Source organism: Mustelus asterias, chromosome 2 (assembly GCF_964213995.1).
Source record: "Mustelus asterias chromosome 2, sMusAst1.hap1.1, whole genome shotgun sequence".
Classification (NCBI taxonomy): domain Eukaryota; kingdom Metazoa; phylum Chordata; class Chondrichthyes; order Carcharhiniformes; family Triakidae; genus Mustelus; species Mustelus asterias.
In genome coordinates, this window is record NC_135802.1 from 93,933,146 (window position 1) to 94,055,041 (window position 121,896).

Sequence of the window (121,896 nt, forward strand, 5' to 3'; positions counted from 1 at the left end):
GGATCGTTGGTCCGTGAGCAGGGTGAACCATTTACCAGCTAAATAATGGCGCCAGTGCCGTACAGCTTCCACTGTGGCTTGGGCCTCTTTTTCGACAGAGGCGTGTCGAATTTCAGGGCCTTGGAGGGTTCGGGAAAAGAAGGCCATGGGTCTGCCCGCCTGGTAAGAGTGGCGGCTAAGGCGAAGTCAGACGCATCGCTCTCCACCTGGAACGGGATGGATTCGTCTATAGCATGCATCGTGGCCTTCGCGATATCAGCTTTGATGCGGTCGAAGGCCAGACAGGCCTCTGCCGTCAGGGGAAAAGAGGCGGATTTGATCAGCGGACGGGCTTTGTCCACATAATTGGGGACCCACTGGGCATAGTACGAGAAGAAGCCCAGGCATCTTCTCAGTGCTTTGATTCTAGTGTGGAGGGGGAGTTCCAGGAGGGACGCATACGTTCGGGATCGGGGCCGATGACCCCGTTTTCCACCATGTACCCGAGGATGGCAAGGCGGTGTGTGCGGAATACACACTTCTCCTTGTTATAGGTCAGGTTAAGGAGATTTGCTGTGTGCAGGAATTTGTGGAGGTTAGCGTCGTGGTCCTCCTGATCGTGGCCGCAGATGGTGACGTTATCCAGGTACGGGAAGGTAGCCCGTAGCCCGTTCTGGTCCACCATTCGGTCCATTTCACGCTGGAAGACCGAGACCCATTGGTGACGCCGAAAGGGACCCTAAGGAAATGGTATAGGCGACCATCTGCCTCAAAGGCCGTATATGGCCTGAACTCTGGGCGGATGGGGAGCTGGTGCTATGCCGACTTCAAGTCAATGGTGGAGAACACCCGATAGTGCGCAATCTGATTGACCATGTCAGATATGCGAGGAAGAGGGTACGCATCCAGCTGCGTGTATCGATTAATGGTCTGACTGCAGTCAATGGCCATTCTGTGTTTCTCACCAGACTTTACAACGACCACTTGAGCTCTCCCGGGGCTGGTACTGGCCTGAATGATCCCTGCCTTGAGGAGCCGTTGGACCTCGGACCTGATAAAGGCCCTGTCTCCAGCACTATACCGCCTGCTCTTGGTGGCGATAGGCTTGCAACCAGGGGCAAGATTAGTGAACAGAGAGGAACGGGTGATTTTAAGAGTCGAGAGACTGCAGGTTGTGCGCGGTGGGCAATTTCGAAACTGCTGGTTGCAGATGGAGAGCGGGGGAAGAGGCCCATTATAAATCATAGTCACACTCCTCAGGTGGGTCAGGAAATCCAGCCCCAAGAGTACAGCCGCGCAGAGATGAGGCAGCACGAGGAGCCTGAAATTCTCATATACCGTGCCCCTCACCGTCAGGGTCACTACGCAGTATCCGAGGACATTTACGGAGCGGGATTGCGATGCCATGGAGATCGTTTGTTTGACGGGCCGCATGGAAAGGGCGTATCGACTCACCGTATCAGGGTGAATAAAGCTCTCCGTGCTCCCAGTCAAACAAACAATGTTCCATGTGGCCATTTACCTGGATGTCCATTATGGACCTGGCGAGTTGGTGAGGCTGGGACTGGTCCAGGGTAATCGATGCCACTGTCGAGGCATGCGACAAGTCACAGGCTGCTGACGACGTCGGAGATGGCCGCCCCCGCTGGTCGCACGGGCCGATGTCATCCAAGATGGCGGCCCCCGCTGGTCGCATGCGGCTGATGGCGTCGAAGATGGCAGCCCCCGTGGGTCGCACGGGCCGATGTCGTCCAAGATGACGGCCTCCATGGGTCGCGCGCGGCCGATGTTGTCCAAGATGGCGGCCCCCACGGGTCGTACGCGGCCGATGTCGTCCAAAATGGCAGCTCTTGCGGGTCGCACACGGCGCTACTGGACCTTGAGGTGGACTTTGCCCGGCAGACTTTCGCATAGTGGCCCTTCTTCTCACAAGCGGAGCAGAACGAATCCTTCGCCGGGCAGCTTCACCGGGGGTGCTTTCCTAGGCCGCAGAAGTAGCATTTCGGACCACTGGAGACTGCCGCGGTGGTAGAGTCGTGGACTGCACGTGGCGTGGTGTGGGTCAGGGGCCCGCTCGAGTACTGGGGAGGTAGTGGCAGCGGTGCCCACGATGCGCTCGCGTGGTCGGGGGTGTAAGCTTCAAGATTACGGGAGGCCAGCTCCAGCGATTCGGCTAGTGCCACGGTTTTCTGCAGGTCCAGCCCACCCTGCTCCAGCAGCCGCTGTCGGATATAACTCGACCCGATGCCCGTGACGTAGGCGTCCCGGATTAAGTCCTCCGCGTTTTGGGCGGCTGATACTGCCGTACAGTTGCAGGCCCCGGCGAGTATCCGCAATGCGCGCAGAAATTGGTCGCACGACTCACCCGGCTGTTGTCGGCGTGTAGCTAGGAGATGTCTTGCGTAGACCTCATTAGGCTGCTTGTGATATTGGCCTTTTAGCAGTTCGATTGCGGCCGTATACGTGTCGGCGTCCCGGATGGTAGCATACACGACGGCGCTTACTCGTGCGTGGAGCACGTGGAGTTTGTCAGCCTCGGACTGGACGACAGCGGAGGCGTCGAGGAAAGCCTGGAAACATTTTAGCCAGTGATCAAAACTATCAGAGGCTCCCACGGCTCGAGTTTGTCTGGCTTCAAGAGTTGCTCTATCACGAGAAAATTTTAATATGGTTAATAAAATTGATGCACTATCAACACCCAGAGATGGAATCTGGAATAATACGCTTTTATTAACTATAAAAGGGATTTAAGTCCACAGTAAACTCTAACCGAGGGACCGGACCAGAAACATAGAAACCCTACAGTACAGAAAGAGGCCATTCAGCCCATCGAGCCTGCACCGATCACAAACCAGCCCAGGCCCTACCCCCATATCCCTACATATTTACCCACTAATCCCTCTAACCTACGCATCTCAGGACTCTAAGGGGCAATTTTGAGCATGGCCAATCAACCTAACCCGCACATCTTTGGACTGTGGGAGGAAACTGGAGCACCCGGAGGAAACCCACGCAGACACGAGGAGCAAACTCCACACAGACAGTGACCCAAGTCGGGAATCGAACCCAGGTCCCTGGAGCTGTGAAGCAGCAGTGCTAACCACTGTGCTACCGTGCCACCCGGTACGAATGAGGCGAAGGGGAGGAGCAGCCACCTTTATACCCCAGTGAACAGTGGAGGAGGCTCAGGCAGCACCGGTAGGGGTGTGTCCAGTCATCAGGACATAACAGTGGTTATCAGGACATAACAGTGGTTTACCACAAAACTTACATCTTTTTCAGAAAAATTCCAGGTCAGCATCCAAGTGCCCAGATAATGCAGTCTTTCCGTATTTAAAAATAAAAATATAGTTTTGAAGGATACGCGCCGGGATTCTCCCAGAAAAATTCTAAGTACCGAATTTGCATAAAAACGGGAGTATAAAGAACAAAGAAAAGAACAAAGAACAAAGAAAATTACAGTACAGGAACAGGCCCTTCGGCCCTCCAAGCCTGCACCGACCATGCTGCCCAACTAAAACCCCGTACGCAAAGAACTGGTTTTCTCAGTGGGATTTTCAAAGTGAATCTCCCACACTCTGTGCATCACAGAGTGCCCGAGTGTGCGTCATGCTAACATTCAGTGGGCAGGGCCTATTCCCGCTGGAGCGGCCGGCAGCTTAGCACATGAGCAGACCACAGCCCATGCGCCGATCTGCAATAGTGGAGGTCGGCACATGTGCAACAGCCTCACATTGTCAGCCTCCCAACAGCCGGCCAGTTTGATCACTAGCCAGCACAGCAACCCCCCATCACTTACTGTGGGCCATGACCACCTCCTGATCGCTGGCCTCCCAGATGTCTCCAGGCCAGCTCCAACACCACCCCCCACTGGCCCGCTTCAATCTGCGCCTGCCCTGCCCCTCCTGCAATCCCGATTTCACCCCCCCCCCCCAGCAGTCCCAGCCCCCCCCCCCCCCCCCCCCCCCCCACCGACCCACAGCCCCAACCCACCAGCAGCCCCCCATAGGCCCCTCCAATAGGCCATGCTCCCTTTGGCCCCATCCCCTTGGCACTGCCTGGTTCGTGGTGGGCAGTGCCAAGGTGCCCCTTGGTCATTGCCACTTTGCCTCTTGGGCAGTGCCAGGGGGCCAGGCTGGCAATGCACTGGGGGCACGCCTACTTACCCACGACCTCCAGGGGAGCCTCCATGGCCTCCCTTCACTCCGGCAGGGTCGTGTTGCCAGCTCCCCGTTAGTGGGAAGCTGTTGTAAACCCTGCTGGAGTGTAACACTCCCAGCGGGGAGGGGGGGAGGTGGTGGGGGGAGGCTACCGGACCCGGAAACTTCAGTCCCGGGCTCGCTAATAGGATGCAAATGAAGATTTTAATATTCAAAACAGCTTCGCGCCGATTTCTAGCATGGAGCTGACAACACCGGAAATCCGGAGCCCGGAGATGCGCGGCAGCCGTGGGAAGCCCACTAAACGGCCTCCGCTGACGTCTCCCAGCCTGCCGCACTGCTCAAACAGTGCAGCAGGCTGAGAGAATCACCCCCATGGTTCTAATATATACATATTAATGAAATGTTATCACTTCTTAAGTTAGAGATGGGTTCAAAGTTTAGTGGTTTAAGCAGAAATACCTCTTATGATGCGATGGATACATCATCCCACCCAACCTGCTTAACTGGTTAAAAAGCCCAGAAGGCAAGCTCTTAATTGGTTCTGAACTGGAAGTCCTGCTACTCCAGGGATCAGGTTTGCAATCCGAAAATGGTCCTGATAGCTGAAAAAGTAATGAAGATTGCTGTCTCCATTATCATCTTTGCCATTTCTATGTATGCACCACCTTCTGTGTAAAATGGTTAAATCTAAATTATATGCTTTTCTTTCTTCCTTTAAACTTGGATCTGTCTCCCCCTACTTTCAGACTTTATGATTATATCAAACAATATCAACCTATCTACAAACAGGATGCAGACCTACTTGCCACTTACCATTTCAACACACCATCCTGCTCTCCTGCCCATGTGTCTGTCCTTGGCCTATTGCAATGTTCCAGTGAAGTCCAACGCAAACAGGAAGAACAGCACCTCATCTTCCGATTAGGCACTTTACACCCTTCCAGACTTAGCATTGAGCTCAACAACTTCTGTGCTTGAACTCTCTCCTCCAACTTTGCCCTATTTCAATTTATTTTATCTTGTTCATTTATTATTTTCAATTCTTTCATCATTTCATTTTTGCACCTTCTTTAAAAATCTCACCTTCCATCATCCCCCCCCCCCCCCCCCACCCCTGGCCAAGGGTTCCCCTCCCCCACTCCACTAGGGATATCTGTTACATGTCTCAGTTTGTCCTTTGACACTCTGCTTACCTTTGTTCTGCCATTTACACATTGTGATCTCTTAATGGCTGCTATCAGCACCCTTTTTAACCGTGATCATCACCATTTACATTCCAAAAGAGAAAATGCTGGAAAATCTCAGCAGGTCTGGCAGCATCCGCAAAGAGAGAAAAGAGCTGACGTTTCGAGTCAGGTTTCAGATTCCAGCATCCGCAGTAATTTGCTTGTACCATTTACATTCCCTTTGTCTTTTTGTCTATGGCATCTTTGTCAATTCTGCCCCCCTCACCTTAACAGTGTAAATATCATCCTATATTTCATTGTCTTCAGCTCTGATGAAAGGTCACCCAGACTCAAAACATGAGCTCTATTCTCTCTCCATAGATGCTGTCAGACCGGCTAAGATTTTCCAGCATTTTCTGTTTTTGTTTCAGATTCCAGCATCTGCAGTAATTTGCTCTTAATTTATTTTTATTCATTTCATCTATTCATCTTGGTATCCTTAATAAATTGATCTATAAGCCTTCTTTTCTCCACTATAAACATTATCCTTAGGTGGAAACACTTTGGGCAGAACTTTCTGGTAGTGAAGAGGTTGTGGGCGTTGGGACCAGAAGTACACAGCACTTCCACTTGTGCAATCATACATCAGCCAGTCAATTGGGCATTAATGCATGAGGAGTGCAGTGAGTCATGTGGCAGGGTGGGAAGGGAGTTGATGCCCCCGTTGTTATCTCATGGTGGGGAGGTGGGGTAAGGATCCAGCTATTACATCTAAGGAAAGGCATTCATTCCCTGCCAGCCAGGAGCATTATTCTTGCCGTCTGAGAGGAGGTTTTGGGAACGGCTGCCACCCACCGCTCTCCAACTGTTGATTCTGATCATCCGTTGTCAGTCCATATAAAAGTGGACAAATGGCGAAGCACAAACAATGAGTGGACCCGCAGTTAAGTGATGTATCTCTTCAGGTATCCCTCAAAGCTCTGGTGGCTGCTTAGTTTAATTAAAATGCTCCTCTGCATTGCTTAGGGATGCCGCACTGGAGTCATCAGCCATGTAGAAATCATAGAAACCCTACAGTACAGAAAGAGGCCATTCGGCCCATCGTGTCTGCACCGACCACAATCCCACCCAGGCCCTACCCCCATATCCCTACATATTTTACCCGCTAATCCCTCTAATCTACACACCTCAGGACACTAAGAAGCAATTGTAGCATGGCCAATCAACCTACCCCGCACATCTTTGGACTGTGGGAGGAAACCGGAGCACCCGGAGGAAACCCATGCAGACACGAGGAGAATGTGCAAACTCCACACAGACAGTGACCCAAGCCGGGAATCGAACCCAGGTCCCTGGAGCTGTGAAGCAGCAGTGCTAACCACTGTGCTACCGTGCCGCCCCATGTAGTGAATAGCTCTTGTCACCATTCATTCATCAACCTGGGCTGGGGTTTCAAAAAGCTGTGAAGCAGTGAGTTGCACAAGATGTATACATTGCGACAGCTCCCTGGAAATTGGGCACAGACCTGCATTATTCTCCTCCTGTGGTCACACACTAGTTAGAAGTTCAAGGAGTGGAAACCTTTGGAATTCACAAAAATGCTTCACTGTTCCCATGGAGCTCTAACGGCCACATCAGTCCTTTTGATAAACCCTTGCACTAATGGTAACCGAGGGATCGTACCGAATGCAGGTGATCTTGGTGGGGCAGTGGATAAAGTTATTGGCATGATGGGCTAGAGCAATACTCCTTTATGTGGGAGCCTGTGAAATGCCACGTATATCGCCTGTCATGCCCTGGAAGCCATCACTGGTGCAGAAATTGAGTGCCACTTAACCTTGAGGGTCACTGGCATGGGATTGCTACAAAATCCACGTGGCTGCATATTTTGATGAGCAATCCACATATCTCAGTTACCATTTCCTGAAACATCCTCAGATGCCTCTGGTATCACCTGACAGCTCGCAGCACCCTCGCACAATCGACCTTCCCTCCATCAACTTCGACCCTCAACCTTGCCATGCATTTAGTGATCCTTGACCTACCCCGTCACCCTGTATAACCCTTGATCACCCCACAATCATGCTTTATGTAACAATGTTAGACATTAACCATCCCTGTATTGTCCAACCTCTTCTCCCTCTGTCCCATGAAGTTTTGGATAGCTGCCACCTCCTTCCTTCATTCCACCAGCAGTGCCATGGTCTCAATCATCAATGCCTGCTCTCTGTTAGTTGAGTAAAACTCCCCATACAAGAAACTATTCAATGCAAATCCACCAGGAAGACCACCTCGTCTGCTGCACACCACATGTAAGCAACTGTGAATCTGAAGACATGTCTCTCATTCATTAATTATGTAATTGGAAAGGTATATAATTCTGACAAGGTTGCCTTTTAATGAGCATGCATGACAGGCAAATATATTAAAAAGATGTTCCTGATGCTTAGTCACAAAATCCTTCTAAGCCACGTCTTCCTCACAAAGAATTTCAGCTCCTTTTCCCCTTGGATTTGGCCTGATCCCTGGCTGACAGCAGTGCACAATCAACCCAGTTCCACAGGCACAACCCAAGTCAAAACTGGCAGGAGTGTGCACAACCTCCCCAATTCTATTCACTAGATAGCGGAGACCTACCAATGTTGTATTTGAGTAACAGAAACAATAGCAACAACTGTATGTTCGCTTCAGGATCTAACCTCCATCTTCTTCAGCCTGCCTGTACTGAACCACTTATTCATCATCTGAGCTCGGTCGTCCTTCGATATGGTTTCAATCAGTTTCAGTCTTCCCAGAAGTTTTGGTTTCCACGGTCAGTCTTATTTTCCTTAGAAATTGGAAGTGTCACTTTCCTTTCTCAGTTTCCCTTTTCAATTAGGGCCTGTCTCAAAAAACACGAGCTTTGAAACCATGGATTCGATCACAAATTTTAATTGACAAACAAGGAGCATTAATAATCAAACAGTGCTGTGATGATAGTAGTGAAAAATATTGTTTCTTGCGCGCTATACAGATAAAGCATACCGTTCATAGAGAAGGAAACAAGAGGGTGCAGACTGTAGTGTTAGTCATAACTAGGGTGTAGAGAAAGATCAACTTAATGCAAGATAAGTCCATTCAAAAGTCTGACAGCAGCAGGGAAGAAGCTGTTCTTGAGTCGGTTGGTACGTGACCTCAGACTTTTGTATCTTTTTCCCGATGGAAGAAGGTAGAAGAGAGAATGCCCGGGGTGTGTGGGTCCTTTATTATGCTGGCTGCTTTGCCGAGGCAGCAGGAAGTGTAGACAGAGTCAATGGATGAGAGGCTGGTTTGCATGATGGAGTGGGCTGCATTCACGAACTTTTGTAGTTTCTTGTGGTCTTAGGCAGAGCAGGAGCCAGACCAAGCTGTGATACAACCAGAAAGGATGCTTTCTATGTGCATCTGTAAACATTGGTGAGAGTCGTAGCTGACATGCCAAATTTCCTTAGTCTTCTGAGAAAGTAGAGGCGTTAGTGGGCTTTGTTAACTGCAGAGTCGGCATGGGGGGTGACCAGGACATGTTGTTGGTGATCTGGACACCTAAAAACTTGAAGCTCTCGATCCTTTCTACTTTGTTCCCGTTGATGTAGTAAGAGTTTTAACAACACCAGGTTAAAGTCCAACAGGTTTATTTGGTAGCAAATGCCATTAGCTTTCGGAGTGCTGCTCCTTCGTCAGATGGAGTGGATATCTGCTCTCAAACAGGGCATACAGAGACACAAAATCAAGTTACAGAATACTGATTAGAATGCGAATCTCTACAGCCAACTAGGTCTTAAAGATACAGACAATGTGAGTGGAGGGAGCATTAAGCACAGGTTAAAGAGATGTGTATTGTCTCCACACAGGACAGCCAGTGAGATTCTGCAAGTGGCATTTACATCTGTAAGAGAAATGTTGCTTATTTGGAACTGAAACATTAATGTTAGAAATTAAAGTTCTTTCCTTTCACTTTTAAAACATGTTCAACTATTTATGGCTAAGCTCCTTCATTTGTTAGAGTTATACTTTAACTGTGTTATTAAATTAAGTTTGTTTTACTATAAAAGATCCCTAATTTGTCCATGGAATTACTCATGGAGTGAAGCATCCTTTCTTCACATTTATGCCAAAATAGAAAAATTGTTGGGGTCTAGTCTGGCGTCCTGATATAACTTAGGGTTTTGGTCCAGTACCCTATGAGATTTGCAGAGTTCATGGATAAGTCACGTCACTAATAGTGAGAATGTAGTAACAGTACCTCAATTTACTTAATTCCCTGACAAGACTTCCCCCAGTAATTACTGAGATTTCCTCAGCAGGCAGATCGTAACATTTTGAGTCATTGGAATACACATTAGTTGAGCTCATCTGCCATTGCTAAGCTGGACTTTTGCCAGACCAGCCTAATTAATAGAGAACCACATTAATGTAGAACACTTAATCAAGAGAGGGGATGGACCACGGAAATAAGGAAATGGATGAAAAATTGATTGTCAGCTTTCCCATCTCATATTGATCTCCTGTTGTGTTGGCCAATAATAGTCATGACAGCTGCTGTAGACACCTCAGTAATTTGATTCCTCTGCTGTCTTACCATGGACACCGTGCTTTAGCAAAATAAATCTTCCACAGGAAAATATAATGTAAAATATTTGTTACAGACACCCAGGAAATAAGAATTCTCTAATATGGTACAGCTGAGAAGTAAATGAAATAATTAATGTAAAACAGAAACAACTTAAATATCTGTAAGTATTTTCTTTCAAAATACGGGGGCGATTCTCCCAGCCCGCTGCAGTGCTGAAACAGCGTGGCAGGCCAGGGGACTCAAGCAGAGGCCATTTAATGGGCTCCCTACTGGACACCACAGTCCATGAGTCTCCGGCCACCAGATTTCTGGTGCTGTCAGCTCTGTGCCAGAACTGTGTAAATTATGTAAAGTAGCATTTGCATTTCATTAGTGGACCTGGAACTGAAGTCTCCGAGCCCGCTAGAGTCTCCCCCCACCCCCGCCCCCCCCCCCCCCTTGCCCTGCCCCACCAGGAGTGTTTCACTCCAGCAGGGTTTACAATAGCTCCCTACTCGGGGAAGCTTGTGGCCCAACACCGCTGGAGTAAAAGGGGGGCCATCAAGGCTCCTGGCACTGCTTATGCTCAAGGGGCAAAGTGGCAATGCCCGGGGGCAGTTTGGCATCAGGCAGCGCCAAGGCGGCGGGTCCATGCTGCCACTCTGCACTTGGTGGTGACAGAGGGAGGGTGGCCAGCAATCGGGGCCAGGATGGGGACGGGACTGCCATGGGTGAGGGGGGGGGGGGGGGGGGGGGGGGGCGCGTTAAGGCTGGCCTGGATATGGCCGGGGGGAGGGGCAGCCATCGGTCTGCGGGGGGGAGGGGGGAAGGTGGTTGGAGGGGCAGCGTTACAGGGTTGGTCAGCGATTGAGCTGTCCAGCGATCAGAAGGCCAGCAGTGTGAGGCTGCTGTGCATGTGCTGATCTTGGCGCTGACAGCTCAGTGCATGCACAGTGTCCCGCTCAGCTCTATGCTGCCAGCCTCTCCAGTGGGAATAGGCCCCGCCCACATCTTTTTTGGAAGATTCATGCTGTGCGCTCTGCAATGCACAGAGTGTAGGAGATTCATTTTTAACACAAATTTGACTCAGAGAATGTTTTGGGTGGGGTGGGGGGGGGGGAGGGGGGGGGGGGGGGGGGGGGGGGGCGGAGATGGGGGGTCCATCCCACCCAAACTTTCTCCACATACAAATTTATATTTTACATAAAACTGGACACGGAATAGTTTTATGAGATAATACTCCTCTGCATCCCAAAGTAGATGGTCCTGTTCCCTGGACAACAAAAATTAAGTGTCAAATATTGCAGGATAACTACTATGTTTGATTCGGATTGTGATCTACTAGGAAATAGCTCGGGAAAAAAAATACAATCATTTGAAACTGAAAGAAGTTTTTGAAGAACAACTGGAAAAAGTCACTGTTCAAAGTTCTGGAAAAATTAAGAGCGAGATTCTCTTTTCCTTGGTGGCGGGAGGTGGCGTGTTATTTGCTGGCAGTGTGATCTTCTGGTCCCGCTGGTGTTAATGGGGATTTCCATTGAAGCCACCCCACGCTGCTGCGAAACCCACGACAGAGGCTGTGCCACCAGTGGGACCAAAGAATCCTGCCGGCATGAAAGGTGGGAAAATTCCAGCCTATATTTTATTAGCAATTATATCTAATTGGAACTTAACAATAAACTAATCTTTTCATCAACACAGCTTTATAATTTGTGTTTTCTTTAACACAATCGAGATAATCTTATCAGAGCTCAACTTTAATGAGGTTCAACAATGAATAAATAGAATAAAATGGTAGTTACATCTTAACTGAGATAATACACGGCTGTGAATTCCTAATTAGAATGAACTGGTGCTAGAGGCTGGGTCAGAATTTAATATTTAATGCAATTTTAATAATTGATTTTCACATTTTTCTTTTGGAATTCTGTCTCACAGCCTATAGCTCACTGAATGACAAGAAATTAACATTGATCCCAATTCTTTAGTCATGAGCATCTTAAAAACATTAAACAACACAACCAAAGTAAGGTTTTGTAAGGGTTGCTTTCATTATTTATTTATACATTAAGCTTATGTTTAACTGATTTTTAAAATTTGGCATAGCTTTCATATTGAGCATTACTGTTGTTTTGTTTGAAGCATCTTTAAATTAACATAGAATCATAGAATCCCTACAGTGCAGAAGGAGGCCATTTGGCCCATCAAGCCTGCACTGACAACAATCCCACCCAGGCCCTAACTCTGTAGCCCCATGAACATACTCTGCTAATCCCCCGACACGAAGGGGCAATATACCATGGCCAATCAACCTAACCCGCACATCTTTCGGACTGTGGGAGGAAACCGAAGCACCCAGTGGAAACCCACGCAGACATGGGGAGAATGTGCAAACTCCACACAGACAGTCACCCAAGGTTGGAATTGAATCTGGGTCCCAGTGCTAGCCACTGTGCCCAGTATCTCAGTGCAAATCTTGTGCCACCCGTCTTGGCAAAGACTGTACTCTGGAGGATAGGAGGCCCGTTGGAAATTATGTTACAATTTACTGTCATTATAACTGGTCTGTATTTGGGGTACTTAACAACAATAAGAACATGCATTTATATAGCACCTTTAATATAATAAAAACATTCCAAGGTGCTTTGCAGGTGGATTATCAAAGAAGATTCAGTCCCAAGCCTCATGAAAAGATGTTTGTGCAAATGACAATAGGTTTAGTTTAAAAACATAGGCCGGAATTTTCTGACTGTCGACGCCAGCAGGGTTTTCCCATCCTGCTGCAGTGAAGGCAGATTCGGCTTGCCGCCTAATTCTCCAACTTCACTGCAGCGGAAGCGTGGCATGAACGGGCGGTAAAATCATGCCCATAAGTTTTAGAGAGGCAGGGAGGTTTAGGGTGGGAATTCCAGAGATATTTTAACACTGCACAAGGCATCTTACATTTTCCCTTTAACTTGATTGGGTGGGACTTATTTCTAAACTGTGGGTTTATACAATGCATCTAAATTATTATGAAGAACAAGCATTTCGCCTATCACTATAAAAAACAAGACATCCTTAAGCTTAGCCCATCTGCAAATAATGGTTTTTATTAATTTCTTGTTACTACATGATATTGCACAATTTAGAATCATGACTGAAGTGCCACTGAAAAGGCAGTTAAGATGTTATTCATGGTGATAGGCACAAGTGAAAGAGCCCATTCAACAGGTTTTGTGTATCCCTTCACAGAAACATACATTATCCTTACGACATTTAAGTATCGCTTGAAGGAGCCCAGAGTTTTTGAAAAACATTATTTTTCTGGGCATGGAGGAAAATCAGGTGGGTGGATTGTATGCTTGTAACACAACTCACCCTATTTAAATGGATGGAGAAATGATTAACCTACCCAGAAGACATTCACTTGCATGTGAAGGAATGCTGCTGCATTCCCACTGTCTGATACAACATCAGATATACAAGAAATAGGAGCAGGAGAAGACCATACCCATTGAGCCTACTCTGCCATTTCATGTAACCATGGCTGATCTTGGCTTCAACTCCATTTTTCCACCCATACCCTGTATCTGTTGTTCCCCGAAACCCCAAAAAATCTCTGCCTTAAAATATATTCATTGATGGCACATCCACAACCCTCTGACTTGGAAAATTCCAAAGATTCACAGCCCTTTCAGTGAAGAAATTTCTCTTCTCAGTACCTAAATGATCAGCACCTTATCTTGAAACTGTGCCTCCTTGTTCTAGATCCCTCAGCCAGGGGAAATAACTTCTCACCATCTAGCCTGTCAAGCCCCTTCATAATCTTGAATGTTTCAATGAGTTCAGGTCTCATTCTTCCAAGTGCCAAAGTGTATAGACCCAATTTACTCAGCCTCTCAATGTGGGACTCGCTTCTGCGAGGAGTAGAAGTTTGAAGCAAATAGTACAGATGCATTTAAGTCGAAGCATTTAAGGGAAAAGGTAATAGACACTTACGATGATAGATCAGGAAAGATGGAAGGAGTTTGAGTGGACCATAAAGGCCAGCATGAACTGGTAGGGCTGAATAGCCTATTTCTGTGTGCACTGCACTATACATCCCATGTAATCCTATGTAACAAATATATTCCCCCAAAAAAACAAGGGCAGAACTCCCAAATCTTGACTGCCCTGGATGCTAAAGATACATCTCCTATTGCTTCTGCCCGACTGCCTCTTCCACTACAATAACTATGGGCCACTACAACTATTTTTAGTCGGCAGATTTCCTCTGTTTTATTCAATTCCATCATATAGGATGACTTCAGCATTTTTCAGTTCATTAAGCTCAGTGGCCCTCATAACCTTTGATTCCGCTCCACCATCTTAACAGAATTGGGCAACTTCTCTGCTCTAATACAAAAATAAAATTCAGCAGATGCTGAAAATCTGAAATATAAACAGAACATGCTGAATAAACTCAGCAGTTCTGGCAGCACCTGTGGAGAGAGAAACAGAGTTAACATTTTTGAGTCCATGTGACCCTTCTATCGAACTGAAAATGAATAGAAATGTGATTAATTATATACATGGAGGGGAGGGTGGGACAGAATGGAAAGTCAGTGATAGGTCAGAGTTAAGGAGAGATTGATAAAGCTGTCATAGACATGAGACAAAGGGGCTGTTAACGGTGTCACTAAGGGCTGGTAAAGATAGGACATCAGAATGTGTTAACAGGAGAACAGGGGTCAGTTCTCATTTGGAGCAAAGCTGAACAAGGAAGAGTGGCTATGTGGTGGAGGGGTTGGTTTGTGTTGGGACAAGCCAGGAGAACCGGATAACAGAAATAAAAAGGGGGGAGTCAAGATGGAGGGAAATTTCACAGTCTAAAGTTGTTGAACTCAGTGTTGAGTCCAGAAGGCTAAAACATGCCTAATTGGAATACGAGGTGTTTTTCTTCCAGTTTTCATTGGGCATCACTGGAGCATTGCAGCAGGTCATGGATGGATATGTGGCCATGAAAGCAAGATGCTGAATTGAAATGGCAAGTCACCAGAAAGTTGAGTCATGCTTGTAGATGGAGCAAAGGTGTTACGCAAAGTGGTCACCCAATCTGCATTTAGCCTCCCCAGAGGAGACCACATTGGAGGCAACGAATACAGAAGACCAAATCGGAGGAGGTGCAAGTGAAATCCTGCAGCACCTGAAAGGAGTGTTTGGGCCCTTGGTCAGTGAGGAGGGAGGGGGGATGTAAAAGAACAGGTGTTGTACCTTCTGCGATTGAGTGGGAAAGTGCCATGGGAAGGTGCCATGGGAAGGGGATGAAGTGAGCACAAGATACATTTATATTTAAATTTTGGGGTGGATAAATGGATTTCTCCATGGGAATCACTCTTTTGCCTGGTTACAAGGAGGAAAAAGAAATCAGATAGTAGAATGTAAAACGAGGCAGCACAGGGGATGTTTGTTTCCAAAGTGTGCATATCTACTCCACAAGATTTAAAGACACTGAAGGATTTACTTAAAATCTTCTGTCCATCAGTGCTTCAGAAGGTTGCACTTTCCCGTGGAAGCTCCTGGAGAATTATCCCTCCTGCTGGCTAAAGGCCTGAGCCCACATCAATGATGAGAAACGATCAGCTCTTAACAGTGAAAGTAATTTTTTTCACCACTGGATCCTTTCAGATAACCTAAGCCACATTATAAGGATCAGGGATGCTCTATTTAGGCAGATCACTGAACTCAATGAAACCCACAAAACAGAGAGCAAGGAGTCCAATTCTGCAGACATGCAGGGTTTTCCGTTGTGCAGTTGGGGGTAGGGGAGGAGGGAGGGTAGAAAGCAATTAACAGCACAAGGCCTTGAATACACTCCTCAACAGCCCCTCAATTTCATTAATACGAAAGGATTCAGTTGCATTAAAATCCAAATATTATGTGATGCTAATCACATCGCCCTAAACATCAACATCTATCCATGCAGAAAGCTCTCAGTGCTTTTATCATGCACCAACCCATTATATCAGCTCCAATGTGTCAAAAAACATCAAAACAAGTGGCTCCAATATAACATTCACAGAAAGAAATTGGGACAACAGATAAATCGAGGTCCATGGAATGACAGGAACTCTGATCAAGCTGCCTCATTTCAGATCCCTAAATAAATGTGGTGAAGGAGTTCGGTATAGTAAGAGAGGATCCAGATTCATTATAGCTTGCTACATGCTGCGTAATGTCATAAGGTAGAGCGGATTATGACTTCCTGAGGCAGCAGAGGATGAAGGTGAGGATATTAGAGAGATAGCCTACCTTTCCCTGTGCTAACAGCACATAATCTGGAGATGCCGGCGTTGGACTGGGGTGGGCACAGTTAAGAAGTCTCACAACACCAGGTTATGGTCCAACAGGTTTATTTGATAGCACGAGCTTTCAGAGCGCTGCCCCTTCATCAGGTGAGTGAAGGGTTGGGTTCACAAATGGGGCATATATAGGCACAGACTCACCTGATGAAGGGGCATTGCTCCGAAAGCTTGTGCTACCAAATAAACCTGTTGGACTTTAACCTGGTGTTGTGAGACTACTTATTATATCTGCACATAGTGAGGGTAACAAAGTTAAGAGACATATCAGAGATGCTACAGAGATGTAGCACTGTACAAATACTTTTTAAAAACCTTACATTTATGTTGTGCTGTTCTTTACAATGAAGTACTTCATGAAACAGTCACTGTTGTAATGCAGGAAACACAGCAGTCAATTTGCACGCAGCAAGATTCCACAACAGCAGATATCTGCTTTTTTTTTACAACAAATGTCTTGTGACAAATTAAATAATGTCCTTATGACCCCTCCACTGCTTCAAACGCTTTGTGGAAAACGGGAGTAGAATTTTAAGGATGGCGAGTGGTCAACGAACACCTTCCCAAGAATAAGCACCTAATGTGGGGGCGGCACGGTAGCACAGTGGTTAGCACTGCTGCTTCACAGCTCCAGGGACCTGGGTTCGATTCCCGGCTTGGGTCACTGTCTGTGTGGAGTTTGCACACTCTCCTCGTGTCTGCGTGGGTTTCCTCCGGGTGCTCTGGTTTCCTCCCACAGTCCAAAGATGTGCGGGTTAGGTTGATTGGCCATGCTAAAAATTGCCCTTAGTGTCCTGAGATGCGTAGGTTGGAGGGATTAGTGGGTAAATATGTAGGGATATGGGGGTAGGGCCTGGGTGGGATTGTGGTCGGTGCAGACTCGATGGGCCGAATGGCCTCTTTCTGTACTGTAGGGTTTCTATGATTTCTATGATAATGCACAATCACCAACTCTCTAGGTCCCACTGAATTTAATGCTCACTTGAAACTATAACCTTAAGGTGACTGGATGAGATTTGAAGGGACAACTTTGCCAGAAGCAAGCAAAAGGCCCAAGAAATGTCAACCCTTATACGAATTTTTGAAACTCATACCAAGTGGTTAATCTTCCAACTTTTATTAAATATCTCACATGAATTTTGTGGATGTAAGTGAAATAGGTGAAGGAAATTTGATTTGAGAGGTTCAGTTTAGAATATGAGTATCTGTGTTCATTATCTTTAACATAATTGGCTGTGTAAGATAGGATGCAATTAGTATTCATGTTCTTTGATTTTTGTGTGTTAAAATTCTTTTGTTTTGAACCATAAACTTTGTGGCTTCATTGGTTTAATAAATACCCAGGTTTTCAGGTTTCAAAAAATATAAACATGTTGCTGATCTCTACCATTATTGAAACACACGATAAACAAGTTGCTGTTTAACGTTCCACTTTGTACTTTTTAAATTTTATCATGGGATGTTGCACTGTGTTGCAGATGCATTTGGTGGAGATCTTCCATTTTTCCATCTTCTCAACCATTTTCAATGTCTCTATCGCTTGCAGATTAGACCAATGCTCCTGAGATCACTGATTTCTTCAAGAATGGGCCCTTTGGCTCATCAGCCGAGTGAAGTTATTTCTTCACTCTCTCTGGGGAGGAATGAGTTTGCGACACCTTTTTCCACTTCCAGGTCCTCAGGTATATTAATGTTTGGTGCTTCACCCAATGAAAAGCCCTCTAGCTCAGTAACGACATCTTTGCAAATGAGTGGAGCTGGGCTAGTGTTATCAGCTTTGCCTCGCTCCATTGAAGTGCTCAGTACAAACAAGCAGCACTATAACTGACACAGTTTCATTTCAAAGAGAGCAACAAAAAAAACCTCCAAAAAGTGTTGGAATGAAACATTGCCAGGGACATTTACTACACAAGTTGTTGTTTAATATTCCACCAATGTATTCACATCTTTCCTTATTCCAGATGTGGTCTCAATAGTGCTCTGTAAAACTGAAGCATAAGATGCTTAAAAAAGTATTAACTTTTCATCTTTTCCAGGAAGTTTCCTAACACTTTCTCAGTTACCTTTTCTCCTCTTCTTACTGCAGTGGTGGAGAAAAGCATGACTTCATATCTTAACTGTTATTAAAGTAAGCTTGATCACAGAGCTGAAACATTAGTGACCAAATCAAGAAAATTAAAGGATCTATCAGCTGGATAGACATTCGCCAACAGTTATGATTGCTGGACGCCAATTTGCTTACAAGGGTGGAATACAAGTTGTCTCCTTTCTAGGGATCATGACTAGAGCATTGTTTCAAAGCTCGTTGTTAGCATTTCCATTGCAAGACTTATACCACATCTCTGCTACTACTCAGCTCAGGAGTAGGATGCTGACTGTCTTATTCCCGACTGCTCCAAGAAAGTTCCTGCTTATTAGCTTTTGCTATAAGACACATGCCCCCTCACCACCCCCCCTCCCCCCCCCCCCCGTCCCCCCACCCCACATTAGTCAGTTACTTAGGATGTATTGATCCTTTACACGAGTTTCAATTTTGTGGAACTCGAGGTATACTTTTTTCTTTAAACACAGTGCATGACTTAGAATGCCTACTTTCTGACAGTTCTCGACCTAGAAATGGTAATATCAGACCTCCAAGGAGCCGTGGAGGGAAGCATATTTGTCACCGGCGTTGGATGAGGAGGATGCAAATGGTAAAATCACACATGAAGAATGAATTAATTTAGGATTGCCAATACCCTTGGAACCTCAATCCAATGAGTTTTTTTAACTCCAGGAAAAATAGGGAGGGAAGATTTTGATGTAGCCTTATATTGGCCAAAGTGCTTTGATAGATAATGGTCCGGAAAGTTGCAAAGACACATTTGCAACAGCTTGTTAATAGTAAGGAATTGTAATTGCATCATGGGCTATAGCAAGCTTCGTGACAAACATATGCAATGCAATATCGTTGTCTCACATTATGGTAAATGATCGACCTAGGGATTTTGTTTTTATTTATTCTTTGCTATATGGTCAAGGTAGTATTTATTGTCTGAGGACATTGAGTTAACTAGTTGGTACCGGTGTCCGATCGAGTACAGCTAGTGGTGGTGGGAGGATGGCTATGGGATGCATATTGATTCCTTTCTCTGAAGGACATTGGTAAATCAATTGGGTTCTTACAATTCAGCAGTTTTCTTGGCCATTTCCTCCTGTTATCCTATGTATCAGCAGATTTATTGAATTCAATTTCATAACTTGCAATGGTAGGTTTTGTATTCACAAACTCTGGGTTGCTGGTCCAATACCATAATTGGCAGGCTATAAAATATGATATCCCCTACTCATAAAATTACTACAGTGGATTAGATAGACCTCAGTAACAGAAAAAGGTCAATAAGGATAGATTTTATGAAAAGTCTAGCATTATGTACTCAAAGATAAATACAAGTGAATGAGTGAGCAAGAGAGGCAGAATGAAACAAAAGAATGCAGGCAAACAAAAAGTTGTCTTAACAAAATTGTAGAAAGTCCAGAGGAATCTTGAAGTGAAACATCTCAACTGGCAGATATTTCTGTATCTATTTCTGTATCTATATACCCTATTATTTAATATAATGTTTGTATATTGTATGGTCTTTGTTCCTTGTTAGTACTAATTGGGATCTAGTGTGATAGAACCTGAGTTTATACCTGGAAATATACCGGTCAATATATGATCTTCAGACATTGACAGCTCTGCTGCTGCTCAACATTGCAATATGACACTTCTGAAGAATTAATATTGAAAGGCAATTCTTAACTAATAGATTTTTTATCACTTGAACCATTTTCCAAGCAAGCACAAACATAAGTTTTCAACTTGCAATATTCATTGCAATATCACTCAGTCCCAGGTTCTTGCCACAATTTATAAACAGTTGACTGTAGTATGTAAAAAAAATGTAATGGGGTTGATGATTCATGGAGAATAAAACCACAATGTGACATCTGGGTACATAATCCATATGCAGAAACCACCATCATTATGAAGTGCTTCGAAAGGTTAATCATGGCATGGATCAATTCCAGCCTCCCGGACGACCTGGATCCACTACAGTTTGCCTACCGCCGCAACAGGTCCACAGCAGATGCCATCTCCCTGGCCCTGCACTCAACCCTGGAACACCTAGATAACAAGGACACCTATGTCAGACTCCTATTTATTGACTATAGCTCAACCTTCAACACTATTATTCTCACGAAACTCATCTCCAAACTCCGTGGCCTGGGTCTCGGCACCTCCCTCTGTGACTGGATCCTGAACTTCCTAACTCACAGACCACAATCAGTAAGGATAGGCAACAACACCTCCTCCATGATCATCCTCAACATCAGTACCCCACAAGGCTGTGTTCTCAGCCCCCTACTATACTCCTTGTACACCTATGACTGTGTGGCCAAATTCCCCTTCAATTTGATTTTCAAGTTTGCTGACGACACCATCATTGTGGGTCGGATCTCAAACAATGATGAGACAGAGTACAGGAATGAGATAGAGAATCTGGTGAACTGGATCAGCAACAATAATCTCTCCCTCAATGTCAACAAAACGAAGGAGATTATCATCAATTTTAGGAAGCGTAAAGGAGAACATGCCCCTGTCTACAGCGGGGACAAAATAGAAAGGGTCGAGAGCTTCAAGTTTTTAGGTGTCCAGATCACCAACAACCTGTTCTGGTCCCCCCCATGCTGACTCTATAGTTAAGAAAGCCCACCAATGCCTCTACTTTCTTAGAAGACTAAGGAAATTTGTCATGTCAGCTACAACTCTCACCAACCTTTACAGATGCACCATAGAAAGCATTCTTTCTGGTTGTATCACAGCTTAATATGGCTCCTGCTCTGCCCAAGACCACAAGGAACTACAAATGTTCGTGAATGTAGCCCAATCCATCACGCAAACCAGCCTCCCATCCATTGACTCTGTCTACACTTCCCGTTGCCTCAGCAAAGCAGCCAGCATAATTAAGGACCCCACGCACCCCAGACATTCTCTCTTCCACCTTCTTCCTTTGGGAAAAAAATACAAAAGTCTGAGGTCAAGTACCAACCAACTCAAGAACAGCTTCTTCCCTGCTGCTGTCAGACTTTTGAATGGACTTACGTTGCATTAAGTTGATCTTTCTCTACACCCTAGCTATGACTGTAACACTATATTCTGCACTCTCTCATTTCCTTCTCTATGGATGGTGTGTTTTGTCTGTATAGCGCGCAAGAAACAATACTTTTCACTGTATGTTAATACACGTGACCATAATCAATCAAATCAAAATCAACTGTGAATTGAATTTCTGCTTTTAATTCTGCTACATATAACTTATTCCAACTTTTGAAACCTATATTCGATGATATTTATGTACCCTTTTCTCACCAAATTTTTCCATTCTCCCTCTCAGTGTCAGTTATGATGGGCTTCCTCATTGATACATTGCACAAGGTACGAATATCCCATATCTTAGCGTTGATGGGAACGATATGCAGGCCATGGTGTGCATCACAATCCATATACTCCTTACTTCATCAGTGTGCACACATGGACTCTATCAACAGGCATCTAGGTTATTTTTTCTTTCTTTAGTCTGGGATAGTTAACCCATCAGAGGCTTCCTTGTATTTGTTTATATATTTATGCCATTTCTCCTGGATTTCAATGACCTCAAGTGGATCAGGCTGTAAAAAAAGCAAACAGAATCTTGGCATGAGTGAATACCCATCTTAATTTTGTTAGGAAAACAAAAATAGTTTTCAGAGATTTATATTTGTATTGGTAAATAATAGAAATAAGGTAGTTTTAAGTGGGTTTAATTTAGTGTTTCTGTGTAAAGAAGGGTAAAGTTAGATTTCTATTGGGCAAAGAGATTTGTCCAAGGGCGGCACGGTAGCTCAGTGGTTAGCACTGCTGCTTCACAGCTCCAGGGACCTGGGTTCGATTCCGGGCTTGAGTCACTGTCTGTGAGGAGTTTGCACATTCACCTTGTGTCTGCGTGGGTATCCTCCGGGTGCTCCGGTTTCCTCACACAGTCCAAAGATGTGCGGGTTAGGTTGATTGGCCATGCTAAAATTGCCCTTAGCGTCCTGGGATGCATTGGTTAGAGGGATTAGTGGGTAAATATGTAGGGATATGGGGGTAGGGCCTGGGTGGGATTGTGGTCGGTGCAGACTCGATGGGCCGAATGGCCTCTTTCTGTGCTGTAGGGTTTCTAAGATTTGTATGTTCAGCACTATGCTGCCAGCCTCTCCAGCGGGAATAGGAGCCGCTCCCTGATTTTTGGACTGATTCACGCCAGTGCACTCAGCAGTGCAGGGAGTGCGGGAGATTCATTTTGAAAATCCCGCTGAAAGAAATAGCGGGATTTACTCCAGTTTTTATGCAAATTTGACAGTTTTCAAACTGTGTTTCTATTGAGCTTTGATGTGGAGATGTCGGACTGGGTGGGCACAGTAAGAAGTCTCACAACACCAGGTTAAAGTCCAACAGGTTTATTTGGAATCACGAGTTTTCGGAGCACTGCTCCTTCCTCAGGTGAGTGGAGAGTTGGGTTCACAAACACGGTATATATAGACAGAGATGCAATTGCAAGATAATGGTTGGAATGCAAGTCTTTACAGGTAATCAAGTCTTTACAGGTACAGACAGCGCAAGTGGAGAGAGGGATAATAACAGGTTAAAGAGGTGTGAATTGTCTCAAGCCAGGACAGATGGTAGGAAGCCCAGGCAGTATGGTGGGGGGTTACATGTAGGGGGGAATTTTACCATTTTGAGCCTAAGTGCCGAATCTTGGCATCAAATAGATCCGCGCCTGGAATCCTCTTTGCAGCGCGCCCATACACATTTTGCTGGCTCCGGCCCGATCCGCGCTGTGGGCGGGGCTTAGCGCTGGCGGACCGATCGGAGCTCTGAACTGACAAGTGGCAAGTCAACCACAGCACATGGACTGCAGCGATTCAAGAAGGCAGCTCACAACCATCTCTCCAGCCAAAGTCAAATCATCAGATTTACCATTCTGAAGCTCAAGGCCTGAGGCAGGAATCAGGTGAGCTTGCTGACAATTCATACTACGATTGAAAAATGCAGCCAGAGTAACATAAATTTAAGGACACAAATGAAAGGCGGCTATATCAGTTTATTCAGGGCTCTGCACATCCTGAAGCACAATAGAATCGAGTGGAGAGGGCAAGCTCACAGTTTTGCAGGCAGTAGAGACTTCAGATGAAGGCGCAGACTACCCAAACAGCTCGAGAAAGACAGCAGAGTTGGTGCAGCAAAACAGCATCAAAAGAATGCAGACCAAAGAGAAATACGTGCAAGAGTTGTGGATGAGCACATGAAGGAAATGCCCCACATAGGAACCAAAATTCAAAACAGGTGGAAAGCCAAATCACTGGGAAAAGAACAAAGAAAGAAGATGGTAAACAAATTAGAGACAGAGCTTAATACCAGAGCACAAAATATTACCCTGATCAAACTATATCAGAAGATCATTCTGAAAATTTGAAAGAAAATGGCCACCCAAGGAAAGGCGGTCTAAAACTAAGTAGTATTATACTACTGGGATCAGGGGAAGCAGAGATTTGATAGCTCGGACCAACCCAAATCAAAGAGAGACTCACATAGGAAAAATGTTAATGTGTGCTCTATGTCACTGAAACAGATGGTCCTGCTATCCTGGGGTTGAGCAGTTGGGAAGAACTACAGCTTATCTCACTAAACCCCGAGATAAATATGTAGGTATAAAAGAGTCATCATCTAATGAATCTAACACCACTGAAACTGAGTCAAATTAGAGATGAGACCAAAGACAAGGAGTTATAGAAATTCTAAGTATGTGATCCAGGAATGGCTTGATAAGATACAGCCACACACAACCAACAATACACCAGTACTAGTCCATCAGATGGAGTGGAAACTACACAAGGTTGTGAATTTTTACTAGAAGATGGTATTCTGCTAGCTGGATCCAGAATAATCGTGCCCAAAAGCATTGCAGGAAGAACTCTCTAGAAAAAACATAAGAGGAGGCCATTCAGCCCATTGTGTTTGCACCAGTTCTCTGAATGAGCAATTCACTTAGGGCCAATCACCTGCTCTCTCCCCAAAACCCTGAACACAGAGTTTTTACAGCATAGAAAGAGGCCATGGAGAAGTGCAAGCTCAGAGCCAGATCAGCTGCATGCTGGATAGGTATCTACAAAGACATCAAAAGAATGTTGTCTAATGCAATGCATACCAGTAGTACAAAACTACACAACTGAAAGGGGGAGATGATAGCTCCTGAAGTACCACACAGACCATGGCATACCGTGGGAGGCAATTTATTCACACACATATAAAATGCAAACTACTGCTCATAGTTCTTTTTTGAAAATCTGAAATATGAAAGATTTGAGAGCTACACAATCACCTCAGCAGTACAAGTTTTTGGTGGCACAGAATGTGAGTATTGCTGAAAAAAAACACATGCTGTCTAAGCTTTTTGTTTTGCACTCATCAGGACAAATGCAAGAATACAAACCTTTAAAGGGAGCAACAATTTATATTGCATGAGAAAAATGTGCTCACTGGTTAGTAAGTCAACTCTGGTTGGTTGAGGCATTGCCATGTAAAATACACCAGTGAATTATTGTCCTTTTGCTAATTCAAAAAAGGAACAATGCCTGGACATGTTCCTTTTACCTGCAGAGTGCAAGTCTCCACACGTGAATCCCAGATCAGGAAGTCAGAGACATTCTAATGGGGTCCCAGAGAAGCACTCTTGCTCTTTCTGACCTACATGGAAACCACTTAAAAGAAAATAACAACTTTATCTTTCTGGGTCTCTCCTGACCTCATCCTTACTGCTAACAGGTTTTGACAGGTGAGAATGACACCATTGCGTCCCGCTCCATCAGAGGTTAAAAATCCGGAGCCCAATTACATAGTTGGATGCACATTTAAAGAGGACTCCGCTGCCTAGAGGTAGATTCCTTATCATTGCAATTACACAATAGTCACTTAGATGAGGGAAGTGATGGAGACCCACTCCATTGTAACTGCCTGTTTTCTGTCAGGTGGGGGGAGGGGTAAATGACAGAGTGGAGTTGAATTGAGACACTTATTGAAGCAGAGATCATATCATAAGAATAGCTGAAATAGATGGCTGAAGAAAACGGTGGCACAGTGGTAGCACTGCTGCCTCACAGCGCCAGGGTCCCGATTTCAATTCCAGGCTCAGGTGACTGTGCGGAGTTTGCACATTCCTCCTGTGTCTGCGTGGGTTTCCTCCAGGTGCTCTGGCTTCCTCCCACAGTAAGAGTTTTAACAGCACCAGGTTAAAGTCCAACAGGTTTCTTTGGTCGCAAATGCCATTAGTTTTCGGAGCGCTGCTCCTTCGTCAGATGGAGTGGAAACCTGCTCTCAAACAGGACACAGAGACACAAAATCAAGTTACAGAATACTGATTGGAATGCAAATCTCTACAGCCAACCAGTTCTTAAAGATACAGACAATGTGAGTGGAGGAGGGAGCATTAAGCACAGGTTAAAGACATGTGTATTATCTCCAGACAGGACAGGAGGCAAGCTGTGGGGGTTACTGATAGTGTGACATAAAGCCAACATCTCTGTTTAGGCCGTCCTCATGTGTGCGGAACTTGGCTATCAGTTTCTGCTCAGCGACTTTGTGCTGTCGTGTGTCATGAAGGCCGCCTTGGAGAACGCTTACCCGAAGATCAGAAGCCGAATGCTCGTGACCGTGAAGTGTTCCCCCACAGGAAGAGAACAGTCTTGCCTGGTGATTGTCGAGCGGTGTTCATTCATCCGTTGTCGTAGCGTCTGCATGGTTTCCCCAATGTACCATGCCTCGGGACATCCTTTCCTGCAGTGTATCAGGTAAACAACGTTGACCGAGTTGCAAGAGTAGGTACCGTGTACCTGGTAGATGGTACGTGAGATGATGGCATCCGTGTCGATGATCCGGCACGTCTTGCAGAGGTTGCTGTGGCAGGGTTGTGTGGTGTCGTGGTCACTGTTCTCCTGAAGGCTGGGTAGTTTGCTGCGGACAATGTTCCGTTTGAGGTTGTACGGTTGTTTGAAGGCAAGAAGTGGGGGTGTGGGGATGGCCTTGGCGAGATGTTCGTCTTCATCAATGACATGTTGAAGCCTCCGGAGAAGATGCCGTAGCTTCTCCGCTCCGGGGAAGTACTGGACGACGAAGGGTACTCTGTCCACCGTGTCCCGTGTTTGTCTTCTGAGGAGGTCGCAGTCCAAAGATGTGCGGGTTATGTTGATTGGCTATGCTAAATGGCCCCTTAGTCAGAAGGATTATGAGGGTAAATACGTAGGATTACGGGAATAGGGCCAGGGTGGAATTGTTGTGGGTGCAGGCTTGATGGGCCGAATGGCCTCCTTTTGTACTGTAGGATTCTATTCTTCTATGAAAGTGGGACAAATGTAGGCATGAGTAATTCGGACTATTGCAAGCATGAAGGATAAACACCAACAGGTCAGCTGAACAGCCAGTTTCTACTGTGATTTATATGTAACTTATGTAAATGTAGTTCTACTTTGTACTTTATATTAGTTGGAACATTCTAGTTTAGAGTTATGTCCAACACATAACAAAGAGCAAAGAAAATTACAGCACAGGAACAGGCCCTTCGGCCCTCCAAGTCTGCACCGACCATGCTGCCCGACTGAACTAAAACCTTCTGGGGACCATATCCCTCTATTCCCATCCTATTCATGTATTTGTCAAAACGCCCCTTAAAAGTCACTATGGTATCTGCTTCCACTAAATGGAAGCAGATACAGCGAGTTCCAGGCACCCACCACCCTCTGTGTAAAATACTTGCCTCATACATCTCCTTTACATAGACAGCATGTTAAATCCAGTAAACAAATTACTGTACTAGAATTGTTAACCTCTCAAGTCCAGATTGTTAAGGATCAAATACAGAAAAGATACAGTTTCCAGATGACAGAGGACATTATCTGTTTGTTTGAGCTGATGTTAAACAGTTAATAAATGGATACCCTAAAGGAATACAAGTGCTGAGAATAAGAAGTGGAACAATTTTTACATTTGGTATCAGGAGTCCATTGTCAACAAATACATCCAAACTCAGGGATTACAATAAAACTTCAACTCCAACCTCAGAAACCCACTCAATTTCTGTACGATCCCAATTTGGAGATCCGGGAGAGTGAAATTGCCAGGCCGAGTTAACATCTATTTTTTGCTGCACTCATTATGAAAGGGGTTGAATCAACCCACACTTACTTAATTTAAAACCTTGCATCTATTAGGAGAGAAAAAAATTATTCTCCTCCACACTAAGATTTTGAGTAACCAAGGCATGGCCTCACAACCTAAACATTGAATTTCATTACCTTGTAACAAAAAATAAAAATAAACACAATGGACCAACATACCATGATTCATATTTTAATAACTGAAAAGTAATGACTGCTTTATTGCCTATTTACAAGCATTGGAAAGTTGCAGGTAGTGGAATATTATGATAAAGTTTATTTATTAGTCACAAGTAGGCTTACATTCACACTGCAATGAAGTTACTGTGAAAATCACCTAGTCGCCACACTCCGGTGTCTGTTCAGATATGTGCCGCTTCCACGTATGAATGGTTCTCTGCTGTCCCTAATCTAGATCCAATTTGCATATCTGTGCAAAAAGCAAATTTAATTTTCTTGTACTCAGCTCCTTTCTCAAAACTAATTGTAATTTCCCTACCATTACCCTATTTAAAACAGCTAATTCAGCAGTGTCCTAGAATCAAGTATGGAGCCCTTGTTTAAAGAAAATGTGTCTCCTTTATTCACGGATAAACCTGTTGAAGATCAGGAAGCGGGTTTGACTTATTCTTAAATGACCTTTGCATAACAAGTCCCAAGAAACATTGCCATAGGCATGTTCTCATTAGGAAGCTTCAACTCTATATAACAGTTTACATAAAACAGTCATGAAGGCCAACATATATCTTTTTTCCCTATTGCTTGAGTGTCATGTTTGGTCACAATCAATCCAGTTATTAAACTGAGCAGTAGATTACCTCATATAACGACACATCAGTTCTTTTTCAAATATTGATGTCCTTTAATTGACAATGGTAAATGAGGATTGTGTAAAGAAAACTTATTCTGTTTTTAAATTTCAGTGCAGTTTTACAAAATATTTACAGAAAAACATGTGTGAAGGAAACATAATGGAAATAGAAAATCAGAACTCATAAGGGAACAATCTGATGGACAGTCAGTGTAAGTGTACAAAGAGCAATTCTTAAATAAGGATATTACATAATATTGTTTATTTTTCCTCAAATATTCAAGAAAACATGGATCAGTAACTACAGGTTAATGTTCAGGGGCAGAGTTGAGATAGATTTTACAAGTTATAGGCAAAATACTGCAGATGCTGGAATCTGAAACAGAAAATGCTGGAAAATCTCAGCAGGTCTGATAGCATGTGCGGAGATAGAATAGAGCCAATGTTTCAAGTCAGGGTGACCCTTCGTCAGAACCAAGTTAAGTTGTATGATAGAACAAATTATTTCCCAAATTGCATCATTCCTTTTTTAATTTATCTTTTTCCAACAGTATTGTGAGATAGCTCCTGCACAAATGTCTTTTCCCACTATACATACACCTGCCTCTGGTGGAGAGAACAGGCAGATGACCGACTGCTCAAAGGCAATTCACCCATTGATTTTTCTCATTCAGCTTCACAAACAAGTACATTTTATGATAAAGACACAGCCAAGCAGTCACCAGATGGGAAATCCTGGATGCACGGTGAGAGCATTAGTGCCCCAACTTCTGGATCATTCAGCTACCTTGTATAACCAACAATAGTAACTTTTGTTGGTGACAGGACAATACAAAAATTATGCTTAGTTTTCTCAGAAAGAAATAGCTGACAGTTATGGACAACGATGTGGAGATGCCAACGTTGGACTGGGGTAAACACAGTAAGAAGTTTAACAAGGGAAATTATTGAGGGAACATGTGTCCCAACCCTGTGGTTATGGACAACCACAGGGTTGGGACACATGTTCCCTCAATAATTTCCCCCCTTTTCACACTCCCAGGTCCAATTTCCACATTGTCACATACCAATCCAACCTATTCATGTGTGATTACATCTCTATACCCATGACTTGCAACCTGTTCCTGTTATAAACTATTTGAACTCTTTGTACCTTGAACACCAAGCTGAAATATATCCAGTTCAGATTCAATTCTAAAAACCGCAATTTGTCATACCATAGCAAAAAGTAGCAAATAGTCAGTAATTTCATCCCAATTGCAAAGCAAGTTCAGCCTGACCAACTGTTATGTGACTCCAGGAGTTATTTGCAAATAAGATCTTCAGTTATGGAGCAATGTGGTGCTAATGAAGTACTATTAGCAAGATCTGAATTCATCATATTACCTACCAGTTTCAGTATGTGAATTTTTATAGCCAGTATTCTCTACCACCAGTTAACAGCACAGTCCATTATCAATGCCTGACACTCCTCATTGGGAGGGGCTGTGCAATTATAAATATGAACAGGCCAGCTTTCAGCATTTAGAGGCGGAGTTGAATGTGGAACCCACTCAATTAAAAAAATACACCATATCACCCTGACAGACATATGTACAGCTAAAATGGAACTCACACTGTTTACTGTAAAATTTAGTACACAATTATCCATGGTGTAAACCCTTAAGGTAGAGGAGGGTTGATATGCAAATGTAATTTGTGGCAACACAGATCAGAAGCAAGCAGTAAAATGCATAGTAAATGACATGGTCACTTGTGAAGAGTGACATAATGAAAATTGTCAGTACTAACACAAATCTTTGCAATTTGCAAAAAGTCCAATCCTAAACATCCACCCCACCTCATTGTCTGGGTGCCCAGTTTTCTTCAGAAGCATCCCTGATCTGGTGTTGCAATTATTAAGGATTAGCAATTGCAACAAAGTAGCCTCCCAGTGGCCTAAACTAATCTCCAGGAGTGTAAACAATTTGTATTTTCCTCAACCTCAGTCAAAGCTTCACCCCTACACCAACGTAATACAAAACTACATTCCAATTACACTTTATAATACTGTTCTCCAACATGCACACAGTTAAGGAAACATCATCCACAAGCGCACACACATATATTGCAAAAATATATCCAACCAATCTCCTCACGTATACTTTACAAAACTGCCTCCAATCTTTATACATAGGGTCAGAGGTTTACAGCAGGGAAACAGGCCCTTCGGCTCAACTTGTCCATGCCGTCCTTTTTTAAAACCACGAAGCTAGTCCCAATTGTCCGCATTTGGCCCATATCCCGCTATACCCATCTTGGATCCGACTTTACCCCAAGTGGATCAGTTCCACTTACCCGCCTGATCCCCATAACCCCTAATTCCCTTACCGATCAGGAATCCATCTATCCGTGATTTAAACATATTCAACGCGGTAGTCTCCACCACTTCAGTGGGCAGAGAATTCCAGAGATTCACCACCCTCTGAGAGAAGTTGTTCCTCCTCAACTCTGTCCTTAACTAACCCCCCTTTATTTTGAGTCTGTGCCCTCTAGTTCTAGTTTCCTTTCTAAGTGGAAAGAATCTCTCCACCTCTACCCTATCCAGCCCCTTCATTATCTTATAGGTCTCTATAAGATCCCCCCTCAGCCTTCTAAATTCCAACGAGTACAAACCCAATCTGCTCAGTCTCTCCTCATAATCAACACCCCTCATCTCTGGTATCAACCCTGGTGAACCTTCTCTGCACTCCCTCCAAGGCCAATATATCCTTCCGCAAATAAGGGGACCAATACTGCACACAGTATTCCAGCTGCGGCCTCACCAATGCCCTGTACAGATGCAGCAAGACATCTCTGCTTTTATATTCTATCCCCCTTGCGATATAGGCCAACATCCCATTTGCCTTCTTGATCACCTGTTGCACCTGCAGACTGGGTTTTTGCGTCTCCTGCACAAGGACCCCCAGGTCCCTTTGCACAGTCACATGTTGTAATTTTTTTCCATTTAGATAATAATCCAATTTGCTATTATTTCCTCCAAAGTGAATAACCTAACATTTATCAACGTTACACTCCATCTGCCAGATCCTCGCCCACTCACTCAGCCTGTCCAAATCTCTCTGCAGACCTTCTACGCTCCACGCGATTCACTTTTCCACTTATCTTTGTGTCGTCTGCAAATTTTGTTACCCTACACTCAGTCCCCTCCTCCAGATCGTCTATATAAATGGTAAATAGTTGAGGCCCCAGTACCGATCCCTGCGGCACGCCACTAGTTACCATCTGCCAACTAGAAAAGCACCCATTTATTCCGACTCTCTGCTTCCTGTCGGATAGCCAATCCCCAATCCACGCTAACACCCTACCCCCAACTCCGTGTGACGCAATCTTCTTCAGCAACCTTTTGTGAGGCACCTTATCAAATGCCCTTTGGAAATCCAAAAACACCGCATCCACCGGTTCCCCTCCGTCAACCGCACTAGTCACATCTTCATAAAAATCCAACACGTTCGTCAAGCACGACTTTCCCCTCATGAATCCATGCTGCGTCTCCTTAATCGAACCATTCTTATCCAGATGGCCTGCTATTTCTTCTTTAATGATGGATTCCAGCATTTTCCCAACGACAGACGTTAAGCTAACCAGCCTGTAGTTACCCACCTTTTGTAAATTTCCTTTTTTAAACAGTGGCGTAACATTAGCCGTTTTCCAATCCGCCGGCACTACCCCAGAATCCAACGAATTTTGATAAATAAACACTAACGCATCCACTATTACCTCTGACATTTCTTTCAGTTCCCTGGGATGCATTCCATCCGGGCCCGGGGACTTGTCCACCTTCAGTCCCGTTAGTCTACCAAGCACTGCCTCCCTGGTAACATTAATTGTATTGAGTACCTCTCCTCCTACCAACCCTCTATCGTTAATAATCAGTAAACTATTTGTGTCTTCCACCGTGAAGACCGACACAAAAAACTTATTTAAAGTTTCAGCCATTTCCTCATTTCCCACTGTTAAATCCCCCCTCTCGTCCTCCAAGGGTCCAACATTCACTCTTGCCACTCTATTCCTTTTTATATATTTGTAAAAGCTTTTACTATCATTTTTTATATTAAGAGCTAGCCCAGCTTCATAACCTATCTTTCCTTTCTTTATCGCTTTCTTAGTCGTTCTTTGTTGTTTCTTAAAGTTTTCCCAATCTTCCAATTCTCCACTATTTTTGGCCACTCTGTACGCATCGGTCTTGAATTTAATACTCTCCTTAATTTCCTTCGTTATCCACGGCTGGTTATCCCTTTTCATACAGTCCTTCTTTATCACCGGAATATATTGTACTGAAAAGGATCTCCTTAAAAATCCTCCACTGTTCCTCAGCTGTCCTACCTACCAGTCTGCTCTCCCAGTCCACCTTAGCCAATTCAGCCCTCATCCTATCGTACTTCCCTCTGTTCAAACAGAGGACACTGGTATGGGACCCTACTTTCTCCTCTTCCACTTGTACCAGAAATTCGACCATATTGTGATCACTTGACCCAAGAGGGTCCTTCACAAGAACATCCTTAATTCTACCTACCTCGTTACATATTACCAGATCTAAGATAACTCGTTCCCTCATCGGTTCTGTAACATACTGTTCAAGGTAACTATCCCGACAGCGCTCTAAGAACTCTTCCGCCATCCCACCCCTTCCAACTTGAGTCAGCCAATCAATATGCAGGTTGAAGTCCCCCATGATTATTGCCATTCTGTTTTTGCACGCATCCATTATTTGCTTGTTTATAGCCCTCCCCACCTCAACATTATTATTTGGGGGCCTATAGACCACGCCTACTAGTGTCTTTCTCCCCCTACTATTCCTTATCTCTACCCATAACAATTCCACGTTTTGTTCCTTAGAGCCTATGTCATCCCTCAGTACTACCCTGATATTATCTTTTATTAACTACCTTTTCCTTCCTGTCTATTGTTCCTAAATGCCTGATACCCCTGGATATTCATCTCCCAGTCCTGGTGTCCCTGCAGCCACGTTTCTGTAATGGCCACTAGATCATACCCATTTGTGCTGATTTGCACCATCAACTCATTAACTTTGTTCCGAATGCTTCGTGCATTCTGGCAAAATGTCTTTATTCCAGCTTTTATCTGGACCCGATTTGAATCTACTCCAACTATCCTTTTGGGGAATGGATTCCGGATCACAATAACACACTATGTAAAAGATTGTTTTGTTATAACATCTTTTTTTTTGCCTTACCATCAAATCACCTTAAAGTCAGTGTCCTCCGGTTACTAACCCTACTGCTACTGGAAACAGCTTCTCTTTTCTTGCCCTCTTAAAATCGTTCATGATTTTGAATACCTCCATCAAATCTTCTCTTAACCTACAATGCTAACTGTTTCCCTCATCCGTGGTATAATTCTAGCAAATCTCTTCTACATGGTCTCCAAGGCCATGACATCCTGCCTAACATGTGGTGTCTAGAATTGAACACAATACTCCAGCTGATGTCTAACCAATGTTTTATAAAGGTTTAGCCTAATTTCCTTGCTTTTGTGTCTATTAATAATGCTAATAATCTCGTATGATTATAAAAAAAACTCCTATCAACTTGTCACATATTTAAGTACACTCCACACCCCCACCCAAGACTTTATGTTCCTGCCCTTAGCAGGGCCCTTAGCCCTCTCCCCCGCACATTTACCACAGCTAATCCATCTAACCTACACATTTTGGGAAACTAAGGGGCAATTTACCATGGCGAATCCACCTAACCTGCACATCTTTGGAATCTGTGAGGAAACTACAGCACCCAGAAGAAACCTATGCAGACACAGGGACAATGTGCAAACTCCACACAGACAATCACCCTAAGCCAGAATTGAACCCGACTCCCTGGTGCTATGAATCAGTAGTGCTAACCACTGTGTCACCGTGCTGCCTTCCTAATTTTTAATTTTATTTCAGAGTTTTGTATAATTTTTGAACATTGAAATTACGCCCATTATAATCCAAGCAAGTTCATTAACATATCAAAAAAAATATTGGTCTTAATGGGAACCACTGCACTGTCTCAAAAAGCTATTTCACCACCACCTCTCTCTGCTTTCTGTTGCTTGGTCAATTTTGTATTCATGCTGCCACTGTCCCTTGAATCCCATGGGGCTTCTATTTTACCAATAAGTCTCTTGTGGCACTTTTGAAAATGTATATACAAAACATTCAAATAAATTTATCAAGCTAACCAAATGCCATTTCCTTTAACAAATGGATTTGGAATTTCATTTATCAGCACATGCTTTTCCAATGTCACAAAACCACTCAATTTTGATTATCTCTGAAAGTTTCTCCACTATCAACGATAAACTGACTGCTCAAAAACTGATGATTTAGTCACACTGCTTATTTTATTTAGGGGGGGGGGTAACATTTGTATTTCTCTAATCCTCAGGCTCCAACGCCATATCCCCACTGAAGGAGGATTGAAATAGTGTATGCAGAGCCTCTGCAATTTCACAGCTTACTTCCCTCAATATATTAGGATCCATTTAAAAAAACCACATCCACCCTTGCCATCTGCATTATAAAACTGCATCTGCCATCTGCAGCACCAACTGCACCCGCCCTTGCCACCTGCACTGCAAAACGTCATCTGCCACCTGTATTACAAAGTGCATCTACCCATTGCCACATTACATTACAAAACTACATAATACTGAGCATCTGCAACCTGCATTACAAACTGCATCTCAGTTTTTTCCTCCTTAAATCTAATCTGATCTGGGATTGAGTGGGGGGGGGGGGGGGAAGGCACACAGAAATTTGACAGACGGACGAACGACAACTAAAAGCCTGTGAAACGTAACCCAGTGAGTGTTGTAAATAGGCGTGCATGAAAACACCCACACCCTCCCCCAGCACACAAAGCGCCGCCTTTGTTCATTTCCGCCCAGCCTACCCTGACGCAGGGGGGAGGGGGAGAGCTCCGGGGCGGGGAGAGTGGTACACACACTCGCGCATGCCCGAGAGCCTGGCGCGCGGCCTCCTGGGAGCTGTAGTTCAGGCTGCGCGGGGGGGAGAGGGGACTACATCTCCCGGCGTGCTCAGCGCTCCGCCCCCCTGCCCTCCCAGCGCCAGCCAATGGGCGGGCGGCTCGAGCTGAGGAGCGGCGCCACCCACTTCCATTTCCGTCAATCAAGAGGAACCTGATTATTCCGTCCTACGCAAACAGCCATTCGTGGAAAGAAAGGGCCAGCCCTGCCTTGTTCTGCCTACATTTTGTACTGGCCTTATTTTTTTTTTCTCTTCTTTCCAGCCCCCCCCTCCTCCTCCTTCTTAAGCAATGCAGAATGAGTGGTACGTAAAACCCACCCTCTTATCCCTCCCTCCTTTTTTTTTGAAAAAAAAAACAAGAGGGAAAAAGTCAATTTACCCTCTGGTGACAAGCTTTCTGCTAATTGATCAGCCTGCCTGACACCACGAACCTCCAGTAGTGAGTTGTCTGAGACAACCCTCTTTTGGGTGTTACTTTGTATCCACTGGGTCGGGTTTCAAACCACGTTTCTTGGTTTTTTTTTCCCTTTACCCCTCCCCTCCCGGGGAAATTGATGGGCTTGGATTGAGACAAACTGTGTGGGAAAAGTAGGCAAGGGGCAGCCCACCAGAAAATGAACTTATTTTGTTCCGATTATTCGCATTTTTTTTGTCCACAGATCAAAAGGAGGAAAGTATGGCCACCCTAACTGAAGGAGGGAAACCTGGTGAATATTTGCAAATCAAAACATCAGGCTCGCAGGTAAAGGAATCTCAAAATTTCCAGTCAGGATTAATGTGCGTGTGTAGCATTTTTTTAATTTATTTTGCGGGTGTTTTGAGATGAAAATGCTTCTTTCCCTTGTGCTGCTGCTGAACTAAATGTTGCTAACCACTTGTCTTGTGTTGCATTTGTACGTGAAGCCATTTTTTTCCTGCAGATCTGAGCACCTACTTCCTGATTTTGCTTTTAAAGCGACTTTAACTTGTCGATACACGGTTTTTTAAAAACAAAATGTGTTCCAAATGATTGAAACGCCACTGTTTTTGTCGTTTAATTGCTGTGTACTTCCTGAGTGAAGCCCCTTTTTGTGCTAATGTAAATTCACACCCACTCTTTCCTCTCTGAACCCGCCCACTGTGTGTGTGGGTAGGACACCCAGCCCTCTCCTCTCGCCCTGCTCGCAGCCACTTGCAGCAAGATCGGATCCCCGGGGCCGGCGGACGGCGTGCAGGGCGGCCAGCTTGTCCTCGACCAGAGCTCGGGAGCCGTGCAGCAGCAGCAGCCGCAGCAACTGGAGCTGGTCACCGCTCAGCTCTCGGGGAACGGCTGGCAGATCATCGCCGCCGGCCCCGCGGCAACGACGAAGGAAGTCTTGGTTCAACAACAACAACAGTCAGGGACGTCGACAGCTCCAACCGCCGCCAACAACAACAACGGGCCGAGTGGACAGGATGGCGCAGCGGGATCGCCCAGCAAGGCCAGGCCCATCGTCTCGGCGGCCACTCAGTACAACGTGGTGCCGGTGCAGAGTCTCTCCAACCCCGCCATGGTGGTCACCGCGGCGGGCTCCGGGCCCGGGGCCTCCACTCTCCAGTACCAGGTCATCCCGCAACTGCAGACGGTGGACGGGCAGCAGTTGCAGCTCAGCTCGGCCGACTTGCAGCACCGGCACATCCAGATCGTGTCGGCGGCGGGCGGGCAGGCGGCCATCATCCCGCTGAGCTGCCGGGGCGGCGGCAGTGCGGCACCTTCCAGCGGCGGCACCTCTCAGGGCGGTGGCGCAACGGTGCCCATCCAGATCAGACCCGGCCTCTCCATCCCGCTGCAGCTCCAGGGAGTCAACCTTTCGGGCGCTCAGACCCAGATGCTCGCCACCTTGCCCATTAACATCGGGGGCGGTGTGACTCTGGCCGTGCCCATCAACAGCATGGCGGCGGGCAGCGCCGGGGGAGGCTCCATCCAGTTTGTCCAGCCCTCCGACGGCGGGGCCTCGAATGGGAGTCAGCTCCTCTCCCCGCCCAGCGCCTCTCTCAACAACACGCCCGACTCTCCTCCTCCGGCGGCCACCACCACCGCCGCCTCCACATCCACCTGCGTGAGCACCGCCTCCCCCGGCCTCTCCTGCAGCGCTTCCCCTCTGGTCAACTCCTCGGACACCGCCCAGTCCGTCTTCAGCAGCAACACCTCCAGCTCGGACAACACCGAGGAGGAGTCCGCCGCCGTGCCCGCCTCCGAGGCCGAGGGCACCGCCAGCCAGTCCAATGGCTTGCAGAGCCTGCAGGAGCAGGGCACCCAGCTGCAGCAAGTCCAGCAGATCATTCAGACTATTCCCCACCACGCTGTCCAAACCCTCCAGGGTGCTGCCGTGCAAGGCCAGACTGTCCAGCAACAGGCCCTGCAGAATGTCCAGCTGTCCACCTTGCAGAACCCAACTCAGGTGATCATCAGGGCACCGAGCTTGACACCCTCTGGGCAAATAAACTGGCAGACCATACAGCTGCAGAACATCCAGAGTCTTTCAAATGTACAGCTCCAGAATGCCCAGCAACTAACTGTGACTCCAGTGTCCTCAAGTAACTCTGGTGAGACTGCTATTGCCCAAATTACTCCTGTAACTGTTACTGGCGGTACCATTAATTTAAGTGCTGCCCAACTTGCATCGGTCCCTAACCTCCAGACAGTCAACATTGGCAGTTTGAGTTCAGGAGGACTCCAGGTGCAAGGAATACCAGTGGCTATCGCCAATCTAGCAGGTATGATTTTACTTGGCAACTCTTTGTAAACAGATAATATAAATGTGTAGAACATTGCTTTTAATGTAGTTGTACTTGAGTTTATTCATAGTATGTCGAAGAACTAATTTTGGATGTCTTTGGTGGGGGTGGAAGGGAAAACAAAGGTTTTATATATAATCTGGGAGACTTGTGGTTTAGGAGTTGTGACATGGGGGGGGGGGGTGCAGATATTATAATAAAGACTACAATCATATGTGCAATTTACTCCGAATTTAAATTTTGCAGAAAACCCTTTTTATAGCAGTTGCTTTGCAGAAAATATGTTGGCAAAAGGAAAGTGGGTCAGTCTTCAGGGATATAATTAAAATAATAGAATCAAGCTTCAAAATTTAACGTTGAATTCAGATCATGTTATCCATTCTGATCATTCCTTACGCTATATTTATCTTTGGTATTTTAGTGAGATGCATTTTCCAGTGGCAATGGTAAAGACTTTTGAGGATCAAAATCTCCAACTGTTAATAATCTGCAGATTAAAATTTTCTACTGACCTAACGAGTATATTTAAAAAAATTTTCTTTATCCTATTTTCTAAACTATCAAAACTCTTTCTGTCTTGTCTTGAGCTGGAAAATAGCCAGGTTCTGACTTCTCAAAACAGGATAAAGTGAAATGTGTGCTTGTGGAATGGGTGGTGCCAGTTAATGGGGAGTTACATTGGTCTGGACACAAGGAAGGGTGGGATTATACCCATGTACAGGCGCAATAACCAAAACTGACCCAATAATTTATTTTCAATGTGGAACCCAAGAACAACTTGCAAGTTTGCATTCTATTATTAGCCCTTTTTTTAAAGAATGCATTATTTGAACACTGGAAGTGATTGTCTTAAGAATTCCAGTTTCTCGAGTGTGGATAACTAGTTTACTGTACCTCCTAACTTTTATCTATTCAAAAGATCTTTTCAAACAAGGTCTATTTACTGAGATCTGTGTAACTCCAAATACAAAGTAGTTGAGATTTCAATTTCTATTTTAGACCAAGAAGCACCACCAAATACCTTATTTTGGCAAATTCTGTTTTAACCACCACTCTTGTATATCATTCTGCAGCTTGACATGTTTTGAGTTGACCTAAAATCACTGCAAATGTTTGGTCAGTTGTTTTGCTGACACAAGTTCAAACTTCAACAGTACTTTTCCTGATTGGTCTGTAAATCTTGATGTTTTTAGTAATGCAGTCACAGCTCCATGATCTTTTTAAAGTATTAGTTGATTTTTGGATAAACAAATGTAAAGCTTGATTATTGGCCAGTTACTGAATATTTATGCATACAGTAGGAAAAATGTTCTAAATCCACATTTTTTTAATGACGAGATTAACTGTTCAGTTAACAGTCCCATAAACAATATACTAATCAAGGGATAGAGATTATGCATTAAGCTCTTGTTTATGCTCTGAGTGCATAGTAAGAAAATATTGTTTCAGTAAAGCCCATTAGGCCTGAAGACAGATGAGGCAGGTTGGCTGCAATTTAAGGTGAGAAGCTCCTGGTCAAAGTTTTACAGGTAAAATTGCTCTCCCTTGTGCCAAACCTTAAAAACGTATTTTAAATAGTTATGCTTCCTAACCTTCAATTAGAAGTTAAATATAGGTTGTGGTATTTCCTTGTTCACTCTAGATTCCTAATGGTCCACTGAAAGCAATATTGGGGCTGAGGTGAAGTAAATGCCTTTATTTGTTCTGGTGAGCCTTGGAACTAACAAGAAGGTCCATTTGAGAATACTGCATGATCAGTTTTTTTTAAAGGTTTCTTTAGTTGCATTTGTACAGGTATTCCCATCTTTCAAGATTTTTATGGTATAGTTCCTCATTTTTACTTAAATCTGTGTTCTGTGCATTAAATGAAAACTAATTTTCTCTAACGCTTTAGGGAATAAAGGCATTGCCCACTGTGGCACCAGACCATGCAGACTGGAAAGGCCCCAGGTTAATTCCTGTGTTAATCCATACTAATGCATCCAACTGTTGCTAAATATAATACGCAAATTACAGATGTTACTTACACACATGTGTACGGTGTCATTAGTGTAGAACATGTGCTGTGCTTTCAGATGATAAGAGTTTTAACAAGACCAGGTTAAAGTCCAACAGGTGTATTTGGTAGCAAATGGCATTTGCTACCAAATAAACCTGTTGGACTTTAACCTGGTGTTGTTAAAACTCTTACTGTGTTTACCCCAGTCCAACACCGGCATCTCCACATCATGACTTTCAGATGATGCCATAGAGAGCAGCATGCAGATGAGAAATAGGATGGATGATTAGTCAGTCGATCCTTGGATGGCTCCAGAGATACCAGTGTGGGATCAGGAAGAGAAGCCACTAGATGATATTCTAGCCACAACCATATAGATAAGGGCCCCCTCCTATGCTGTACTATTCTATGATTTTATAAGAATGGAATCATCCAAAGACAGTTTAACCCAGCGAGGAGATACAGGAAAGGCATTGGAGGAGGATAGTATGGAATATTAGATCAAAGGCTGCAAACAGGTTGAGAAGGATGAGGAGAGATCATTTACCATGATCAAAGTCACGCAGAATGTCATTTGTGACCCTGATGAAATCCATTTCAGTGCAGTGGGAGAAGCAGAAACCTAACTGGAGGGATTCAAACCTGGAAGTGTGTGAAATATGGGCACATATTTAAAGTTGACATACGCTCAAGAACTGTGCAACGGAAAAGGATTTTGGTATAGGTTATAGGTTATATTTTGGTTATAGGCTACGTAGAACGCCTCAATCTAATTATTTCTGTTCTGCAGTGTCCTGTTTCTTAATTACAATTTGTATTTTTATACTTGAGATATAGTAATTGCCATTTAGACTCGCTGGAAAACATTGGGTATGGTAGAGTCTGTATAGAAATACAAAGTCTTGGGAGTCTTCTCCACAAATAGCTATTTTGATTGGCATCATGTACCCTAATTTTCACTTAATTCACACTTGCACCATATTACTATAGCTCTAAATTCTGTTCAGATAAATGTAGTATAACACTAGAGTGACCCTGAGTTAAGTAATTGACCTACCATTCTATCAGAGGCCAGCATATGGAGTACTGGTGTAGTGGATCCTTGTCATGAAGTTTCAACAGAATTTTGATTTCAGAAATTCCCTCTGTGACTTATTGGGTGATGGCACTATCTGTTATGATATTAAGCCTGAAAGGTCCTGGTTTTGATCCATGAATAATGCTGAATAGCTGATGTTCAGCAAGGAAGCAGCTTGGACATGACCTTGCTTTTATGATGCTTAGATAAGAAAGGACAAAATCACCCACTCCTAGTTGCTGTCTACTTATTCCTGCTGGAAAGTGCAACGCACTAAGTATGCAGGATTTAGTTGAATTATTACACTTTGTTGAGCCAAATAGTCTACCAGGACACGATGTCCAGGAAGAATGGTATTTAAGTAGTGTCAGATGCCTGCCTGTGCACCAAGAACTTTATCCCAACCAGACCCGGCCTTCAGATGTTGTGTGGAGAAACTTGCAGCATAACAGTTTACTTTGCAGGTCAGAGAACACACAAATGATTTTTTTTAACATGCATTAAAATCAATCAATTTGTAACTCCCTTTTAATCCTTAGAAAAATAGTCTTTGAAAACAATGGCTGTTATGAGTGACAGCAAAGTACTGATGCACTGTGCACTCTCAAATTCTTAACTGTCTAGCTCTTGATCCTCCGCCATTCGCCATGACATTTCTGTGGCTACTGGTTGACTCAGTCACCTCCATCGTTTGATGCCCTCATCCTCACTAAAACCATATTCCCCACACCAATATTCCCCACACCAATGCTCACATCTTGCCCGTGAGACCCACCTGCTTCTTTGACCATCTTTCCACTAAACTTCCCTACTTGGTTCCGGAGCTGGCTGATATTGTTAAAGGTTCCTTCTCCTCGGGTATTGTCCTCCTTCCCTGAAGATATGGCATTATTATCCATCTCTTGCAAAAACCAATTTGACCCCTCTGCCCTTGCAAGCTATTGCCCCACCACCAAAATCCTTTTCCGTTGCACAGTTCTTGAGCGTATGTCAACTTTAAATATGTGCCCATATTTCACACACTTCCAGGTTTGAATCCCTCCAGTTAGGTTTCTGCTTCTCCCACTGCACTGAAATGGATTTCATCAGGGTCACAAATGACATTCTGCGTGACTTTGATCATGGTAAATGATCTCTCCTCATCCTTCTCAACCTGTTTGCAGCCTTTGATCTAATATTCCATACTATCCTCCTCCAATGCCTTTCCTGCATCTCCTCGCTGGGTTAAACTGTCTTTGGATGATTCCATTCTTATAAAATCATAGAATAGTACAGCATAGGAGGGGGCCCTTATCTATATGGTTGTGGCTAGAATATCATCTAGTGGCTTCTCTTCCTGATCCCACACTGGTATCTCTGGAGCCATCCAAGGATCGACTGACTAATCATCCATCCTATTTCTCATCTGCATGCTGCTCTCTATGGCATCATCTGAAAGTCATGATGTGGAGATGCCGGTGTTGGACTGGGGTAAACACAGTAAGAGTTTTAACAACACCAGGTTAAAGTCCAACAGGTTTATTTGGTAGCAAATGCCATTTGCTACCAAATACACCTGTTGGACTTTAACCTGGTCTTGTTAAAACTCTTATCATCTGAAAGCACAGCACATGTTCTACACTAATGACACCTAGCTGTAGCTCAGTACACCTCTCCCACCTACTCCACTGTCTCTGATTTGTCATGCTGTTTTCGTCCAACATCTGGTCTTCGGTTGAAATTTCCTCTAATCAAAAATTGGAAACACTGAAGCCATTGTCCTTTGTTAAAAAAAGTAGTTCATCGGATATGGGCGTCACTCACTCAGCCAGCCTTTATTTCCCATCCCTAACTGCTCTTTAACTGAGTGACATGCTAGGCCATTTCAGAAGGCATTTTAAAAAAAGAATTAACCAGATTGCTGTGGATCTGGAGTCATATGCAGGCCAGGTAATGATGGCAGATTTTCTTCCCTACGGGAAATTAATGCAACAGATAGGATTTTGCTGACATCAACAATGGTTTCGTAGTCATTATTAGACTTTTAATTTCACAATCTGCCATGGTGGGATTTGAACCCAGGTACCCTGGGCATTGCCCTGGGTCTTTGAATATTAGTCCAGTGACAATACCACTACACCATCGCCTCCCCATGCTGTTCTCCTGTCACAACTCCATCCCTTGCCCTCGTTGCTACCTGAGACTGAACCAGATCATTCACGAAGCTAATGTTCTGTTTGACCCTAAATTAACTTCCAGCTACATGTGTGCTCCATCACACCGACAACCACCTTTTCTCTCTGTGACTGTCCATCTTTGCTATTGTCTCTGCTCACCTGCTGTTTAAACTCTGATCTGTAACTTGACTATTCCAATGCTGCCCTGGGCTGGCATTTCATCTGTCTTGAACTGATCCAAAACTCTGCTGCTCAAATCCAGTCCCATTCATCCTTCACCACCACGCTCACTGACCTACTTTGGCTTCTGGTCATTCTCAGCCTTCTTTTCAATGGCATTAGCCTTCCATGGCATTGTCCCTTCCTCGTCTTTCAAACCTAAAATCATCTCCTTCATCCCTAAAACCATCCACATCTTTGCGTTTCTTCAATTTTGATCTCTTGTCCATCGCTAGTTTCAATCACTGACCAACAGTGGCTGTGTCTTCAGCTTTCTAGGTGCTGAGCTGTGGAATTTTCTCTCCACCTCTTAAACATGCCATAGAATCTGCTTTGCTAACCTATCCTAACATTTCCTAATGTGGCTTGGTCTTTAAATTTTATTTACTTTGCTTCTACTCCAATCAAGCAGCTTGGAATACTGTACTCTGATGAAGGTGCTATGCAGGTGCCAAGTTAATGTTGTGATATATTATTATACAGCATGAATTCGGTATTAAAATATTCCTAAAGAACATTTTCAAATGTCAGTTTAAAGTATGATTCAAATGATTGCAGCTGATTCTAAAATGGTTAATATAATGCACCAATGAAAATAATATTTCCTGTTGCTGGAACAAGTTCATTTGAAGAGGTGGTGTTTCATCATATTTGGCAAATGATTATAACTAGGATCCTAGGCAAAATCAGACAGAGCAAGTCATTATTTGCTCTTAATGGGTAAGGAAATAATTCAGATTTCCCAGTTGGGTGGATGGATAGCTCTGGTACTCCAATAGATAAAAGAACCTAACAGGTTTTTTGGTTGAGTTCCTTCTAATTTCTAAGATCAAATTACCAAGGGCAGTTTGTTACGTAAGAATTTTATATAATTATTTTCAGCTGACTCAGAAATCCTAAATGGGACAAGTGGTCAAAGATGGATACAAGGTGCCAACCTGAAAACTTTACTATCCAAAGACCTGTCTTGAACAGGACAATCAAACCATTGAAGATTTTGTACATGTTTCTGTTTAGTATTTTGTTTTTGATGGTATCTGTCAATTTCTTTTGTGTATGATTGTTCCTTTGAAATGTAATTTAAATATTTGAGGTTTCAGTTAGTAAAACCTCTGGAATGTGTTTAATATTCTACAATTTCTGCTACCACTGGACCAGGACAGACCTAGCAATCAAAACCTGGGCAAACATGAGGTATTGTGAGCCAACAGCAGCATTGGAATTGCCAACAGTACAATCAGTAACTTTCTGTCCCATCATATCCATCAAGTCAAGAGATCAACATTGGTTTCATGTGACTATATAGAAAGGTGCCCCAGAAGCAGCATCAGGCGTATCATAGAATGAGGCACTAGCCTAGTGAAGCTACAATTCAGAGCAATCCACATGCCAAAGCAAAAAGCTATAGTTGTTTCACACGAGTAGTTAATAGCAAAGTTTTATAGCCCAGACACATGCTATAAACATGTGATGCTTGATTCTTCAGCATTCAGAGGAGGAAGCTCCAAGTACAACCTATTCTCAACCAGGATGCAGTCCAGCATGTGAATATAAAAGACAAAACAACATGCCATCATTTGTGAACATAATTTGCAGTCATAGGTTAAACCTTCTCATGTACACTGACAATGTCAGGCTTCTACCACTGTCACCCTCAACCTCCTCACAGTCTGAGTTGTCAAGTTGCTTGACTGACGTCCAGCCACATTTGAAAAGACTGAAGCCATTGTCTTTGACCCCCACCACAAACTCCATTGATTCCATCAAGCTTTCTTACTGTCACAGATGCATCCAAACAATTGGCAATCTTGGTGTCCTATTTATCCTAGAGCTTAACTTTATAATATGCTTCTTCAAAAAGACTGCACATTTCCATATCTGCAATTTCACCGACTTTCTTCACTTGACTCATTTGCTGGTGAAGTTCTCATCCATGCCTTTATCAGCTGCAGACTCTGCCATTTCACTGCTCCTCTGGCAGGCTATCACTGAATTTATTGTACAGCAACCAGCCACTTTGCTCAACTGGTCTTTTACCAGTGTTTTATGTTCCACACAGCCTCCCCTCCCACCCTGCTTCCTTCTATTTTTTTTTCTTGTTTGAATCATAGAATCCTATAGTGCAGAAAGAGGCCATTCGGCCCATTGAGTCTGCACCAACCTCAATCCCACCCAGGTTCCATCCCCATATCCCTACATATTTACCCACTAATCCCTCTAACCTATACATCCCGGGACACTAAGGGGCAATTTTTAGAATGGCCAATCAACCTAGCCCGCACATCTTTGGACTGTGAGAGGAAACCCACGCAGACACAGGGAGAATGTGCAAACTCCACACACACAGTGACCTGAGCCAGGATTCGAACCCAGGTCCCTGGAGCTGTGGAACAGCAGTGCTAACCACTATGCTACCGTGCCACCCGGTAGTTTGGTTATTATTCTGATGTTTAAATTCTGTATAACACCAGGGCCCCCTATCTTTTTTCCCTCAGTTGGTTTCTGGTCCTCTAACCCCCTAGTCTCTTGACGCCCTCATCTCCATTAACCTTTCCAGTCCGACAACTCCTGCAGAACTTATTGTTCCTCTTGTGTATCCCACCTGCTTTATCCCACTATTGGTGGCCATGGAATTCATTTCCTAAACCTTCTGCTCCATCCTGCCCCATCATCTCTGCCTTTCCATCTCATTCTCGTTAATTGAACCCAGCTCTCTCCAAGCTTTTGGGAACCCCAATTTATATATTTTCATTTGGGTCACTGTCCATTTTTTGTTTGATTATGTCTCTGTAAAAGTCTTTTCTACATTAAAATGCTATATAAATGTGTTTATTTGTCTTATTACATCTTTAATCCACAGTGCCAAGCAGTTCACCCTGTTCAGCCTCCTTAAGTCCTACCATTTCCCAGCATTGTAAAAAATAGTTCAGCCTGTTCAGTCATGGAATGATACATGCTGGACTGGCTCTTTTGTTGTGCTATCAGTTAACCCCCATCCCTGGTCATTCCTCCTAACACTCTATTTTCTTCTGCTTTTTAGTATTTATCCAGTTTTCTTTTGAATGTGCTTTTACCAATCTTTAATTCCAGATCACAACACCTTGCTGTGTATATATTTTAAAAATCCTCATGTCATGTCCAGTTCTTTTGTCCGTTATTCTAAATCTGTGTCTTCTGAGAACTGATCCTTATCTCTCTGAAAATAGTTTAGTTTTGCCCTATTGATGATTTTGAATACTTTTACCGAGTCTCCTTTTAACATTCTCTGCTTTTAAGGAGTATGACCTAGGGAGGGAGTTCCAGGATTTTGATCCAGTGGCAGTGAAGGAAAGGTTATATTTCCAAGTCATGAGTTTGTGTGATTTGGAGGGGAACTCACAGGTGGTGGTGGTGTTCCCATCCATCTGCAGTCCTTGTCTTTCTAGGTTGAGGTTGTAGGTTTGGAAGGTTCTATTGAAGGCGCCTTGGTGAGTTGCTGCAGTGCATCTTGTGGATGATACACTCTGCCGCCACTATTTCTCAATGGTGGAGGGAGTGGATGTTGAAGGTGATGGATGGGCTGCCATTCAATTAGGCTATTTTGGCCTTGTGACCCTGAAGGAACAGCAACATATTTCCACGTCAGGATTGTGTGTGGCTTGAAGGGGACTTACAGTTGATGGTGTTCCCACGTGTCATCTGCCCTTGTCCTTCTAGGCAGTAGTTTGGGCATTGCTGTCAAAGAAGACTTGATAAGCAATGCATCTACACTGCTGCATTATTGCTGGAGAGACTAGGGGTGGGATTTTCCAGTCGTGCAAACCTGGTTTGCATTCAGTAGAGGGAGATGTCACTTTGCTGCTGCAAATATTAATCTGTGATCATGTCTTGTGTTTGAGAGAGAGCCAAACTCCCCCTCCACTGCCCCAGTATCCTCAGATTACCATCACCATGTTCTGACAACATCCAAAGTTAATCATATCGGGAACTAAACTAAGCACAGTTCTCTCACCAATATCCTGCAGTCTGCTAGTATTATTTAAACTTTTGCTGTACGATGCTTGCTTTGGCCAGAGGGTGTGGTGTAACTATTGCATCATGTACTATTTTCTGGCTGAGAAGAAATATTAGACCTCAGCTTTTACATCTGAGATAAAGGCCACTTAGCCAACCTCTTGAGTCTGTACCCCGATTCAGTAAGAACAAGGCTAAACTATATCTTAATCCACCTGTCTTGGCTCCATTAATATCCGTGGCTAGCAAAACTCTAACTCTGATTTAAAATTATAAATTGAACTAGCACCTTTCCCTTTTTGTGGGAGAGTTTCACACTACTACCACCCTTTCAGTGAAGAAGTGTTTCCCCATCGCTCTGGAATGGTCTAGCTCTGGTGTTATGGTTATGTCCCCTTCTGCTAGACTGCCCCACCTTAAGAAAATAGACTTCTATCTTGGCTCCTTCAAATGTCCTATTTTTAAAAAAAAAACACCCCTTCATCTTGTATATTTTAGTGATTACAAGCTTGGTTTATGTACTCTCCTCTCATAATCTAACCTTTGGAGCCTTGGTTCACATTCTGGTGAATCTACACTGCACTCTTTCCAAGGCTAACCCATGCTAACATACCCTTTCTTATAGTAAGGGGGTTGCCCATTTAAAAACGAGATGGCGAGGAATTTCTTCTGAGGGTAATGAATCTGTGGAATTCTTTTCCACAGAGAGCTGTAGAGGCTGTATCATTAGGTATGTTCAAGGCTGAGATAGACAGATTTTTAATTCACAAAGCAATCAAAGGTTTTGGGGATAAGGCGGAAAAGTGGAATTGAGCATTATCATTTTAGAACAGTCGTGATTTCATCGAATGGCAGAGCAAATTTGATGGGCTGAATGATCCCATAAGGCCTAGACTGAAAACAATGCTCCAGATTTGGAACAAAGCTTTGTTCACCGCTTTGGGGGTTTTTTTTGTACTTGACCATAACATTTTAATGATTTGTGTATATGGACCTTTTTGGTTCTCCACTGTTCCCAATTTTTCACTTTACTATGGTACTTTTGAGTCTTTCAACACTGTTTTCAAGCAGCACGTCCTGGACTGGATATTTCCCATCAATATTCTAGCTGAGTCTCTCTTGGTGTTTTTCCACTTGTCTAGTTCATGCTGGTGCCTGACCCCATGTGACTATTTTGCCTAACGTTGTGATGTCCAAGTTTCACCCAAATGTCTATTATCCCTATCCATTCTGTCAGAGGCCAGTTTATTCCTTCTCCATCGGTTGCCTTAAATACTCAGTCTTCTGCACAGAAGCAGTTGGTATGTCTCCCCTTTCTCCTCTTTCTTGCTCTCTCTTCTCTTCCTTATTACAATTTTAACCCCTTATTACCTACTATTCTAATTTCTCAGTGCATCATGTAAACGTGGAATTGACAGGCAAAAAACAACTGGCCCATCAAGTCTGTCCCACACGCAAGATGACCCCAGCTTTTGATCTCTGGAGTAGAGAGAAACACAGCGAAGTCATGGGAATACCATTGTTCCCAAATCACTCAACACACTGACTTGGGCATATATTGCTGTGCCTTCATTGTTGCAGGGTCAAAAGACCTTAACTTGATACTGAGCAGCATTGCATCACGTGGTGTAAGGAGAATGCCAACCATTGCCATTAACCCAAAAGTTTTTAATTTCTGCTAATGGTTTTGTTGGGAAACTCAAAATGTAGGACCATGGTCGCATTCTGGGAAGCTGAATAAAAACTAAATCTGAAGTTAATGTGCCGTGCTGAAAGAAATTACCTACAGTGATGTAAGTGGTAATCATCAGGTAATACAATTCTGCTAGTGTAATCTGTTGCGATGAGCTCTGAATAATTACAAAAGAAAACCGTGGTTAAAATCCAGAATGTACCAGTATATTTTTCAAAATGTTTGTACAGTTTTAAGTACTCAAACTGCAAGTTTACAAGTAGTTTGGATAAGTTTGTCATTTGAACAATAACTTTGTGGATTCATTGGTGCAGCTGGTTAAGAGAATATTCTGCCATCTCTGGAAATAGTTAAATCTACCCCAGGCTGATTGGATTAAAGATGATCGTTTCTCTTGACTGTCTGAGTGATTTATGGACCGGGGGGGGAGGAAGAGTTTTGGGCAGCTGACATTAGTAGAGAGTTGACTGATTATAATTGTGTTAAATTGGCAATCGTGAATTTGAGGGTGACCGAAATGAGAAATGGTGCTGTAGTTCTTTGAATCACAGCAAGTTACAGTAAAATTTTTATACCAGGCATGCAATGGGTGGCATCAGTTAATGTCCTTTAGGGAAGGAAATCTGCCATCCTTATCTGATCTGGCCTCCGTTTAACTCTAGAGCCACAGCAATGTGGTTGACTCTCAGCAGCCCTCTGAACAAGGGCAACTAGGGATGGGCAATATATGCTGGCCAGCAACACCCTTGTCCCACGAATGATTTTTAAAAAAAATCAAAAGTGTGGATTAACAAGAGTTCCATTATCAATGGAATGCAGTGCAATCCTTGTAGCATGTACGCAGCAAATAAAGAACGTTTTACTTCTACTCTTCAACAGTACATTAAAACATAAAGTATAAAATAATACAATATACAGGTACATGTTCCAGGTGACTTTGTAATTGCTTCTGATTGGTAAAGTGACAATTTGTATTCGGGGAACATGAGAAATTCTGTTTAGTAGAGAACTCCAGTTGGTTAAGTGCTGAATAACGCAGTTTACTCTAATGTTGGGGTAGAGTAGGTTACTGTGCAATCTGTCTGCTGGTTGACACACTTATCTCGCCTCATTCTTTAGCTTTGAAATCTATCGCTTTGGGAGAATCTCCCGCCTCAATAGGAGTACCATACAACAGAGACTGTAATCGCTGTCATTATTAAACTGTTTGACTTGTGACACATACCACTGAGATAGCTATAAGCAAGAAGATCTTATGTAAATCCAGTGCATGCATTGTAAGGGACATTATTATAATGGGTTACCATTGCAGACATAACTTGCTTTTAAAATCCTGGCTAGGAGAAATATCTGGTGGGTAGCTACAATACGGTCTGCCAAAAGGGTTTTAGTGTGAGCAGTCCATACACGATGGTAATCTGAACAGCATTCTTCAATTGCTGCATCAAAGAGACTGCTTGTGGCATCCTGAAAAAGTGCAGAGATCAGAACTCCCAAGTAGTAACGGGTAATGAACGGGTAACAAACCAGAGTGCTCAAAACAAGTCTCTACATCTAAACAATAACCTTCACAGTTACGGAACTGTGTTGCCAATCATCAAACAATGCCATGATTCACTATTGAGCCCCAATACCATCCACCAAGGGATTTATGGATCAACTACATTAAAACAAAGCCCCTAGAGTGTCCCTTCTGAAGAGCACAAGTACATGTGAATATTAAAGAAATAATAAATGAGAGCTATTGAGAACTCTGCTCAAAAAATACATTTTCACAAACCTCAGCAAATGGTAATGTTGCTAATTTTTCATCTAACAATGTCTATACCCATCTAGTTTACCTTCCACCATTTTGGTAGTTCCAAGAAACAACAGTAATGGAGTTGCTGACAATCATAGAAAGCAATCAAATTCCATCCATTAGTCTATAACCGACCCAGCTATGCTGTGAGCGAAAGCTCCATTGGTGGAGAACTTTGAGAAATGTAAGTCAAAAGGAGACCTATTTCTGCAGCAAAGACAATTTGGTCTATGCATTAGGCGTCAGCTTTATTAGATCAGACAGGAAAGCAGATAGAGCAGCCTTCTTCATACATTGCAGTCTGTAGTTTAGCATAATTGATGTCTCTGGTGCTGCCTGTGAACTGTAGTGAGAGTTTACCTGGAATGAGGCACAAAGTGATATGTCTTTACACTGTCCTTCAGGCACGTCAATACTGGTATTATACAGAAGAAAATTCACAAGTTTAAATAATATGCTTATCATAGAAGCATAGAAAAACTACAGCACAATACAAGCCCTTCAACCCACAAAGTTGTGCCGAACATGTCCCTACCTTAGTAAGATCGAGGGTTATAGGTAAGCCTAGTAATTGCTAAGTTCCATGTACTTATCTAAAAGACCCTATCGAATCCGCCTCCACCACCGTTGCTGGCAGCCCATTCCACGCACCCACCGCCCTCTGAGTGAAAAACTTACCCCTGACATCTCTGTACCTACTCCCCAGCACCTTAAACCTGTGTCCTCTTGTGGCAACAATTTCAGCCCTGGGAAAAAGCCGCTGACTATCCACTCGATCAATACCTCTCAACATCTTATACACCTCCATCAGGTCACCCCTCATCCTTCGTCTCTCCAAGGAGAAAAGGCCGAGCTCACTCAACCTATCCTCATAAGGCATGCTCCCCAACCCAGGCAACATCCTTGTAAATCTCCTCTGCACCCTTTCTATGGTTTCCACATCCTTCCTGTAATGAGGCAACCAGAACTGAGCACAGTACTCCAAGTGTGGTCTGGAGATTTCAAAGCAATTTATTGGGACATCCAACATTGTATAGTCAAAGAGCTTCTGGGCAACATGGGTGACCTGGAATAATGCATCTTGAAAGCCCCTGGACTCCATATATTCCAGCAGCCACTTTGACTGAAACAATGTGCTTGACCTCTACATTGTAACACCAACAACTGTTCAAACCTTGGGGATGGGGCAGATATGGGGAATGGACACCTACTGGTCCCATTCACACTGACCTTTTGCTGAAATCCAATCGCCGAGAACATTAAGCTGTGATGGCATAATAAAATACTTGTAAGTGGTATTACCTGATGATTTTCACTTACCACTTGATAATCTGGAAAATCATAGATAACCTGCAGTGCGCCAGAAAGTAGCTATTCAGCATCCTAATGGGAATGGCAAACTGAGCAATTCCAATTCAGAAGAATTCTGATTGAGGTTATTGTGATACCCCAACACATCAACTCAGCTGTTTTCCTTTTTAAAAAAAAATGCAGATTTGGACAGGAAGTGTAGAAACAGACTCCATTAAAACGTTCTTTAAAGAATAGCTCTGCATGTCCCCACCAAACCTCAAGGAATTCTACAGTAGCCAGGCAAAGGGACTACCTGCTCTCTCAGCACTGTTCAATCTCTGTTCACAGGCCCTGCAAGTAAAGGGAAGGATAATGCACTAAAGCAAGGCAACTGCTATTGCACAGCCAGTTACTCCTGTTGAACTTTGGTCGAAGCTAAAGTGTGTGTGTGAAGGAGAACATCGGGAGAAAATTGCATAATCGCATGTAATCCTGTTTAGGCACCCAATGAGATGGCCACAACAGCTGAGGTCTTCACCAAGACACTCAACACGGGCTACTTCCTGAGATGCTGGAAGTCAGTTTTGTTCACAAGTCTATAAATCAGACTATGTCCAGACCCAGACTAACCAGTCTGTCTTTCACAAGTTAATGTAACTACACCAATAAAAGATGAGTACAGTGGAATTATGCTAATTTTAAAGATCATCCGTATCTTAGCAACAATTACTGCAAAGAGAGATGTACTCTTGGCTATTTTTAAAATGGAATATTTTCCATCATGCACAAGAGGCTAACTTATTAGACTAGGCTTGTTTGTGTCCTTCCTCTTCTCTCATCACCAGCACTGCTGCTGTAAAATTGAAATTGGGAATTGAACATAGGAAGGACAACTGCCAGTAGAAGTACATTGTGCTGCCAGTTTATATGTATATATTATTACATCTTTTTAGATTAGAAGTAACAAAAAAGTATGCCTGTGCATTAGATAACTGGAGTTATTCAAGTTGTTGATTACTGTCAGGATGGACAGGATGGCCTTTTCAATAGTGAATAGTAGTAGGGGAAGTTATTTTTAAAAAGGACTTTATTTCAACCTAAATAATCTGCATAACAACTAGTACTAGATACTAGCCTTAAAAACAAAAATATTGAAATATTTGGAACTGAAAAATAATGGGCCACTGACCTAAAACATTACCTCTTCCTATATTCACAGATGCTGCCTAACCTGTTGGACATTTCCATAATTTTTTGTTTTCGTTTCCAGAATCTGCAGTTTGTTTCAATGTTGTTTGGATGTCAAAGTTCTGATAACTATCCCTGGACAGGTGGTGGGATTTGAACACACTTTTTCTCTTGCATATAGTTTAATTACAGACTGTACAAATGGGATGAGTGACAGCCTTCCTTCTAAGAATACTATTTAAATTGAGAAAAGCTGCAGAAAGCTACCACGCAAAGAGAGTACTCGTGCACAAAGCACAGAAAGCTAGCTGCACAGAAAGCTAGCTACACAAGTGCAGCAGGTAATCAGCAAAGCTAGTGGAATGTTGGCCCTTGTTTCAAGGGGATTTGAGTACAAGAGTAGGGAAGTCTTGCTGCAACTGTACAAGGTACTGGTGAGACCACATCTGGAGTACAGTGAGCAGTTTTGGTCCCCTTATTTAAGAAAACATATTTCATTGGAGGCAATTCAGAGAAGGTTCACTGGGATGATCCTCGGTATGGAGGGATTGTCTTATGTGCAAAAGTTGGGATTCTACTCATTGGAATTTAGAAGAATTAGAGGTGAAACATTGAAACATAAATGATTCTTAAGGAGCTTGACAGGGTAAATGCTGGAGAATGCTTCCCGTCAATGGGGAGTCTATGATCGGGGAGCATAGTCTCAGAATAAAGGGGGCCAGTTTAAGACCGAGATGAGGAGAAATGTTTTCTGAGGGTTGTGTCGTTGGAACTCCTTGCCACAGTGAGCTGAGGGCATGTGTATATTTAAGGCTAAGATAGATTTTTAGGGAATCTAGGGTTACGGGGAAAGGGCAGAAAAGTAGATGTGAGGATTGTCGGATCAGCCATGATCCTATTGAATGGCAGAGCAGAATCGAGGGGCTGAATGGCCTACTCCTGTTCTATTTCTTGCAGTCTTAAGGTGATGGTTGGCACCATGGTGGTCAACTCTTTGGTGAGTATTACCTGGTGTGGCGCAGGAGCCCCACTCTGGCATGGCAGTCTCTGCTGCATTTCCTTAACTAAAATTTGTTTTGAAAATCTCACTCCATGTTTCAACAGACATTTCTGAAATCTGCCCACTAGCGTACAATTGACGTTCTTATTTGAATTTATAGTTACAAATAAATTGATTTGAATTCGTGGATTGGGTGGGGGGTGGGGGGGGGGGGGGTAAAAGGGGTTGATTCAATGGAGTATTTATTTAAAATGATAGATATACATAAAGAAATACAATATATTGCCCCATCTTGTGTGCTTCAAAAATTAAGACCTGCAAGTGTGGTTTTTGTCTCTAAATTGAATTAATTTGAAGAGGAACAAAATGTCAGAGATGCCATTTGTTTATCTGCAATAGAGTCTACATTGGACATGGCTCCTTTTTTTGCAGGTGAAAAACTGAGCAATTGTTATGTGTAATATATTCACAAATAATTGTTTGCGTGTTTACTTTATACCAAAATTATTTTAAAATTTAATATGCCTTTTTGCTCATTTAAACTTGTCACGCTGCCATTAAATGCTCCAAATAGTGCTAGCGAATAACAATTGAGATTCACATTTCCAAATTCCTTAACTTCTGCTGCTGAGAAACATTTTTTTAATACCAGGGAGAGATCAAAATGAAAACCATAACTAATCATGTGCACTATGGCCAGTTTTAACATCCAACATGAACCAAGCTAATAGAACGAACTAAATTGAAAACTGCAACCTCCCAGAATTTAAGATCTGTTTGCGTGTTGAATTTACCTATTCAGCCACCAGACTCTGTACAATGTTTTTATCTACTTTCAAAACTGCCTACAGTGACATCCCCAATATTATGTAAAAGTGCAATAGTTGTAAAAAAAATACTGTACTTGCCTGTATCTTTTCTGTGGGCTGAAGCCTTACTTCAGAGAGTTGTGTAGTACTGAGGCGTGGTGTCTTTTGGGCAAGAAATCAAACCGAGGTCCTGTCTGCTTCCGGGGTCTAAAAAGCCCAATTATACTGTCTGAAGAGAAAAGGATTTCTTCCAACATTTATTCCCCCAAACCGTGCCATCAAAAGCAGATGATCATTTATATCTTCTACTGTTGTTTATGAGATGTTGCTTTGCACATTACAACAATCAGTACACTTGAAGTGTTTCACACCGAATTAAATACTTTTGAGATATGAGGATGTGAAAGGTGCCAAGTAAATATATTTATTTTTAATCTACATACAACTCATTTTATACTGCAATGAGTAGGAACTAAGCACCATGTACGAGCAAAAAGGAGCCTCGGCGTTAATGGACCTTTAAAATAATCCTGGAAATCCTTTGTGGAAGTAGTTAACATAATAGCTAGGATAAATACTTAAACTTATTGATGAGCATTGCAATATCAATGAAGAATAGAATCTCCTCCCAGTTGACTTTGTGGCGCTTCAGATATAAGGTGTCTTATGTTGAACATGTTCTGCCTCACTTTGAAATTAAATGACCTTGAGACTCTGTCTCATTAACTATTGTGTCGTTAATCTTCTATTTAACTGGAATTGATTATCAAGGATAAATAGAATCACCTGTATGGAAATCTACCAAACAACAAACTGTTTCAGAAAGTAATCTGCCTGATTAGTTCCATCTAACCTTTTTTGAGGTAGTAACATTTTTAAATGGATTGTGAAAAACATTGACATCTTGTAACTAGATTCCCAAAGCTTTTGGCAGAGTTCTACACGAAAGGCTTCTATCCAAATTTCAAAACAGTGAGACTCCAATATAAAATCTGGGATTAGATAAATTGATTGAAGGGGTGGAAGCAACAGGTAATTGAGGGGGAGGGGAACTGCTGAGTGCAATATGCAAGGAATTGCCATTGAAATTCCTCCTGTTTCTGAGCAAGTTTATGACACATTCAGAAGCTCAATGCAAGGAGCCAGTGGCAAATGTTGCTGATTTGGCAAACCGTCATTGTACAGGGGACAGAGAGAGAAAATTGAATGATAGTACAACATAACACGGATCACCAATTGTATTGCTCAACAGGGACAAGTTGACTTGAATGTTGCAATGTTCATGACAACTGGAAAAAGCTAAAAGCGATTCGGAGGAGTCATTGATGTCTTTTAGGGAAGGAAATCTGCTGTTCTTACCTGGTCTGGCTGACATGTAACTTCAGAGCCACAGCAATGTGATTGACTCTCAATTGCCCTTGGGCAACTAGGGATGGACAATAAATGCTGACCAGCCAGCAACGCCCATGTCCCACGAATGAATTTTTTAAAAAAAGGAAAGTGTTGAACTTTGAAGCTCCCTTGAAGTACAGCCATATTTCTCCCTTGTATGAGAAGTCACATTCTGAAGAATGGCTTTCAACTTTAGGACAAAAAGAGCACCCATGTTTACCTGTGCACCACATCTCTCAAGAGTGCCTTAAAGCAATTCTCAAACATTGAATTATTTTGAATTCTGATAATTATGAAAATGGTGATTGTGGCTATTTTGCATAGAGAAGACAGCAATGAATTTGTTAGACTTTGTATTTTCAAAAGAAATTTAAAACTGGAGAATAATGATTTTGAAATCCTCATTTTTAAAAAAGGAATGGTTAGCAGTTTTGAGATTTTTTGGGCTGTTTATTACACCTTTGTCAAGCAATCTCAGCACATGGCATCTGTAGAGGACTCTAGTGAAGTGGAGGCAAATTTTTCACTTTGCAGAACTGTGACTATGTACAGGAATTCATCAGCGTTTATCTCCGCTTACAATTAGTTTCAGCATCACATGGCTGGAAAGGAGGAAAGTCAGCTAGGATTCTCACTAATGTGCTTTCATGGTAAGTGCATGGGTATATGGCTGTCATTTGCCCACAATGCCTACCACAGTTGAATTGTTTGCCGATATTCAGTATCTACAAAGGAAGAATGATAATTTGAGCAAAGTATTGGTCCATAACTTGCTGCCAGAATAATGGTGAAGCTAATAGTGCTCCCTATTATTTATCTGTAACAAGTTTAGGCAAGGGCAGAACCATAGTTAAATGTGGAAATCCAAAAAATTGCTGCCTGCAATGTGCCACGCCACCAACAGTTTTGCATCTCTATTCTGCCTCACCATTGAAATATAATGAATAATGTGACGTTGTTGTACTTGTTTGGGAGAAGCGCACTAAACTTGCCACAATGTTAAGTTTTACCTATTTAACCTACCCCTCCTTACCTGACCAGTGTGGTAATTTGTCAAAGGCTTTCTGAAAGTTCATGGGCAATACATCCAGTATATTTTGCACATCCATTCTACTAATCAACATTTCAAAGAGCTTGAATGGGTTTGTTGAGCATAATTGTTTTCTAAAAATCCACTTTAGCTTATTAATCTAGACATTTAGTAATTTCATCTTTATAAGACTCCAACTTTTCCTGACTATCGAAACTAACTGACCTGTACTTAGAGTTAGCTAGTGATATAGCCTCGCTAAAGTGAGCAATTTTTACTTTCTTAAAATACTTTTCCACAATCAAATCAAGTCCAATTCACAATCTCAACAAGTTGAGACATTCCCGATCCAAGCTGACCAGACAGAGTATGCAACCCCTGTCTTGGGCCTGATCTACATGAGCCAAGCTGATTGGAGTAGGCACAGGTCGTCTTCCTCCAAGGCTTGATCTCATTTGCATCTTAGCCAAAAGGCCGAGATGCCACTTTTAAAAATTGCTTCATGCGAAAATGAAGCTTAAATGTAACCTAATGACCTCAACCGAGTGCAGCATCCGCATAACTACACTTGATCTTAGCCAAAAGGCCGAGAATCTAATGAACAGATTGACCAATTGAACCTGTTTTCTGTGTACATCAATCTTCTCTGCTGCATGTGATCCCACTTTCACCATTGTTGGCAATCTGCTTTTCTTGCCTATTCTGTCCATCTTCTATAAACTATAACCAGCTATGTTTATTTTCTATTTTTGTCCAGCAGTAGATGTGGAAAATCTGATTAGCTTTTTCCTTCCCCCAATTACTTTCTCCTCCACCTCTCTGGGTGATTAGATGTTGAAAAAATGTTCCTCTCTAGGGTACATTGAAAGATTATAATCATTGTGCTGAGTTCTCGAGCACCTGTGCAAAAATCTATTATGTTCAATTGTAGATGTTTAGCAGGAAGGTTGAAGGAGGCAGGGATTGAGAATAAATGGAGGCGGGAAAGGATAGATAGCAACCTATACAAATACAAGGGCTGCTGTTTACTTTTCTAGTTTTTTTTTAAAGTCTTCATGACATCTCAAAGTGCTTCAAAGTCAAGAAATTTCTTTAGGAAGGATTCACTATTTTTATGTAAGCAAACATAGCATCCAATTTGTAAGCTACGAGTCCCAGAAACATCAATGAGTTAAGTGTTCAATTTGTTTTGATAATGTTGACTGAGTAATAAAATGGTGGCCAGGACATTTGAGAGAACAGCTTTTCTATCCAATCATATCCAGAGCATCACCTGCAACAGCTTCTCTTAATAGCTCCTGTGCCAATATCACTGGTGTTCGCCAAGGATTTATCCATCGCTCCTCCTATTTCTCATCAAGATGTTGCTCCTCAGTGACATCACCTGAAAATGCACACTGACAGCACTAAACTTTATCTCACCACTACTTCTGACCCTTCTGCTATCCCCGATTTGTCATGCTGCTTGTCCATCATTCAGTATTGGGTAAGTGGAAATTTCCTCTTGCTGAATGTTGGGAAGTCTGAAGTTATTGCGTGTGATCTCTGCCACAAGCACTGTGTGCCCTAGCCACTGGCTCCATCTCTTTCCCTGACAACGGACTAAGGCTGAATTGGACTGTTGGCAAATGTTATGTTGTGTTTGACCCAGAGATGAACTCCAACCGCACATATATCACCATCACTAAGATCACCTGAATCCATGTACATAACACCTTCTCAACTCTATCCCTGCAGCAAAAACATCTGTGGACTCTCCCTTCAATGCAACAAATTTGCATTCTTGACTTGCATTTAAAGATACTTTTCCTTTTTAAAGAGAACGCATTAACCATTGGACCACTGTCCTACACAATCTATCTGTATCCTTGAGGTCATCCAAAACTCTGCTACGTGTGTCCCAATTCATTTCAACACTTGTTCACCCAATATCACTGTGTGTGTTTACCTACATTAGCTCCTAGTTTTAAAATTCTTACAGGAGTAGATCATTTAGACATGTCAGACCTGCTCTGCCATTCAATTTGAACATGGCTGATCATCTGCCTCAATGCCACTTGCCTGCACTATCTTCATACCTCTTCAGAAATCTATAGATTTCTGTCTTGAACATGCACAGTACTTGACCTTCCAAGTCCTCGGGGTAGAGAATTCCAAAGATTCACCACCCTGAGTGAAGAAATTCCCCCTCAACTTAGCCTTAAATGGCTTATCCCTTTATTCTGAGATTAAGTCCCCTGGTTTTAGACTCACCAGTAAGAAGTTTAACAACACCAGGTTAAAGTCCAACAGGTTTATTTGGTAGCAAAAGCCACACAAGCTTTCGGAGCTCCAAGCCCCTTCTTCAGGTGAGTGGGAATTCTGTTCACAAACGATTTAGACTCACTAGTTAGGGGAAAAAATCTACATCCAGCCTGTCAGAATTTTGTACATTTCAGTGAGGTCACCCCTCATTCTTGGGAATACAGATTGAGTTTTCTCCATCTCTCCTCAAGACAGTCCTGCCATTCCAGGGATTAATCTGGTGAACCTCGTTTGCACACTCTATGGCAAGTACATTCTTGGATAAGGGGATCAAGATGTGCGTAATACTCCAGGTGATGTCTCACCTTTGCTCTATACAATTGCAAAAAGACATGCCTACTCCTGTACTCCGATTCCTTTGCAATGAAGACCAACGCACCATTACTTGCCCATATGCGTGCTAATTTTTAGTGCCTCATGAACAAGCAGCCAGGTCCCCTTGGACATCAACACTTCCCAACCTCTCTCCATTTAAGGAAATATTTTGCGCTTTTTTTGTACCAATGACTTCACATTTATTCACATTATATATTCTATTTATTATTCACATATATTCTAGCTCAGTCACCCCTTGTCCAGCTCCTTGCATTCCCACCCAGTTTGGTGTCATCAGCGAATTTGCAAATATTACCTTTGGGCCCTAAATAAATCCAAATCATTTATATAGATTGTAAATAGTCGTGTATCTAGCACTGATTTTTTGTGTTACCCCACCAATAATAGGCTACCATCCTGAGAACGATCTGTTTATTCTTACTCTCTGATTTTTCTCTCAACCAATTCTCAATCCATACTAGTATATTTTCCCCAATCTTATGTGCTCTAATTTTATTTACTAATTTCCTGTTGGGGCATTATCAAAAGACTTCTGAAAATCCAAATATACTGCATTCACTGGTTCTCCACCCATGCTACAAGTAACGTTCTCAAAAAAGCTCCCAAAAATTTGTCAAACATGATTTCCCTTTCATAAAAGTGGGCAGAGTCAACATGGATTTATCATTTTCTAAATATGCAGTTATCACATCCTTAATAATGTAACATTTTCCTTATTACTGACATCTAAAGTTTATTTATTAGTCACTAGGCTTACATTAACACTGCAATGAAGTTACTGTGAAAATCCCCTAGTCACCACACTATAGCACCTGTTCAGGTACACTGAGGGAGAATTTAGCATGACCAATGCACCTAATCTACACATTTTTCAGAATGTGGGCGGATACCGGAGCACCCGGAGGAAACCCACGGAGACATGGGGAAAACGTGCAAACTCCATACAGACAGTGATCCAAGCCGGGAATCGAACCTGGGTCCCTAGCACTGAGGCAGCAGTGCTAACCACTGTGCCACCGTGCTGCTCATCTATCTAACAGGTCTATGGTACTCCATCCTCTCTCAAATAGTGAAATTACATTTGCTACTTTCCAATCTGTAGGAACCATTCGAGAATCTAAAGAGTTTAGAAAGATAACTAGCAATGCATCCACTATCTCTCTAACCGCCTCCTTCAACACACTGGACCAGATAAGCTTCAGCCTTCAATCCAGTTAACTTCAAGTATCACCTCATTACTAATACTAGTTTCTCCAGTTCCTTAATTTCACCAGTCCCTTTGTAACCTTGATGTGAAAATGCCGGCATTGGACTGTGGTAGGCACAGTAAGAAGTCTCCCAACACCAGGTTAAAATCCAACAGGTTTATTTAGTAGCACAAGCTTTCTGAGCGCAGCTCCTTCATCAGGTGAGTGAAGAGTTGGGTTCACAAACGGGGCATATATAGACACAAACTCAATTTACAAGATAATGGTTGGAATGCGAGTCTTAACAGGTAATCAAGTCTTTACAGGTGTAGACAGTGCTAGTGGCGAGAGGGTTAAGCACAGGTTAAAGAGATGTAAATTGTCTCCAGCCAGGACAGTTAGTGAGATTTTGCAAGTCCAGGCAAGTTGTGGGGGTTGCAGATAGTGTGACACGATCCCAAGATCCCGGTTGAGGCCGTCCTCATGTACGGAACTTGGCTATCAGTTTTTGCTCGGCGATTCTGCATTGTTGTGTATCGTGAAGGCCGCCTTGGAGAACGCATACACGAAGATCAGAGGCTGAATGCCCTTGACTGCTGAAATGTTCCTCGACAGGAAGGGAACACTCCTGTCTGGTGATTGTCAAGTGGCGTCCATTCATCCGTTGTCATAGTGTCTGCATGGCCTCGCCAATGTACCATGCCTTGGGGACATCCTTTCCTGCCGCGTATCAGGTAGACAATGTTGGCTGAATCGCAAGAGTACATACTGTGAACCTGGTGGATGGTGTTCTCACGTGAGGTGATGGCATCCGTGTCGATGATCCGGCATGTTTTGCAGAGATTGTTGTGGCAGGGTTGTGTGGTGTCATGGTCACTGTTCTGCTGAAGGCTGGGTAGTTTGCTGTGGACAATAGTCTGAGGTTGCACAGTTGTTTGAAGGCAATTAGTGGGGTTGTGGGGATGGCCTTGGCAAGATGTTGAAGGCTCTGGAAAAGATGTCGCAGCTTTTCCGCTCCGGGGAAGTACTGGACGACGAAGGGTACTCTGTTTGTCTTCTGAGGAGGTTGGTGCGGTTTTTCGCTGTGGTGCGAAAAGAGTAGGAGGAGGCCATTTGGCCCATCGAGTCTGCACTGACTCTGACAGGGCATCTTACCTGGGCCTGCCCCTCCTTCCCTATCCCTGTAACCCTGCCCCATTTACCCTGCTGATCCCCCTTAATGTACACATCTTTGGACATTTGGGAGCAACTTGGCTTGGCCAATCCATCTAACCTGCATATCTTTGGACTGAGGGGAAGCCGGAGTACCCAGAGATAACCCTGCAGACACTGGGAGAACTTGCAAACTCAACACACTCACCCAAGGCCGGAATTGAACGCAGGTTCCTGGAGCTGTGAGGCAGCAATGCGAACAACTGAACCACTCTAATGAGTCAACATTTGTCTTAGATAATCTTTTCATTTTCACAGACCTCAAATGGCTTTTACAATCATCTTTTATGTCACTCGCCAATTGCTGTTTGCATTTATATTTTCTCTTTCCTGAATCCGTTTCTTTGCTCTGTCTTCAAACTTATCACTTTTTCTGACATCCTCCTCGCCTCTTGCTTTGATCTAGTGCAGTCTTTAACTTTCCATTAACCATGGTGGATTTATCTTTCCCTTTGGGTATTTGTGCCTTAGAGGAATATATATCTGTTGTACTCCATGTAGTGCTTCTTTTAAATATTAGCTATTGCCTGGCTACCATCAAACATTCAGTGTATCTTCTCAATCTACCTTACCACTTGTACCTTTTTATAGCTTCCATTCTTCAAATTTAAGACCCTAGTTTCAGGATGAATTCAAACTTGATGCAAAATTCTATCATTTTTACAGGCAGGAAAGAGGTTAATTTAAACGGCCCTGATTTTTCTCTCTCCATTTGTCCATAAAAATATATTTTTTGATTTGCTTCCCCTTTTATAAACGGTGGCATATTTCCCAACCCCTCACTTTTGGTGTGATCCAAATTCACTTAACCCCACAACGCACACATGATAGAGTAAACTCAAAAGGGTTAGTTTATTTGTACACACACATGTGGGAGAGGTGTTGCCACATAGCCCCCTAGGCACTCGTATAGTATAAGAGGGATAGAGAAAGAAAGATTTATATGGCAAAGGCCACAGAAAATAATTATAGTTTTATGTGAGTTTACAGTCCAGTTTCACAGTCCAAAGAGTTATCCCTTCACAGATGTTTACAGAATTAAAACTGATGCTGTATAATTTGCTTTTTCAGTGGACCTCCACAATTAGACACGCAGAAATGAATCAGTCTTGCTAATTATAGTACAGGAGTGCCAATGGAAATATTGTAGAAGGGGTCGGGTATTCAATCGGGGCAGAACTCCTTTTCTATGTTGCTGCTCACAAATGGTAAAATGGCAGACAGCTTTACTACCCCACAAGGCAATATTACTGGATACACAAGCTCGAAGATTCCATGTCACGTGACTCCCTCCTCTTCAGTGTCTTTGACAAAAGATGCATCTCCTCTGTCTGGGTCCACGAGGTGGTTAAATGTTCCACCCATTAAGACTTGAAAGAGCGGTTGCAGGGCCTATTGTCCTAGCAGATGGATAGGCTCCAATTGGATAGGCCTGGCTTATGAATTGCAAGTTGGCCTTTGTATAGTTCTCTTTTGAATTTGGTCACTGCAGCTCACGCGGATAACCAGGCACAGGTTCCTTTTGTTCAGCTTCAGACAGGTGTAACTTCAGCCATTTTAAAAGAAGTCCACTTTTAAAATTTCAAAATTAGACATCAGAACATTTTATAAAAATATACATTAAGGTATTTGTCCCCAACAATATTATGGTCACTATTTCCCAAAGGCTCCTTTTCATAGAAAGGTTATTCATTTGCCCTTTCACATTGCACAGCACAAAATCAAAATTAGCTCAATCCCTAGTTGACTCCTACATGTACTGCTCCAGAAACCCATCTTGTACGTGTTCCAGGAGTTCCTCCTCCACAACATTAGTGTTGAATTCATTAATCCAGTCTGTGTAAATTGAAGTCATCTATTATTACTGCATTACCCATGTTTGTTACATGCATCTCTATAATTTCCTGATTTGTACTGTACCCAGCAAAAGCACTACAGTTTGGTCTATAAATAATTCCGTTTTGTGCCCCTTGCTGTTTCTTGGTTCCACCCATCTTGAGATTCTGCATCTTGATCCTTTGATCTAAGATCCTCTCTTAATAATGTACTGTTCTCATCCCTTAAGACTGCAACCCTACCTCCTTTTCCTTTATTTTTGTCTATCCCTCCTAAATACCAAATTCCCTTAGATATTCTGTTCCCAATTTTGGCCGCCCTGTAGCTACATCTGTGTAATGGCAATTAAATCATAACCTGCCCATTGACCTCTTTGTGCTTTCAAATAATCAATCTTTTTGCAAATGCTATGTGCATTTAAGAATGCCTTTACTTCTGTTTTTTTACGTTATTCTCTATTTTGATCCCATTTGATGCTTGCCTAGGCTTCATATGTCTTCTATTTTGCTTCTCTCACAGTTTAATACACTTGGGTTCCCATCCCCCTGGTAAACTAATTTAAACCCTTCCCAGCAGCACCAGCAAATCTCCCTGCGAGGATGTTAGTCCCAGTCCTGCTAAGATGCAACCTGTCCATCTTGTCCAGATCACACCTAGTCCCAATGCCTCAACACACTCATGTCCTTCCTCCTATACCAGTTCTCCAGCCACAGGTTCAGTCAAGCAATTCTCCTACTCTTGAGAGATCTTGGGGTTCATATCCATAGATCTCTGAAGGTTGCCACTCAAGTGGATAGAGCCGTGAAGAAGGCCTATAGTGTGTTGGCGTTCATTAACAGGGGGTTGGAGTTTAAGAGCCGTGGGGTTATGCTGCAACTGTACAGGACCTTGGTGAGACCACATTTGGAATATTGTGTGCAGTTCTGGTCACCTCACTACAAGAAGGATGTGGAGGCACTGGAAAGAGTGCAAAGGAGATTTACCAGGATGCTGCCTGGTTTGGAGGGTAGGTCTTATGAGGAAAGGTTGAGGGAACTTGGGCTTTTCTCTTTGGAGCGGAGGAGGTTGAGAGGAGACTTGATAGAGGTTTATAAGATGATGAGGGGGATAGATAGAGTGAACGTTCAAAGACTATTTCCTCGGGTGAATGGAGTGGTAACTAGGGGGCATAACTATAGGGTTCATGGTGGGAGATATAGGAAGGATGTCCGAGGTAGGTTTTTTACTCAGTGGTTGGGGTGTGGAATGGACTGCCTGCAGGGATAGTGGAGTCAGAAACTTTAGGATCATTTAAGAAGCTATTGGATAGGCACATGGAGTACTTCGGGATGATAGGGAGGAAATAGCTTGATCTGGGTTTCAGACAAAGCTTGGCACAACATCGTGGGCCGAAGGGCCTGTTCTATGCTGTAATGTTCTATGTACTCTCATTTGCTCTCATGGGGCTGGGAGTAATCCTGAGATTACTGCTCTTAAAGTCCTGCTTTTTAATTCCCTTCCCAGCTCCCTGAAATCTACTCATTCCCCTTCCTACCTAAGCCATTGGTACCAACGTGGACCACAACCTCTGGCTGTTCACCCTCCCCCAGAAGAATGTCATGCAGCCTCTTTGTGGCATCCTTGACCGAGGCACCATGGAGGCAGTCCTGCAGTCGCGTCTAGGGTGACAGAAATGCCTGTCTGTTCTTCCAGCTTATTTATTTGGCCCCTTGGCCAAATAAATAAGCCCCTTGGTGCCGTACATTTAGATGTAACTGCCCTTCACAGTATCCAAAGCAGGAAACCGATTAGCAGGCAGATCGTCATGAGTCTGGCGCTACCTGCCTGGTTCTCCTGGACTGCCTAGTGGTCACCCATCCCCCTTTTGCCTTCAAGCTCCCAGCATGGCATGTGGTGTGGCCACCTCTGAACATGCTATCCATGTAACTCTCCACCTTGTGGAAGTGCTACAGTGACTCTATCCGTCACTTGAGCTCCACCTATAGCTCAGTTTCTGCAGCTGGTGACACCTTTGAGCATATGGTTGTTCAGGTCCATGACTTCCCACATATTACAGGATGTGCATCCTATGTGATCAAGCTGCCTCCATGACTTAAATAATTCACTTGCATTAACATTATTTATTTGGCCTTCATAAATCTTGCAACTATTGATAAACCTTACTGGTACTGATGGGTGGCACAGTGGTTAGCACTGTGCCTCATGCTCCAGGGACCTGGGTTCGCTTCACGGCTTGGGTCACTGTCTGTGGGGAGTTTGCACGTTCTCTCCATGTCTACATCAGTCTCCTCCTGATGCTCCGAGTTTCTTCCCACAGTCCAAAGATGTGCGGCTAGGTGCATTGGCCATGCTAAATTGCCCCTTAGTGTTCTGGGATGCGTAGATTAGTGGGATTAGCGAGGTAAATATGCGGTTACGGGGATAGGGCCTGGGTGGGATTGTTGTCAGCACAGGCTCGATGAGCCGAATGGCCTCTTGCTGCATTGTAGGGTTTCTGAGAAATCCAAATAATACTTAACACGCTTATTAAAGTAAACCATAGTTAAATTGCCTCATCCCCCTGTACACCAAATTCATGACTCATTTGGTCTTCTGTGGGAGTTTGCAATGGGCAAGCTAGAGACTGCACCCAACCAACCTGTGCTTGCAAAACTCAAAACATAATGTCCAACATTAGATGTAATTCTGTAATTGGACAACATTGGCTACATAATCCTCTGTTAAGAATTTCACTGACAACCAATTTGAGATGATCACTTGGGCTCAGTGTGGCACATTTGCGTTTACTTGAAGCTTCATGTATTAATACACAAGGCCTTGCTTTTTGCACACAGAATGAACACGTACATGCATTGCACCTGTTCCAGCTAAACAAAATAAGTGACAGCCGTTCATTGACTCATTTCCCAGGGCAATATTTTGACCAATTGGGATCAAACTGCCTTTTATGTAAATTTTAATCAATGCTTGGCAATTATCTGTTGGTCACCATCAACTAGTACACCCACTATGGCAATGCCTCTATCAGAGTTCACTACCAATCAATCAGTATTCTCTTCTCATACAGTACAAGTTGTTTTCTCCTTACACTGGTAATCTTGCAAGATGTCCTGTGAGTGCAAGATGAAAAGCTTCAACAGCAAGTTGTTGTTGAGTGAATCTGATTTATTTGTACTTTATGCCATATAGCTTTGGTAGCATTGCCACTGAGTTTAGCTAACTAGGACGCACCTATGACAGTTGAAAATTGAACAAGCGTTTTCGAAAGATAATCTTGCCTTCTCTTATGATATAGTTCACATTGAAGTAAACTTGGGTTTGCATACGTCCCATAGTTAGTAATAACTGCAGTCGCCAGCTAACCAGTGGTGTTGGGAGTGGATATTCAATCCAGTAGCAGTTACTCTGTCTTAAAGGGTCTTGAGCTTCTCAATGTAGTACTAAACAGGTGAGTGGTGATTATTATTCTTGGGCCATTTCACAGTGCAACTCAGGTTTCCCACTGGTATCAGTGTTAAATGCTGAATTGATGAGTAACACTTTCCTGTCACTTCAAACTTTGGAGCCTGCTTAACCCCATGCCTAAACTTCTTTTCAGCACCATCTACCACTGGGTTTCTAAATGTAAAGGAAATTCCTGTTGCGGCCAAACTAAATCTGATGGCTGTGGCTCAGTATTTTTACCATTTTGATATTTAATCTGTAAATTTTTGGTTTAATTTATTCTAGAATTTAAAAAAATTAGTCTCTCAAATTTCAGAAATGTTCCTTTCCTCTCCGAACAATCCATGTTTTCTCCACCTAGGGTTTGATTCTATTCAGCTTCTTTTCTTTTAGCTTCATTTTTATCACCCCTTTTTGCTCCGACCTATTCCAGTGTTGATAAAGACTGATAAGTTTTTGAGACTCTTCAAAGGCTTTCGGACATCTTGGTGCCAACCCCCACCAATTATCCTGCTGCATATGAACTCCAAACTTTACCAAAGGAATATAGATAAGATGACTGATAAGAGGCTGCCCTATACTGCTGTGTATTTCACCACAGTGAAACTGGATAACACCCACATTTTCTATTTTGGTAAAATTTGCAGAAAACAAACTAAATAAAGTTTGAGTTGTGCAGTACTCAGTTAAACCAGGTGACAGCAAATCTCTGTTCTTGAAATGAACATCTGAAAGATGAGTGTCAAAGCCACATATTGAAGTTTCAATGGTATAAATGTAAAATGAAGTGTCCTCTTATTCAGTAATGGCTGATCATGCTTGACATGGCTACATTTATACATGCATGGTGGATTGGCCATGCTAAATTGCTAGGGTAAATTCATGGGGTTATTGGGATGGGGCCTGGGTGGGATTGTGGTCAGTGCTGACTCGATGGGCCAAATGGCCTCCTGCATTGTAGGATTCTACGATTTTAAGTACTTTGAAATGCAGTCACTGTTATAATGTAGGAGGAAGTTATTTGTGTGCTGCCAGCTCCTACAAACAGCAATGTGATAATGACCAGATAATCTGTCTAAACTGAGGGATAAATATTGGCCAGGACACCAGGTATGACTCCTCTGGCTCTTTTTTCAAAATATCCCAGGGGATATCTCATCCACTGGGAGGGCAGAGGGTACCTTGGTTTAATGTTTTACCCAGAAGATGGCACCTCTTAGCAATGCAGCACTCACTCTACATACTGGAATGTCAACCTAGATCAATATGCTCAAGTCCTATAGAACAGTACAGCACAGTACAGGCCCTTCGGCCCTCGATGTTGTGCCAAGCTTTGTCCGAAACCAAGATCAAGCTATCCCACTCCCTATCATTCTGGTGTGCTCCATGTGCCTATCCAATAACCGCTTGAAAGTTCCTAAAGTGTCCGACTCCACTATCACAGCAGGCAGTCCATTCCACACCCCAACCACTCTGAGTAAAGAACCTTCCTCGGACATCCTTCCTGTATCTCCCACCATGAACCTTTATAGTTATGCCCCCTAGTAACAGCTACATCCACCCGAGGAAATAGTCTCTGAATGTCCACTCTATCTATCCTCCTCATCATCTTATAAACCTCTATTAAGTCACCTCTCAACCTCCTCGGCTCTAAAGAGAAAAGCCCCAGCTCCCTCAACCGTTCCTCATAAGACCTACCTTCCAAACCAGGCAGCATCCTGGTAAATCTCCTTTGCACTCTCTCCAAAGCTTCACATCCTTCTAGTGAGGTGGCCAGAACCATAATATTCCAAATGTGGTCTCACCAAGGTCCTGTACAGTTGCAGCATAACCCCACGGCTCTTAAAACTCAAACCCCCTGTTAATAAACGCTAACACACTATAGGCCGCCTTCACGGCTCTATCCACCTGAGTGGCAACTTTCAGAGATCTGTGGATATGAACCCCAACATCTCTCTGTTCCTCCACATTCCTCAGAACCCTGCCGTTGACCCTGTAATCCGCATTCAAATTTGTCGTACCAAAATTAATCACCTCGCACTTATCAGGGTTAAACTCCATCTGCCATTTTTCGGCCCAGCTCTGCATCCTATCAATTTCTCTTTGCAGCCTACAACAGCCCTCCACCTCATCCCCCTACTCCACCAATCTTGGTGTCATCAGCAAATTTACTGATCCACCCTTCAGCCCCCTCCTCCAAGTCATTGATAAAAATCATAAAGAGCAGAGGACTCAGCACTGATCCCTGTGGTACACCACTGGTAACTGGTGTCCAGTCTGAACATTTTCCATCCACCACCATCCTCTGTCTTCTATGAGATAGCCAGTTACTTATCCAATCGGCCAAATTTTCCTCTATCCCACACCTCCTTACTTACTTAATGAGCTGACCATGGGGGACCTTATCAAACACCTTACTACAATCCATGTATATGGCATCAACTGCTCTACCTTCATCTACACACTTAGTTATCTCCTCAAAGTATTCAATCAAATTTGTGAGGCAAGACTTACCCTTCACGAATCCATGTTGACTATCCCGGATTAAGCTGCATCTTTCCAAATGGTCATAAATCCTATCCCTCAGGACCTTTTCCATTAACTTACCGACCACCGAAGTAAGACTAACCGGCCTATAATTACCAGGATCATTTCTATTTCCTTTCTTGAACAGAGGAACAACATTCGCCACTCTCCAGTCCTCTGGCACTATCCCCGTGATGTGGAGATGCCGGCGTTGGACTGGGGTAAGCACAGTAAGAAGTCTCACAACACCAGGTTAAAGTCCAACAGGTTTATTTGGTAGCAAATACCATAAGCTTTCGGAGCACTGCTCCTTCGTCAGATGGAGTGGATATCTGCTCTCAAACAGTGCACAGACACAGAAATCAAGTTACAGAATACTAATTAGAATGCGAATCTCTATAGCCAGCCAGGTCTTAAAGGTACAGACAATGTGGGTGGAGGGAGCATTCAACACAGGTTAAAGAGATGTGTATTGTCTCCAGACAGAACAGCTAGTGAAATTCTGCAAGATCAGGGGGAAAGCTGTGGGGGTTACTGATAATTTGACATAAATCCAATATCCCGGTTTAGGCCGTCCTCATGTGTGCGGAACTTGGCTATCAGTTTCTGCTCAGCGACTCTGCTGTGTCGTGAAGGCCACCTTGGAGAACACTTACCTGAAGATCCAAGGCTGAATGCCCGTGACTGCTGAAGTGCTCCCCCACATTTCAGCAGTCACGGGCATTCAGCCTTGGATCTTCAGGTAAGTGTTCTCCAAGGCGGCCTTCACGACACACGACAGCGCAGAGTCGCTGAGCAGAAACTGATAGCCAAGTTCCGCACACATGAGGACGGCCTAAACCGGGATGTTGGATTTATGTCACATTATCAGTAACCCCCACAGCTTTCCCCCTGATCTTGCAGAATTTCACTAGCTGTTCTGTCTGGAGACAATACACATCTCTTTAACCTGTGTTGAATGCTCCCTCCACCCACATTGTCTGTACCTTTAAGACCTGGCTGGCTGTAGAGATTCGCATTCTAATTAGTATTCTGTAACTTGATTTCTGTGTCTGTGCACTGTTTGAGAGCAGATATCCACTCCATCTGACGAAGGAGCAGTGCTCCGAAAGCTTATGGTATTTGCTACCAAATAAACCTGTTGGACTTTAACCTGGTGTTGTGAGACTTCTTACTGTACTATCCCCGTGGACAGTGAGGACCCAAAGATCAAAGCCAAAGGCTCTGCAATCTCATCCCTTACCTCCCAAAGAATCCTAGGATATATCTCGTCTGGCCCAGGGGACTTATCGACCCTCAGGTTTTTCAAAATTGCTAATACATCTTCCCTCAGAACATCTACCTTTTGTACAGTGCGTGCAGGAAGGTTTCCTGACACAATATGTGGATAGGCCGACAAGAGGTGGGGCCACATTGGATTTGGTACTGGGTAATGAACCGGGCCAAGTGTTAGATTTGGTTGTGGGAGAGCACTTTGGAGATAGTGACCACAATTCGGTGTCTTTCACCTAGCTCCCTAAATTCCTGTTTTAAATCCCTGTCCCTTCTCTATGTCGTTGGTACTGATGTGTACCACGACTTGTGACTGTTCACCCTCCCCCTTAAGGACCCTGAAAACACAGTCCGAGATGTCACGGACCCAGGCACCCGGGAGGCAACATACCATCCGTGAGTCTCTTTCGCTGCCACAGAACCTCCTATCTATCCCTCTAACGAGTCCCCAATAACTATTGCTCTCCTGCTCTCCCCCTTTCCCTTCTGAGCCACAGTCCTGCAGAACTTTTTATTTTAAATTTTAGAAATGTTTATTGTGTGGGTGTCATTGGTTCATCGGGCATGTTTTATAAGTGACTTTTTAGTTAATAACTTGAAGTGCGACATGTGCAGGATGATTTGAGGCATGTTTTCTCAACACTCTGACCTCCTGTAAATTGTTGTGATTCTCTTGAGGTCAGAGAAATTTTCTAGATTTTCTTTCTCTTGGCTCAGAGTTTTTGGAATTCTGTTTTTGCCCCTCCCAAAAGATCACATGACTGACTGAAAGGATACACTGGGGCCCTGATTTTACTGGCACGGCAAGGCTTCAGGGCAGGCAAGGCTTACAGAGCGGCATTGCCCGTTGGCCTTGGGCGAGATCTTACAAGCCTCTTTTGAAAGTCTTAATTGAATCTGCCTCCACCACGCTCTCAAGCATTGCATTCCAGATCCTAACTACATGCTGCTTCAGTCAAGTTTCTTCTAATGTCGGCATTGGTTCTTTCGCCAGCCACCTTAAATAAGTGTCCGTTTGTCTCTGCTCTTCTGCCATTGGGAACTTTTCCCCTATCTACCTAGTTGTGATTTTGAGCATCTCTATACAATTTCCCCTTAATATTGTTTTCTGCAAGGACTACATGCCAGCCCCTCCAATCGATCCACATAGCTGAAGCTTCTCATTCTTATGAATCTTTTCTGCATCCTCTCTAAAGCCTTCCCATCCTGCTCATGATACTGCAGTTGAGGCTGACCCAGATTCATTTTGATAAAGGTTCATCATAACTTCCTTGCTTTTGTACGTTCTTTAAATCACTTTTGCACCCTGCCTTGCCACTTTCATTAATTGATGTCCAAGCAGTCCATGGCAGCAAGACCTGGACGATATCCAGGCATGGGCTGACAAGCAGCTAGCAACATTTGTGCCACACAAGGACCATCTCCAACAAGAGAGGACATAACCATTGCCCTTGACATACAATTAAGAACAGAAGAACTAGGAGCAGGAGTAGGCCGTCTGGCCCCTCGAGCCTGCTCTGCCATTCAATAAGATCATGGCTGATCTTTTTGTGGACTCAGCTCCACTTATCCACCCGCTCACCATAACCTTTAATTCCTTTACTGTTCAAATATTTATCTATCCTTGCCTTAAAAACATTCAATGAGGTAGCCTCAACTGCTTCACTGGGCAGGGAATTCCACAGATTCACAACTCTTTGTTGTTGTTCCTCAACTCAGTCCTAAATCTGCTTCCACTTATTTTGAGGCTATGCCCCCTAGTTCTAGTTTCACCTGCCAGTGGAAACAACTTCCCTGCTTCCATCTTATCTATTCCCTTCATAGACTTGTATGTTTCTATAAGATCTCCCCTCATTCTTGTGAATTCCAATGAGTATAGCCCCAATCTACTCGGTCTCTCTTCATAAGCCTCAACTCCGGAATCAACCTAGTGAATCTCCTCTGCACCCCCTCCAGTGCCAGTATATCCTTTCTCAAGTAAGGAGACCAAAACTGTACACACTACTCCAGGTGTGGCCTTACCAGCACCTTATACAGCTGCAACATAATCTCGCTGTTTTTAAACTCCATCCCTCTAGCAATGAAGGACAAAATTCCATTTGCCGCCTTAATTACCGGCTGCATCTGCAAACCAACTCCTTGAGATTCCTGCACAAGGACACCCAGGTCCCTCTGCACAGCAGCATGTTGCAATTTTTTACCATTTAAATAATAGTCCATTTTGCTGTTATTCCTACCAAAATGGATGACCTCACATTTACCAACATTGTACTCCATCTGCCAGACCCTCGCCCACTCACTTAGATTATTTATATCCCTCTGCACACTTTGCTCTTCCACCCATCTTAGTGTCATCTGCGAATTTTGACACACTACACTTAGTCCCCAACTCCAAATCATCTATGTAAATCGTAAACAATTGCGGTCCCAACACTGATCCCTGAGGCACACCATTAGTCACTGATCGCCAACCAGAAAAACACCTATTTACCCCCCACTCTTTGCTTTCTGTTAGTTAACCAATCCTCTATCCATGCTAATACATTACCCGCAACACTGCACCTTTATCTTATGTAGCAGTCTTTGGTGCGGCACCTTGTCAAATGCCTTCTGGAAATTCAGATACACCACATCCACAGGTTCCCCATTGTCCACTGCACACTTAATGTTCTCAAAGAATTCCACCAAATTAGTCAAACATGACCTGCCCTTCATGAACTCATGCTGCACCTTACCAATGGGACAATTTATATCCAGATGTCTCGCTATTTCTTCCTTGATAGATTCAAGCATTTTCCCTACTACAGAAGTTAAGCTAACCGGCCTATGGTTGCCTGTCTTTTGTCTACCTCCTTTTTTAAACAGTGGCGTCACATTTGCTGTTTTCCAATCTGCGGGAACCACCCCAGAGCAACGAAATTTGGTAAATTACCACTAGTGCATTTGCTATTTCTCCCGCCATCTCTTTTAGTACCCTGGGATGCATTCCATCAGGACCAGGAGGCTTGTCTACCTTTAGTCCCATTAACTTGCCCAACACTACCTCTTTCGTGATAATAGTTTCTAGGTTCTCACCTGCCATCGCCTTCCTGTCATCAATCTTTGGCATGTTATTTGTGTCTTCCACTGTGAAGACCGACACAAAATACTTGTTCAATGCCTCAGCCATTTTCTCATTTCCAGTTATTACATCCCCGTTCTCGTCCTCTAAAGAATGAATGTTTACTTTCGCCACTCTTTTTTGTTTTATATATTTGTAGAAACTTTTGCTATCTGTTTTTATATTCTGAGCTAGTTTACTCTCATAATCCATCTTACTTTTCTTTATAGCTGCTTTTGTGGCTTTCTGCTGACGTTTAAAGATTTCCCAATCCTCTAGGTTCCCACTAATCTTTGCCACTTTGTATGCATTTTCTTTCAATTTAATACCCTCCTTTATTTCCTTAGATATCTTTGGCTGATTATCTCTTTTTCTACAGTCCTTCCTTATCACTGGTATATACTTTTGCTGAGCACTGAAAGACCACTTTGAAAATCCTCAATTGTCCCACCATAAAGTTTTTGCTCCCTGTCTACCTTGGCCAACTCCTCCCTCATCCCTTCATACTCTCCTTTGTTTAAGCACAAGACACTGTTATTGGATTTTACCTTCTCACGCTCCATCTGTATTTTAAATTCAACCAATCTGTGATCGCTTCTTCAAGAGGATCCCTAACTGCAAGATCATTAATTATTCCCCCCTCATTACACAGGATCACAGAACAATGGCATTACCATTGTTGAATTCCCCACTATCAACATCCTGGGGTTACCATTGACCAACCAAGTGAATTGGACTAGTCATATAAATACTGTGGCTCCTAGAGTAGGTCAAAGGATAGAAATCCTGTGGTGGGTAACTCACCACCTGACTCCCCAAAGCATGTCCACCATCTACAAGACACAAGTCAGAAATGTAATGGAATACTCTCCACTTGCCTGGATGAGTGCGGTTCCAACAAAGCTCAAGAAGCTCAACACCATCTAGGACAAAACAACCTGCTTGATTGCTAACCCTTCCACAAACATTCAATCCCTCCAACACTGACGAACAGTAGCAGCCACGTACCATCTGCAAGATGTACTGCAGGAACTCACCAAGGTTCCTTAGGCAGCACCTTCTAAACCCATGACCTCTACCATGTAGAACGGTGGTTCCCAAAGGGTGCGGCGCGCCACACTGGTGCGGCGAGAGAGGATGGCAAGTGTGGCGGGAAGATTCAAGGACAATCAAAGAAACATTTAAACATGGTTTAAACAAGCATTGTTTTATACTTTCTGGATGTCCCATGATCATATTATAAAGTAGTTGTGTTCTATGTTATGAATCAAGCACTGCTAGGGGTTGTTTTTTTGTTTTTGAATGTATTAATAAAAAATTTGGTGTGGCGCGAGCAAATTTTTATGCTGAAAGTGCGGCCCAGTGAAAAAAGTTTGGGAACCACTGATCTAGAAGGACAAGGGCAGCAGATTCCTGGGAACACCACCTGGATGTTCCCCTCCTAGCCAGTCACCATTCTGATTTGGAAATGTATCACTGTGTCTTCCCTGACACTGGGTCAAAATCCTGGAATTTACTGCCTGACAGCACTATGGGTATACTACATTTCAAGGACTGCAATGTTCAGGAAGACAATTCACCACCACCTTCTCAAGGGCAACTAGGGATGGACAATGAATGTTGGTCTAGCTAGCGACGGCGACATCCTATGAATGAATTTTAAATATATAGCCCCAGCTCCCTCTGCTCCTGCATCCCCTTGAGAATTATGTCTGAGTTTATATTGCCTTCCCTTGTTGTTATCAAAACACATCACTTCATACTTCTCTGCGTTGAATTTTATCTGCTGCCTCCCGTCTGTCTATATCCTCTTCCGCCTCTTCCCACAACACTTCAAAGCTTTGTGTCATCTGCAAATGTTGAAATTGTATTCCCTATACTAAAGGAAATAAGCAAAGAGAGGGCATGAATAAAATGAATCCAGTTCAATAAAAAGAACTACAAGGTAATCACTGCTTTACCTAGAAAGACTGTTTGGGATCTTGGGTGGTGAACAGAGATACGCCGGCTGCCGAGAAACCATCCCTCATTCAGCTAGAACCTCCTCCAGAACCAGCCAAAAACCCAAACCGCAAAAAGCTCTACAAACGCCAGAGAATGAAGCTGCGCCGATAGACTGAGGCCCAGTGTGGGTTCAACTAACTTACTGGCAAAGTTCCCACCCCAGCCTTGCCCAGTCTGTCAGTGCAACTGCCCCGGGAAAAGAAACACCAGTAACTCCCTGAATGTGCCTCTCCCAGACCAGCTGCCTGTACCCGGTGGAGGACGGGACCTGCCTGTGGGAATGGAAGTTTTGATAAATTATTTTATAATATCTGTTTATTGAGACAATGTTTATGCTCCAATAAAATAGTTTCCTCCAAAGAAACAGTAGATAAAAAGGCAGGTGTTACAGCTCCTGCATTTGCAAGGGAAAGTGTTGTGGAAAAGGGACAGGTTGTTCAGGGTGATTGAGGAGTGGGTCAGGGTATCATAGTGGGGATGGCAGGATATAAAAGATCTTCCCTTTTACCTACTCTACTCTCATCGTCCAAGTTCCCAAACACTTGTTCCAGGTAAGCAGAGATTTTCCTGTCCTATCAATCTAGTTTACTGTATTTGCTGCTCATAATGTGGCCTTCTCTACATTGGGGAGACTAAAAGCAGATTGGGTGAGCATTCTGCAGGACACCTCTAGTTAGTCCTCAAACAATGACCCCGAGCTTCCACAGGCCTATCATTTTAATTCTCCACCTTGCTCTCATGCTGACATCTGTTTTCAGCCGACTTCACTGTTCCAGTGCCTGTGAGCTTGAACAGCATCTCATCTTTCAGTTAGGCACTTTACAGCCTTCCTGAGTTCAGCAATTTGTTTCCTTTTTGTTCTGCTTGTTTCAGTTTTAAGTCAGTAGCACATCTGTTCTGGGCACATCTTTTGTTTCTCTGTTTCGTTTCTTGCTCCATCACCATTCTCTTTGGCCCTGGCTCATTTGTCATTCTATCTCTCCTGTCTTTCCAGCCTATCACAGACCTTCCTCTGTCCTTGCCTCACCCACCTGCTCAAAACCTATTACATTTCTAACTTTTCCCATCTCTGAAAGGTCACAACCTGAAACATTAACTCTGTTTCTCTCTCCACAGATGCTGCCAGACTTGCTGAGTTTTCCCCCAGCATTTTCTGTTTTTATTGCATGTTTATATCAGGCTGCATTTTCATTGTTCCAGTGTTAAACTAAACTGGACCAGAATTTGCTGCCAAATTAATGGCAAGGTTAATGCTGCTTGCCGTTTATTACTGTGCTAATCTTCCAGCAACCCATGGTGAGGAAGAGATACCATGTGAATTGCTAATCACAAGTTGGGCGTTTTGCACTTTGTTAACCTTGTGAAAACAATAGTTGTCATTAATCTTCATATGAGTTACATGAAGTTGCTGCATTTGCACTCTAATTGCCCATTAAATTTGCTACAGGATGGTATGACTGGTACTTAATAACGTACGTCCCTTTTTTAAAAAAAAAGGCTAATCAACCACTCCAGAGAGGAAACAACTGTGGGGATGCATTCCTACGCTGTTTCTTTTTCCACCTTTCCTGTTGCTTTCTAAATCATTAAAACCCATTGATTGAGGAAGAAATTATTGATTCTTTTATTCACCAAGATCCCAGATGCCCTGCGTCCGCCTAAAAGGGCAAAATATTTTCAAGCTGAAGGGTGAGGTCTAACTGGGCATGCTCCAACAATTTATTTTTTGCCAATTGTCATTTTAAACCAAAAATGAGTTGGTTGCATTCTGAAAAATGTTTGAAGAGTTTAGTTATTTTGTTGTCTTAACTTATCCAACTACGCCTCCTTAACCAATGGATATATGGTGGTGTTTTAAAAGTCTAAGCATAAATCATAGATGCAGAAGAGGTCATTCACCCCACCAAGTCTGCTCTGGCAGACTATTTTATCCAGCGCATGCGCCCCCCCCCCCCCCCCCCCCCCAATGGCTAAGCCCCCTACTCTACACATCTGGGGCCACTTAGGGGGCAATTTAGCATGGCCAAAGCACCTAACCCCCACAGCTTTGGACGTTGGGAGGAAACCAGAGCACCCAGAGGAAATACAAATATATGTAAATATAGAAATGGGGAAGTAATACTTCAATTGTACAGACTCTTGGTTAAATCTCTTCTGAAGGACTTTTGTTCGGTTTTGGCTTCTACACCACAAGAAAGATGTATTGGCCTTGGAGGTGGTATGGTATAGATGCACCAGAATGATACTGGGGGCTTAGGGTGTTACATTGTGGGGATAAGTTTAAAAAAGATTAGCTTGCATTCCCTTGAGTTTATCAGGTCTTTAAAATAATTCAGTAGGTGAGAGATATGTAAACCCTTTATTTAGGAAGGGAATCCAGGACAAGAAAAATTTTGCAATTGGATCTAAGTTATTGAGAACTGAAATCTGGAAGTATTTACTCACACACAGGATGATTTAAAAACTTGGACCCATTTCCTCAAAAGGCTTTGATTGCCGAGTGAATTGAAATGGTCAATGCTGAGATTCTTAGATTTTTGTTCAGGTAAGAGTATCGAGGGATTTGAAGTAAAGCTAAACATTTGGAGTTGAGGTACTAATTGACCATGTCCTAAAGCTGGCTCGAGGGGCTGAATGGCCTCCTTTTGGTCCTGTTTAGGTTCCATCACTGAAATTTGTACATAACTTTAATATGGTAGTTAATCAATGATGTTGGTATATCTAAGAATATGGGCAATTGTTCAATTCAAAAAGGATTTACCAGTAGAAAGTTTTAAACATTAGAATAGCATTGAATAGATGCTTTAACCACTTGTGTACTGGTCAGACATGAAAACAAATTGCTTTACATGTAATACTGTCCCACAGGTCAACACCAGTCCCAGGATGGTGGAGATACAAAATGGCATCTGAAAGTACAGCCTGCAACTGTAACTCCAGTTACAGTAGCTGTTGGCAGCATTGCCAACGCTGCACTGGGCACTGTTAGCCCTAATAGCATCACCCAAGTACAGCTCCAAACAGCAAGCGAGCAGGATGTTCAGCCTGGGAAAAGGTTGAGAAGAGTTGCCTGCTCATGCCCTAACTGCAGAGATGGAGAAGGGAGGTGAGTACTGAGAGTAACATTTTACTTGATGTTTTTACTTCTACCACATTCCCTAATGCCTGCACTTCTGAAAGCTGTTTTAAAAGTTGGTTTGGACTTGGTGAGTGTTCTGTAAAGCTTGGCACCAAAGGTTCATTTGGCATGGAGAATGGGGAAGATACAAGTATGTTTTTAATTCTCTTTTAGCCCCAATTTGAAAATCAATTTACCTTCTATTTCCCTGCAAGCCTGTCATAAACACTAAATATACTTATTTCCCCAAAGAATAATTTGGAAATGTGCATCTTGGTTGCAAATATAAATTTGGGTTAAATGCAACATGTTGGAGGCAAAAAAAGACGGGTGAAGCTGGCAAAACAATTTCAAGTGTTGTAGTTTTTATCCTGCTGACGTTGGGTAAAATGGATTCCCAAGCATTAAAAAAAACCCTGGAATCATTTAGGAAGCAATTTAAATGTGATTGAAGAGACAATGAGGTTTTATGAGCTATATGTGCAGAAATTGGATCTGCTGTGTTGGAATAAGCAGCAGCCCAGTAATTTGCTCATGCCACTCTGTAATAGTTTGAATGCTGAGCATCAATCTGCGAGTGCATGTAATTGTAGTAACTGCACCAAAATAGGCTGAGGTTGGATTATCCTCTCAAACATGACACCAGATATGGTAGAAATATGGAATTCATAATGTAGTGTGGATGAACAGAGGGATCTGGGTGTCCATGTGCATAGATCCCTGAAAGTTGGCACCCAGGTTGATAGGGTTGTTAAGAAGGCGTATGGTGTGTTAGCTTTTATTGGTAGAGGGATTGAGTTTCGGAGCCAGGAGATCATGCTGCAACTGTACAAAACTCTGGTGCGGCCGCATTTGGAGTATTGCGTACAGTTCTGGTCGCCGTATTATAGGAAACATGTGGAAGTGTTGGAAAGGGTGCAGAGGAGATTTACCTGGATGTTGCGAAAATCGTATGAGGAAAGGCTGAGGGGCTTGAGGTTGTTTTCGTTAGAGAGAAGAAGGTTAAGAGGTGACTTAATAGAGGCATACAAGATGATCAGAGGATTAGATAGGGTGGATAGTGAGAGCCTTTTTCCTCGGATGGTGATGGCTAGCACGAGGGGACATAGCTTTAAATTGAGGGGTGAGAGATATAGGACAGATATTAGAGGTAGGTTCTTTACTCGGAGAGTAGTAAGGGCGTGGAATGCCCTGCCTGCAGCAGTAGTGGACTCGTCAACATTAAGAGCATTCAAATGGTTATTGGATAAACATATGGATGATATTGGAATAGTGTAAATTAGAGGGGCTTTAGATTGGTTTCGCTGGTCAGCGCAACATCGAAGGCCGAAGGGCCTGTACTGTGCTGTAATGTTCTATAATCACGGAGTAAGAGAGGCAGATAGTGTCGATGAAGGAAATGAAGGGTTATGTTCATAGCTAGATGAACAACATACTAACTAGGAGTAGCCTGTTTCACCATAATCATGGCTGATTTCATCTCGGCCTCACCTTCCTGTCTGCTCCCCATAACCCTTCATCCCTTAATTGAAAACCTATCTATCTCCTCAAATTTGTTTTGTAGTCCGGTATCCACTGCACTACGGGATAGAGAATTCCACAGGTTCATGATCCTTTGTGTGAAGCAATTCCTCCTCATTTCTATTTTAAATCTGTCACCCCTTAGCCTAAAACTATGCCCTCTTGTTCCAGAATGTCCAACAAGGGAAAACATCCGCCCTACGTCTACTTTGCCAATCCCCTTTAGAATCTCATATATACCTCAATTAGATCTCTTATTCTTCTGAACTCCAGAGAGTAAAGGCCTAAACTACTCAATCTCGTTATAACAAGTCCTTCATCCCTGGAATCAATCTGGTGAACCTCCTGTGAACTATCTCTAAAGCATTTACTTCCTTACTCAAGTAAGGGGACCAAAACTATGCACAGTACTCCAGATGCAAGTAAGGATGAGGAGGCTCGAGTGGAGCATTAATGCCAGCATGGATTGATTGAGCCAAAAGGCCTGCTACTTTGCAGTATGGTCTATATAATTCCATGCTACTGTAAATAAATTCAGATCAAAATAATTTAACTTCTAACTGACTAAGTTAGTTTTAAAAATTTTTAGGGAACTGTCTCTTTAAGCAAGAACTGATGCCCTTGGACCTTTCCTCAATCTCTATTCTAATTGTTGTTAACACAGGCTGACCATTTGACTGCACATTGTATTCTTCAGACTGACTGTGGGCTCCTTGCTTGGTTAAAAGAAATGCTATTAATCCAGGTTCCGTTGATTAGTGACAGTCTGTTTGGAGATTGTTCTCAGCAAAATTCAGGGGTTTACTTTTACTTTGTTTGCAGTCAGCTATTTTAAATCTAAGCTTGGAGAATCTAGCGGTGCTCACGCAGATCTTGCACATAGAAATTTCAGAGAGAGAGACGAGTCTGTTCAACCCCATTGAGCGTGCTCTGCCATTCCATTAGATAGTGGCTGATCTGCACGAGGTGCAGATTCCCTTAGATACCTGTAGCTAACAAACATCTAGCTCTATCGTGCAGTCTTTGCATCCACAGTCTTTGGAAGAGTTTGAGAGATTTCTGATACCCTTGGACACAACTTACTATTCCTTTATCCAAGTCAAAATCTTAAAAGTGAAAGTGAAGGAATTGACCTTCAACTGAAGTGGGACCCGTTTTGAAACTTTGCATTTGTTTTCCTGAGCTGGCTTGTTTTTAAAATAAGAAATAGATGTATCATGGGTGTTGAGTATGGATTATATATTCCACTGAAGCATGAAACTTTTCTAAATATTACAGTTGGTCACAATCATTACTGCTCTTTGACATTTTTGTATATTTGCATGTCTCCAGTGCATTAAGCAATATGCCAATTATTAAAAGTTATCTAAGCAATAGTGACGTGCCAAGAGCTGGGTGGGGACATAACTTGCACTCAGCCCAGAGTTCAAATTTAGTGTGGACTGGTTCACGCTGCTTCCTCTAGAGGGCAGATGTTACCAATTATTGTTATTTTTGGAAAGGAAATTAAATATGCCATTGGTGTAATTTCTTAATACATGGCTGGTGTATGCCTTTGTTTATTATTTTATTTATTATTAATGTCACAAGTAAGCGTATATTAATACTGCATTGAAGCCACTGAAAATCGTCTAGTCACCACACTCTGGTGCCTGTTTGGGTACACTGAGGGAGAATTTAGCATGGCCAATGCACCTGACCAGCATGTCTTTCGAACTGGGAGGAAACTGGAGCGCCCAGAGGAAACGCACGGAGAACGTGCAGACTCCACACAGACCGTGACCCAAGCCAGGAATTGAACCCGGATCTCTAGCGCTGTGAAGCAGCAGTGCTAACCACTGTTCACCGTGACACCCGGGTTAATGTTACAGTGCTCCAGATTGAAGCCAAACATGCCACCAATGCATAGATCAGCATTTGAAACAAAGTTTTGATGTCATGATAGATGGAAATGATGTGCCAAAATAAACCAGATCCGTACGCTGTTTTCCTGCTAAAATTCCTGAGAATTGTATGCTGCGGAGGGAGCCAATTTTCAGGGATGTAAAAAAAATTGAAACTTGCAAAAGAATCCACAAATGAAACTGGTTACATTGTGAAATGGTTGCAGTCTAAAGGAGTTAAATATGGTTCATTAAAATTAATGTTTACCAATTTCCTTTTGAAATCTGCGAATACCTCCTGCGGAACATTCTCTTTGATCGTGTTTGTGGCTCTGTGGTTGCCTGGAAGCAGTTGATTAATGGAATGGCCAGCCCATTAAAAAAAAATCATGCTGGCTGCCCCTGATTATCCACAAGTGTTGTATACCCCCTATTATGGTTGCTTATCACCATCCTGAGGTGGGTGGAAACTGTCCTGACAAGGCTATCCTGGGGGCAAAGCAAACACAAAGCTAGCACTCATTGTATCCTGCTCCCAGTCAAACCAGCACCTGTGTGCTAATGGTCTCCCACTGAATTTGTGGCAGGAATTTGCTGGAACAGCCAAACAGTTCTTTGTGACACTGGAAGGAGCTTTAATTTGAGCAAATCCTAACTACCCTTACTTTCAATGCTTCAAATTATTGAGAAAGAAGCTGCTATTTATATACTTAACTGTGGGATTTTATTTTCACTAGCTTACAGAAGCCGTTTATGTGCTTTGTGATTTTCTCTTGGGAATCTTTCGATTGCAATTTCTGTTTTTAAATAGGGGTCCGACTGAACCAGGAAAGAAGAAGCAGCACATTTGCCACATGGAAGGTTGTGGAAAAGTCTATGGGAAAACCTCCCACTTACGGGCCCATCTTCGTTGGCACACTGGTGAGAGACCATTTGTGTGCAACTGGCTGTTCTGTGGCAAGCGTTTCACACGGAGTGATGAACTGCAGAGGCATAGAAGAACTCATACAGGTAAAGCATGACAAAGGACTTTCTTTTTGCTTAAGTAACATTCAAAACTTGGGTGTTTAAGTGAAAACTGCAAACTGAAATAAAGCCTATTTTCAGTGTTCAAGCCTATTCTGTCCCTCTTTCCCCTGACTACCATCTTCCTCAAATTTGGGGAAAGGTACTTTGAAACAATGTTATTAACTCGGCTCTCGCCAATATCACTTCGTAATCAGCTAGGAGGAGCATTGAGCTGGGTGTCAAGGGCTTTGTTCCAGCACAGCCCCTCATCAAAAGGCAAAAAAAGTGAGTCGCTGGGAGCAGTTAGGGGGCTGCGCGGGGCTCATGAATGTCCCAGTTCAAAGTGAGTTCTAAGGTTAAATAAAAAAAACTTGTTGACTTTATCACTGATTACCTTAAACTCAAAGCTAAACCAGGTACAGCATTCCAATGCATAACCCTGCTCTTGGTCTTGAGTATACAATGTTCCCAGTGATCTAACTCTTTAATCCGTAGCACGCAATTCAAATCCATTCTGTACCAGATTTCATTTTGAAGCACCAATATGTTTTGAAGTCCAATTCTTTCATGTAGGGATTTTGTGTGTTTACTGTTTTGATTGAAGTTTTTATTTACTGGACCGTATTACCAAAATAAATGACTTGTGCCTGAAGTTGGTGGAAAGCTCCCTGATGGTTTTTTGATGCTAGTTGAATATTCAAATTAGATGCATGACTGAGACAATATAAGCATGCATGAACTTTAGGTTATTGTGCTTTGAGGCAAGACATAAATCAGAGGAGCATTGCCATCTAACCAAGATACCATTAGAATAGCTTAAGCAGTTATCCACTAACAGTGCTAAATGACTTCCTTGTAGTTTATAGGAATGTTTGATACTGATGGCACTTAAATTTTACATTGCAATCTTAAGTGTCAGCATGAAGGCACTTAATGTTCTTCTGTCTTTCCCAACAAAAAAATCAGCTTGATGATTAGTTTGACAGGAAAATGTATATGTAGTTTTGTTGTACAAATGTATTGAACCTCTGTAACAATATTGTGTTTTCATACTATATATTTTTAAAGTGCACTTTTTCCTTGAAGATCTCTGACCTGTCGGTGTCAGTTCTTTGAATGCATTCAGTTGGTATGCCTGCAAATTCCTCAAAGGTAGTAGATCAGTCAGCATCTGAACCAACAAGTTAGTATTTTGGATTTAAGCTGCTATTATTGCCTTTGGTTTACTGTGTTTCTATAACAGATATAGTGCCTTTAATGTAATGAAATATTTCAAAGCACTTTACAGGAGTATTATATGTACAATACTAAGCCACACTTAATCAAGTGACCAAAAGCTTGGTCAAAGAGGTGGTTTTAAGGAATGTCTTAAAAGAGGAAGGTTCTTTGGGCCTAGACATCTGAAGGCATGACCACCAATGTGGAGCAGTGAATTGGAGATGCACAAAATTAGAGGAGTACAGCTATCAAGATTGTGAGACTGGGGTAGATAACAGGGGTCGGGAGGAGCAAGGGCATGGAGAGATTTGAAAACAAAAGATGAACATTTTAAAATCAAGATATTGCTGAACCGGCAGAAGGTTGATGGGTGAAGAGGACTTGCTGTGTGTTAAGGCACAGGCAGCAGAGTTTAAGATGACTTGACGTTTACAGAGGGTGGAATGTGAGAGACCAACCAGGAATGCATTAGGATAGTAACATCTGGAGGTAAAGATATTGGGGTGAAGGTTTCTGCAACAGATGAGCTGAGACAGGAGCAAATGCAGGTGATTTTACAAAAGTGGAAATAGGTGGCCTTGGCACTTAACATGAGGTTTGTAGTTCACCTTGGGATCAAATGTGATACCAAGAATGTGAACCAACTGTATGATTGAATGTAAAATTTAAATTTGAACTGTTGAAAATAAATAGGGTTTTGAAACACATTTTTATACACTTGCACCGTTTTCTTTTGATAACTTGAATGTTATTGAATAAAGCTTAAGTATTTAACTGGAAGTCAGTATGATTGGTCTAATAGTGCTGTTGACAGCTTCTATTCTGCTGAAAATTCACAGTTATATCTTAGTCTATCAGTCAAAAGCACTTAATTTTCATAGAGCCAGTGGAATCAAGCACTTCATTGACTGTTCCCCTTGAGACAACATATTGGCATCCTCCAGTCATAAGCTGCTCGTATGTGCCAAGCCAATAGGAGGCTGGATTTAAAGGACTTTTTCAGTTAATGAGTTGTCATATGAAAAACCAGTTTTGTTTCCAGGCTATTTTACAAGGACATTCAAAATTTAATCACAGAACAGCCATAATCCCACAAAGGTTCCATAGTGAGCCTTTCCATTTGTTAGTCGGTGCTCTTGTTCTAATTCAGGTCAGAAACTCAAGTGTTTTTATGATTTCTGCCTGGATCATAAGTTTTGCAGTTTGAATTTGGCTCGAATAAGCATGAGATGTTTCACTTCAGGTATGATTCAACTGACCCACTAGGGAACTTTTATCAAACAAAGTTTATTGAAGAATACAGTTAACATCTAGCAGTAACTTTTATCAATTACAAACAAGGGAACAAAACAACCGTGATATTGTATAGCCCTTGACACACACGAAATGTTCCAATCAAACAAACTTCCCTATAAATATCCACCTGCCACAGGTTTAACACACAATAAGAATGCCCATGTGATGCTGGAACCAACTTTGGTTGGATGCTGCAGTTCCCTCCTGATGCACACAAACAAGCTTGAAGTCAGAACAACTTCCCAAAACATCAGAGTGTGACTCTAGGTACTAACTAGCAAACCACCAGCAGCAGAATTTTCACTCCAGGAAGGCAAGAAGCCTGGCATCCAGCAAGCCAACAGAATTTACAATACCAGAATTTTCAGTCTGATGTCCAAACACCCTCAAAATTAAAACAGCAGCCAAACTGAAAATGAAAAAACTTCTGTCACCTGACCCATCAATCATTCTTCCCCCAACAATGCAGGGCCATTAAAAAAAATTCCCAGAAAGTATCTGAGGCCCAGAGTAAAAATAAACTAAACCCTATTTAAACCATCGAAGCAGCAATAAAAGGCTTTCTAGCAGACAGTTCGGCAACAATGGGGGGAAAAAAAGCAAAGCTGCTTAACTGTAGAGAACATGATTTTTAAAAAATATTTCTTAAAGGCACACTAGCGCCACACACTCTTGCTGCCATTGGGATGTCAATAAATACATTTGTGTTTCCTGGTACCACTCCCCTCTACATTATTCATAATGTATTTTTCTCTAAAGAGAGTTGCTGATATCAATTAATATTGTTGCCTGTAGCTGAGATGTCAATTTTTAAAAAAGTACCCTTTCAGTCTTTGGTTTTGTCCATGATGTAACTGTTAGCTGTTTCCTCATTCAATTTTACCCTAGTTCAAATTCAAGGAGGCTGTCTTTGCCAGATGACTCCATATTCATACAATTAAGTCCAACTCTGTTATCCCAGTTTGTGGGTCTACAATTCTGCTGTTCAAATGTGGAAGCTGGATTTAGTGTTTTAAACCGAGGGAGTGGTTTATTAATATGAAGGTGGCCATACTCTCCACTTCTATTCTGTGGTTATTAAGGTGCCATCCCTTGACTCAGTGCTTATAATCGAATCTCTAGAAGGTTGTGGGTTCCATTCCCTCTGCAGAAGTTTGAGCATTTAACAACTAGAAGTTTAAGATTTTATTTTGAAGCGACATTATTCTACTTTTGCAGAACACTTATGTCGCACTGCATTCTTCTCCTAAAATAGTGACTAATCAAAAGTGATCCATAACAGACAAAGTTGTTGAAAATATATATGTTACACCTTGGGCTTTCAGCAATATGCCAAGTGTGTCACACCATCTGGCTGAAAATGTAACATTTACAAACCTGTAGCAAATGAACAGATTTACCAATGAAGAAGTAGAAAATAGAAATTAAAATGAACAATCTAGGTAAGAGGAAGCTACAAGAGCTATCGACCAGCAAACTGCTACCAATAAAATTAGTAGCGAGGAGCAAGCAGTAAACTTTTTTAAAAAATTAATACTGAGTTTGTTCCCCATCTCTGGAGCTATTTACTATATAGACTTAGGACACTAAATCTGAGAAAATCAAACCTGATTTTTCTGAATACTGATGGTATGGAAGCTAGCGGCAATATTTAACTATGTGACCTGCACAGCCAATTACCACCCCTCACTTCAGGTGGAGTCAACAAGCTTTTAAAAATAATTAAATGACTAGGAGACCAGAATATTGGTCAGGACCATATCTTTGTGGTCACAAATGCTCCCCATATTTTGCTAAAGCAGAACATTTCAGACACGGTTTCTTGCATTGCATGGTCAGAAAAGTTACAGGGTTAATCATTCTCTAAAAGAGAGTATTTCTAAACATTCAATCTCACCTGCTGCCTTTCAGATTCTCTCTTCACCTTAATAAAAACTATCGACTTGATATTAATACATTTCTAAACACTTGAATGATCGCTCTACTGCAAACTTGTCGATTTCTAACATGAAAGATGAACTAAGCTCAGTTGACCCTGCAAAACCGTTCTTGCGGATTGGTGCCAAAGTTGGAAGAGCTGTCCCACAAACTAGTCAAGCAACAACTTGACATTGATGTAATTAATTGATGTAACTCGTCTTCTCACCATCTCTGGATCATAAATGGCGGCACAATAGGATATGGTCGAGAATGTGAATAATCCTGGGTGCCCTTGTGAAGTATCATACTGTCATGTCAAATGTACAAATGATCATGTATTCTTCTTCAGTTGATAAATCAGTACTTTGTTGAACTCTGCTTGGAGGAAGCATTGATGCTAGAAAATATGCAGAATGTACTGTCGATGGGGGACTTCAGCGTTCATTATTAAGGGTAGCTACTATGACCAAACTGGCCCATGTTCTGAAGGACATAGCTGTCAGTCTGGGTTTGTGGAAGGAGAAAAACATGAGGGAATAACCTACCTGGCCTTGTTCTCTCTAATCTGCATGTCAAAGATATATCTGCCCATGATGGAATTGGTAGAAATGACCAGAGACTTTTGGAGAATTATGATTGGTTGTTCTTCAATCTCAAGCTTCACTTTATAATATCCTGGGAAATGTACTAGCTAGATGTAGTATTGTTTTCCATTTTTGTTTCCATGAGCTTCTTGTTAATGCAGTCTTCAGAATTTTAGAGGTGGATATTTCACATTTTCTTCAAACATTCCTAGATTCTTGCCAAGTATATTTCCCTATGTAAACTGAAGTAAATAAACAAATGGTTGCAAAATGTTTCCCTATTTGATGTACAAGAAAGTGCTGTTGTCACACAGCCTTTTGTAATGTTGGTTACTTGTACATCTTGCTTGAGTGAATTTAAGACTTTGCATCTTGTAAATTTGGTGATTTGGAGAGGGATTTTCCTCAGTGTTGCTTCCTTATGGGCGTCTTGACAAATACATGAATAGGATGGGAATAGAGGGATATGGTCCCCGGAAGGGTAGGGGGTTTAGTTAAGTCGGGCAGCATGGTCAGTGCAGGCTTGGAGGGCTGAAGGGTCTGTTCCTGTGCTGTAACTTTCTTTGTTCTTTGTTCTTATTGGTAGATTTAGGATTTGCCTGATGCTGTGTTGAGAAAGATGCTTTTCCATCCATTCCAACTGCATTCCAACTGATAAGCAAATTGAGTCATTGAAGCCTTTTTAAATGCAAGACCTAATACAGTGAAGGAATTTTACATGTTTTATTTTGAGACCTTTACAGCTCTAGTGCTTGAACCTGCCTCAAGGGACTTGTTGCATTACAAATTTGCATTTTACATAGTGTTTTTGTTGAACAATATTCTGACAGTGCCTCCATATTCATAGAAATATATGACCCAGATTTGAAGAGCTATGACAATATGGGGTCATCACAGTAAGAAGTCTCACAACACCAGGTTAAAGTCCAACAGGTTTATTTATAATAATTTAAATAAACCTGTTGGACTTTAACCTGGTGTTGTGAGACTTCTTACTGTGTTCACCCCAGTCCAACGCCGGCATCTCCACAATATGGGGTCATGGCATTGGTCTAGCAAGCTAGATGATGCAACTTAAAATGCCATCATGGCTAGTTTTGAAATTGAACTCTAAAAGCGCTTGGCTAGCAGCAGAAAAAAACTGATCATAGAAACTACTGGTTGCTGATGTACTGCAGGGCAAGGTACCTGCTGCCCCTAGTGGAGAATGAAATCGCCTCTTCACACAAGTTACTCCATGTTATGTGTCACTACCACTGTGCTAAATGGGATAAATCAGAACAAACCGAACAGGTCAAAATTGGGCATTCATGAGGAACTGTCAGTCATCTTCAGCAGAATTTTATTCAACCACAATCTAACGTGGCTCAGCATATATCATTATAACCAAGCTAGGGAACCGACCCTGGTTCAATGGGGACTGTATAATAGCAGTGCCATTAGTCACACCAGCCATACCTAAAAATGAGGTGCCAGCCTGGTGAAGCTACGATATAGGGCTACTTGCAAGCTCAACAGCAGAAGCAGCATGCGGTAGACAAAACTAAGCGATCTCACCACCAGTGGATCAGATCAAAACTCTGTAGTTTTACTGCATCCCATCATGAATGGTAACGGACAGTTAAACAACAAATGGGAAAAGGATGCTTAATGAAAATCCCAATCCTCAATGATAGCAAAGCCCAGCATGCGAGTACAAAAGAGGAGGCTGAGGCATGTACAACCATCTTCAGCCAGAATGATTCATCTCCACCTCCTCCATAGACCCCACCATCAAAGAAATCAGGATTTTTCCAATTTCATTCTCGCCATGTGATAAAGAAAAAACTTGAGGGTAAGGATACAGCAAGGGTTATAGATTCTAGCAACATCCTGGTTGCAGTACTAGAGATTGTGCTCCAGAACAAGCTGCATCTCGTCAAGCTGTTCCATGAGAGCTACAACATTGGCATCTATCTGACAATATGGAAAATTGTCCAGTTGTGTGTGGCCACAAAAAGTTAAAATCTAATCAAGCCAATTATTGTTCTGTCAGTCAGTTTTGTATCACCAGCAGTGATGTAAGATGCTGTCAATAGTACTATCAAGTGGCATTTGTTCTCCGGTAACTTGATCACGAGTGCTTGGTTTGATTTCAGCCTGTATCACTTGGCCTTGCACCTCATTAGGGCATTGGTCCAAACATGGACAAAAGAGCTGAACCCAAAGCTGAGATAAGAGTAACTGCCCTTAACATCTAAATAGCAAAGAGTCCTAATAAAGTTCAAGTTAATTGGGAGGGGAACGGTTGTAATTGTTGGATACAAATCACCTCTGCCCCAGGAGATCACTGCAGTTGTTCCTCAAGGCAATGGCTTAGACTGACTACTTCATTAATCACCTTCCCTCAGTCAGATGGGGATGTTCACTGATTGCACTGTATTCTGTCAGTCCGTGCCTGCATACATCAAGAACTGGACTAAATTAAGGCTTGGATTAATGAGTGGAAGTAACATTTATGCCTCAGAAATGCTTGGCAATGACCATCCTGCAACAAGAGGGCGGGGGAGAAGGTCTGGGTAATACTCGCAGGCAGAGAGCTGGTGCAGACTCAATGGGCCTAATGGCCTCTTCTAGGGATTGTATGAAGAGGGAATCTAACCATAACCCCATGACATTGTATGGTATTGCAATCACTGAATCTTCCAATATAAACACTCTGGGGTTACCATTGACCAGAAACTCAACTGGACCAGCCAAATAAATACAGCAGCTATAAGAGCAGGTCAGAGGCTGGGAATTCTGTGCAGAGTAACTAACCTCATGCCCCCACCCAAAAGCATTATTACATCTACCAGACACTAGTCAGGGATGGGATGAAATACTCTCCACTTGCCTCGATGAATGCAGCTTCAACAACAGTCTTGAGAAGCTCGACGCCATTGAGACAAAGCAGCCCACTTGATTGGCACCCCATCGAGCATTTTAAATATTCATTCCTTCCGCCACTGGCGCACCTTTTCTATGCTGTCTGCAAGGTGCATTGTGGTAACTTGCTATAGCTTCTTTAAAGACACGTCCCAAATCTGTGACTTCTTACCACCCAAAAGGACAAGGGAAGCAAGCGTTTGAAAGCGTCCATACTTCCAGGTTCCCATAAAGTTGCATGTTATCCTGACTTGGAATTGTATCACAATTCCTTCCTTGTCACCAAGTCAAAAATCCTGCCAAACAGCAATGTGAGTGTACCCTAGACCACATAGACTACAGCAGCTCACCACCACCTTCTCAAGGGCAATTAGGGGTAGGCAATAAATGCTAGCCTAACCAATATTTGCATCCCACGAATGGGATTTTAAAAAACTTAATAGCACCTCAGTCAGAACATGGAGCTTGTCTGGCTAGGCAGATAGATACTATTCAGGAAGAAAAATAATAATTTGGAGAAGCAGTCTTGAGATAAATATGTATAGATGAGGAAGAAGGACATTATTTATAGATACAGGCTGAATTTTGCCCTTGTAATGATGAAGATGAAACTGTCAATGTCATTGTAGTTGAAAGCAACATTTGACACTTGCAGTTAAATGCAGATATGTAGAAGTGATTTTCGGTAATACCCTGCTCTTCCACAGGTATATTATTGAAGTCCCCACAAATAGAAATCACTGGACTGATGACATATTCCTGAGTTAGAGGCTCTCCAGCACTCTGACCCAACGGTTGGATTTTTAAAAATGTTGGGGTCTCGATCTAAGGCGGGCAGGTGCACAGTTTGACTCTTATCAGCCTCCATGCCAGTCCAGCGCGACAATCCCAACCGCGCTTAAGTAAGGGCAGCTTGTGGTCGGACGAGCTGCCTGACAGAAAGTGATAGGCAGCCAATTGAGAGCGGTTATTGTCCAGACCCCATTCCTGCACCAACTGAAATCTCCTGTTAGGAGTGTGGGCAGCCCTGGGCCCCTGGAACCTTCCTAGAACCTTAATGGACACTGGATCGCAGTTGGCTTTTCCCTGGAGGGTTGCTCCTCCAGGATTATGGCCAGGTCGTTGTGGCTTTATAAAATATAAAAAAATAAACCCACCTGTAATTGTGCTTCGCAGTCTGCATTTTCAGATCACCAAGTGCAACCGTTGGGTCAGAGTGCTGGAGAGCCTCTTGTTGGGCCTCTAGAGTCAGGAGCCTGCCTACCTTCCCAGATTGGATGACTAGCTCTGTCCCTGGCCTTTAATTCGCTGAATATTTGAAAAAATGATAGCTACACCTTGACAACCTGCTGCTGTTCTTGATTGGAATTTGTCCATGGGGCTATTAGACAGTAACAATGTTTTGAGAGTTAATGTTATGAACTGGAATCCAAATTGGTTATTGAGTTGTAATCATTGTGAGTGGCATACAGACATGAAGGGCATATTGTTTGATTTAAGGAGTGGTGTGTTGGACAGAATTGGATTTGCTACTTTCCTCTTTATGCATGTTAATTATATTAAGACATGCAGGTGAAGGGCATTGTTTAATTAAGTACTTTTAGCATGTATAAAGAGAGATAACCAAGGCACTGGGTGGATAGGTGCTGAGTTATGAGACTAAATAAAGTCAGAAAAGCTGTCTTGGTTTCTGCTTCAACAAGCGTCTTGGATCCTGTTAACTGTTCCTCCTTTATAAACAAATGCCCTAATTAATTTTAGTCTGGTAACTTTTGTTTTAAGAGGTTAATAGAAAAGAGCTTGTTTATTTTGACTAAAAAAATTGCTGTTTATATTGCTCTGTTGGAGACTTTTATCATGAAGCTAAGCTTCAGTTTTCCAAAAGAACAGACCTTGTATTACAAGACTGTAATTTCAGCTTATTTGAAATCCTGTTTAATTTTGTTAAATAACTCTATATAATTTACATTGACCTGAATTGTCAAGGTGGGTGGCACAGTGGTGAGCAATGCTGCCTCAGCGCCAGCGACCCAGGTTCATTCCCGACCTCTGGTCACTACCTGTGGAGTTTGCACATTCTCCCCGAGTCTGCGTGGGTGTCCTTTCACAGTCCAAAGATGTGTGGGTTAGGTTGATTGGCCATCCTAAATTTACCCTAGTGTCAGGGGGATTAGCAAGGTAAATATGAGGGGTTACAGGAATAGGGCCTGTTTGGGATTGTGGTTGGTGCAGACTTGATGGGCCGAATGGCCTCCTTCTGCACTATAGGGATTCAATGAATTGCATAGATTTTGATTTAAACCTGTTATATGAATCGAACTTGCAAATAAGTATGATCCCAATAGTTAATGGTTTCTCTTAAATACTGAACATTGGCTCGTAGAGCATTGATTATGCCTCAACCTGTATCAGTTGAGGTTGGTAGCACTCCCAAGACTTGAGAACAAAATCAAAGCTCACTCTCCAATGCAGTACTGGGGGAGTGTTGTCATTTGGCTGAGAGGTTAAGCTAAGGCCCCACCTGTCTGTTGAGGTGGATGTAAAAGATCCCATGACAGGCAAGACATGAAAGTGCAGGGAAGTGGGAAACTCCAGGATCCTGGCCAATATTTATCCCTCAATCAACACCACAAACAGATTATCTGATTATCACATTGCTGTGAGAGTTTGCAATTTGCAAAATCGGTTGCTGTTTTTCTCTGGATTACAAAAGTGATTACATTTAAAGTATTAAATAGATGGAAAGTGCATTGCGATATAGGTGAATAAAGCATGAAAAGTGCTATATTGACATTAAGGGATATGACTCCTTCACTAATCCAGTTTAAGGATTTGGATGATTAGCGAAGCTCTGAAGTGGCATCTTATACATTATTTACACACAATTTATCACCATGCAGAAAAATGTGTACTATTTTTTTTATTTCTGCTTTGTCGTTCAGCCAGCCAGCTATCAGCATTGGCATATCTGCTTAACCGATCAGTCAAGAAATGTGAAATAAACAGTGCAAAGATCAAAGGAAATTTAGTAGACAAATTCAATGTCGAATTATGTATAGAAAGAGGGAGGAAAATGGAGACAAGATTTTTTTTTTAACATTTTGTATGTAACATTTTAAGAATCTTCAACAACAATTAAAACCTGTAGGAATGAGATCCCACGCTTGTAATAGATTTTTTATTGCCAGAGGTTGATTGCAGTAATTAATAGTGATCATGTTTTTGAAATGGTACTTGGAGTGGCCAAGAGTTCACTTGCTGCGTTGAGTTCAGTGCATTTGTTAGCCAACTTCCCATGTTGTACCCACCGTAAACATAAGCTCACCCAAACTCCTGGCTATCTCCTACTTCATCAAATTCCATTCATCCATCATCCCCAATGCTTGCAGGCCTATAGTGGCCCCTGGTTAAACACATGTTTCAATTTTAAAATTCTCATCCTTGTTTTCAGATCTCTCCATGTTATGCCTTTCCCTAACTCTCCTCCAGTAGTACAACCTTCCAAAATATCTGTGCTCTTCCAATTTTGGTGTTTTGGGCATCCCCTATTATAATCACTCCACCATTCACAGTCATCTCATCAGTTGCCAGGCCATGAACTCTGGGATTTCACTAAATATTCCCTCACTAAGTTACTCTATCTCTCCCTCAATTTCCTCCATTTAAGATGCTACTTAAAACCTACATTCCTGACCAAGCTTTTAGTCATCTATCCTTTTATCTCCCATGTTAGACCCTGGTTAGACCCCACTTGGAGTACTGCACGCAGTTCTGGTCACCTCATTACAGGAAAGATGTTGAAGCCATTGAAAGGGTGCAGAGGAGAGTTACAAGGATGTTGCCTGGATTGGGGGGCATGCCTTATGAGGATAGGTTGAGGGAGCTTGGTCTCTTCTCCCTGGAGAGACGAAGGATGAGAGGTGACCTGATAGAGGTTTACAAGATGTTGAGAGGTCTGGATAGGGTAGACTCTCAGAGGCTATTTCCAAGGGCTGAAATGGTTGCTACGAGAGGACACAGGTTTAAGGTGCTGGGGGGGTAGGTACAGAGGAGATGTCAGGGGTAAGTTTTTCACTCAGAGGGTGGTGGGTGAGTGGAATTGGCTGACGTCGGTGGTGGTGGAGGCAAACTCGTTGGGGTCTTTTAAGAGACTTCTGGATGAGTACATGGGATTGAGGGCTATAGATAGGCCTAGAGGTAGGGATATGATCAGCGCAACTTGTGGGCCGAAGGGCCTGTTTGTGCTGTGGCTTTCTATGTTCTATGTGGCCTGGTGTCAAATTTTGTTTAATAAGGCTCCTGTGAAGTGCCTTGGGATGTAAGAATTGTATACGTGCAATTTTCTTTTATCTACCATGCATTAACTGCAACTTCACAGAATTTAGTACGTTCCAGTGGTGAGTCTGATGGCTTTTGAGAAGCTAATAATGGAGCAGTGCAACTTGGCAGCAATTTTGAGATATTTGAGTTTAACCATGCATCTGGTCCTTGCCTGAAGTTGCTCTATCTCCTGTGCATTAATAACAGCAATGACCATTAGCCTCACTGTTACTTCACAGCATAATCTGGGCCAATGCATCCCAGTGCAGTTTTAAAAAAACTTGAGATCACTAAACCAGGAGAATTTGCTATTGAGAGTAGCCTGAAAGTTGAAGATTGAACATTCAGTCTGAATTGTCTGATTTGATCTGATCTACAGTCCCTACGTGAACTATTTATTATTTATGATCCAGGTTAAGAGTAATATTTATTCCTTGTTTCACTTTAGACATTTTGCTTGCCTTTTTACAATAGAGTTTGAATCAGAGGGGGTCTGAGATGCATTCTAATCTGGTTGTGCTGACATAGGTTTGTAACATTTTGGTGTTGTACAGCACTGCCCTGAATCAACCAAGTGAATGAATCAACCAAGTGAATGAGCCATCAGTGCTGGTGGCATTTTGCCCGGAGAGAGTGCTTTGTTGCATCTGATAGGGTGAAACATAGTAAATTATTAATTTGCTTGTATTCTAAATGCAGTCGTATTTTTATTGGTTGGAGCTGGCTGACAGTTTGACATGTTAATAATGACTATGTAGCAACCAAGTTAAATGATTCTCTAAATAGTAAAGTGCAATCCGACAGCAGCAAATAGGATTCCGTTGTCATGGGATTTGGTTTTAATCTTTCGATGATTCGATTAGAATTTGTCTATGATACCCGGTAATTAGACGTGTAAACATAAATGTTAAACCAAAGGGTCAATTTAAATAGATGACCTCATGAAAGACCCCTATATGATATATATACAACCTCCCACACATATAGACTTTAAGGCTAGGGCTGTGGCAATGAATTGCATTTAGAATTGACTTCATTGAAATATACATCTGTATACATAACTCCTTTTAAGGTGATTTAGTTAAAGTTTTCCTTACTTGCCCCATGCTTTCCTGAAGTTTCACTGAATCCTGTCCAGTATCTGTAGTTTACCATTTTGGTTATTACATATGTCAAAAGGCAGTCCGTAAATGAACAAAAGAATAGATGAACCAACTAGCTAAATTAAATATGCACAGTGATATTCTCTTCTGATAGGGTAGTGGGCGAGAAGTTAAATGAATTTATTTTTATTGCTAGAAATCACACTCATTGATGGCACAACCCAAATTAAGTGCAAGTTAAGTTTGTAAACTTAACATTTGGGTTTTATTTGGAAGGGTCATAGTTAATAAAGATATTTGATGAGTGCTTTGGCAAAACGTTCTCTACTAGACATTCTTCCCATATGCTAGTTTAGCATCTGGGGAAAACATGCCATTTACTAATTTTATTATGAAGTATTTTTGGGAATACCAGTGCACAGAGTTGTTACCAAACGAATGCGGCAGACATGGAACGTAAAAGTTGGGTATTTGGGGAGAATGGAAATTCTCTACCAGGTATCGGTGAACATATTGCGACTGAAAATTTGTTTAAAGTTTTGAATTTTACTGAGAACTTCAGCTTATGGTTTCTCTAGTGTTTAATTAACAGAAACTATCAGTGGCAATCAGTTGTAGCTATTGGTGCTTACCTGAATGGGTACTAATTAATGAGAGTAGGATGCTGAGTCTGTAGCTTGGGGCTGGCTCAAAAAGGTTAGCAATGTAAACAACATCTAGTGAAGCACAGAATGGTTGTAAAAGGAGTGCAGTGTAAACCCAGGATAAAAGTTGCTTTTGCCTCCAATACTACTAAGGGTGATTTGTGTAGGCTTGAGGCAGTATGTATTTAAAATTCTTCGCCAGTGTTTTAGTGCTGATTGCAAGTTAGTGTGGAGTATAAAGAGCAAACTAAAAAGTAGATGCAAGTAATCCAGACTAAAATTTAGCAGAGCAGGTTGTGTGTCTGAACTGCAGGATGTGGGAGTCTGTGACCGTTCAGAAAGTCTCGTATCTCTGATTCAGTCATTGAGCCAGAGTGTGAATTGAACATACTCAGAGACACAAGCCAAGAGGTCACGCCTCAGAGAGGTACGAGTTCAGAATGGGACTGATAGACAATTAATGTACAGAGTAAGGGGAGCCCAAGTTAGGATCAGTTTCTGTGGTCCCTCATTCTCTATCACGACACATACAATAAACTTGCTGCCTGTGGGGATAAGGATAAAGACCTTTGGAAAGGCAGACGGTATGTTGACTAATGCACCTGGATACGGAAGACCATTCAGTTGAGGGGGAGGGGAGAGTTTAAGGTTGTAGGGAATTGAATATTTTTTGGGAAGACAGAGAGCATCCTTTGTAAGCAGGACCAGGTGACCCATGTGATATAAGAAAAGAAAATGCTGGATTCACTCAGCAGTTCAGGGAACATCTGTGAATGGAGAAACCAAGTTAACCTGTCACCTTGATGATCTTTCATCAAAACTGGGAAAAGTTAGAAATGTAATCTGTTTCAAGCAAGTGGAGGGGGGGCGGGGGACAAAGGAAAAAGTTGGGAAAAGAACAAAAGGGAAGACCAGTGATATGATGGAAGATGGGAGAAATAAATAATTAAAGATTTGGTGGTGCAAGGCCATAGTAAGTCAAGAAAGTAAATAAAAGATGTCTGTAGGAGGTATGAAGAGCAAAATGATGTCCAAAAGCAAACCCAAGAGTAAGGCCGAAACCTACAAAGAAAAAGGAAACAAATTGAGGGAGAGGAGGGCAGAGGTTACAGTCTGTAATTGTTGAACTCTGTATTGAGTCCAGAAAGCTATAAAAGTGTCTAATTGAAAAGTGAGGTGCTGTTCCTAGAGCTTGTGTTGTTTCATTGGAATACGACAGGAGATTAAGAACAGAGAGGTCCAAAGATTCGATTTGCTTTATTATTGTCACATGAATTAGTATACAGGTGAAAAGTATTGTTTCTTGCACGCTGTACAGACTAAGCATACCATACATAGAGAGAAAGGCGAGGGTGCAGAATGTAGTATTAGTCATAGCTAGTGTAGAGAAAGATCAATTTAACACAAGATAGGTCCATTCAAAAGTCTGATGGCATCAGGGAAGAAGCTGTTCTTGAGTCAGTTGGTACTTGACCTGAAGGGATGTGGATCATGATCTCATTGAACATTGATACATGCTTGAGGAGCCAAATGGCTACTTCTGTTAAGTTTTAATAGCTCATTTGGAATCAATGTTGCCTGAGTAACCCACCAGTGGTACTTTGGGGCGAACCTTAGCTCACATGTTTTTATGTATGGTTTGCATTTTTTTTATTTGATGTTTTATGCTGTGTTCATACGTAAGTTTGAACTGCAAGATCAGATATAAACTACAGAAACTCTGGGCACATAAAATTTAACTCCATGTTTGCACAGGTTGGGAATTGAACTTTGGACATGCTGTAGATACTACCTTGGTACAGTGACACCAGTTGTCTAAATGGTCTAAGTGTCTTAACTTTGGGAACGATGGCTCACACTGCCTAGATTTTCATATATGATGACATGAGTCAAGGGTGTAACAGAAGTACTGCTTTTCCACCTAAGCCAGATATTTGTTTTGTTGACACGTGGACTTTTTCCATCTCTCTGAAGGTGGGCCAAGCAAACATTTTTGTAGAAGGCCTGATGAGTCACTATGCTGTTTAACATTAGTGTATAGTAAACGTATAAAATAGTTTCTCTGACTAGATTTGTGTAATTTAATCTGTGCAAGTTAATTTTGACATGCAAAGTAATGAACTTGCCATGTTGGTCCACTTGTGTGGGACATCTTATTTTTGAACTTAACTACAATAAATTGTAAGTATCCTCTAATACTAACCTTTTGGCTTCATTTAAGTTCTGATAGTTTTCTCTTTAACAAACCTAACCATGCTTACAGTTTTCCGGTTTCCAAAAGGAAATTGTGCTCACTGTTGCACATTGTGTAACCTCTCACTCTTCTTAAACGTTTTGACACTGAGGGTATGATATGATATGTTTGCAGTATCCCATGATAACAAATTGCATATGGTTTAGATTATGCCATTTTAAATACTAACCGCTTCAGCTAGATGTCTTTTTCAAAAGAAAACGATTGGATTTCATAGAAACCCTACAGTGCAGAAGGAGGCCATTCGGCCCATCGAGTCTGCACCGACCACAATCCCACCCAGGCCCTACCCCCACATATTTACCCGCTAATCCCTCTAACCTACGCATTTTAGGATTCTAAGGGGCAATTTTTAACCTGGCCTATCAACCTAACCCGCACATCTTTGGACTTTGGATTTTATCATTGGAAATATCTCCACCTATACTGCTTCACCTGTGTTTGTTTGCAGCATATAATTTTCTTTTCAAACCCTTTCTTTGAAAACATGGTAAGAAAACTCTTCAGAGTGAGAATGGCTTAGCATTATGTGGTGTACTTTTCTAACAAGCCAATCTGGACAGCCTTAGTAAACGGCAAACAGTGAAGAAAAGTGCTCAGACCTGCAAATGTGTATGCATGTATTTGAATATGTTTCGACTTATTTGTTGACCAGGGCTTGACTATTAGCATTGGTTTTACCTTTCCTCTACTCCAGGCCATTGATTTGAATTTGTCAAGGAAAAATGTTCAGCATTGTGAAATATATTCCCTAAAATGTTTTGTAACTTGAAACAAAAAAGAATTTCACTTGTTCAACCACCATAAACCAATATGAATCATTGTGGGCTGATAGAGTTACAGAATGCAATCCAGAAAATCCCAGACCTGATTGTAATAAAAATACAATTTGACTTGGTTCCATCACTACAAACCTGTGGCTGTGTTTATCGATAATGAGATGGCTTAGAATCATAGAGTCAACCAGCTCAGCAAGCTAGAACTCTTCTGCATGGTACAAAATGGAACCAACAATGATTAATAAAACTTTCAAAGTGAAAACAAGAAAGCTGAGTGTTTTTTCCTACAGCTGACTGAAACATTAACAAGCCTATATGGTTGAAGTATGAATACTTGTGTTCTCCCCTCCTACACTGTTACACAAAGATCTGTAAATGTCAGTGTTTTCTGAGGTATTCATTTTTGTTTTAATCTATCTCCTCACTTTCAGGTGAAAAGAAGTTTTCCTGCCCAGAGTGCTCAAAGCGGTTTATGCGAAGTGATCATCTTTCAAAACATGTTAAAACCCACCAGAACAAGAAAGGTGTTGCGGTTGTGCAAAGCGTTGGGAGCGCCTCACCAGACATGGAGACATCTGTGGCAGAGGTTCTTGTCACTCCCAGAATAGTCGCCATAACCACCGCCTCCCAGGATTCCAGTCCAACAATGCCAGCAATGGCAAATAGCATAGATGAATACTGATATCTTTAACATGCAGTCCAGATTCAGCACTTATCAGCTTATTTCAAAGAAGGAGAAACAATATTTTAAAAAAATAATCTAGAAGAGCGTGGTGGGTGGAGGGGAACAACTCCTAGATTGCAATTCGTAACCTGTTGTATAGATTTGGGTCTAACATTTTAACTGAACGAAGTAGCAATAGGCGAAATAGCTGTTCAGCATCTGCCATTTATAAATTTATTGAGTATTGTAATTTAAACAATCTGACAGCTAACCACTGTTAAAAATGCCATTATTAGGATAATCCCTCTTGTAAACAAAATTGCTTGTTTGACACTATCTAAACAACTAAATCTTTCCTTTAGTTTTTAATTGTACAATCTTAATCAACAGATTTCTATTAATTATAGAGCTTGTTACAGAAAATTTCATTTAAAAACAATAAAGGTCTCAGTAAGCTTGCTTTCTACCAAGTTTGGGGTAGATCGTATCTAATGGTCGTAGTCTAATAACCACATTGATTATTCTAAGATTACTGATTTTTTAAAAAAAAATCAGTTTCTCAACTCCATCTTCTCCAGAGTGGGTGACAATCGGAATTTTAAAATAATTCTATATACTAGAAGCATCTGCTTTAACAAGTAACCAAATTACAAAGAATATATCTGAAATAAGTGGATCCAGATACATTGGTAAGTCGCTGCAATAATGTAGAAAGGCTTAAGGTGATCCTGTTTTGATTCAACCTCTCTAAGGAGGATGATTTTATTCCAAGTTTTATTTACATGTGGAATAGATCTCAAACTGTTGTTGACATTTAATTGTGATGAACGTTTTGGTAGAAATCTGACATCTGCAGCTGTTTAGTTATTGCAATAGCTTACTAGGATCCTAAGTGTTGAAGATGTCAGCTCCGGGGAAATTGTGGACATGGTGGCAATTGCAACTCCCCTGGATGTCCAAAAAAGAAAACTATTTTTCTTTTATTTTGTGTAAAATATTTGTTTTGCAAACTTTTTCAATTAAACTTGTGCATGCTTTTTTTTACTCCGGTACTTTTTTCTTTCTCATCCAACTGTCATTGTTCAGGCAGAATTTTGTTGATTTCTTAAAATATTTTCATGGACCAGTTAACTGTTATTAACTCTGTGAGAGAGGGTTCATTTTGTTCAAACCTTGCGTAATTTGGCTTTTATATGTGCATGTGTATGTCTTATGTGTCTCTTTTTTGTTTTTGCTACCTAGCTCTGTCTTCTAAGAATCATAAATTTATATACAGTCTGCTTTTCACAAAGCTATCCTTGCTAGGGCCTTCTCCTGGAGATAGGCTAGGCACTGACTTGATCTTGTGTCTCAGTAAATCTCCTCTTGGAGACTGTTTCAGTGCTCATTCCTTTTTGTACAAATATGTTTATACCACCGACTTATTCGTGTATTTTGTTGGTCTTGATCCTTGGTACAGCTATATGAAATTATGATATATGTATAGTTCTATGAATGGTCAGTGTTGCCATTAGTAATACTTGCAGTTTTTTTCCCTCCCAGTGAGTTAGTGTCTGTTGCAAGTGGACGTGGCTGTAAAAACTTACAGTTCTGAAATTTGCATCTTGATTTATTATTTATCACAAGTATTATTTACTTGCTTATTGTGTGCGAGGCCAGGAATGAAGGAGATGTATTTGTAGGTGCAAGTAAACTTGTCCTTTTGGGAAGCAGTAAAATATAAAATTATATATATAGATTTTCATCAATATAGTCATTAACTACCGTATTGTGATTATACAGTTTGTTTCTGGCCTTGCAAAAGTACTTTTGCTTTAACTTATGTCTGCTTCCATTTGTGGTTATAATCATGCATGTAATGATTAAAAATAAATAATTGCCCATCAAACTAAATTCTAACTTACAGATGTTTAAGAGTAAGAAGTACACAATTAATATGTGTAAAAATATTAAGAGGGAATATTGTTGATGGTAGTATTTAGGAAAAAAAATTTTGGTTTTGAATATCAGACTTTCTACAACAAAATTATTAACCTGAATATTTTGTTACAATAATTCACTTGTAAATCTTTTTTTAAAATGTGTTTTCCTGGCATCATAAACTTTTAATAATGGATTCTGCCAGAATGGCCTTAAAGGCACGATTTGTTCACATTTTTATAATGCAAATTTGTATAAAAGAGTGCATTTTGTGGTGAAAGTGTTTTTTCACCTGCAGCAGAAAATTGAACTTGCCCATTAAAATATCCTTTAAGTTGAGATGCTTGTGCTTGTTATTTTATTGATGGAACATTCCTGATCATTACTTTCTTTTATTGGGATGGGAAGACTTAATTAAACTGTTTTTTGTATTTTCTTAACATTTTGATTAAATTACAAAAACAACCATTTACTGATGATAGACAAATGAAGCTATTTCTTAAATGGAAAAATCACTTCAATGCACATCAACAGTAAAGCCTGCAGTGGAAAATAATATGCAGGATGACTGAATACTGAGATGAAATAATTAATGTGTAATAATAGAAATGGTCTGAAACATTCCATATATGTTCAATCTGTTGGTTCATTAACATGTATAGAAAAAGTAATGCCGTGCCCAAATTCCTTTTCTCAGTTAATACTACTTTTTGTAAGTTATTTTACGCAAAGTTATCTTTTGTTCTTCAATTATTACGTAGGCGTACTAGCCTTCATTAATCGAGGGATTGAGTTTAGGAGTCGGGAGATAATGCTGCAGCTTTATAGGACCCTGGTTAGACCCCACTTGGAGTACTGCGCGCAGTTCTGGTCACCTCATTACAGGAAAGATGTTGAAGCCATTGAAAGGGTGCAGAGGAGATTTACAAGGATGTTGCCTGGATTGGGGGGCATGCCTTATGAGGATAGGTTGAGGGAGCTTGGTCTCTTCTCCCTGGAGAGACGAAGGATGAGAGGTGACCTGATAGAGGTTTACAAGATGTTGAGGGGTCTGGATAGGGTGGACTCTCAGAGGCTATTTCCAAGGGCTGAAATGGTTGCTACGAGAGGACACAGGTTTAAGGTGCTGGGGGGTAGGTACAGGGGGGATGTCAGGGGTAAGTTTTTCACTCAGAGGGTGGTGGGTGAGTGGAATCGGCTGACGTCGGTGGTGGTGGAGGCAAACTCGTTGGGGTCTTTTAAGAGACTTCTGGATGAGTACATGGGATTTAATGGGATTGAGGGCTATAGATAGGCCTAGAGGTGGGGATGTGATCGGCGCAACTTGTGGGCCGAAGGGCCTGTTTGTGCTGTGACTTTCTATGTTCTATGTTCTATGTTCTATTGCCACCTCTGCTTGACCGTGACCTGATGCTGTTGCAGCTAATTGGTCAGGATCAGGTCTGCTCTGTTTCCCCAGTCCTTTTTTGTGTGGCTGGCTGCTGTCCAGGTAATAATTTCCTCAGATTTCTCCTCCTACCCTGCACCCTCCATTGTTGGAAAATATTGCATTCTGCTTGGAATAAGGACTGGTTGCTTTTGAACTTGAACCAGGGAGCTTCTCCATAGCATTGGTACTGAGATGGCTTCGTCTTCCTCTGCCTCTCTCCCTATGTAGTGTGATTTGTAATGGAGCTTTCTTTGCTTTTGCTCATCTCAATACAGTGCAGTTTATCTTTTATGATAATCCATGGGCTTAGCCCGATTTGCCAATAATGTATAGGCTAGCAACACTTAAATTGTTTCTCCAAAATGGATTGCCTCACCAATCATCGCAGAGTTCAAGTGGAACAGCCGTAGTCCCCAGCATCAATATAAGTGAGAGGGTCTAACTCAAGTTGCTTGAGTGAATTTAACCATCACCCTATAATATTCAACTGCATTACTAGTGCTGAATCCGCTACTATCAATATCCTGGGGTTACCATTGACCAGAAACTGGAGCTATTAATACTGTCACTAAAAGAGCCAGTCGGGCTAGGAATTCTGAGGAGAGCAACTCACCTCCTGACGACTCAAAACCTATCCACCATCTGCAAGGCATAAGTTGGCAGCGTTGTGAAATACACTCCAATTGCATGGCTGATTGCAGCTCCAACAACATTCAAAACTTTTTCCAGGACAAAGCAGCTCATTTGATTGGTGTCCAATCCACCACCTTAAATATTTACTCCCTCCATCACCAATACACATTGGCAGCAGTGTGTACCATCTGCAAGATGCACTGCAACAGTTCACCAAGATTCTTTCCAACAGCATCTTCCAAACCAGTGATCGCTACCACCTAGGAGGGTAAGAGCAGCAGATGCATAGGAACACCACCACCTGCATTCTTTTGATTTTATTTATTAGGGTCACGTATTAGTATACAGTGAAAAGTATTATTCTTGCACACTATACAGACAAAGCACACCGTACATAGCGAAAGAAAGGAGAGGATGCAGAATGTAGTGTTACAGTTCTAGCTAGGGTGTAGAGAACGGTCAACTTAATACAAGATAGGTCCATTCAAAAGTCTGATGGCAGCACAAGAGTTGTTGAGTCGGTTGGTACGTGACATAAAACTTGTATCTTTTTCCCGACGGAGGAGGGTAGCAGAGAGAATGTCCAGGGTGCCTGGGGTCCTTGAATATGCTGGCTGCTTTTCCGAGGCAGCAAGTTCCTTCCAAGTGATATACCATCCTCTCTCCGAACCATATTGCTGTTGTTGGGTGAAAATCCTGAAGCTCCCTCCACAGCATTGTTAGTGTACTTACACCACATGGGTTACAGCAGCTCAAGAAGGGGGTTCGCCAGCACTTTCTTGAGGGCAATTGGGACTGGGCACCAAATACTGGTTTATTGTGCTGGGCAAATCCTGTGAGAATGGAAAAAGTGCTAACATTCTCTCCATTCCTCTCTTGTCCAATCCATTTTTAAAAATTCATTTGTGGGACATGGGATTCTCTGGCTGGCCAGCATTTATTGCCCATACCTAGTTGCCCTCGAAACTGAGTGGATAGCAAGTCCATTTCAGAGAGCAGGTGAGAGTCAACCACATTATTGTGGCTCTGGAGTCACATATTGACCAGATCAGGTAAGAATGGCAGATTTCCTCCCCCAAAGGGCGTTGTTGTACCAGATGGGGTTTTTTTTCTGAGAATTGGCAATGGTTTCATGGTCATCAATAGATTCTTGATTTCAGAAATTTTTAAATCAAATTCAAATTCCACCATTTGCCATCAATCATGATATTTAAGATGTCTAGAATCAATGCAGTGCCAATGGAGGTTATTAGATCCATCGGGTCTGCACTGACTCACTGACAGACCATCTTACCCAGGCCCACCACCCTGCCTGATCCCTGTAACCTCACACATTTACGATGGCAAATCCACCTAACCTACACACTTTGGGACTGTGGGATAAAACCAATGCACCCAGAGAAACTCTCACAGACCAGGGGAGAACATGCAAACTCCACACAGTCCCAAGATCAGAATTGAACCCAGGTCGCTGGTGCTGTGAGGTGGCAGTGCTAACCATAGTGCTACCGTGCACCGTCTACAGGTGTGCTTTCTTAAAAAAGGCCTAGATTTTTTAATCATTCCCAATAACTGTATTCTCTGTTCCATGGAACCATCTTTGTAAATCTTGGCATTTTATCCAGTGTTTCTATGTCCTATAATGTAGAAACCAATATTGTGCACATTAAATACAGCCTCATTATGGTCCTGTGCAACTTTGACACAACTTCATTTTTAAATTCTATACACTCATTTTTAATTGCTTTGCTGAACTGAGCTACTGCTTATGCTCTCTGTTTTTGTTTTTCTTTCCTGGCTTTTATAGTTGATACCATTATTAAATCACTCTCCCATGGGTACTGTCTCCCCCTCTTTCAAATCTGCTTTTCTATCCCCTCCCATCATCCTCTCCATCCTTAAATTGCTACCTCATCTCCGCTTTCCTCTCCAATCCTTAAATGCTCACCTACCAAATCTGTGCCTATTTTTCCAGGAGCTCAATGTTTTAATCCCTCCAAAGTACCGAACAGGCTCTAATAAAGTCCCAGATGACATCCTAAGTGAATGGTAAGCTATCCCCTCTTGTCCTCAACCTGTCTGCAGCCTATGACATGACCTTACCATTCCCCTCCAACTTCTCTGTTCCATCATCCAGGTGGGTGAGCTGATTTCACTAGGTTCCATGCTTATCTATCCAGTAATATGCAGAGTGTCGTCTGCAATGACTTCTTGTTTCTGCACCATTGCCGCTGCTATTTTCCATGGATCTGTCCTTGACTTCATCTTTCTTACCTACATGCTGCCTACCCTCAACAACAAGATCTGAAAACACAACATCTGTTTCCACATGTAAACTGATGGCACCCAGCTCTACCTCCAACGCCATCTCTCTTGTCTCCAAGTGCTTTTCAATTGCTTGTCAAGGCTGCTTGTCCGATATCCAGTAGTGGATAAAGAAAATCTTTTACTCCAACATTGGTAAGACTAAAAGCTATTGTTTTCAGTCCCAGTCACAAACTCCTTTCCCTAACCACTAGTTCCATCCCCCTCCTCTCCAAGGCAACTATTGTAGTTTGAGCCAGTCTGCTCACAACCTCCTGGTGTCATATTTGACTGCTAGATGAGCTTCCGACCACATTCATACCATCACTGAGACCACATCATCACCTCCATAACATTACCTGAATCTGCCCCTGTTCAGTTGTCCATCCATAAATGGCTGTAGTCCATGAGAGGATTTAGGCAGCTCTGTTCACTGCAATTGTGCGCACTGCTGTAATTCCTCCCCGTGTTCAATTTCTGATGAAGTCCACACATCTAGTCCACCTCTGACGTGGCCTTTTTTTTTCCTAATGGGCTTTAGTTCCAGCATCAGATTGCTTCTCCATGCCCAGTTACCAATGTCAACTTTCTTACGTTTTGGCCTTGACCAAACTTTCAACTCGGGCTAGGTGTGGTCCAGGCAGTGTGGCTGTCTCTGCCCAGCTTCGCAATCCAGCAGAGTCAGATTGAAGGAGGACATGTCCCCTTTTTCTTTTTGCAGCACTAGCTGCTATAAAGCAGGTAAGTGTTTAAAGGTCCTATTGAAATTGACAGGAAGAAGGCAAGTGCCTAAGATAAATGGATACGATTTGGGGATGAGTCGGACATCAACGGGAGGGGTTGGACACTGGGGAACTGTGGGGAGTCGGACAACAGATGAAATGGTTCAGACATGGGTGGGGGAGGAGGGGGGTCAGGGGTGGGGAGTGGACTCCAGTTGTGAGTCAGCAATGAGAGTCAGGCCTGGGGTGTGAAGGGAGAATACTGTGGGGGTGCTGGTTAGTCAGGATGTGGGGATATCCCCAGGGTAGGGAGGAGGGGGGTGTTGAATTGGGTCTTTACAATATTTACTCAAAGTTTGAGAGGTTTTCTGAGTAACTATTGTTATAACAGAGCCAGAACACTTAAATTTGTGATTTAAATCACATTTTTGGATGGACCACGTCAATTGCCCAGGCAAAATTTGCTTTTCTGGGCAATTGCTGTGCAAATGTGGGATTTCCCATCTTTTCAATATTAACCCCCATCCCCAATGCTGGGGATCTTGGACATTACAGCCCAATGTTTCACCTATTATCATCAGTACAGGACTCTCACCCTGCCTTTTGAAAATCTAAGTGCATGATATTCACTGCGTTAACCTAGCTTAAATGTTTTCTGCCCTATTTCTACACATTAAATGGTTGAGTAGAAATTTCAATCATTGACTCTAGTAAGTGGGTTCAATATGTTCTTCATATCCTGACTAATGCACAGGTGAAACAAAACTAAATAAAGTGTTCTAATGTGGGCCACATAGGTTTAAAGGAGAAAATGTTATATTGACTTAAGTGACAATTAATTCAGAGCTATAAAAGGCGGCTGCTGCAGAGAATGAACACATGGCACAAGGACAGACTTTCAGAGGTACGACTGATTTTGCCACTTCATGATTTATGGTTTCAGCGTTATTGAATAGTGTCCTCAGATTTTGCTGTGAAATAACATCAGACTGGAGAACACAGGTTGGTTTTCCCACATTTCAAAATATCCTAAACTGGAAAATGCGGATGGGATGAATGTGATTGCTGTAAACTAGGACTTGTTCCACTTGTACGTTGAGAGAGACAAAATGTTTTATTTTTCCGCAGTCATAGTCAAGCTAACTAACAGCATGAATGAAAAGAGTTACTTGTATCTGGAATTAACGAGCAGTGTTGGTAGTTTCAGAAACTCTAGATTTGTCCATTGCAGGGGTTTTTGAAAAAATTTTTTAAAAAACATCTCTGGTAAACCATTATCAAGAATGAGCAAGCTCTTATTATGGTGAACTTCAAATTAACAATGAACAGCAATGTTAACGTGCTTGGGATTCTGTTGGGCAGGTATAATATTGGCGCAATGCCATTGTTTTATACAGTGTTGAATCTTATTTTTAAATGGGTTATTTCTTGACTGCCTGAGTTGGCTTCTACAGTTTCAGTGAACAATTAAACTAACTGACTTAAATCAATAGGATCTATGTATAAGATGACAAATTGGGATTTTCTGTTGCTTTTTAATATTTTAAACCATAGAATACCTACAGTGCAGAAGGAGGCCATTTGGTCCATTGAGTCTGCACTGACCACAATCCACCCAAGCCCCATCCCCTAATCCCATGTATTTACCTTCCCAATTCTGGCCTCGGGTCAGGAAGAACATGCAAACTCCATACACAGTGACCCGAGGCCAGAATTGAACCAGGGTCCCTGGCACTGTGAGGCAGCAGTGCTAACCACTGTGCCACCCTGCTGCCCTCTAAATGTTAAAGCTAAAAGGAAGTTTGTAAGATGTCTGGTTAATCATTGGGCTGAGAGTTTAACCAGATCGAGAACTGAACATATTGTATTGCATCTAGTGAAAATAAATTTGTTCCTTTTAATGAATCCCAAATCAGAGATCAGTTGCACTTTTTCTGTTTAGCTCAGTATTGACGATTCAAAATCCTTTATGTTCACTGCACCAATTACCACTAAAGGTGCAGATTAATTTGCATGCCAGCTAATTTTCACTTGTTTCAATATGCAAGGAAGGTCAATTATTGGAGAAAATGAGAGATTTTTTTTGATCATTCCAGGTTGCCTGTAGGGAACTGTAATCAAGCTTTCTTTAAACTACACCACTGGAATTTGACCCATGTTGCTCAAATCTTCACGTTGAAGATATGTTTTTCAAACAGAGAACAGCACAAGGAACAAACCCTTCAGCCCACGATGTTGTGCCAACATGACAAACTAAACTAATCCCTTCTGCCTGCCCTTGGCCCTCTATTCCTTCCATATTCATGTGCTTATTTAAAAGCACCTATCATATTTGCCTCCCACCACCACCCCTGACAGTGCATTCCAGACACCTACCATTCTGTGTGTTTTTATTAAAAAATGCCCCTCACATCTCCTTTGAACTTCCCCCTCTCTCCTTAAGTGCATACCCCCTAGTATTAGACATTTCAACTCTGGGAGAAGGATTCTGACTGTCCATCCTATCTATGTCTCTCAATTTTATAGATTTCTATCAGGTCTCCCTTCAGCCTCCACTGCTCCAGAGAAAACAACCCTGGTTTGTCCAGCCTCTCCTTATAGCTCATATAGCTTTAATCCAGGCAACATCCTGGTAAATCTCTTCTGCACCTTTTCCAAAGCCTCCACATCCTTCCTGTAATGTGGCTACCAGAATTTTAACGCAATACTTGTTAAGTGTGGCCCAACCAAACTTTTATAAAGCTGCAACTTGACATCCTGACTCTTGTACTCAGTGCCCTGACCAATAAAGGCAAGCATGCCATATGCCTTCTTTACCACCCTATCTACTTGTGTGGCCATTTTCAGGGAGCTATGGACTTGAACCCCAAGATCCCTTTGTGCATCAATGCTGTTCAGGGTCCTGCCAGTAACTGTATACTTGCGCTTAACATTTGATCTCGCAAAGTGCAGCACCTCTCACTTGCCCAGATTAAACTCCATCTGCCATTTCTCTGCCCATATCTGCAACTGATCTATATCCTGCTGTATCCTTTGGCAAACTTCTACACTATCCACAACTCCATCTAACTTTGTCGTCTGCAAACTTACTAACCCACCCATCTACATTTTCATCCAAGTCATTTATTTTTATATATATATTATATATTGTGTGGTCCCAGTACGGATCCCTGCGGAACACCACTAGTCACGGACTTCCGGCCAGAAAGACACCCTTCCACCACTACTCTGCCTCCTATGGGCAAGTCAATTCTGAATCCAAGCAGCATAGTCACCATGGATCCCATGCATCTTAATCTTCTGGATGAGCCTACCATGAGGGATCTTGTCGCAAATCTTACTAAAATCCATCGAGACAACATCCTCATTAATCACCTTTGTCGTCTCCTCAAAAAATCAATCACGTTAGTAAGACATGATCTGCCCTGCACAAAGTGCTGACTTTCTCTAAGTGGGCCATGCTATCCAAATGTGGTAATCCTCTACCAAAGAATTCTCTCCAATAGCTTTTGTAGCATTTCAAGTTATTGAAATAATGTATTTTTTTCAAGAAATGTTGCAGGTACATTTTAAAGAGTAATTTATTTTCCTTTAAAAGGTGTTGCTATTTTCACATATATAATAAATTTGATGTCAGACCCTCATGTTAGGCAGTTAATGGAGGCTTGTATTCTATATCTGGAGTCGAAAAAGTTAATTCTATTATACTGTTTTGGGTGGATGTGGAGACATCCAATTAGTGTAAGAGAAGATTATTAAAGTTTGTCTTCTATGCTGAATAAGGAGTCTCCTCCATGTTTTGATAACTTCTCCAGAGCCCTATACTTGAGAGAAAAGAGAGTAGTAGTTTACCAATTGATAGAATTAAAATGGAATGAATAAGGCAGATTTATTAGACTAAGGATAATTGCACATTTGATGAACAAATCTTTTTTGTTCCTTAGAGGCTTATTTTGCTGATTTGATAAAGCCATTGAGGTAATTTTTTTGTAAAAATCACATCTGTATGATTAAGTCGAGTCTTTATTGGTGTAGAATATATTTGTACCTTAACATTTATTTAACAAGGATTGTAAATAATCTGCAGACTGTATAATTGAAACATTAGGCCCTGGAGGTCATTATCATTTTGCTTCCACTCTTGACGCCAATTTCACAAAGAATAAATTATTTGTTCTGAAATAATCTAAAATACTTCCATGAAGTACTTGACAGGTTTACCGGACTGACTTATAATCCCTTTGATTTGATTTATTATTGTCACATGTATTAACATACAGTGAAAAGTTTTGTCTCTTGCGCGTTATACAGACAAAGCATACTGTTCATAGAGAAGGAAATGAAAGTGTGCAGAATGTAGTGTTACAGTCATAGCTAGGGTGTAGAGAAAGATCAACTTAATGCAAGGTAAGTCCATTCAAAAGTCTGACAGCAGCAGGAAAGAAGCTGTTCTTGAGACGGTTGGTACGTGACCTCAGACTTTTGTATCTTTTCCTGAAGGAAGAAGGTGGAAAAGAGAATGTCCGGGGTGCGTGGGATCCTTAATTATGCTGGCTGCTTTGCTGAGGCAGCGGGAAGTGTAGACAGAGTCAATAGATGGGAGGCTGGTTTGCATGATGGATTGGACTACATTCATGACCTTTTGTAGTTCCTTGCGGTCTTGGGGCAGAGCAGGAGTCATATCAAGCTGTGATACAACCAGAAAGAATGCTTTCTATTGTGCATCTGTAAAAGTTGGTGAGACTCGTAGCTGACATGCCAAATTTCCTTAGTCTTCTGAGAAAGTAGAGGCATTGATGGGCTTTCTTAACTATAGAGTCGGCATGGGAGGACCAGGGCAGGTTGTTGGTGATCTGGACACCTAAAAACTTGAGGCTCTCGACCCTTTCTACTTTGTCCCTGTCGATGTAGACAGGGGCACATTCTCCTTTTATGCTTCCTGAAGTCAATGACAATCTCCTTCATTTTGTTGACATTCAAGAAGAGATTATTGTTGCCACACCAGTTCACCACATTATCTCATTCCTGTACTCTTGTCTCATTGTTTGAGATCCGACCTACTATGCTGGTGTCATCAGCAAACTTGAAAATCGAATTGGAGGGGAATTTGGCCACAGAGTCATAAGTGCATAAGGATTATAGTAGGAAGCTGAGAACAGCCTTGTTGAGGATGATTGTGGAGGAGGTGTCATTGTCTATCCTTACTGATTGTGGTCTGTGAGTTGGGAAGTTCAGGATCCAGTCGCAGAGGGAGCTGCCAAGGCCCAGGCCATGGAGTCTGGAGATGAGAATGGTGTTAAAGTCTGAGCTGTAGTCAACAAACAGGAGTCTGACATAGGTGTCCTTGTTATCTAGGTGTAATCATTGGCGCAATGATGTAGATCCGAAGGAACTGAAGAACGCCAAAGGGAAAATTTGTAAGCACTAAATATAGAAAAGAGAATTATTGGATGTTCATGAGGTCTGCACAACTGGAAGCTAGGACACATGGTTCCAATATTTAAAAAGGGTGATGAATATAAATCAAACAAGAAAGCGTCCTTTTAGCCTAACGTAGATGGGAACATTGAAGGAGCAGAATGGAAGGTAACTGTATAAACGTCAAGTTGCATTGTCACAGATGACCCTTTGAGCGGGAGAGCTGACTGGTGGTGATTTAACCTGAGGATCACCACACCTCCAGCAAGGAACAAAGTTGAGAAGGCGGGGCCTTCATGAATAACCTCAGCTAGTATGGGAATTGAACCTGCACTGTTGGCGTTGCTGTGCAATACGATTCAGCCAGCTGGGTTAACAAAAAAAAACAAGAAGCATATATTAGGAAAGGAAATAGTCTGCCTGAAGATCTCTTTGACCTTAAAGAAGCAGCAAATAAATAAAATAGTGTAATAAAAATAGAAAATTCTGGAAATACATAGCGCGTTAGTCATCTGATGTGGTGAGAAAAGATAAGATATTATGTCTTGTGTGTTTGCCTGTTATCAGGCTAACAGCTAAGAAGTGAACTGAAACCTTAATAAAGTTGTATGAACAGAGAACGGTTGGGCAAAGGATTGTGGAGAGAATGAACAGGTACATCCGTCACAGGCGAGTAATTCTGCTGAATAACCCGCAAACTGCTAAAAAGAAAATCGTGCAGACATAGATAAGACAAAACAACTGTGTCATGTTGGTGTTTCTCTGAAGCAGAGAGATTGAATTTTCCTCCACCATGTCACTTGAAATTGAGCAGTCAAGCAGAGGAACATCTGATTTTGTTGGCCAGGGTACATAAGCAGCCACTCTCGGACCTCAAAACTTACCTGTTCTTGGGCTTTGCCTCTGTTTGAAATCTTTTATAAATGCCCAACAAATTCACTGAACATGAAATGGACAAGCAAATACCAGCAATATTGTGTTCTGGATAGTGGTTTGCTCTAATTTAACAATGGATGGAGAACCAGGATAAAGTATTGGAGAGAGGAAACAAGACACATACATGTTTGGATGAGATCCAGAATGTTGAAATAAAGAAAACTCCAGAGATAGAGAGGATCAAGGGGAAAATGCAGGCTAATTTGGATTTGGGCATGTGGGTGTAAATGAGTGGAACATGGCAAATCAGACTAGTGAGCTGCAGGCACAAGGTGCCACACAGGATTATGATGTAGTGGCATTAAATGAGAACTGGCTTAAAAGAATGGAAGCTCCTATTCCAGGTTACAGTGGCCACAGTATTAGTGGAAGAGCAGGAAGGGTGCAGGGAAGCCAGTAGAGGGGGGAAGGACAAGGCCAGGAATGTAGAGAGCCTACTGGTCCCACTGGGGTTGCAAACAATAGGGATGGGCTTGTTCAGAATGGGCATGTGATTGAGAGGAGAAGGCGATTAGTGTCCAAAGGTGTGTAGGCTAGTGGGATTAGCCATGCTAAATGTGCAGGGTTACAGGGATAGGGTGGAGGGGAAGGGAACACCTGGGTTGGATGCTCTTTCGGAGGGTCGATGCAGATTCTGTGGGTCGAATGGTCTCTTTCTGCACTGTAAGGATTCGATGGATTCTATAAGAGCTGGGGTGGCTAGTGACGTCTGGAAGGAGTAGCCCTCCTCCTGGCTCATTGAGAGCTAAAAAAGGGACAAAAGTTCAAAACTTACTTGGACCTCTTCTGGCGAGTCAGGTCGTCTTCCCCTAATCCTGTGGCTGGACAACAGACAATGTGGAACTCCCCATGATTTTAAAAATATGCCATGATGCCTATAATGTCATTGGGCCTCAATATTTGCAGATGATGTCGGTCCTTATTATCTTTTAACATCAGTCTTGTCAATGGTTTGATTGCAAAAGTGTAAAATTTAAACAGCCAAGAGTGGGCTTAGCATTGCTTGATCTAGATGCTCAGCTTTCCCCAGCCCCCTCTTGCCTCTTGGGGTGGAGTTAAAACATTAGGGGAAATCGGGAGGGGGGGAGGAATGAAGGCAGAGGTGGCAGTATTAATTGAAAATACTGTTACTGCCCTGGAAAGGGATGTTGCGCTTGTGTGTTCAAAGACTATTTGAGACAAGTTAAGGGGCAGAATAAACATTGTTACACTGTTGGCTGTATTCTATAGGACACCAATTCGTGGGAAGGAGTTAGGGGAGTAATTCATAGAATCATAGAAACCCTACAGTACAGAAAGAGGCCATTCGGCCCATCGAGCCTGCACCGACCCACAATCCCACCCAGGCCCTACCCCCATATCCACCCACTAATCCACGCATCTCAGGACACTAAGGGCAATTTTTTTTTAAGCATAGCCAATCAACCTAACCCGCACATCTTTGGAGGAAACCGGAGCACCCGGAGGAAACCCACGCAGACACGAGGAGAATGTGCAAACTCCACACAGACAGTGACCCAAGCCAGGAATCGAACCCAGGTCCCTGGAGCTGTGAAGCAGCAGTGCTAACCACTGTGCTACCGTGCCGCCCAATTGAGAAGGAATGTTTCAGAAAGATGTGAAAACAATAGAAAGTAATCATGGCAAATTTTAATTATCCTAATATTGATGAGGAAAATGGCAAAGAAGGGAAGGGTATTCATGAAATATGTACAAGAAAATGTTTACAATCAGCATATTTCTAACCAAACAAGGAAAGAAATAATGTTAAATCTTGGCCTGGGCAATGAAGTAGAAGAGCCTTTGAGAAAGAGTGTGCACAGTATCATTGCTTAGATTAGTTCTGGAAGAGGGTAAGGAGCAATCAAAAGTGAAAATACTCAACTGGAAGAGAGCTAATATCATTGAGTTTAAAAGGAACCTGGCTCACATGGATTGGAAACTAAAGATTGTCAGGTACAATGTGCAATCAAACAGGTGATGGGTTTGGTTACATCCTAAACACATTCAATCCAGTAGAAGGGAGGGGCATCCAATGAATTTAGATGACTAAAGAAATAGAAACTGAAATGCAACAGAAAAAAATGAGGCTTATATAAATGTCAGCTTCATAATAAAGAATAAAAGTAATTGTTAAAAATGGAAAGAACTTAAAAAGGAGATGAGGGGCAAATACAATGTATGAGAAAAGATTAATGGATAACATAAAAGAGAACACTAAAGTATTTTACACTTATATAAAGAGTAAAAGGATAGCTAAAGTAAAAATTGGGCTGATTAAAAGTTCAAAGCAGAGGTAGAAGGAACGACTGAGATACTAAATTAGTACTTCTATTTTGGGAGGAGGTGATGGAAAAATTCAATAGAATAGATAGATTAAAAAAAATTGTACTCAAATACTCAAAGTAGAAATGTCACCCACTTTAGATCTGAGGTCGGTTCATGAATTAAGTAAGGGTGTTCTTGGCTACAATCTCCTGATCCTTGGATGCAGGAGCAGAGGACTGGAGGATTGCAAATGTTGCATCTTGATACAAAAATGGGGAGAATAATAAACTCGACAGCTACAGGCCAGTCAGCCTATCATTGGTGGCAGAGAGACTTTAGAAAGAATAATCTAAGCCAAAAATCACCAGAAGGATGTGGGTTAATAAGCACAAATTTGTTAAAGGCAAAGCAGGCCTGACACTTTTGATTTCATTCCTTGTTAAGCAATGGAAAAGATTGAAAATGATAGAACAAATTAACTTTCAGAAGGCTCCTGTTAAAGTACCATATCAAAGACTTGTTAACAAAATTGATGTCCATGGGATTAAAGTGGCAGTATGGGTACATAGACTGGAGGGAGGTACTCAGTGTTGTCCCCTGTGGAGAGAAGTATTGGGACTAATAGTGTTTGTGATATTTCATTACACATTATATCAAGTCCATTCTTTTCCTGAACTTGGTGAAACTCGCCAGTTGTGAGTACACAGTGGTAATTGAGCAGGCTGAATCAATGTCAGGAAAAATGCCAAAAAATACTGAGTACACACAGTTTCCTTCATACCTGCTAATAGGAAAGGGTTTGCTCATAGAGTAAACTTCTAAAGAATAGAAAATCAACTCTCAGCAAAAGTACTATCACTTCAGGATGGGTGCTGCTTACTTTGACTTAGATTGGACCTCAAATAACCAAAAAGATCAGCAACAGCGCATGCAGCCTGCTGGTCACAGACCTATAGCTGCAGGGGAGGAAGGGCAGCAGCAGAGAGGGGACAGCCCCAAAATACTCCTTTTTTGACGTCTCTGAACACCAGTATCTCAGAAGGCTCCGGTGTCAGGTCACATTGCCACTTTTATGATACTCGCAGGGTACAATAAACCAAAATAACTAAATTTACCAAATGGCCCCCAAGCTAAGAAATTATCAACAAGGTTTCACTGTTTTGTAACTTATAGTTTAATCAGAATCAATGCAAGTTAAGCATGAATTAACAGGCAAATTACAGTTGTAATCAAATTGCACTTGGAATAGCAGATACAACAAAGACTATCTCATGAGATTACAAGCATTGGCATCTCTCCCCCCATAAATGTGGCTCCACATGAAATCTCACTATCTTTCCAACTTGGTGTCCAGTATGTTGAAAATCTCTCTTTTCTCACTCAGTGGATTTGGGCCTCGGGTTACCTGCAAGGAACAGTTTCACTGCTTCAGAGTAACCCAGAGATATTTGTCACCCAAACAGCACGCTTCTGCAGAAGCTCCTTAGCCAGGTTCATGACAGTCTTGATGACAGATTCCTCAGAGACTCCATTAACAAATTCCTTTAATAAACTTTGTTAAATGGTCTGGTTGGTTCTGGCAAAATTAAAGCTGAGCAGTGGAATGTCCAATCCACAATGCCTGCCCAAACCCTGCTTTCTGTCCCTTTTAACTGTATTAGATAGACAGGTCCTTGTAAATATGTCTTCTCTGCTCTTTCCCTCCTGCAGCTTCTTTGTCTCTGGAGATACTTAACTTCCTTCTGTTGGTACTGCTTCCAGGTAAGAGGTGCCAAGTCATATGGACCAGTACTACTTATAATCCAAAATATTACAATTGATTCCTTTGCAATTGATACAAACTCATAAAGGTCATTTTCAAACATTGTTAAAAGCCATTACAGATGTTTTAAAGAAATTACAAATTTTCTTTACTAAGGGTTAAAGATTGTCACAGCACCAGCTGTCAAAGTCAATCTTTTTGACTAACCAATTAAACTGAATCAAATTAATTGAGGGACAAATTAAAAGGGGCAGCTCCCAAAAAGAGGGGAACTGTCGAAACAAAAGACGAAGTAGAAAGCAAACTTAAAACATCAAACTAAAGCGGTCGATAATACATCTCAGCGGGCATGGAAGGCATTTACATGCCCCCGGAACCAGCTGTCAAAAGTCATCACGACCATTAACTTCTTTGCCACTGCATCTTTATATATGTCTAACTCCGAAGTATCCAGGATCTCCTAGTCAGCCGCCCACAAATGCTCTGTCTTTACCATAGATGAAAACACTGCCAAATTTAAAGTAAGAGAGGAGGTGATGTGATACTGGGTAGGTTGAAAATTAATAAAAATGAGGTAATGGAGAGCACGTCTGTACTTAAACTAGATAAATCAGCAGGTCTGGATGCGATGGATCCAAGGGTGCTGAGGGCACTACAGGGGGAAACCGTGGAGGTATTGACCATAGCCTTTTAATTCTTAGACATAGGAGTGGTCTCAGAATGCTGGAGAGTTAAAGGTATTACACCCTTGTTTGGAGAAGGGTGTAAGGATGAATCCAGCAACAAAATTAAATATTGGTGGGGAGGGGGGGGGGGAAACTTATTAGAAAAGATAACACAGGATAGAATGAAAAGTCACTTGTACAATATGGATTAATTAAGGAAAGCCAGCATGGATTTGTTAAAAGCAAATTGTGTTTAACCAGCTTGATTGCATTTTTTGCTGAGGTATTAGAGAGACTGATGAGAGTAATGTTCTTGATGTACCATATCTGGCTTTACAAAAGGTGTTTAATAAAATGCCACATAATAGACTTCTCAGTGAAGTTGAATTCCATGAAATGAAGGGGACAGTTGCAGTATGGATATGAAATTGATCAGAGGACAAGAATCAGTAGTGGTGAAGGGTTATTTTTCAGACTGGAAAAAGATATACAACAATGTTTCCCCTAGGTACCAGGACAACTGCTTTCCTTGATGTACATTAGTGATTTGGATGTACAGATGATGTTTTCAAAATTGGTGATAAATTGATGATAAAATATTTGGAAGAATTGTTAACTGTGAAGAGGAAGTGATGGTCTTCAAAAGGACATAACCAAGCTGGTCAAATGGATAGACGGGCGAAATAATGTAGAGAAGCCTGAAGTGATGCATTTTGGTTGAAAGAGTGAGTAGAGGCAAGATAAAACAAAAGGCCTAATTCTAAAGGAGGTGCAGAAAAAGAGCGCCTTGGGGATATATGTGCACAAGTGGTTGAAGATGGCAAGACAGTTTGAGGAAAAATATTTAAACAAAGAAACGTACAAAACAAATAGAAACATAGCATACAAAAGCAAGGAAATTATAATGAACCTTCAGCACAATCATTTGGCCACAGCTAGAGTATTGTGCCCAGTAAAATGCATCTCACATTAAGAAAGTGTGAAGCATTAGAATGTAGAAAAGATTTACTGCAATGGTTCCAGGGATCCTTGAATTCAACTGGACTGATTGGAGAAGTTGGGGTCGCTCTCCTTAAAGAAGAAAAGGATAAGAGGAGATTCAATAGAGCTGTTCAGCATCATGAAAGGTCCAGACAGATTTGACAGAGAAAGTGCCCCTCTTGGCAGAAGAGTTGAGAATGAGGAGACACCAATTTTTGGCAAAAGGGCCAAAAACAAGATATGGATTAACTTTCTTATGCAGCAAATAGTTCTAATCTCGAATGCACTGCCTGGGTGTTTTGTGGATAGGCAGATTCTCTTTGGGGGAAGAGTAATGAAGTTGCTGGACTGCTTTGGTAGAGAGCTGACATGGACTTGATGAACAGAATGGCCTCCACCTGTGCTGATTGTATGAAGTGCATTAGACATGTAACTGATTGTTTGCCAAAGGTAGGCAATTATGTTAACGTTCTGCAGTGTTATCTGTCAGATTGAGCAGGTGCTTTGATGCGCTACTCTGGCTGACTTCCCACAGATGCAGAGTACCACTGACCGCGCACACGTGGCAATCTGGGCACTAGAGTTTTCCCTCATTAATATGCAGCTGGTGGGCAACAATAAAAAATGTTTTATGTAGGTGTACACAAGATTCTTGAGCAGCTGCCATGTTGCTTTCATCCTGCGATAGTTAAACCCACTAATGTGAAAGCAG

General features: G+C 42.4%; 1 protein-coding gene across 2 annotated transcripts; it reads left to right on the top strand.

The window, feature by feature from the left end:
• The first annotated feature begins 35,476 nt into the window (after nucleotides 1-35,476).
• sp4 (sp4 transcription factor) lies at nucleotides 35,477-104,405 on the top strand. Of its 2 annotated transcripts, none has more exons than XM_078238570.1 (6): nucleotides 35,477-35,601; nucleotides 35,958-36,040; nucleotides 36,432-38,034; nucleotides 79,796-80,033; nucleotides 84,261-84,460; nucleotides 101,914-104,405. In XM_078238570.1, exons 1-6 carry the CDS (start codon nucleotides 35,595-35,597, stop codon nucleotides 102,162-102,164), a joined length of 2,382 nt encoding a protein of 793 aa, XP_078094696.1. In that variant the 5' UTR covers nucleotides 35,477-35,594; the 3' UTR covers nucleotides 102,165-104,405. The 2 variants fall into 2 exon arrangements, with proteins under 2 accessions (XP_078094696.1, XP_078094704.1); XM_078238578.1 differs by lacking the exon at nucleotides 35,477-35,601 and adding an exon at nucleotides 35,728-35,737.
• Nucleotides 104,406-121,896: the final 17,491 nt, after the last annotated feature.

What these genes read in the sequence shown, in the direction of transcription:
- sp4 (XM_078238570.1), top strand. An exon ending in TGCAGAGATGGAGAAGGGAG is followed by an intron (nt 80,034 to 84,260) that starts GTGAGTACTGAG and finishes GTTTTTAAATAG; the next exon opens with GGGTCCGACTGAACCAGGAA. An exon ending in GCATAGAAGAACTCATACAG is followed by an intron (nt 84,461 to 101,913) that starts GTAAAGCATGAC and finishes CCTCACTTTCAG; the next exon opens with GTGAAAAGAAGTTTTCCTGC.